Genomic DNA, 144,179 nt, shown 5'->3' with positions numbered 1-144,179 from the left:
TCGCATCCCCTGCTCCCCCAGTAGTTACGCCACTGAAATAAATCCAATAGGCTAGTTTTGTCTCCAATAAGATATAATTAAATCTTCGTTTGGATCAAGTAGACAGTATTGCTTTATTATTACAGAGAAAATAATTTTTTTTTTTTTTTTTACAAATGTGGGTTATATGTATAAAATAGAGTCTATGAGAGATGCCCATCCTGTAATTCAGAGCTTTCTGTATAGTGGGTTTGAGGATACTATACATGTATTTTATTATATTTAAGCGTTTTTTTAAAAAAATCCATATTTTTCCCATTTTTGGCATTATAAGGCACACATTGAAAACTGTTTCTTTTCTCTGATCTTAATCTTCCATTGTTCCCTATCTCTCTTTCTACAAACATATCGCTCCATTCCCTAAGCTGCAGGATTTGAGCAACTCATTATGAGAGTGCTTCTCAGTGGACAGCTTTTCCTCTGCTCGGCAGAACCAGGAAGTACTATAGCGAAAATGCTTTCTTTTTCAAGTCCTATTCTTTGATCTTGTGTTGAAAAGGGGTGAATAGTGTCCCTTTAACTGCTAGGTGATAGCTGAACTAGGAGTCTTAGGGGGCCACCCCTCCCCAGCTTCGTAGTTGTTGGTATACAGGAAGAAGCAGATCACGAATCACATTTTTGCTGAATCAATAATGCTAACATTGCCTCGTGCAGAGCTGCTAATTTTCTGGCTGGGTGAAAAACAGAGGTGAGAGCCTCATAAACAGCTCCTAGGAATTATTCTTATTTCACACCATCTGCTTTTTCTTAAAATAGCAAAATGCCACATTCAAATCAATTCCTTCAAAACCCGTGTGCCTCTGTGGTTTTCTATAGATTGAGAGTGCTTGTGAAATATACCCAATGCCCATCACATACATTAGCATGGCTTGTATAGAGACTTTCTTTAAGGTGGTTGCACTTGTGATATAAAGCAGTTGGGCAGTGTTGTGTTAACTCAGCGATCCCCAACCAGTAGCTTGTGAGCAATATGTTGCTCTCCAACCCCTTGGATGTTGCTCTCAGTGGCCTCAAAGCAGGTGCTTATTTTTGAATTCCAGGCTTGGAGGCAAGTTTTGGTTGTATAAAAACCAGGTGCACTGCCAAATAGAGCCTCAATGTAGGATGACAATCCACATAGGGGCTACCAAATGGCCAATCACAGCACTTATTTGGCGCCCCAAGAAAATTTTTCATGCTTGTGTTGCTCCCCAACTCCTTTTACTTCTAAATGTTGCTCACGGGTTCTAAAGGTTGGGGATGCCTTAACTTATACATAAATGATGATAATGATAAAATATGTAGGGTCTATGAAGTAAATCAGTGAAGATAACCAAATATGTGCCTTTTGAAATACCTTGGGAATTAACTAAGTATGCTGTAGTGAAGCAGTGTCTGTAAATATACAGGCAGGGCCGCTGGTTTTTTTTAAACAGGGTTGAATTCTCCTTTAAGCAGTTAATAAATACTAGTTTTCAGATGTTGAAAGTTGAAGTCTTCCTACTGAAAATATTATGTTCTGAAAAATATGTCCAAAATCATGATACAGTGATATGACAATTTGATGTTTATTTGCTCAAGGTGAACAAACAGTTTAATATAAAAACATATGCAAATTCTGCTCTGCATCTTTTAAACATGTGATTGGTTGCTATAGTAAATCCACCAGCCACCCTCTTCTTTGAATATTTCATTCTTCTGAAGTTTTCCTTTTGCTCACTTCATGTTTTCTCAACAAAGTTCACATTGATGTCACTGAAAAAATCACAATGAAAAGAGTTAGGAGGTTATACAAACCATGTGCCTGGGCCCAGAGAATTAAATCGAAATATCCGGTTTCTCAAGCTTACCTTTCAGATGTTCAAAAATGGGTTGTCCTTGCGACTTTTCCAAATATAAAATCTCTAAATTCTTTTTTTTTATTTTTTTTTTAGAATTTATGTACTTAGAGTTCATTTTCTCCTAAAAATAAAAGAAAAGCAAATGAGAACAAATCACTTCTATCATTTGGCTCCAATCCACAGCATTGTGTATTTATACTCATACTGATTATGTATTAAATATAGTTTTATATTCTAGCTGTCTGTGTTAAGAATTTCCCCTCCTAAAAACTGTTTAGTCTCTTCCAATCGTGTCATTTCAAAGTACAGATTTTTCTTAGTTTTTTAAGACGTCCTTACCTTTTTTTGGCCATTTCCTCCTGGCCTTCTCTCCTTTGCCTTTTTCTTGATGTTGATGCTATAAAATACATTAGTGACATAATTAATGAGTAACATATGTCCTGTGTATATACACGCGGCACATTATGTATCTACCCAGATTTTTGCATTGCTGTCTGAGGTTCAACATGATCATGTAAAATGTACTTTACTTAAATCTTTCCTGTTTCTACACCACCATATAAGTATCACAATTATACCGATTTAATAATTATGGCAAAACGATATATATAGTCTTATAGTCATATAGTATATTTCTCACAAATTCTAATAATGTTACTATAACTCATATTTTGTCACATACATGCGCATATTCAACCTCACACACAAATATACAGATATGTCCTCATACCTCTTGTCTCTATTGGAGTTTGACCGGTAGATTTACTTTCATTATCTCTGAAGATCAGGTTCTTCTTGCGGCTAATCTTCACATGCTTTTTATTATTATAATAGAATGTCACACACTGCGCTGTCGTTTTTGACTGGATCTGTAACAGGCAAGGGAAGACTGTTACTGCTAAGGACACAACTTAAAAAACACACAACACTAAGGGGGTTATTTATCAAGGTCCGAATTTATCTCAATATCAGCTGCTATAAACTCCGATCTAACCCGCTTGGGTTTTTAACGCTTATTTATTATTAGATTTTCCCAAAAATTTGCTTTGCGGGAAAAGCTCAGATTTTCACGATTTATTCGGGAATTTTCCCCAAAATCTCCAAATTTTTTGGAGTTTTCACCTGAAAGCTCCAAAAACATTGTGAAATTGCCCGAAACCCCCGACACAACCAAAAATCAATGGGACTGTTGTTGCTATTGACTTTTATGCAACCTCTACAGGTTTGAGATGCCATGTTTTTATATTCTGGCTTTTTAGCCCTCGGGGTTTAAATTCCGAAAAGTTCGATTTTATAAAAAAAATCACAAATTTTTCGGATAAATAACCCCCTATCTAATATATATATTATATATATATATATATATATATATATACAGTATATATATACGTATATATATATATATATATATATATATATAAATGATGAAGGATCCGCACTCTCATTTTCAAAGTATAACAACTTTTATTTATCACATTACAATCCGACGTTTCGGTCCCTCCTGGGGACCTTTCTCAAGGTCCTTGAGAAAGGTCCCCAGGAGGGACCGAAACGTCGGATTGTAATGTGATAAATAAAAGTTGTTATACTTTGAAAATGAGAGTGCGGATCCTTCATCATTTATACTACAATTATTGATCAAGCACCTCCAATCAATTACTGTCAGAGGTGCGGGCACTCCAAGAAATTATTATATATATATATATATATATATATAAGTTCAAAAAGTACCTGCACTTTAACCCTCTCAGTTCGTAGTGGGTGCCTGGTCAAATGATATTATGCAGCTTTTCAAGATGGACCAGCACTCCAGTTTATTCAATCAAACGTGAATATTTATTTGAATAGTCACTCTCGTGTCCAACGTTTCGGCCCACATCTGGGCCCAGATGTGGGCCGAAACGTTGGACACGAGAGTGACTATTCAAATAAATATTCACGTTTGATTGAATAAACTGGAGTGCTGGTCCATCTTGAAAAGCTATATATATATATATATATATATATATATATATATATATATATACTGATACATAATGCATGCTAATAGAATTTAATGGCATATAAAACAATGTACCCACTTTGAATGGGCTCTATCTGTGGCACAAGGATCTAAAGCCTCACATTTTCAATTACTTAAGCTCAAAAAGGCAATGGATTTAGCTATGTGCTGTAAGGGGTCTTTAACTTACTCTATAGAAGCTTAGTTGAAATTATTCTTATTACATCATTAGAATTATGGCTATTATTGATGGGAGAATAAGTTTGCCAGACACAAATTTGCGGTGAATTTCTGTGGTTCGCCGCAAGCTAATTTATTCATGAAACTGTGGTGACAATTCACCAGTGAGAAATCAGCTGTGTCAAAAAAATAATTATTTGGATTTGGATTAATACGGTTGGACCAAATAGTCACGCATATAAAAACGAACACGCGTCAAAATTATTTTGACGCCCATTGACTTCAATACGTTTCACAAATTTTTGACCGTTTCGCGAATTTTGCTTTTTTTTCGGTGAAGAAAAACTGCACTTTTCTGCCCATCATTTATGACTATAAAATAAGTCTGCTATTGCGTTTAATACATTGAGTTTAACAACTATTGCCTACCATTGTGTGTATTTTCCAGAAATCTTTTCCATGTCTTGACATTCCTTTTGAGAAAATCATCTTTTCCTCCATAGACCACTCATCAGATCCTACAGAAGAAATACATCATATAGATGACTCAGTGTCACAATGAAGGGCGATTAAATGATAACAAAGGCACATAAGTGCTCATGTATTAAATCCATTAATAAACACGTTTTCTACATTTGTATCTCATCTTTACCTTTACCAACTCCTTCCTGCTCCAGTGGCTCTGACACCAGTTCTGCCTCATCATGGTCTAAGGCAGCAAAGGATATTGGTCTTAGGACTGGTAATTCTGCCTGGTACTCTAGGCCAATGCATCTGAAAAAAAGGGAAAACGTAAACCTATAACATAATGTTTTGCACCTTTCCCTGCCTAATTAACAGAAAGGTATGGGGCAAATATATAAGGTTGTGGAGTTCCAATATATTTTTCCCTATCAGATGTAAATACGGGAATTACGTTTATTATTACTTACATTTTTGAAGGCGGCTGCTCTGCTTCATCATCAGGAATTGGGCAATTTCTTTTCCTGGATGTTGTTGGAGCTACAAAATAGAAAAGAAATAAACAGTAAGAGAATATTCATCCTGTGTGTGTATGTGGCTAATTCACTACTATAATTTAATGATTTAATAAATCATTCTGGAAAAGGTGTTTCTCCATAACTTGGATCATTGTTTGTTCCGCTACCAATGTGGATTTATGCTAGATTAGTTCCAAACAATTAAAAGGTAAATTACAAGGAAAAATAATCCTGTTAGGTTTAATTAACGTTTAAATTATTTTTTAGCAGACAAGATATGGTGATCAACTTTACAGGAAGATCCCTTATCCAGAAACCCCCTTGTCCCAAGCATTCTGAATGATAGAACCCATGCTTAACCTGTAGAACTAGAAGCTATTGGACAATACAGTGATACATTTTGGGCCAACTAATGCTGCATATAAATGTATATAAATTTACATTTAACTGTTTAGTGCCACATGTGCATTAATGCCTTGTGCAAGTTCTTGGTAAGCACCAGTCCAAATCATAGCTGAGAACTCTTTGTACAGGTATGGGACCTGTTATCCAGAATGCTTGGGACCTGGGGTTTTCCGGATATCGGATCTTTCTATAATTTGGATCCTCATCTCTTAAGTCAATTAGAAAATAATTTAAACATTAAGGGGCACATTTACTATGGGTCAAATATCGAGGGTTAATTAACCCTCAATATTCGAGCATCGAAGTTAAATCCTTCGACTTCGAATATCGAAGTTGAAGGATTTACCGCATGGTCGAATGGTCAAACGATTTTTAGTTCGAATCGTTCGATTCGAAGTCAAAGTCGTGGTCGAAGTAGCCAAAAAAAACTTTGAAATTCAAAGTTTTTTTCCTTCTAATCCTTCACTCGAGCTAAGTAAATGTGCCCCTTAATAAACCCAATAGGCTGGTTTTGCCACCAATAAGGATTCGTTATATATTAGTTTGGATCAAGTACAAGCTACTGTTTTATTATTACAGAGAAAAAGAAAATAATTTTTTTTTGTAATGGAGTATATGGGAGACAGCCTTTCCTTAATTCGGGTTTCCGGTATACGGATCCCATAAAAAAACGGTACCAGCAAAAAAACTGCACCTACCATTCTCATTGTCACAATTCTGAAATTGTAGCCCATTTTGTCTGCATCTAATCCTTGCAGATCTCCTCATTGGGACACTGGTCATGTCTGCTTGACCACTTGTTTCCTTTCCGAAAATAAAACAGGATGAAAATGATTTTTATTTTACTTACATTTTGGAAGTTTTATTGAGATGACATATTATACATAATAGAAATGTATCCCTTTTCTGCCAGGGAGGAAGTATTCTAAACTATTTTGCTAGTTTTAGAGTCATAGGGGCATGTTTACTAACATTGGAGATAAATATCTGTAGAGATTTCTGGAAAAGTTACCAATGTTGCTAAAACTCACGAAACAGCGAAAAATTTTCGATAAATTGTCGCCAACATCAGAATTGTCGCCAGCGTCAAAAAACTTTTTGTGGGAATTTTGAGAATTTATTCGCCGGCAGTGAAGCGCAGAATAATTTCGCCCATCACTAGTTGTTACAATTAGGAATTGGGAAACACTCGCAAAAACAATTAGAAACAATCAAATCCTTATCTTAAGTATAGTATTGGCATTAAGGCCACACTATTGTTTGTTTTATCATTGCCATGATCATATTAAATAACTTATCCATTCTATCTATCTAACCCATGAATTATACACAGTAGTATATATAAAATCTGCATCCTACCTCCTCTAGTGCCATAAGGCTTTGGGAAGCTGACTTGCTTACACAAAATGTATCTCTATATATTCTATCTGTTGCTATACTCGCTTCTTATATTGAAAATAAAAAATCAAATGATAATAAAATATTAATAATAAAATGATAAAAAATATCAAAAAAGTAAAGATTTTCTCTCTCCTTCTGCTGCTGTTGCTGCTCTCACGAAAGACACAGTAACAGTGGTGAATCTGGAGCGTTACGTTGCTGAAAGGCTTGCTTTCCATTATGATGTCATCAACAGAAAGTTATTCAGTGGTTGCCATTATGATGTCATTAACAGAAAGCTATTCAGTGAAATACCTTTAACTGTGCTACCATTGCTTTCCTTTAAACTATTAAGTCTTTTGAATAAAAAAAAATCAAATAGTTTAAAAAAGCACAAATATTTTCCCTTCTACTTACTTCTAAAGTTGCACTCATATGAGTTACAGCAGCACATATACAGTATGTTGGCTACATCTGCCAGTACCTGCTGGTTATTCCCAAGATATTCCCTGACTATTCACTAATGTGCATTTTCCATGCTCTGCTGGCAGGACACATTTGATGCTTTGATTCATTTTGCCTTTTTTTATCTTTTTTTCCTGTTACCTCTATACTACTACTAGAAATATGTGTTTATGTTGTATATTATTTAGGGGGTTAACTAAAAGTACCAGTTTGTCACAATCTGACTTTTAGCAGTCAATCCAATTCTTTAAATGCCTGTTCACAAAAATTGTTTTTGTGTGGATTGTTACTGCAGAATGGCACTAAGACGAACCCTAACAGCCTCATTTACTAACAATGGAATTTAGTTTTTTCCATGTCCAAAAATGTGTGGTTTTTCTATCTTTCTAAAAAGCTTCAAACATTTGAGATATATTAAGGGGGTTATTTATCAAAATCTGAATTTTGATAAATACCAAACTAGAATCCATGATTTGCCTTTATTTATCAATAAAAAATATTGAAAAAAATCAGATCAAGAAAAACCGCAACTTTTTGAGTTTGTCATACAAAAAAAATCCAAATTTTTCCCGTTTGATGCATGAGAACCACGAAAATTTTTAGTTTTTGCAGAAAAACTCAGAAACTCAGAAAACTCCCACACCAGTCAGTTGAATTGAAGAAGCTGCTCGGATGAGTAGTGAAACGTCTTCATTGATTACTCAGCAAGTCCAGTTGTTTTTAGATTGACCTATACTAGATATACTATGACCTGGATGAATGAAAATCTTCATAGTCATACTACACCTTTGTTGGGTACCCAGTCGGGTTACCCACTGACTGCCCATACAGTCAAGGAATCAGGGACTTTTTGCCCGAAACCTGACCACTTTATTGGTATTTCGCAGGTACCCGACCCGATGCAGGACTCTACCATAGATGTTAAGGATTTGTATACATCAATACCGCATGACTTTGGGTCTTTTCGTGGCTTCGGGATTTCGGCAGTTCGGAACTTTGGCTTTTTGGCTCTTCGGGACTTCTGTGGTTCAGGACTTCAAAAGAGGTGGCATGGCTTCAGCATTGCCAAGGGGGCCCGGCTGTTTCGAAAAGTACAGCATAGCCCAGGCCCGGTACAGGAGTACCCCCTGTTCCCCCCTGATGTCGGCCCTGTATGCAGGATATAGGGTAAAGCACCCATACTGTATGTTATATAATATATACATATGTAGGGATCATAATGAATTTCATGTCATATAAGTCATTGCTTGCATATGCCCATGTTTGCAGCTCTGTGAATCTGTATAAAGGCCCATAGCTTCATGTGTTCATACAAAAATACAAACTAATTGTACTGAACTAATATATTTACATACATTTTATTTGAGACAAGTGAGGTCATTGTTGCCCAAAATATTGCTTCTGTCTTTTAAAATTAGCATTGCAACTGCGGCGCATTACAATTTTATTAAAAACAGATGAACATGGTTAAGATTTCAGATTAATCCTGCAGATGAAGAGTGAGATTTGCTGGAATTCCAAACCAAAACCTGGATCCTGTTCAACCCTAGTTGAGATATATCTCCATGTACCATTGCTTTAACTGTACAGCACATCCGTTTGTAGATGCTACCTATAATAGGAAAATAAATGAACAAGGAGTCAGAAATGAACTTACGCAGCCAGAGGGTGTCCTTTAAAAATAAACGTGGTTTGGGGTACCTACCTGGCTGTACAGAGATAAACTAGTCATCACTGTCTCAGTGTACACAGTAGGATATGCATGTGCATTGCTGCTCTTGAGACCTCACACTCCTTCTTTCTTTCTCATTTTCTATTTTGTTATTGTATGCTTACTGAAAAATACCAAATAAAAACAATCTTTAAAAAAACGAAAACTTGATTTTAAGGTAGACTTGTGAAGTAAGGTGAAAGCCATAGCAACCAGACATGTATTTGTTTTTACTGTACTAACAGCTAGCTGCTTTTTTGTTGTCATGAGTTACTGGACCAGGCATGAAGTTGTTGTTGTCATTATGTATATAGGGCCAACAGGTTATTCAGCCTCAATCCCATTTGATGGGTGTTCCAAACATATGTCGTGCCGACAAACACGTAAATTAATGTCTCTATGTCAGCACAGTACTTGATGTCATTTGGTGCCTTAGGGCCTATGGTGGAGGGTAGGGAAGTGTTATCAGTAGATATTACTTTAGAATAACACACTAAGGGGGTTATGTAATAAAAGGCACTAAGTTTGCCCAGGGGCAGAAACCCTTAGTAACCAATAAGCAGGTAGCACTTACTGGTCATCTGTTTAAAAACAAACATCTTATTGGTTGCTGTGGGTTACTGCTCCTGGGCAAACTTAGTGCCTTTTATTACATTTGGCAGTAAGGGGCACATATAAGGGTCGAATTTTTTTTTTTAAATTTAGCAGTTTTCGATTGAATTTTTTTGATTCGATTCGAACGATTTTCAAAAAAAAAAAACCCTTCAACTTCTAAAAACTTCTAAAAACCTTTTTAAAACGTTTTTTAAAAAGACAGTACTTCAATTTTCGAATGGTTGAAAATTTCAAAGTTTTTTCAATTCGAATCGAAGTCGAATTTGGCCTATTCAATGGTCGAAGTACCCAAAAATTACTTCGAAATTCGAAAATTCACTTTCAAATTCACTTCGACCCTTAGTAAAACTGTCTTTGTGGGTGACAGTGGGTTAAAGGGATGGTTCACCTATAAGTTAACATTTAATATGTTATAGAATGGTTAATTGAATGCAACTTTTTAATTTGTCTTCATTATTTATTTTTTATGTTTTTTTTAAATTATTTGCCACCATAGATTAACTATATTGAGACATTTCGCATTTAAGGGTTACAAGTAAATGGGGTCTGTATATTTTATTATATAATCTGTTTAAACTCTCAATATTTTTGTGAAAATACAAGGATTGACTTTAAGAAGAGACATGCAGCATTATATTGTTGTCAGCCATTTAGATATATATTTACTTTTTCCTTTTTTACTGTTATTACTTCAAATTAGGGTCACTGACTCCATCTAAAAAAACAAATGCTCTCTAAGGCAACAGATGTATTGTTATGGCTACTTTTGATTACTTGTCTTTCCATTCAGGCCTCTCCTATTCATATTCCATTCTCTTATTCAAATCAATGAATGGTTGTTAGGGTAATTTGGACCCTAGCAACCAGATTGATGAAATTGCAAACTGTAGAACTGCTGAATAAAAAGCTCAAATAATAAAAATGAAAGCCAGTTGCAAATTGTCTGAGAATATCATTCTCTACATCATACTAACAGTTAACTTTTAGTAGGTGAACTAGGTGAACAACACCTTTAAAGTAATCCCGGGCCGGTGCAGTCTTCTTCTGGAAGGAACACCGGCCTGGGGGTTTCAGGTAAGTACATGCGATCACTTGGGGGTGCCTAACTTTTGGCGCCCCTAAGTTAGAAGACCTTTCTTTCTCCTTTAAGGCACCTCCTGTCTTGAGAAGTCTTGTAAGAAGGACACCAACAACATGTTCCAATGCAGCCCAAGACTGAAATTCTTGAGTTTACTGGAAACATGACTCTAGAAGGTCAATCTAGAGAGGCCATCTTTTCACTGAAATCACTCCCCCGGGTCAGTCTGCACAATGCATATTAAATTAAACTGCTCCCCTAGGAACAGGTCAAAACCTTCCAAATTTCAATATGGTATGATAAATAGCCTCTAAGAACAACAGGAATCCTTCCCCTTTGGCAGGAAAATAAGGAAAATAAGCCTTTGCGAAATCTCTTTTCAACAGGCTATGATACAAGATTAAAATTCCTAAAATTTAACCTTGCAACCCTTCTAAACTAAACATTTTAATATTCCCAACACTGTTCATTGTTATTGTTGTAACCAAGATGATAGAATTAATGCTAACATAATACTATATATCTCATATAATACTATATATCTCATTATCAAATTCCTTTGTTCCTTTGGCAATGATAAATCTTATCCGGGTAAAATAATCATTCTGGTATAAGCTGCAAACCCTGTGTGGCTGCAGCCATAAGGGTTAGATGTGCAAAATGTAATACTTCACTCAACATCGCTACACTGGAAAGCCTTGTTATCTATGGACAAGCTAAGCTGAAATTTGCTCTTTCAGAAAATGCTTGGGTTGCTTCATCCCATTCACTGCCTTCTTCATTGGGTAAGGTCACACTGAGAGCGTTTCGGGGAGATTTAGTTGCCTAATCAACTTGTCTTTGCGGCGACCAATATCCCCGAACACCTTCCCTCACTCTGCGCTGGCTAAAATGAAAAATCGCCGTCGCTAATCACACAAGGCGATTCATTTTCTGAAGTCGCCCCAAGTTTCCTCGAGAGACAACTTGGGAAAACGAATCGCCGCGTGTGATTAGCGCATTCATACAGTTGAATGGACGTATATGTTGCAGCAAATACATTACACAAGTCCAGGGAACCTTAATAAACAAAATAGAGTTGTTATAATGCCCTACACATGAGCCCACTGTATAGTTTATGTTCCATAATTTAGAAAATGGAGGGGGGAACCTGGTTACCCCATAAAATCTTTGCTGACCGTTGCAGGCTATCACTCTGAAAACGGGAAAAGACGTTAATTTGGACTTAGAAAAATTTCCCACTAAAAATTGAGGAACATCTATGCACTCCAATGCACTTCGCCTGAGCTGGCGAAGGCAAGTCTGGCGAAAGAGGTAACGTTCAACAAAATCCCCATCTTAGTAAGCAAAAATTCATCTGGCGAGAGTGCGACTGATCACTAGCGTCTGTCTCTTTCGCTAGCGAAGTTACGCCTGCGCCCATTAGTAAATCGGCAAAGTGCCTGGAAGACGTAACGCTGGCAAAGTTTTGCGAGTGTTAGTCACTTCGTCCTATGTGTGTGAATGTGATGGGGATCTTAGATTGTTTGCTGGGGCAGGGGCTGATGTGAATAAGGTATAATCTGTGTACAATATATATATATATATATATATATATATATATATATATATATATCAGATAAAAACATAATAATTGTAGTATTCAAAGGTCATTAGTTTACAAGGTCTTGCCCATTAAAACCAGAAACCAGGGACAAATAAAATAACAGTTTCATCCATAAATAATGGCACACATGAGACAGAGCTCACAGCAAGTATTTGAAGAGAATCTAGAGCAGGGGTGCCCAGACTTTGTCACCTCATGATCTACTCTTGCCACCTGAGGTCCATCATGAGATCTACCTTAAAGGAATAGTTCAGTGTGAAAATAAAAACTGTGTAAATAGATAGGCTGTGCAAAATAAAAATCTATTTACCCAGCTTTTATTTTTACACTGAACAATTCCTTTAAGAACTCATAGCAGGATGGCACAGAAGCAATTCCATGGATAAATACCCCCAGTACACAAATTCGCCAAAATGCATTAAAGTCTGTGGATGACAAAAGAATTTTTTTTACGTGCAACAATTTTTTCCACGGTCTACCAGGGACTTTAACGTGATTGACTGTTCGATATCAATGTCTTGAGCACCCCTGATCTACAGAGCTGGTATATATACACTTGGGGGCAGATTTATCAAGGGTCAAAGTGAATTTTCAAAGTAAAAAACGTTGAATTTCGAAGTAATTTTTGGGTACTTCGACCATCGACTTCGATTCGATTTGGAAAAACTTAGAATATTCGACCACTCGAAAATCGAAGTACTGTCTCTTTAAAAAACTTCGACTTCAACACTGCGCCACCTTAAAATCCTTTGTTCGATTGGAAGGATTAAATCGTTCGATCGTACGATTTTACTTTGATCGAATACAGGCGTTTTTGCTGGAAAAAATACTTAGACTATCGAAGTACTCAAATTCGATGATTGAATTTCGACATTTTTTTTACTTCGAAATTTGATCCTTGATAAATATGCCCCTTATTGTGCTATACAGGAGCCACTGTAGCAGCTATACTGTAGCATCTATTTCTATTTGTTATCATTTATATTCCCTATCTCCACTATCTTACTCTCCTGACTTGCACATTTCCTAAATTGTCTCTGACCCCAATGTGATAGTCTACTACACACTCCTGGCTAAATTAACAACAGTGAGTGCTACACTGACTGTGAGATCCGTGCATGATGTGACCAACATCTGCTACTCCTCTGTCCACCCTTATCACCTCCTGAGGCATCAAAAAATTCAATCCTGTGCAATGCTGATGTTCTTCCAGACGCCTTTAGTTGCTTTGTCTAAATCGTCCCTCTCCTTGATCTTGGACACTATGGTGTCTAATCTAATTCTATGCTCTCAGCCACTCCAGGTAGCGATCATTAACATGTCATTGGAGAAAAAATATGTGCACCTTTATCCCTTGTAAAAATGAGTTGGCAAACCTGATATCCACAAAGAGTTTCTCTTGTACAGCTTTTGTCTTGCTATTATTTCAGAGACTGAGGATAACTGAAATCCTCTTAATTTAGCTGGCTTCTAGGAGTATCTAAGAGAGAAAATACTAATTCTCAGCCTAACTGGCCTTCAGGAGGTGTTAATTCTAAGCAACTTTTCAATTGGTCTTCATTTTCTTCTTTTTTTTATAGCTTATAAATGGGGGTCAATGACCCATCTGAAAAACAAATGCTCTTTAAGGCTACAAATGTATTGTTATTGCTACTTTCTAATACAGGTATGTGATCCATTATCCCCTTATCCAGAAAGCTCCAAATTATAGGAAGGCTGTCTCCCATGGACTCCATTTTATCCAAATACTTCAAATTTATTTAACTATATTTCATTTTTCTCTGTAATAATAAAACAGAACCTTGTACTTCATCCAAACAAAAATATAATTAATCCTCATTGGATGCAAAATAATCCAGTTGGATTTATTTAGGGGCAGATTTATAAAAGGTCGAGGTGAAATTTCGAATTAAAAAACTTCGAATTTCGAAGTAATTTTTGGGTACTTCGACCATCGAATAGGCCAAATTTGACTTTGAATCGAAGTGAAAATACTTCACAAATTCGACCATTCGAAAATCAAAGTACTGTCTCTTTAAAAAACGTAGACTTCGACACTTCGCCACCTTAAACCTGCCGAATTGCTATGTTAGCCTATGGGGTCCTCCTAAAACATATAGCCAACATTTGGCTAAGTTTTTAGAAGTTGAAGTAAAATCGTACGATTGTACGATTAAATCGTTCGAATCATTCAATTCGAAGTACGATCGTACGATCGGAGTACGATCATACGGTGTTAAAAATCCTTCGACTTCGAATGTCGAACTGACCTATTCGATGGTCGAATTTCGACGTTTTTTGCACTTCGAAATTCGACCCTTGATAAACCTGCCCCTTAATGTTTATATAATTTTTTAAGTAGACTTAACATATGAAGTTTCAAATTACAGATAGACCAGTTATCCAGAAAACCCCAGGTCCCAAGCATTCTGGATAACAGGTCCACATACCTGTACTCATCTTTCTATTCAGGCCCTCTCCTATTCATATTCCAGTCATAATCCAGTCGTTTATCCTATATTATGCATGGTTGCTAGGGTAATTTGAACCCTGGCAACCAGATTGCTGGAATTGCAAACTGCTGAATAAAAAGCTTCATAACATAAAAACCAGAAATAATAAAAAACTAAAACAAATTCCTGATTGTCTCAGAATATCTTTCTCAATATTGTTCTAAAAGTTAATTTAAAGGTGAACAGCCCCTTTAATATTAAATTAATCTTAATAGTGTGTTCGTATAGGTTTTCTTAATCCTTACAATACAGATCATTGCTTTTCAGCCCATGTGACCCAGGATTAAAAGTGCTACCGATGATTCTGTTACATTTTTGGATTACAAAAGTTTGCCAAGAAAATGAAAAGTCTAAAGGCCTTGGTCGTCCATCATGGGCTCCCTTGATAGAGTTTGTTGGTGCTGACAGCTGCAAGGGTCAGTTTCTGACCCCATACAACAGCTGTTTTGGGGCACCAAGGAGCCAAACCATACAGTTACTGGCAAATCAAATTAACACGCCTACAATTTTTCATTCTAAGCTTGGCAAGGTCAGTTTATCCTGTCCAGGGATCCTGCTTTTCTATAATTCCTCAGAGAATGTCAATATGGAAGTAAAATAAAGCTACATTCCTAAAACTTGATAAGTTAACTTGTAGCATGTTATAGAATGTCCTTTTTCTAGCAACCTTACAATTGGTCTTCATTATTTACTTTTTATAAAATATTTTGAATTATTTGCCTTCCTCTTCTACATCTTTCCAGATTTTAAAATAGGGGTCACTGACCCTGGCAGCCAAAAAACTATTGATGTGTGAGGCTACAATTTTATTATCATTGTTACTTTTTATTCCTTATCTTTATTCAGTCCCTCTCCTATTAACATTCCAGTCTATCACTGCCTGGTTGCTAAGGTAAACAAGACCCTAGCAGCCTGATAGCTGCAAAGCTGCTGACCAAAAAGCAAAGTTTCCCCTAAAGAAACCCTTAAAAATGAACCCAGTTGCAAATTGTCTCAGAATATGTCTATCTGATACTAAAGGTTAATTTAAATGTGAACAACCCATTTAAATGACTCGAGTTAATAAAAACTCTTTAGATGCAACGCTGGAAAAATATGACATAACTACAAATGAATAAAAAAAAAGCTATGGCATGTTCTTGTCAAATGGCTCTGGATAAGTCAAAGGTAAATCTGCCTCCTGCTCTGTAGAATAACCACTACAGGAATCAATATGGCAGCATGTCACGTGCAGCACTAGCGCAGTAACAAATGACACATGTGCTTTATATGAGAAGAGAATTGGCCTGGAGGTAGGGTTGCCACCTTTTCTCAAAAAAAATACCGGCCTTCCTATATTTTTATGGTTTTTACCTACATTGGCATCAAGCAACATTTTTACCGGCCAGACCGGTAAAATTACGGCCAGGTGGCAACACTACCTGGAGGTAATTGTTAAAGGCTCAGGTAAATCAGAATTCACCAATCCTGGACACTGAGAAATGAACTGTAGACACAGAAAACAAATCAAGTAATTTATATATATATATATATATGTGTGTGTGTAAATATGTATCATTTGTGTGACTGTGTGCAAAGGCCATATATGTGATTCAGGTTGCAGTCATTATATCACAAACATCAGCAGGAGCAGATAATGGAGCAAGAAAGAAAAGCCTTTTCCAAGGTCAGATTTTGGTGACCCCATTCAGCTCAGCCCCAAGGCAGCCACAGAGTTAATGGGATCAAACAGGCAAAATGCAACTGAGTACAGGGCCGGATTTATATAGCGGGCACCCCTAGGCCTGTTGTTGTCCATCACCCCCGTCCCCTCCCTTTTATTCACTCAAATTTTCATCATCAGGATCAGAGAAATGGGGATTGGTGCACAGAAAATGTAAAAAAACTATTGTATATCCTGTGCATCCCCAATGTGGGTGTGGTTGGGCAGCATGTCACCACCTAAAATTCTGCTGTCCTAGGCCCGGGCCTTGTTGGCCTCTCCATTAATCTAGGCCTGACTGAGTAGAAAGACTGCGGGGGTTCGGGGGCGCAGGGACAGTTTACTATGTTAAAACCCCAACCTTAAGAAAAACTACAAGAGTTGGTGGGTGGTATTCTGCTCACAGTGGGGGTCATTTATAATCACTGGGCAAATTTGCACCTAGCAGTAACCCATGGCAACCAATCAGATGATTGTTTTCATTGTTCAGCCTGCAGCTGGCTGAATTAAGCTAATTACTGATTGGCTGCTATAGGTTATTGCCCAGGTGCAAATTTGCCCAGTGTTTAGGGCCCTTACGGGCATTTGAAGCTGCGCTCCCCAGCATTCCGGTTTTATGCGTTCAGCCGCAGGGGAGCGCAGGAGTAGACGCCATGAATTCTTTTCAATGCGGCTGTACTCACACAGACGCATGTAAGCGCCGAACGCAGGAAAAATGCAACATGCTGTAAACATGCTGCAAAGTCAATCATTCTATACACAGTCCAATGGATCTTACAACTGTTTATCAGTTGTGCAATAATTTATTTTCATATATGGCTGCTTTAAGGGGGTTGTTCAACTTTAAATAAACTTTTAGTATGATGTAAAGAGTGATAATCTCGGACAATTTGCAATTGGTTTTCAATTTTTATTTGTGGTTTTTGCATTATTTAGCTTTTAATTCTGCAGCTCTCCAGTTTGCATTTTCATCAATCAGGTTGCTAGAGTTCAAATTACCCTAACAACCATGCATTAATTTGAATAAGAGACTGGAATATGAATAGGAGAGGACCTTTAAAGAAAGAGGAGTAATAAAAAGTAGCAATTACATTACATTTGTATCCTTACAGAACATTTGTTTTCTAGGTGGGGACAGAAGAAGGAACTGGAAGGGGTCAGAAGAAGAAGGGAAATTATTCAAAAACAATAAAAAAAGAAAATTAAAGATCATCTAAAAAGGTGATTACAATTAGCCATTCTTTAATATACTGAAATTTAACCTTAACGTGTACCATCCCTTTAAATCTCTTTGTTGGCATTTAAGATACTAAACAGCTGAGGGACAAAAAGGTTTGGAATTGCTGCTTGTACCATTGCCCATAAGACTGTCCTTGAAAAGCAATAGCAGTGACAAGAGTGTTTACTATGAATAAGTAGTACCTGCACTCCTTGTGCTATTGGTTTCTGCTCACACAGGTATCTGCAATTTTGCATGTCTGACTTTTTTACAGTTCTTTGAACAAGTCCACCTTCTGACAAAAATGTAGGATTTTGTAGATATCAGTACAGTTATGGGACCTTTTATCCGGAATGCTTGGGCCCTGAAGTTTTCTGGATAAAGGATCTTTCTGTAATTTGGATATTTATAACTTAAGTCTACTAGAAAATCATGTAAACATTACATAAACCCAATAATCGGGTACTGCTTCCAATATGGATTAGTTATATCTTAGTTTGGATCAAGTACAAGCGACTGTTTTAACATTGCAAAGAAAAAGAAAATCCTTTTAAAAAATTTGGATTATTTGATTATAATGGAGTCTATGTAAAATGGCTTTACCGTAATCCGGAGCTTTCTGGACAATGGATCCTGTATCTGAATATGAAACTACTTTGCAAATGCTCTCTTTATTGTGCATTAGATGGTTAGCTGAGACTGGGAACCTAACACAAACCGATAACAGTTTCAAAGGGAAAGAACTATAATGTAAATTTATGTAAAGGAACAAAAAAAGCTGGAGGAACAGTGGTCAGCATGACTACAATGGGGAAAACTAACCAAGTGATGCAGATCCAAGTGCAAATTTGCAAGCTTGAAATCCAAAAATGTTACATTGCTAAAATATTTTTTTTTACAAAAAGCTTTCAATTCAGTGAGAAATTGTGTATTGAAATGTTTTGTATTGTTTAGGCCCCAAGGCAATAAAAAACATACAGATATGAGTATGAAAATGTGTATGATTTACAGCAGGGATCCCCAACCTTTTTCACCCATGAGCCACATTCAAATGTAAGAAGGGTTGGGGAGCAACATAAGCATGAAAATAGTTCCAGAGGATGCCAACGAAGAGCTGTGATTGGCTATTTGGAAGCCCCTATGTGAACTGGCAGCCTACAGGAGGCTCTATTTGGCAATACAACTGTTTTTATACAACCAAGCCTGGAATTCAAAAATAAGCACCTGCTTTGAAGCCACTGAGAGCAACATCCAGGGGGTTGGGGAGCAACATGTTGTTTACGAGCTACTGGTTGGGGATCACTTATTTACAGTATACTGTGCAACAAGGTCCATCTGTAAAGCCACCTTAACTGGTAGCCCTGCAAGAAGCCACAACACCAGCCAGCTTTTAATAATTTCATCTGGACATCTTTGACTGCAAAATGTAACATCACCATAGGTCAGTGCTTCTCTAATGTCAGGCTGCCTTTCCCCCACCTGTAGGGCCCTGAGTAGTGGTTGGAGGGGTCAGCCTGAAGACTGATTAGGATAAAATTAGTAATGAATGCCTATTTATACTCTTAGGTACTAAAGTAAGATCATATTAAAGGTTTGTTTGGGGCAATTAGTTATTGGATAATCTTGGAACCATAGCTAGTACAGTCTTCAAACAAAATGATCTTATAATGTATGGCCAGCTTTAGCCTTCAGATCCAAAAATTTACTTTGGCAATCTCACCAAACAAGCAGATTTTTCCCCCATATGCCTACCTAACATGGGTGATATTGGGCTAATTCAATTTTTGGGCTAGATATCGGTCAGGTGGGCCCATTGGAGGATGCTATACGCAGGTAGACTAGCTGCCAAATTAGTCCAAAGGACCCATATCAGCAGTTTAAATCTGCCCATGTATGACCACCTTTAGTTGGGGCTCACATGCTGGACCTCAATGGGCGACCTAGATGAAATACCTTAACACCTAATGACTAATATTTCATTTTAAAGCAGCATTTACTTTATGTATTAACGCCTTGAATCTTTCTCACACTGTCTCAAACCTTTCTCATTTTAGATTGTGAGCTCTTTTAGGCAGGTACCGCTTTACCTCTTGTATGGGTTATTGGTGGTTTTTGTTTGTTTTCCTGTATGTTTAACCTCTATACCCATCAACTGTAAAACAATGCGGAATAATGTTGACAGAATTTGACATAAAGTAGCCAACACAATTTCCTTGCCATCCTATTTAAAAATCAGGACTTTGGCACGCCCCATTTACAAATGGGTACAAATTCTTTGATTTCGCTGTCAGTATTATACATATAGGAAACTCAGTTTTCTATTTTTTTCTTATCAGAATCCATGTTCTGGTGCTTCGTATTTTTACCTCCCTTCGTTACATGTGAATGACTATGACAAAAGAGGTTGTACATCCAATACAAAAGCCGCAGGGAAAGTGAACTGAGAGAACTATTGGGAATGGATCGCAGAACCAGTCATCTCATTAGAGGTACCACAATTTATGATCGCATCAAATTAATTAATTTTATAGCTGATTGTTATCCACTCGTGCTAATTTTCCAGCTGTTGATTTATTATATTCTGTATTCTATATCGGGGAGTCAACTCATCTAATGATTACTTGAATCAAGCACCATGACAGCATAGCTGATTTAATAGCTTGCAAATTCAGCCACTGGCTTCTCCTGCAGTGTCATTATCTGGCTTTGAAAGGAAATAAAAGTTCATCAATGGTGGGCAGATGCTTTTAAAGGCTTTTACAACACCATACACGTAATTCTGCCTTTATAGTAACTTTTCCTAAGGTCGGGAATACATTCTGTGTTAGACTAGCAAGTTCAGAGTGCTTGTATGTGCTGTATGGTACTGTTTGACATGTCCGTGTCTTTAACTTAGTACAAGTAAAAAACGAAATCTGGGATATCCTCTGATACTCTGGCACTCTTGTCCAACCCTAATGCAAGGGTTTTCTGAAAGCACATGACCAGGCAAAATGACCTGAGATGGCTGCCTACACAACAATATTATAAATTAAAAAAATACACTGGCTGGTTCAGGAATGAAAAGTTCCATTAATGATCCTGTTTGCCCTGCTACAGCAGCTATATCAGCGACCACTCTAACTGCTGGATTGCACCCCTTCTGCCTTATTATAATTCTGTTATTATGGAAAATACAAAACAGGAGGGTTCTGGCAAGTAACATTGTAAATTCCTGCATAACTTTTGTGTATTATACAAATGTAAATGTTCTTGTTAAAGCGTCCCTCTGAGGTTGGGAACCTATTGCCCTTTATGCCCTTGTTAAACGCTATATCTGTACACTGATCCCCATTATCTTCCTTCTTTCCAATTTCAGTGGTTTCCAACCTGCACTGATTCAGATGAAACAATGAGCCCAGAGAGCAGGGGCCCTCAGTCTGCTTCCTTCGGACACTGCCTAAAGTCTGGCAGCAAAGTATTTATGCCCCTTCGCTGTCTACACAACTGGATGGAGTGTTTGCACAACAAGGTTAATGCACTGAAACGGCTGCAGATAATGGATATCTGTCCTATGTTATGGCAACCGGAGAGCCACAGCTAGTGCTTTGCTTGTGGAAGGGCACATTGTGAATGGACAGCAAAATGAAATATGTGGCAACAGCCCAAAACGTTTAAAATAGATTAGGGGTCATCTATAATGACCTTGGAGGAAAGTGATAGAGCACTAAGGGGGCAAAGCATCTCCCCTCACCTGTTCCTTACAACTAAATGCTGGTAACTGCAGAAAGGGCAGTTTTTCCTGCGCTCCCCTGCGTTGTACTTTATTCTGTTCAGTCGTAGGGGAGCGCAGGAGTAGACGTACTCACACAGTGGGCTGTACTCACACAGATGCATGTATGAGCCGGACGCAGGTGAAATGCAACTCCTGCGCTCCCCTGCAGCTGAACGGAAGAAAGTGCAACGATGGGGCAGGAGAAACCGCCCGTGTGTAAGAGCCCAAAAAGTTGTATTCATGGGCACACACAGCTGTGTTTTTACACTTTGCATACTGCCCTGCACTTAAAGCAGTTGTTTAGCTTTGTGTTAATTTTTATTATGATGTAGAGAGTGATATTCTGAGACAATTTGCAATTGGTTTTCATTTTGTATCATTTGTATCATTAGTGGTTTTTGAGTTAGTTAGCTTTTTATCTCTTTAGCTTTATTACCCTAAAGGTGGCCATAGACGTAACAATTATTATCTTTCTTGGAAAAGATCTTTCCAAGAAAGATAGTTAGTTTCAATACATACGTGTAGAGCTGAATTGTCAGATATACAAGTAGAAACAATAGAATTCTACCTGTATCTGACGATTCAGCACTAACAATGGCCGATGTTTGGGTCCCTTCAAAGACACCCGATCAAAATTTTCCGTCCAGCCTGATCGACGAGCCAACCGATATTCAAGTCTTCTGCCGATATCGGTCGTCACTTTTCCCACCATAAACGCACTGAATATCGTACGAAAATTTGTTTTGTATGATATTATCTGTGCGTCTATGGCCACCTTTACAACCATTAATTGATTTGAATAAGTGACTAGAACATGGATAGGAGAGGGCCTAAGTAAAAAGATGAACAATAAAAAGTATCAATAACAATAAGGGGCACATTTACTTAGCTCGAGTGAAGGATTAAAATGAAAAATACTTAGAATTTCGAAGTATTTTTTTGGCTTCTTCGACCATCGAATTGACTTCAACCTTTGACTACGACTTCGAATGGAATGATTCAAACTAAAAATCGTTCGACTATTCGACCATTCGATAGTCGAAGTACTGTCTCTTTAAAAAACTTCGACCACCTACTTCGCCACCTAAAACCTACCGAGCACCAATGTTAGGCTTTCTAGGCAATTTGTGAACGAAGGAAAATCGTTTGATCGATGGATTAAAATCCTTCAAATCGTTCAATTCGAAGGACTGAATCGTTCGATCAAACGTTTTTTCCTTCGATCGTTCGAACGAACGAATTGCGGTAATTCCTTCGACTTCGATATTCGAATCCGAAGGATTTAACTTTGATGGTCGAATATCGAGGGTTAATTAACCCTCGATATTCGACCAATAGTAAATGTGCCCTTAAATGTGTAGCCTTACAGAGCAAGTGTTTTTTTTAGATGTGGTCAGTGAAACCCCCTTTGAAAGCTGGAAAGGGTCAGAAGGTGAACTATAATAAATCAATAAATAATAAAGACATATTAAAATGTTACCCAGGATTGGTCATTCTATAACATATTAAAAATTAACCTAAAGGTAACCACCTCTATATATTTTGTCAAGGATGTTAGTGTTTCATAGTTTCAGTATATACAACCAAGATATCCAACCTGCTGCCCTCCAGCTAATTTTTAAACCACAACTCACAACATCTGTCAGGGGAGTCTGGGAGATGTAGTTCAACAACCACAGTTTGATACCACCCGATATACACAATTATTTCCCAGCAGTATTAGGGCCCCAGTATTATGGAATTACCAGGGGCCCTGTGTTGTCTCATTCCAGCCCTGTCTATATTTTTAAACATGAACAATTGCTACAAACAAAATAATAGGAAATAACTCAAAACATTACAACTTCAAGAAAGAGGGCCATTGCCTGTTAAAGGAAAACTCTCTGTTTTTGAACATTCTCCTTAAAAACAGCCCTGGGCACAAGTATCCTAATCTATCATGGGTTTGTCCCCTGCGCTGGTGCATTAAATTGAACCTCTGTATAAATGTATTGGATATTTCCTGGATATTGCAGAAGCGGTCATGTCCAATGAAGAGGAACAATTCCTGTGACAGGCCAAGAAGAATGACACCTTACAAAGTACTGCGGCGGCAGCATTGTGCCACGGAGAAAACCAATGACACAACAATGACTGCGTTGCTTGAACAAGTATCAGCCGGCAAATATTTCAGCCGGACATTGTAAAATGATAAGCACGCTTATTAGGAAGAAAGATTCCTTTAGAGACTGCAATCTTTTATTCTGTTTAAATTGATACTATATTTACATTTTTATTGATTCAAAGGAAGGAACACGGAACCAAAATGCAATTATATTTCAGCAAGCGAAAAAATATATAATTCTCAGGCTCCATTATTTGGTAAATTGCTTTATGGATCAATATTCCGAGCACGTTTTTATCCTTCCGGCATGTCCCTGCAAATCAACCGTCAGGGGAAATTTAACCAGTTTAGAACCAGGATTTATTCTCTGTTTGTTTTAGCTCAACTAGTCAGTAAAGCTTCTGTTAGTGTGTGAATTGTTTGTCTATATATTATGTGGTGGCCATTTTGGTTCCCCCAGCAAAAGTCTTTCCCTATGATTTAAACTACAAGGTTAAATCTATTTTCACCACAAGGGGTTGTCTCGGCACGTAGACCAGAGCTTACTGGTGGCCATACTGGTGTCCCATAGGCTCCGGCACAAAAGGTTTTACAACAATCCCTTCTCTCTATCTCCAGATCTCTGTACAGGACAATCAGGAAAGTCATTCCAATCTCAACAATTCATTTCTGTAAGCATTGGCAAAAGAGGGACGAAATGATCTAATTACAATGTCCATTTTACAAAATGTGGAAAGTTATTTAAGTTTGAACACACTTCTGGGAGTTTTTGGCTAATGAAATTGCCCTTTGAGCTGCCTGTCTCAGTTCTCCCAAGAGACCTGCTAATCTTATTACTTACAGTGGTATTTTTGCTTATCTTGATTTGTTACAAATGTATTTCAGTGCAGATGCTCAGTGTTCTGGCCTCTTTGCCAAAAAGCCTCTTAAGTCAATTAAGTTTCAGAAACGTTTTTTCTTTTTCTTGCATCAGTGTAGGAGATCAAAACTGGGGACATTTCAGTATGAAATCCGGGATTGTGGGATGACCTGTCAAAATCTGGACTGTCCGGCAGAAAACGGCACAGTTGGGAGTTATTCTTTGATTGGCCATTTGGTAGACTTTATGGGGCAAATTTACTAAAGGGCAAAGTGACTAACGCTGGTTGAAAATTCACCAGCGTGATGTCATTTCGGGACTCCGCCAATTTACTAATGGGCGCTGGCGTAACTCGCTAGCGAAGGAGATAGACTCTAGCGATACTTCGCACTCTAACGCCAGGCGAATTTTCGCTTTGGGCGAATGGACGGAACTACGCAAATTCACTAAGATGCAGATTTTAATAAACGTTACTTGCGCCAGACTTGCCTTCACTACCTCAGACCAGGCGAAATGCAGTAGAGTACATAGGACTTCCTCAAAAAATGCTGGAGACTTTTCAGTTTTTCAGGGTGATAGGCTGCAAACGATCATACATTTTTTTTAGGGTAACCGGCTTCCCCCCTAAATTTCCTTACATATGGCACATAAACTATACAGGGCATTATAATAACTTTATTTTATTTTATTAAGGTTCCCTGGGCTTGTGTAGTGTAATGTATTTGCTGCAACATATACGTCCATTGAAATTCATTTCCTGCAAATTTCATCCAAATTAGCGCAACTTCACTTTGCTTGCCGAATTAATGCTAGCAAAACTTCACCATCATTCAGCACCCTGGATGCAACTTCACATTTTAGTGAATTAGCGTTGCCCTGGCGAATTTTCACCTAGCAAAGTGTGGCGATGTGAGCGAAACCGACTCTGGCGAATTTCGGGAGGTTAGCGAATTTGCCCCTATGTGAACTGTAAACCTATAGGAATCTCAGTTTGGCAGTGCATCTAGTTTTTATGCAACTAAAACTTGCCTCCAAGCTAGTTATTCAAAAATAAGCACCTGATTTAAGAGCAACAGCCATGAGCTATTGGTTGTGGATCACTGGGTTAGAGGGATTCACTAAGCAGTCTTTCCAATCAGGCTTGGAATAAGTTAATAGCCCTAAAGTTTATTATCAGTGAAAGCTCCTGTAATTCTAATGTCTTGTGCCTGCCATAGTGCATGTGTGTATTTTACTTAGTAGATCAATGTCTGGATTTGTGTGTCTGGACCTGACCCAGATATTTTTGTGTGCTGCCTAAGGAATTCTGCATTAGTGTGCTGAGTATTGTCACAATTTGTCTTTCTGTATAAGCGTGCCTGACCCTGTCTGAGTGTGTTCATGTGCCTGCCTGAGTCCCTGATTGAGTAGAGCCCATGTACACTGCCGGCAGCACCTGCACCCTATTTATTCTCACCTGTAATCTCAGGTATAATCATTATAACTGGCACTGTATTTATCCAGCTATGACTGTGCCTGTCGATGAAGAGGTAAAAGTGAGTGGATTAAATCAGATTGGCTATTTCTCACTAGTTATATTTTGTAAGTGCAAGTGCAAGAGTCGATGCAAGTTTGTAAGACAAACTAAGGTTACTGCATATTGCATCTGATGCACTGGCTCAACAGTTAATATGTATATACCCAGTGCATGGATTTACTTGCATAGTTATGGCTACACGGGCTCAGTGTTATCAGTCAGAGAGTATCTTATAGCCTTCCCATACACTATTATATAGCTTTCCTCTGCACAGTATTTCTTTTAAAGGAGAAGGAAAGGCATTTTTACTTGGGGGTGCCAAAAGGTAGGCACCCTAAGTGATTGTATCTACTCACCTGATACCACAAGCTGGTGCTCCTATCAGAAGAAAACTGCACTGCTTGGGGAAATTCCAAGCACTACAAAGTGATTGTCTTCTGGCTTCTTCTTTCTTCAAATTTCCGGGGGCAGAAACGTGCGCAGTAGAATGCAATAGTCGACTTTTTCGTTAAAGTTTGGCTTTTTGCTCCACTGCGCATGTGCAACTGTGAACTGAAAGAAGAAGCAGGAAGATGATATCTCTGGGCGCTCGCTGGAATAACCCCGAGCCGGTGCAGTTTTTTTCTGATAGGAGCACTGGCCCAGGGGTTGTCAGGTAAGTAAATACAAACTTTTATCACCCCCAAGTATAACATGCCTTTACTTCTCCTTTAACTACTTGTGTTGACTCCTGGTTCTGACCTCAGCCTGGACGAATTGTCGCCAGCGAACGCTTCGAACACTTTGCACCACTTCACCAGACGAAAATTTGTTATCACTACGCTAATTCACTAAAATGCGAAGTCGCGTCCTGGGTGCTTAACGAACTTGCGATAGCGATTGCTTCTGCCTAGCAAAACTTTGTTAGGTCTCTTATGCTTAAGTCAATTTGAATAGTGTGGGTACATTAAAGTCGTATGGACGTCTGTATTAGAGATATTGGTGCAAATGCTTGAAGTGGCCACTTTTTATTACAAATGTCCAAGGAACCTTAATTAAGACAAAAGAGATCATATAATGCCCTACACATGAGCCCACCCGAAAATGAATGTTTCATGCCCCTCATGCCTGTGGAAAAAGTGTAAACCCAAAAAAGTTAAACAGTTAGGACTTTTGCAGGCAATCCCGCTTAATAAAAAGGACAAGTCGCCAGTGTTTTTACAACTCTAAAGCATTTCAGGCAGACAGGATATGATGTCACTGACATAAGATTGAGGAAGATCTAGCTTCAGTTTATCAGTTTGCCTGGTCTGAGGTGGTGAAGGAAACTCTGACGAAAGAGGTAACGTTCAGTAAAATTCGAACTTTACTGAATTTGCAGAGTAACAACCACCTGCCAGAGTGAAAAGTCGCTTGGCGAAAGAGTTTGAAAGAACGCTAGCGATGGTACGGTTTGCTAGCGAATTGTCACCTACACCAAATTGGAGATGGATTTCCGGTGAAATGTCACTAGCGTTAGCACCTTCACCCTTTAGTAAATCTGCCCCTAAGTTCCAAGATGTCAGTTAAATCCCACTCAGCATTGAAATAATGACGTTGTCTTGGTATTTTTAAGGCAAACTTGAACATTGGAGCACAAAAATATTATAAATGATAAAACCCATGAATGTTCTTTATCTCTTGGTTCTTTAGTGAATTAAAACCCACTGATGTTTGAATTCCCATTTCTAACTATTTCTTAACTGTCATAAATAGTTGCAGAAACCTTGTTTAGATTGATGGTGATTGATTTAATTTACTAAAATCTGAAAATTTCTCACTATTTTCTTAAAACCACTTCGACCAAGCTCCTGTGCACATTTACCGTATATCAATAAAAATCTGATGCGAGAAAAGACTCTATAAAGTCGTAAAATCCAAATTGTTTTTCGGATTTTTGTGATTATTGCCCGAAAGCCACTAATTATTCTGTTTATTGTACAAAACCCAGTGCAGATCATGATATTGTCCAATTGTAAACTGGACATCTGCCATTGACTTCTACATGACCTTGGCAGGTTTGAAATAGAGTACTTTTTTATTCAGACTGTTAGCAGCATCAGGGTTTAATAAATCATGAAAAATGTAAATTTTTTTCCCTCTGAAAAAAATGTTGTTTTCCCCTCTAAAACGCTGACCAGAAAAAAATAGGGCTTTAATAAATAACCCCCTAAGTGTTGTTCTGATAATTATTCACAAATGAATAACTACCTAACAGTGAAGGGAATCACTGACTTGTGGGGCAAAGTATCATTCACCACAACACTTCTGCGATTAAGAAACATCAGTTACACTTTGCAGTGTTTCTGACAGTCAACACTAAAATACAGGTTGTGCTTGCTTGAGAATTTGCTTTTGTTGCCTTTTGCAGAGACGGATTTAAATAGCGGGCGCCCCCAGTCCCACTGCCGTTCGTCGCCTCTGTCCCCTCCCCTTTTTCATCACCGGGACCAGAGCAATGGGGATTGGCATATGGGAAATCAAAAAATATTGTATTTCCCATGCATCTCCAATGTTTTTGAACCAATGTGGGTGTTGTTAGGCAGCATGCCGCGCCCTAAAATCCTGCCGCCCTAGGCCCGGGCCTTGGTGGCCTTTCCACAAATCCGGGCCTGGCCTTTTGGTGGATTTTTTAAGCCTTAATAAAAATTTACAGTGTATTTGTCACAAATTTATCACAGATAAAGACCAAACATCCTTCATGGCTGTTTCCATACTTTTAAAAGATGATGATTGATTTTTATGGTCTAGTTTTAATTTCTAAATTACACTTTATACTTTACAAATAATTCACTCCCCATACCATATAAAATTTTATTCTTGAACCAATAAATGTATTTTTTAGTTGTAATATTGGTATGTAGGCAGTCATCTCAGGTCAATGTGCCTGGTCATGTGCTTTCAGAAAGAGCCAGCACTCTGTTTTCAGGTAAGTTATTGTTTCTCCTAGTCAATGTAAATGAAGGGGTCACTGTGGGACATGGCTTTTTACTATTGATGGCTATTCTCATAGCTAACAGGGAGCTGTTATCTTGTGTTAAGGGGGCTGATATTTGGTTATCTTGCCATTATTCTGCTGATGGGCTGAGTGGAATGACATCACTTCAACTTGCAGTGCAGCAGTAAAGAGTGACTGAAGTTTATCAGAGCACGAGTCACATGGCTGAGGGCATCTAGGAAACTGACATGTCTAGACCCATCTGTTCTGTTTGCTCTTTCAATAACAGATTTCAACGCAGAAGTCGGCTGGGGCAACAATATTACAGTTTTATTAGTTTAAAAAACAAAAAACTGCCAGTGCATTACACTCATCTAACTATAGAATGATTGTGCTTAAAATATCTTTGGGACTGATTTACCGAAAAATTCCCCCAAAACTCAACTAGCCCTGCCCATCTAGTTCACTTCCTGTCTGCTGAATTCTCTGACAGGGGAGCAGGTGGCACTCAGCACATTGCACTGTAGGATAGGAACCAATCAGCAGCTAGACTGATCTGATAGGGATCTGATGCCTGTCTTTGCTTGTGTGACTGCAGGGCAGTTATTTGCTATCCCACTCCTACTGTGCTTCTGGCAGGGACCATTAGGACACGCCCACCCCTCTTTTGGAACACAGACATGGACCATTATAGATCTATAGGGAACTCCAATAAAGGGAGCATTTTTGAAGAGAGTATTAACTTTTATCCCCAAGTATAACCAGAACTGTGAAATATTCATTACTGCCTGCAAAATTAGGTTTTTTATGCATATCCTATATGTCTCATTTAACTGACGTATTGAAAAAAACATGTTTTCCTGTGACAGAATCCCTTTAAAGGAACAGTAATACCAAAAAATGAAAGTGTTTTAAAGTGATGGAGATATAATGCGCTGCACTGGTACTACTGCTATGTAGCCATGGGGGCAGCCATTCAAAGCTGAAAAGGGAGAAAAGGCATAGGTTAAACAGCAGATAACCAATAAGCTCTTTAGTATACAATGGGATTCTTCAGAACTTATTGCTATCTACTATGTATTCTGTGCTTGAATGGCTGCCCCCATGGCTACACAGCAGCTTGTTTATATAAACTATAATAGAGTTTCTGAAGCAAACAAACCAGTTTTACTAGTGCAGGGCAACAGTACATTATATTGTTAATCCTTTACATTTTTTGGTGTTACTGTTCCTTCAAAGTAAGAGCCAGGACCACAAAAAATTAAAGGTTTGTTTACTAATTAAACAGCTGGAAATTTCTTTATTCAGAGCACCTTGAGAATTTCCACTGAAGCAGAACCGTTCCTTTATTCAAGAGAAATGTGTAAATACTTACAGATTCAAGCTGAAGGTTTTATATTATATTTTAGATAACAAAGTAGAAAGCCCCAGGACAAATCATGTTTTCTTTTTTCCTATGCCAGCATTCCCTGTAAGACACAGACATGTAACTGTAGGGAGCTATTGCCTTTGCCTGCAGCAATTGCTTGGCTGTGATTCTCTAGTTGATAAATCACATGCAAAGTCCTGACATCAGCATTAGTTAAATGATGCAGTAAAACCCGGGTCTTTCCCATATGTTAACATGTTTTTTGTGCTTGTGAGTTTCTGTGGTTTCAGATCAAAAGATCAGAGTTTAATATCCACAACTAAAAACCTTTGTTTTAAGGGGAACAATACTAAAAGCAGAAAATCATATTTTTGTCATTTGTTGAGCACAGCTGTATTTGTACATGATAAGTAAGGACACAAACAACAACAAACAACAGTCAGTACTGAGATGAAGCAGGAAGCCTGTCAGCTATCATTCCTTACATATTCCTAGTTTTTAGAGTCCTAAAGTGGTAAAAATAACAAATACAACCCCATGGGTTGAGTGCAGAGGACTCTTGTATTTGTCTATATGTATTTTGTGGTCACAGCCTCATTGCACCCCCGCCTAATGGTTTTAAAAAATAGTGGTGAGCACAACTTTCCCTTGTTTATATATATATATATATAATCATCCCAGGACCAGCACTTCCTTTTGTGAAATACGGTCCAACGTTGGACACGAATATGTGTATTTAAATAAAAGTTGAAGTATTTCACAAAGGGAAGTGCTGGTCCTGGGATGATTCATTCCTAAATTGAATTATGTATTTAAGAAATTGACCATGCACCCCGAAGATCACCTGAACAGAGTGCGGACGCTTAACTAAAGTTTTATTATATATATATATATATATATATATATATATATATATATATATATATATATATATATATATATATATATATATATATATATATATATATATATATATATATATATATATATATAAACTATAACAAACAAGGAAAGTTGTGCTCACCACTATTTTTTAAAACCATTAGGCGGGTGTGCAATGAGGCTGTGACCACAAAATACAAAGTGCAGAGGACTCTTGTATTTGTCTATATATTATATATATATATATATATATATATATATATATATATATATATATATATATATATATGTATATATATATATATATGTATATATATATATATATATATATATATATATATATATATATATATATATATATATATATATATGTATGTATATATATATATATATATATATATATATATATATATATATATATGTATGTATGTATGTATGTATGTATATATATATATATATATATATATATATATATATATATATATATATATATATATATATATATATATATATATATATATATATATATATGTATAACAAACAAGGGAAAGTTGTGCTCACCACTATTTTTTAAATCCATTAGGCGGGGGTGCAATGAGGGTGTGACCACAAAATACATATAGTCAACTACAAGAGGTCCTCTGCACTCAACCCATTATCAATATATTTAAGACAGAGACATTTTGTGCATACTGCTACTAAAAATGCCTTACCCTTTAAACAACACAGGGATTGTTTGTCCATATATTGCAATATATTTAAGCTGGCCAACTACGTCAAAGTCATCCCATATCTGGCCAGTCCTACACTTAATTTTCATCTGATTCATTAAGAATTCAATTGCTTATACATTTTACAAAGGGACTAAGTTTTACCTGCAACTTACTAGCTGCTTTCAAAGTAAAACTCCCAAACTTGGCTGCCCTTTTATTAGACACCAGTGGGATCACCTGACTATAGCTGGGAGGGGTGGGAGCTACAACATGGAGCTGGTCACTGCTCCTGTATAACTATAACAAACAAGGGAAAGTTGTGCTCACCACTATTTTTTAAAACCATTAGGCGGGGGTGCAATGAGGGTGTGACCACAAAATACATATAGTCAACTACAAGAGGTCCTCTGCACTCAACCCATTATCAATATATTTAAGACAGAGACATTTTGTGCATACTGCTACTAAAAGATTCCTTACCCTTTAAACAACACAGGGATTGTTTGTCCATATATTGCAATATATTTAAGCTGGCCAACTACGTCAAAGTCATCCCATATCTGGCCAGTCCTACGCTTAATTTTCATCTGATTCATTAAGAATTCAATTTTTAAAAAATAGTGGTGAGCACAACTTTCCCTTGTATCTATGAATTCCCTCTTTATATTTAATTAATTGATCCCACAAAGTGCTAGTGCTCAATAAATTAACATTAAATAGAGTAAAACTAAAACACAATTGATTTTCCTTTTAATTATTGTGTATATTAGGTAAATTCTAACTCATGAATAATTCATTTAACATTACAATGACCCTAAACACACTTGGAAATCTACAAAGGCATTTATGCAGAGGGAGAAGTAAAATATTCTGGAATGGCCGTCACAGTCCCCCTACTTGAATATCATTTAAAATCTATGGGATGATTTGAAGCAGACTGTCCATGCTCGGCAGCCATCAAATTTAACTGAACTGGAGAAATTTTGTATGGATGAATGGTCAAAAATCCCGCCATCCAGACACTCATTGAACGCTATAAGAGGCATTTAGAGGCTGTTAAATTTGCAAAAGGAGCTCAACTAAATATTGATGTAATATCTCTGTTGGGGTGCCCACATTTATTCACCTGTCTAATTTTGTTATGATGCATATTGCATATTTTCTGTTGATCCAATAAACTTTATGTCACTGCTGAAATGCTACTGTTTCCATAAGGCATGTTATATATTGAAAGGAAATTGCTACTTTGAAAGCTCAGCCAATAATAAACACAACTCCAAAGAATTAAGAGAGGTTCCCAAATTTTTCATATGACTGTAAATACTCAAAAACCACAAATAATAAAAAATGAAAACCAATTGCAAATTGTCTCAGAATATCACTCTCTACATCATATGAAAAGTTAATTTAACCCCTTTAGAAGAAGCGAACAACTATTCTCTTGTTTCTTTTAATATTTTATTGTAAAGGTTTTAATAAAAATGCTTATTGTAAAAGCATAGCTAATGGCATAGCAAGATTCTTTTGAATTAAAACTGATGCCAAAAAGTCAAATTAGATGTAGGGTATTCTCACCCACTTTTACATAGTGGTATTTAGGCTGGAGCCAAACATATACTTATTCAGTAATAGATTTATCTATTATTCAGTGAGGAGGAAAAAACAGGGGAAATATTATAAGTAGAAAAACATTTTACATCTCTGGCAGTACCAGTTTGCTGACTTGATTTATAATCATTATCCAAAAGGCGCATTAGTCTAACAAACAAGCCATTTAATATTAAGATCTTAATATTAATATTTAAGATTAGGTATCTTAAATAGAGTATTTGTGATCGATTCTTTAATGCTTTGTTCTTTTACATGTTCTTAAAGGAACAGTTCAGTGTAAAAACTGGGTAAATAGTTAGTATGTGCAAACAGGACCGCCATCAGAAATCGCAGGGCCCCATATGACAACATTTCCTGGGCCCCCTGGGCTGCGCCCACCGCAAACCCCACCTACAAGTCTGCCCTCCCCACCCCACAGGTCCGCCCCCCACCACACAGTAAAAAAACAAAAAAAATATTGGTGGCTAAGGTTCCCACATGTTAATAAAAAGATATTGGTGGTCAGGGCCCCCTATAAAAAATCATTTGCGGCCAGGCCCCCCCCCATTAAAAATTATTGGTGGCTAGGACCCCAAATGAGAAAAAAAAATTGGTGGCCAAAATTGGTTGCCAGGGCCCCCCCCCCTTTCATTATAAGAAAATTGGTGGCCAGGGCCCCTTAAACGTCCATGCCTTCCCGAAGTCAGCAGCTCTCACAAAGATGGGGGGCCCGGCTAATCAAGTAAGTGTGGCGTGGCCGGGCCCCCTTACCCTCGGGGCCCCTACAACTCTCCCCTCTGTCCCCCTCCCAGATGGCGGTCCTGTGTGCAAAATAAAAAATGTTTCTAATATAGTTAGTTAGCCAAAAATGTAATGTATAAAGGCTGGAGTGACTGGATGTCTAACATAATAGCCAGAACACTACTTCCTGCTTTTCAGCTCTCTATCTCTGAGTTAGTCAGTGACTTGAAGGGGAGCACATGGGACATAACTGTTCAGTGAGTTTATTAAACAAATTGTGAATGCAATTAATTTGATGTTAATTCATATTTGTGAATCGGTGTACACAAATTCATTGATTAATTAAAGTGCTTCAATAGTACAATCAATGTCCATGATTGTAAAATTAATAATTTTTAAAAAATTAATTAATTAAATTTAAAAAGCTATACCCTGCTTGTAAGCTAGTTAACTAAATTCATCTAATAAGTGGAATTACCAAGTGTCGTTACAGAAGGTAGCAATTATATTGAATTAATAATCTAAAATTTAATTCATTCATTTATAGTGCTGGTGCAAATATAATTAATTAGAAGGTGAATTGATTCAATCAGTCCAGGACCGACATCTGGAAAAAGTAGGAAAAGGAAAATAATAGAGGTGGAGAGGTCCCAAAAACTTCTATCAGGTTTTTCCATGCCCTGGGACACCACACGACGGAGAAGACAAACACTGGGGACTGTGGTCTCAATTTAACCGTATCTATCTCACTGTGGAGAGGCTAAGCTGTACTATAAAACCACAGATCCTTCAGCGTCATTGAAAGTAAGAAGAATTTTAAGAAAGAGAAATCCAGATGCGGCACTTGAAGGCTAACAGCGCTGGATATTAATTAAAAGAACCAAGCCAATTCTAAAAAGGGATTGGTAAAGAACAAATTAGTTGAAATCAATTTTAAAGTTAGGAGACTCTGCCTATTAATTGATTTTGACTAATTTGTTCTTTACCAATCCCTTTTTAGAATTGGCTTGCTTCTTTTAATTAATATCCAGCACTGTTAGCCTTCAAGCACGTCCGGACTGAGAATTAAAATGGGCTGTGGCATTTCAGGGACACAGAGGCCCAATCAGCCCACATAGAGGCCCAAACAGCCCCCATCAGCCCACTAAATATTGACTTTCTATGGCACTTCATAGCAGCCCCTCTGGCATTTGCCAGAACCCACAGATTGCCAGTCCGGGCCTGCCTTCAAGTACCACATCTGGATTTCTCTTTCTTAAAATTCTTCTTATGGATGGATGTGGGTAAAAGCAGGGAGTAGTCAACACTGGATTCCATTATTGGCCCTGCACCATGTAGGTCTGAAAAATCCTGGTCCTCAGAAGCACAGAAGTCGGACAGAAGTGATCTATAGTACCAGCACTTAGCAACTTTCTGCCATCAGTCAGAGCTGTCTCAACTACAATCCCCTTCCCTACTCTGATGGAATGAAGCCCTAGGATACAGCCACCGTACAACGCTTTAATACTAATAGGTGACATCACGCTCTTCCGCCCACATTTTGGTCACATGACTATGACTTCACACGCCCTAAAACCTGCCACACGTCTACAATCCAGCTGGTGACGTATACTGGCAGCTGATTGGCTGTTTACCCGGAAGCACATCCTAGATTCTCCCCTCTGCGTGTCACCGAAGGCTCAGTCTGCGTTTCACAGGAATATAAACATTAGAAAGAAAGTTGGATGGCAGATGTAGAGTTGAACGGAGGGATGACTACAATCTCTTCTACACCAGCCGCTGCGCAGAGTATAAACCCTCTCTCCAGAAAGCTCAACAAGATTTTGGAAACCCGCCTGGATAATGACAAGGTGAATAAATAGGGCTCTGTGTGTATCGCATGGAAACGACAGGCTGTAGTACAGTCTGTACATATTCTCACTAAATACAGGAATGCATGTGACCCACAAGTATCTGTTATGGTGAGCTGAAAACATGTGTTTTTCTGCAATGCCCATTCATCTGTACTGGTAGGAGTTGATGTGACTCTCTGTAATGACTAGATACCTCTAATGCCTGGAGGGCAAGTGAATCAGTAATGCCCAGGCCTGGACTGGCATTGAAAATAGGCCCTGGCATTTTGGTTACACTGAGGCCTGCTATGGCATCTTACAGCAACCTCTCTGGCATTTGCCAGAACCCACAGATTGCCCGTCCGGTCCTGGTAATGTCCAGATTCCTGTACTGTCCAAAAAGAATGTGACACTCGGTAATGGGCAAGTTCCTCTACTGGTAGGAAAGGAATGCCTCTGTGCCTGTTCTGGTATGAAAAAGTTATGACCTCCAGTAATACACAGGTACCTGTACTTCCAGAAAGGGATGTGACTTAAGTCCAAAGCTGGCCATAGACGCAAAGATCTGATCGTCCGGCGGAGATCGGTCGTTTGGTCGATCGGACAGGTTAAAAGATTTCTGTCGGCTGCAGGTAATATCTCTGCATGTATTGCCGATCGTACGATTTTCAGTGGGAGACTGTCACTAGCTTTGGTCGGACATAACTTTTGTACGATTGCTGTCAGGGGCAGAACATCAGCTGATCTGTTCTTTGTACTTTATTTGATCGGAATGGTTAGTGGCAGGTCGGGAGATGGGGAAGTCCGATCGTACGTTGATTCTTACAATCGGATCTTTGCGTCTGTGGCCAGCTTAAGATATCCTCATGCTAGCTCTACTCATAAGATGGGATGTAACTCTCTGTGATACCCAGTTATCTATACTGAAAATAATGTAGGTAATTCACCGTAATGCCCAGGTATCTGTACTGAAATGAATGGATGTAATTCTCTGTATTTCCAAGGTGTCTACTCGTTGAAAGGATTTAGTTGTCTGTAATGGACAGTTATCTTTACTGAAAATAATAAATGTAATTCAAATTAATGCCCAGGTATCTGTAATGGTAGAAAAGGATGTAGCTCTCCGTAATGCCCAGGTGTTGTTACTATTAGAAAAGGATGTATATGTCAGTAATGGCCATTTACCTGTACTGGTAGGAAATCATGTGACTCTAATCACTCTCTGCACTGCCTGTACTGGTAATAGAGAATGTTTATCTATCTACCCATGTGCCTGTATTGTAGGGAAGGATGTGACTCTTAATAATGTCTTGGTATGAGTTCTAGTAAGTGTATGTACTGACCGTAAAGGATGTGCCTGTACAGACAAAAAGTATCCTTAGGCTAGCTGTACTCATAGGATGGGACCTGGATCTCTGTAACGGAGTATCTGTACTGATAGAGTGCTATGTAAGTGCTTCTCGCTAATGGCCACCAAAGGGAGGGGACTCTCAGTTATTGTCAGATACCTTGCACTTATAGGAAATGATTTGATGTGCTTAGTTCTCAATTTAAAGAAAAAAAAAATTTGTCAAAACAACTCATTCTTATTTATGTATTAGAACTTCTGCTTTCCTGTGACAGGATTTTTTTTACTGTGTTTCTTTTTCCTTTTCATGTGCAGGACATGCTGGAAGCTCTGAAAGCACTCTCTGCTTTTTTCAATGAAAACAGTCTGCGAAGCCGGAGGAACTTACGGGGGGATATAGAACGTCGCAGTTTGACTATTAATGAAGAATTTGTGGGAATAGTTAAAAAAGTTCGGGAGGTAATCTTTTGGTTTCTCATGAATTTTTTAAACATGTCTTATGCCGTTACCTATTTAACACTAGTGTTTCCAAATCGACACCTTGTTCAATCTCTGAAGCCTTCTGTGCTATTCGATTTGGCAAAGATGCAAGAGGTTTTATCATATTTGTTTGGGTTATTTTGAAAAAGAAAGAGTAATAGCCTTTTATATTTCAAGTGTACTGTTGCCTCAATGACCTGCTGTTTGGCAGTATTGTGACCAGTACCAATAGCTTTGCAGTTTACTGCAGTGGAAATAATAATTGTTTTGGTTTATTTAAACAGACATTAGGTTACTCTTACAGTTTCTTCTTCTTTGATTCAACTACAAACTGGAAATGTTATAAGAAAATTTAAACAATAAAACATTACTGCAATACATAGATAATGAATAGTCCATTTGTACTTTTGGCATAAACAAGGAATGGTTTTTGTCTAAGGTAAATTGAAGAAATCAGTTGGGCTTTAAAAGTAGCAGCTCCCTTTCCCTCTTGCCTCTCTATATCTCCCTTGTAATGACTGTCCACTGATTAGCTAAAACAGAACAAAGTTCTATGTATATATCTGTAGTAATATCCCAGCTCTGCTCAGAATGGCCACAACTGAGATGCAGTCCAGGGCACAGTTCATTGCTGTACTGCTTGCTTCAGATTTGCCATTTGTCTCTGGAATATAGGCATTTAGCTGGCTATATTCAATACTGTTACTTGATTCTTATGGGAGAATATCACTGCATCATAAAAGTAAAGTAGAGAACTGCCTCCTAATGTAAGTCCACAAGACACCGCTCCATTAGGCAATGCAGTGTGCTAGGGGCATTGGTGACCTCAAAAAGCATATGATCAAACTCAAACTGTTCCACAGGTATTAGAAAATAAATTTGGGCTTCTGAGAGCAGCAATGGACATTTACTCTTAAGGGTGAAGACACATATAGCTTCTAGTAGCAACTACTTGTTGTATGCTGCAAAATGCCAAAAAAATTACCCTGCAATACACAATACTGAGAATTGCCTCTGATAAAACACAAATAGGGGAACATTTATGAAAAAGTTAAGTTAGAGACCACCACAATCTACTAGTATGAAATTCGGCCACTCTCCTTTCATTTCTATGGGATTTTTTAAAAGAGTATTTATCAATGGGTGAAAGTGAAAGTTCATCCTTTGATAAATACACCTTTCAAAATCCCATAGAAATGAATGGAGAGTGGCGGAATTTCACTCTAGCTGACTTTGGCGTTCTTTAACTTCACTCTTTGATAAATTTACCCCATAGTGTCTTAGCAAAGCCGATTATCACTATTATATATTTTGTAGCCATGATAAGTAGCTGCTACTAGTAGCTTTGTGTGTCCGCACCCTAGTAGTCTTAGACAGATTGTGGGAACGGCCTAGGGGCATTAGGGCTGTGACACACTGGGCGATTTGGGGAGATTTAGTCGCCTGGCGACTAATCGCAGCGACTTTTCTCCCCGAATGCCTCCCCTCACTCTGCGCCTGGATAAAATGAAAAGTCGCCGGCGCTACTCACACACGGCGATTTGTTTTCCGAAGTTGCCCGAAGTTGCCTCACGAGGAAACTTCGGGCGACTTCGGAAAACGAATCGCCGCGTGTGATTAGCGCAGGCGATTTTTCATTTTATCCAGGCGCAGAGCGAGGGGAGGCATTCGGGGAAGATTGGTCGTGGAAAGTCGCGGCGATTAGTCGCCAGGTGACTAAATCGCCCAGTGTGTCCCAGCCCTCACTGAGGCAACTTTGGGCAACTATTGAAAACGCATCGCCGTGTGTGCATTAACGCAGGCAACTTTTCGTTGTAGCCTATGGGGAAAAAAACGCTGAGGCAGTTCAGGGAGATAGTTGCTCAAAAGACGAGGCGATTAGTAGCCAGGCGACAAAATCTCCCTGAATCTCCTCGTGTGTCCTTACCCTAAAAATTCACCTGCTGCACCAGACAGATGCACTTGTCCACTAACCACTAATGATAATATAGTTAATGCAGTATGAGGGCAAACCTCTGCTAACACCCTAAGGGCAGAGACACACGGTCAGATTCTGGGAGATTAGTCGCCAGTGACAAATCTCCTCTTCTTCAGGGTGACTAATCTCCCCGAAATGCCTTCCTCTGCTTTCCCGCTGGTGGGATGGCACTCTGAGCGCTTTGTTTTCAGAAGTCGCCCGAAGTTTCCTCGTGAGGCAACTTTGGGCGACTTGTGAAAACGAATCGATCTGAGTCCCATCCCGCCGGCGATTTATATTCTAGCTGGCAGGAAGGCAGGTGAATGCAGTTCGGGAGATTAGTCGCCCCCAAAGAAGAGGGGATTTGTTGCCGGGCGACTTATCTCCCCGAATCTAACTGTGTGTCTCTGCCCTTAAGGTGTTAGCAGAGGTTTGCCTTCATACTGCATTAATTATATTATCATTACACTCTCAAAGCAGTGACCATTTGCCTCTCATTTTAGCAGAGAGCTGCAATCTCTGCAGAGTTTTCCTATTCCTTCCACTTCAAAACGGTATTATTTGGAGGTGAACAGATGGCTAATTAAAGCAGATTGATCCTTTGCCATAGTGCACTGCTGAGTAGTTGTCCATTACTACTCTGATTTTCCAGATGGGAATGGCAATTGAAGTAAACAGGGAAACTTTGAAAACCCCTAGGTTCAGCATTTGTTACACATTTTTATACCCTATGGAATGTTAACCCATGGTACTGTTGGAGAACACATTTTGAGAAGAGAAATTCAGTTTCCAGATGAAACAAACAGTTTTTGAAAAGTTTTGTGCATTCCGTGTCCAAATGAATAATATGAGTTAACATGAACTAACACTGCAGATGGGGCCCAATTCATATAGAGCCATTGCACACAAAGGCCTGATATTTCTTGATCCAAAAGTAGTTATTGGTCTTCTCTTGGATGATAGGATGATCCATGAGAATTTTACAATACATTTAGTTATACCATGTCCAAACGCTTATAGAACACTTATAGAAAAATAGATAGTTTTTGGAAAAATTGGAGCAAGCCGCATTATTGCCATTTGAGTGTGCTTTTTGCACTTTCCTATCTATCTTTAAACAAAGGGGAAACTGTATTAAATAGCACTAGCCAATATGTAGAGAAATCCAGTTATCTAATTCAGACATTCAATTGGGAATTTGTTTAATTTAGTTAATAAGAAACTCAAGAAATAGGTTTATAAATGCTGCATTTCTTCACTAAAGGCTTATTAAGGGGACCCGTCACCCAAAAAAAACTATTCATAATCCTATTTTATCACATTAGTCAAGCAAAATGAACTTTAATTACACTATATAAATTATTTGAATCTTGTTTCCTTCAGTCTGGGAATTCATAATTATAAGAAGCAGGCAGGAGCCATTTTGTGGACACTGTTATTAAGACAAGTCTTGCATCATCTCAGAGTCTTGTTTGTGCACCAGAATGGGGGACCTGATGTCCATCCCCATGCCCTGGCTACACAATTAAATGGTGAAAAGATCGGGGGAATGTGAGGAGAGCAGCGATTTCTAGCAAGTGCTGAATGGAAAGTGAAAGTAATTGTCTGCCCTGCCTCTGTGCCCAGGGCAATATTTGATTGACAGCTGAGATTTTTAAATGAGTTTACACAGCTATGAATGCTTTAATACAAAATAGAAATTGGATTTCATGTTTAATTTGAAAAGGACTTTTATTATACAGATTTTTGTGTCTGGGTGACAGGTCCACTTTCAGAATAATTCCAAGTAGGAAATAATATATACATAATTAGTCCTTTCCCATGCGCAATGATTAATTCACCCTATAGAAGCGGTGCTTGCCAAACTGTAGGCTGTTGCAGCCCAGTGATTAGATAAGTCTAAAGTCATTGGTCCATAGCTTAGTAGCAGTGGGCAAATCTGTACTAGCACAGCGTCCCAAAGCTACCAATTAAAATGTTCTCTCCCCCCCCACCTGCTGAAGACTAATCAAAGGTAATTGGTTTCTTTGGTTTACTGCACTGGTGCAACTGTAACCAGTATTAATAAATGAGCCCCGGTGGACTTCTGCGTTAAGTGGCAAGTGTATATAATATAGCTTCTACTGTTTGCTTGGCATGAAAACAGAAGAGAGAAAAAGATAAAATAGAACTGTACAATCTAATTTAATGAACTGTATTCATTTTACAGGAACTTGAAAGCATAAATGAAGATGTGCAAGCAATGAGCAGCTGCTGTCAGGACATGACTAGCCGGTTGAAGGTATTATAAAATTAACTAGGCAAATTTGAGAATATGAGATTAATTATTTTATCCAATAATTTGTAATAAAAATACATTTTTCAGATATGGGACATGTTATCCAGAATGATAATGTGACCAGGGGTTTTCCAGATAAGGGCTCTTTCCATAATCTGGTTCTCCATGCTTTAAAGTTACTTAAAAGTCATTTAAAAGAACAGTAACACCAAAAAATAAAAGTGTATCAATGTAATTAGAATATAATGTACTGTTGCCCTGCACTGGTAAATGTTTTGTGTTTACTTCAGAAACTTTACTAATGTTTTTATAAACAAGCTGCTGTGTAACCATGGAAGCAGCCATTCATGCTGGAGAAAAAGCACAGGTCACATTGCAGATAACAAATTAGATCTGTAGAATACAATGGTGTTTTATCTGTTATCTGCTGTGTATCCTGTGCCTTTTTTTTTCCATCTTATTTGGCTGCACCCATGGCTATACAGCAGCTTGTTTATAGGGATGCACCGAATCCAGGATTCAGTTCGGGATTCGGCCAGGATTCGGCCTTTTTCAGCAGGATTCGGATTCGGCTGAATCCTTCTGCCCGGGCGAACCAAATCCGAATCCTAATTTGCATACGCAAATTTGGATTTGGGTTGCATTTGCATATGCAAATGAGGTGCGTGAGGGAAATTGTGTGCCTTTTATCAGAAAACAAGGAAGTAAAAAATGCTTTCAGCTTCCCACCCCTAATTTGCATATGCAAATTAGGGTTCTGATTCAAAATAGTGGATTCAGTGCATCCCTACTTGTTTATATAAACTATATTGGTGTTTCTGAAGCAAATGCAAAACAAAAAAAAAAGTACATTTAAATTTTAATTACTTTGACACATTTCAATTTTTTGGTGTTACTGTTCCTTTAAGCATTAATTAAACCCAATTGGATTATTTTGCCTCCGATAAGGATTAATTACATCTGGTTGGGATCAGTAGAAGGTGCTGTTTTATTATTACAAATAAAAAGAAAATCGTTTTAAAAAAAAAAAATGTTAATTATTTGAATAAAATGGAGTCTAGTGGAGATGGCATCCCGTAATTTGGAGCTTTCGGAATAAAGGTTACGATGCTGTATTTGGATTAGCAAGCCTGTTTAATATTCTAATAAGGACACGTTTTGATCCCTTATTCATATTCTGAGTAATTGCCCACATGTTGTAGCAGTAATCAAAACACTTGAGGGGTCATTTATCAAGTGCTGTATAGGGTACAAATTGCAGAAACATATACATGGAAGACCACTTCTCAGGTACTTTTCCCACAACACAGTAACACCATTAGAGCCATGCAGCACAAACTTAATTATATGATTATATCTTAAAATTTCCATTAGACAAGTACAAAGGAAAATACTAGCATGCTTATCACTATGACAGCTCTTACTTATATTTATAAATTATAAGTTTTCACTGGGCCAATAGATGACTTTATTCTTTTGGTAAAAAGAATACTCCATTCCAAATTATTAATTGAATAATAAGAAAATGGGACAAACTGGCATAAATGCAAACCATGAAAATTTCAAACGGGGGGAAAAAAACTTTACAAACAAAAATCTACTTTTTAATTTGGCACATTTTCTCTTTAAAGCGATACTGTCCTGGGAAAAAATATATTTTTCAAAACGCATCAGTTATTAGAGCTGCTCCAGCAGAATTCTGCACTGAAATCCATTTCTCAAAAGAGCAAACAGATTTTTTTGTATTTAATTTTGGAATCTGACATGGGCCTAGACATATTGTCAGGTTCCCAGCTGCCCCCAGTCATGTGACTTGTGCTCTGATAAATTTCAGTCACTCTTTACTGCTGTATTGCAAGTTGGAGTGATATCACCCCTAGAGTTGCCACCTTTTCTGCTGGTGGAGACCGGGCAGGGGGCGGGCCGTGACATGGAGGGGCGGGCTGTGATGTCATGGGACGTTGTGTCAATCATGGGGAATCTTGCTCGGTTTTCCTAATTTGGAAAACCTGGCAGGAAGTTTTAACCCGGGCAGCCCTTCAAATTACCGGGCTGTTCGGGTCAAAACCGGACAGGTGGGAACCCTAATCATCCCCTCCCTTTCCCCCCCAGCAGCCTAACAACAGAACAATGGGAAGGTAACCAGATGGCAACTCCCTGACACAAGATAACAGCTCTCTGGTAGATCTAAGAACAGCATTCAATGGTAAAATCCAGGTCCCACTGCAACACATTCAGTTACATTGAGTTGGAGAAGCAACAGCCTGCCAGAAAGCAGTTCCATCCTAAAGTGCTGGCTTTTTATGAAAGCAGGCAAAATGACCTGAGATGGCTGTCTACACACCAATATTACAACTAAAAAAAATTACACTTGCTAGTTCAGGAATGAAGTTTTATATTGTAGAGTGAATTAGTTGCAGTGTAAACAGTGTCATTTAGAAATAAAAACGACATCATAAAAATCATGACCGAATCCCTTTAAGAAACTTCTGTTTGACATATTGCTTGTTCATTCAAATGTGCCCACTGTTTAATGCTTCAGCAAGTTCTATCCATGAATGTGCAGAAAGACAATAGTTTTGTTATTTGTAGTTTTGAAATTTTGTTATGTTATTTCTTCTTGCTCATTAATCACTTTAGGAGAATTAACTTATTTATTGAGATACCATTTTGCACAGTTTAATTTATTAAAAGTACTTCAAGGTATAGCAAATTGAACGCATAACCCCTTACACAGCTTCAATATTAACAGAAGGTTCCAGCCTGGAGCTTTTCGTTTTGAAGTCGTGAAAGTCCTCTTAATTTCACAGGCAATTACTCCATAATTCTCAGGTACCTCATTACGTCTTCACAGAGTTCTCCTCTAGCCTTATTACATACACGATGCTGCTTAGCTTGGCTAAAGTCATAAACAGTTTTCCCTTTTTAATAACTTTTAGATGTGCAATAAGCAGTTTATAAGGTTTTGGGTTTTCTTTGTGTGTGTGTGTAAATATCAGATTATATAAATAAAATGTAGACAGAGGATCTCACTCACAGGACTTAATGCAAAAATGATGGTGTTTATTGGAGAAAAAAAGTTAACGTTAACATATATACACATATATACACACATAGTGGATAATGTACCCCCTACTTTAATTTATAAAGATATTAGGTCACCGAGGAGTTATGTGACCATATAAAAGCACGAGGCTGAAGGTAAACACTGAATACATCTGTTTTTTTTGCCACCAATCTGAATTCATGCAGCTTAGTTACCACCAAGTACAAGATCCTGTTTTATTGTTACTTATTTCTATCACATTAGTCCTATTTTATCACATTAGTCAAGCAAAATTAACTTTAATTACACTATATAAATTAATTGAATCTTGTTTCCTTCAGTCTGGGAATTCATAATTATGACAGGCAGGCAGGAGCCATTTTGTGGACACTAAGAAAAGCCTTGCATCATCTCAGAATCTTGTTTGTGCACCAGAATGGGGGACCTGATGTCCATCCCCATGCCCTGGCTACACAATTAAATGGTGAAAAGATCGGGGGAATGTGGGGAGAGCAGCGATTTCTAGCAAGTGCTGAATGGAAAGTAAAAGTAATTGTCTGCCCTGCCTCTGTGCCCAGGGCAATATTTGATTGACAGCTGAGATTTTTAAATGAGCTTACAACCGTTATGAATGCTTTTCTAAAAAGTAGAAATTGGATTTCATGTTTAATTTGAAAAGGACTTTTATTATACAGATTTTTGTGTCTGGGTGACAGGTCCACTTTCAGAATAATTCCAAGTAGGAAATAATATATACATAATTAGTCCTTTCCCATGCGCAATGATTAATTCACCCTATAGAAGCGGTGCTTGCCAAACTGTAGGCTGTTGCAGCCCAGTGATTAAATAAGTCTAAAGTCATTGGTCCATAGCTTAGTAGCAGTGGGCAAATCTGTACTAGCACAGCGTCCCAAAGCTACCAATTAAAATGTTCTCTTCCCCCCCCCCCACCTGCTGAAGACTAATCAAAGGTAAATGGTTTTTTGGGTAAAACAGGATCTTGTACTTGGTGGTAACTAAGCTGCATGAATTCACATTGGTGACAAAAAAAACATTAGATGTATTCAGTGTTTACCTTCAGCCTCGTGCTTTTATATGGTCACATAACTCCTCGGTGACATAATATCTTTATAAATTAAAGTAGGGGGTACATTATCCACTATGTGTGTATATATGTGCACTCACAGGACTTAATGCAAAAATTACTTTTATTTACATAAAATGGACTCAATGGGAGATGGACTTTCTGGTAATTCTCAGCTTTTTGGGCAAGGGATTCCATACATGTATTAATCATTTAAAAATACCGAGCTGTCCCTTGGAACCTCTGGGCTAAAGACACTGGGTAAGCCTGTTTTAGACACTTATTCAGCTATTTCGGGCTTCAAAGAAGTGGCTATGGCAGCCTTGGACTTAAAGGGGTTCTTCACTCTTGAACTTTTAGTATCATGTAGCGAGTGATATTCTGAGACAATTTGCAATTGGTTTTTATTTTTTATTATTTAAGGTTTTTGAGTTAATTTGCTTTTTATTCAGAAGCTCTTTAATTTGCATTTTAAGAAATCTCGTAGCTAGGATCCAAATTACCCTAGCAACCATGCATTTATTTGAATAAGGGACTGGAATATGAATAGTAGACGCCTGAATAGAAAGATGATTAATAATAATCAGCAATAACCATACATTTGTAGCCTTACAGAGCATTTGCTTTTTATAAGGGGTCAGCTATGCCCATTTGAAAGTTGCAAAGAGTCAGAAGAAAAAGACTAATAATTATAAAACTATAAGAAATAAATAATGAAAACCAAATGAAAAGTTGATTAGAATTGGCCATTCTAGAATATACAAAAATTACCACAAAAGTGACCCCACCCCATTAATGCTAGATCCGTTTTTTTAATAACTGCATGAAGGAAAAGATTATAAATGTCGTCAGTAAGTTTGATCAAGAGCTGGTTACTGTCACTATTGTATTTCTTCTTTATTGTAATGTTATATGTTTAGTTAACCTGCCAGAAACATATCCTATGAATAATTCATTGTACTCTCATTAAAAGGAAGCAAAACATATAATCCATTTTTAATGTGGCAGGTGGCTTCAATATTTCCTGCTTGTCAAAAACAGATCACTAATTGTGCAACGCTTTATATTTATTGGGAAATGTTCATGGGAAAAGTACAATTGGCTCAGGTGCTGGTTTAAATAAGAGTAACATTTATTGCATTCACATTAATTCCCCCCCCCCCCTCTTTTTAAAGGTAGTCAAATACTTGGAAAAGTTGAACAGTCATCCATGATAAATTGTAACAGATATTTCCTTTTTATTCTAGGCAACAAAGGAGCAGACTCATGATTTGGTTGCGAAAACAACAACGCTTCAGTCAGAAAAGTGAGTGACATGCAACCCACAATGGCTAATTGTTTTCTGACTAATTCGGACATTCAAAAGCTGTATCAAAATCATTCAGTGCTAAGGTTTGTAGCTCAAGTGTGATTAAATCCCTACAGTCCTGTCGGAGAGAACAACAGTGACCATAATCTCCTATCTGATGATAGGATTAATAATAATGAGGCCCGCCAGCACAGTGCAATCAGGAATCGCCTAGTCGTATTATTTGGGCACGTTAGTGAAATGATCTGCCACTTATCTATACTGCTGCCTGTGTGCTGAAGGTGTTAGTAATAGACACGTTCTGGCATGTAGTGACGAGACACTCTCACATACTTCTTTAGGGCTGAAGTTCTCAATAGACGTACTGTAAACTACTTGCTAGCACCTTCAGCACACAGGCAGCAGTATAGACCAAATGGCAGGTCATTTCACTAATGTGCCCAAATATTACTGCTACGGCTATGCGATTCCTTGTTTAAATGAGTTAAATGATGTTAATGGTTCAAAGAATGTCAGGCTGAATGGTCGGCCCCCACACATTTTCACCTCACCAAATCTGGCCCTCATTGTAAAAAGTTTGGACACCCCTGGTTTAAAGGAACAGTAACATTAAAAAAAATAGAAGTGTTTTAAAGTATTACACTAGTAAAACTGCTGTGTTTGCTTCAGAAACACTATTATTGTTTATATAAGTAAGCTGCTGTGTCGCCATGGGGGCAGTCATTCAAAGGAGAAAAGTTACACAGCAGATAAGCTTGGTGTTATCCATTACCCACTATTTAACCTGTGCTATATAGCCTTTTTCAATCTCTGTCATTGCTACACAGCAGCTTGTTTATATTATATTTCTGAAGTAAACAGATCAGTTTTACCAGTGCAGGGCAACACTACATTATATTTTCATTACTTTAAAACACTTTCATTTATGGTGTTATTGTTCCTTTAAACACACAAGTGCAGCGAGCATCCAGACCATGGATAGAAGTGCTTTTGCGTCCCTCGGTGGCCTTGAACTTCTGTCTGGGGTCTTTGACATAACAGAACACTACTTCCTGCTTTGCAGCTCTCTTGGTTTCCACTGATTACCAGTTACCAGGCAATTACTTGAGGGGGGGGGGCACATGGGTCATAACTGTTGCTTTTGAATCTGAGCTGAATTCTAAGGATCAATTGCAAACTCACTGAACAGTTATGTCTCACGTGGCCCCCCCTTCAAGTCGCTGACTAACTCAGAGAGCTGAAACGCAGATAGTTGGGTTCTGTTCTGTTAGACATCCAGTCACTCCAGCCTTTATACATTACATTTTTGTACACTATCTATTTACCCAGTTTTTTATTTTTACACTGAACTGTTCCTTTAAATTAAATTTATTATGATTTTGAGTTGTCGTTTTAAAGTTCTTGTTTTTTTTTTTTTACTGAAAAAGTCAACAATTACAGGAGAACTAAAATTCAACAGAGAATAATAGTAGATATGCATACAGGATCAGAAGATTGCATTGGACAACTCTGAAGGCCTTGGTCATTACTTTTTTAGGCCTGCTGAGCAATCGTGTTGGAACAGTAGATTCCATGTAGCAATACAGCATTTTAGACATAATTTAGATATAATGCTTTTTTAGCTATTATTTTTCATTTGCAAAAAAAAACTGCACACAATGAAGTATTTTTGTGACCTAATTGGGATTAACTGTTGGTAAAGATATATTTGAAATACTTTACACCATTATATGGGAAATGTGGTTGGTAATTTGGCAGATGCATTACTATGATTTAATCTTTTGTATTTCATTGCCACTCTCTGGATATTGGTGATAAATCACAGGTGGAGAGAAGCTGATCACTCTCATCCTCTCCACTGAGAGGCATGGTGTCTGCCTTTATTCAGACAAACTGAGTAGATATAGCTGTTAAATCTATATACTCTCAAATTTTATATATGCTTGCCAAATTCTGTGTAAAATAGGTATACAGTACACATTGGGGCAGCTTTACTAAGGGTCGAAGTGAAAATTAGAATTTTCGAATTTTTGTTTTTGGTCAAAACTCTCTTGTGAATTATCCAAACTTGATTTGAGTTTTAATTTGAATTTGAATTTCAAGATTTTGTCATACTCTGGCCCTTAAAGAACTCAAAAAACCTAAAACCTGCTGAATTACTGTACAATTCATGGCTAGAGGTCCAGGGATCAATTTGGTGATGTTTGCAGCCTTCCTGACATCGAGTTCTTTTAATTCGAATAAAGTTTTTTTTTTAAATTTGAATAAAGTGTTTTTAAGTTTTCGGGTCGATTCAATCAGTCCGAGCTGAGATACTATTCACCTATCAGCTCCCCTGTTGTGCTCGCAGTAGAAATGTCATCAAGCGATTGTGTGCTATGCCAAATGACAAAAGATTTTTTTACTGCTCTATAAATGCCGGTGGTCTGTCTCTAACTTTTTTCTTATAGCTATCTTATTTGCTGGTGGTTTGCTTCGAAATTTCTAACTTCTTTTTACAGCTATTACAAATGCGGGTGATCTGCCCCTAACGTCTCCTTACAGCTATGTTGGTTTATTAGTGAGCCCTATTGTTTATTACGTAGGCAAACACTAGGCTTGTGGGGACAAGAAAGTCTTTTATTATCCCCTGTGAAAAATAAGATATTGATTTTCTTCTATTTTCTTCTATTTAAAACCTAATTACAAGGCTGCCCTCTAATTAAGGCTCCATACAACTTCATAAGGCATAACAATGAAGACGTTAAAATAGTCTGACAGTATTCGATAAAGCTATGAAATTGGATTAAAGGAATAAAAAAGCTCTCCTGTTGTTTTCCCATAGGAGAATTGTATTAATACAAGTGATTGATGAGTACTCATAGAAAGTAGCATAAAGCTGCGGCAGTCACAATTCAATACAGTTGTTATGAAGTGGTGAGCCAAAGTCATCTGTTTTACTTTCAACAGCAATCATACAGTGCATAAGTGCTGAAGATCTTAAAGGAAAACTATACCCCCCAAACAATGTAGGTCTCTATTAAAAGATACTGAGTAAAACAGCTCATATGTAAAACCCTGCTTCATGTAAATGAACCATTGTCATAATAATATACTTTTTTAGTAGTATGTGCCATTGGGTAATCATAAATAGAAAATTGCCATTTTAAAAAATAAGGGCTGCCCCCTGAGATCGTAAGATTCACTGTGCACACATACAAACCACATGTAAGGTCACATGAGCCAATCAACAGACAGAGTTCTGCCTTTTGCTTCCTCACTTCTTCCTGTTACAGTTAGTGTTGTAGTATTTCTGGTCAGGTGATCTCTGAGGCAGCACAGATAGAGTCACGAAATGGTGGCTCAAGGCAAGAGATGTAAAAGGGCAATATTTATGTAAATATATATTCCAGTTTGGTAAGATTCTTTAATATGTCATTCAATTTGATATAAACTATCTGTTGCTTAAGTATTCATTTTGGGGGTATAGTTTTCCTTTAAGTACAGGGAGAAACTTAGCAGTGGCTCTTTTGTTTTGGTCTGTTTCACTTATAACAACCTCCTTTCCTTGGGCTCAGCCCTGTGGTGCTCTACAGCCACCAGGACTTTGGTTAGGAAGAGAGCTGAAAAGGAAGTTGGAATCCGCAGAACATATGAGGGATCCAAATAGAAAATCTCTTATAAAATGCAGGACAGTACCTGTAGGGGCACATACAAGTTAATGGAACCCAGCATGAAGACTACCTTAGGTGATATTTAGATGTAGATGTTTGTGATGTTGTTTGAACCTCAAGAGTCGAACTGTCCATCTGGAGGCCCACAGGTCTGATGGGACACTTCCAGGAGAATTCTAAGGCCCCCAGATTGTTTAATTCAATATGACCCTCAAATATGCCATTTCTTGTGAAGCGTTACACAACACTTGTCTATATTGTTGGTGCTATAAGCCTCTACTCTCCTAGGAAGGCTTTCTACTAAAACATTGTCTGTGAGATTTGCTTTCATACAGGTTAGAAGGCTACCTTGTGGATTTTTAGTCTTGTGCAGTATAGTAGAATTGGAAAATGAGTGAGTCTGGAGAAGCCACAGTAGATCCTTGAGAAATATAATTAAAATGGTGTTGCAGTTCTGATAGGACACTTAGGACACTCCCAAGTGAATTTTAAGGCCCCCAGACTGTTTAATTCAATATAACCCTCAAACATGCCCCCTTGTAAAAACTTACATAAGGTTCTAGATAGTTGGGGCTATAAGCTTTTACTCTTCTGGGAAGGCTTTCTACTACATAAACATAGTTGGTGGGATTAGCTCTCATACAACCACAAACGCATTAGTGAGGTTGAATACTGTGTTTAAGGTGGCCGTAAACCGTTCGTTTCAACACACACGTGTAGAGCAGAATCGTCCGATATACAGGTAGATCTACAGGTAGAAACGAGAGAATTCTATCTGTATCTGAGGATTCAGCACTAACAATGGCCGATGCTTGGGCGCTCTCAAAGGCACCTGATCAAAATTTTCCGTCCAGCCTGATTGACAAGCCGACCGATATGCATGACTTCTGCCGATATCGGTCGGCTCTTTTCCCACCATACACGCACCGAATATTGTACGAAAAATTGTTTCGTACGATATTATCTGTGCGTCTATGGCCACCTTAAGGGTCACACCTGGTTAGTGGTCTGTTTTTCTATTCATCTGGTTGGTGTTCAGTAAGGTTGAGGTCAGGGTGCAGGCCAGTCAAGTTCTTCCACTCTTATTTTAGCAAGCCCATTCTGTACAGATATTCCTGCATGGGGGTCATTACTGTGCTGAAACAGCCTTTCCCACACTGTAGGAAGCACAAAAGGGTCAATCATGTAATTGTACTCTGTAGCCCTAAAGTTTGACTTCAATAGAGCCAGGTGCTGTAGCCTATTTAGACCATTTCTTCATTCACCAAACTTTACCAATGACTGTGCATTTAAGCAGGAAGTGTTCTCTTGCCATCTGCCAAATCCAGGCTTTTCCATCCTGCCAATGAAATGCCATTATCACTGCAGAGAACACATTACCACTATTTCCACATTATACCACTCCAGCTATACTTGGTGATAAAGGGATTGGGTTACATAGGTCGAAAAGAAAAACTTGTCCATCAAGTTCACCCTGCGTAACTGCTACTTGATCCAGAGAAAGGCAAACATCCCATCTGAAGCCTCTCCAATTTGACTCGGAAGGGGGAAAATGTCCTTCCTGACTCCAAGATGGCAATTGGACTAGTCCCTGGATCAACTTAGTACTAAGAGCTGTACTCCGTATCCCTGTAGCAAAGCAAGCAAAACCATACACACCTCTCCAAAACATGTTGCTGTGATAGGGAGTCACACTTTGCTTCATCTAAATATATTTTTTATATTTTTTTACATTCTTCTTTTTGGACTCTGTTTTTAGGCAACATGGTGGGCTTAAGTTTCTTAAAATAAAAAACATTAGCCCACCATGTTGACTATACATACAAGGTAATTTGGAGCATGGTGGAAAAGCTCCTGGTACCTTCCAACCTGTAAACACTAAAACAGTCCCAAATAAAAAGAATGTAAACATGAAGGGTCATGAAACGCCAAGTTACACTATTCATTATAGTCTACAGTTAAATGTATATACAGTAGTTTAGTCAAGAGTTTTCTTTCTTTGCTACAAAAAAATGGCTGGCACAGGGTATGGTTTTCCAGTGTTTTGTTTTTTATCAACAATATAATATTTACTTATGTTAGGCGTTTAGAGAAGTGACAGGCATTGTGCAAAAGTTTTAACAAAGAGTTTTAGAAGAGATCACCATAATTTACAAACGGTATGCTTATAACAATTTAGGATATATAGTGAATAAATTACCCCCTATTGTAAAAAAGATATTATAAGTCACCGTAAATGCATATACAGTATCACTTTATTCAAACTGCTACAGTTACAGTTGTTTATATTTGTGAATATGCAAATAAGTTGAGAAGGAGAACAGTGCGAATAATATTTCTATAAGTTATGGTCGGACAAGTTCTCTGCTTCGGCTCCGGTTTTCTTTTCAGCTCTGGCTGTGGCACTTGGTAGAGGCAATTCAGAGGAATAAAAGAACACTGTATTTAGTCAGCATTAAGTACAATTAAAGCCCCTTGGGTCTGTCTGTATTGTATTCCCAGAAAGCAGAGAGCACTGGAAAATGCTCCATAATTTTCCTAACAGCGTGAGTGCACTTCTAGAGGAGTCTGGTTGCCATAGGAACGAGTAGAATTTGGGAATAAGCCTTGATTAGGGCCCTCCTGAGATCAGAAAGCGAGCCTGACCGGGGAAACATTCCCATGATCTGCCGCCTTTGTCTTTTGGTGGCATCTCATCTTCTGAATGGAACTTTTGTTCCCCCTTTTATACACAGTCATGGTAGTAGGTTTAAATGGGCTTCTCATCAAAGGATCAAAAGTGCTCCTAATAGAAATATGCAAGGGGAACAAATGCATAGCTAACTAGCCAATAAATTATTGGCTTAACAATTTTTAGGGATCTGCAAATTTTCCAACAAAATGATATCAAATCGCATGCACCCTATTTAGAACATGTGTGAGAGATTCTGTTTAATCGGCTTCATTTTCAGGCACAGTAAGGCTTTCATCCTGTTGCAAACATGATTTATACTTCATTTGTACACTGAAAATAAATAAAGATTTATACTAAAAATGTTACCAGATGTGTATTGTTGCCAAAATACGGTTCCCTGGTCCGTTGAAGAAATTAGATTCACAGAGTGGGCAGTTTTAGTGCGAATTTTAATAATATCTTGCTTATGTGACTAAATAACTTGAGTGAGAAGTGCTCTGCTGAGGATTCATTGGACAGGTTATGTTTTACTGCCATCTACTGGATGCTCTACAGCTTCCCACCAAGTGAATTAAAGGAACAGTTACACCAAAAAATGAAAGTGTTTAAAAGGAATGACAATATAATGTACTGTTGCCCCGCACTAGGCCCGGACTGGCAATCTGTGGGTTCTGGCAGGGGCTGCTATATGGTCCCATAGAAATTCAGTATTTAGTGGGCTGGTGGGGGCTGATTGGGCCTCTGTGTACCTGAAATGCCAGGGCCTATTTTAATTCTCAGTCCGGACCTGCCCCGCACTGTTTAAACTGGTGAGTTTGCTTCAGAAACACTACTATAGTTTATATAATCAAGCTGCACAGGATACACAGTTGATAAGTTCTGAAGAATCCCATTGTATACTACAGAGCTAATCTGTTATCTGATGTGTATCCTGTGCCCTTTCTCCTTTTTCAGCTTTGAATGGCTGCCCCCATGGCTACAAAACAGTTCACTTTCAACCAGATTGCTGAAATTGCAAACTGCAGGGCTGCTGAATAAAATGCTAAATAACTTAAAAACCACAAATAATAAAACATGAAAACCAATTGCAAATTGTCTCGGAATATCACTCTCTACATCATACTAAAAGTTAAATTAAAGGTGAACAACCCCTTTAAGGCCAGTGTGACTCTTTGGCAGTTTCTGCCTTGGTTTAGCTTTTCCAGCATAATACAAATGAAAGTATGTACTCTGACATACATAGCCCTCCATTAGTTCCCCTAATTTAAATCTACATATTCAGTGGATGCTCCTAAATATCCTTTATTCCTGTTCTTGTATAGAAGCTACCTAGGCAGCTTTTCATTAGAACAGTTATAGATTTATTGCAGTATATTAGCTCAAAACAATAATCATATTCTAAATATAAAAATTGAGAATAAAAAGGCACATTTCCTGCTCACTGCCCCACAAATAGATTAGCCAGCAAGGATTCCCCCATTCTGTGGTTAAGCCTATAGCATACCCTGTAGGGAACTGCGACTGAGCCGAATTTGCCACAAAGTAATCCATATTTAGCAGACATGAAATTAAAAATCAGTCTCTTTATTATTTTTAATTATTTGTATAAATGTGAATTTTGCAATAAAATCAGTTAATTTCTGTGTTTCACCATGCAGTCAGAGACTGGAAATCCGAGCCCAGGTTGCAGATGCCTTCTTACTAAAATTCCAGTTGACGTCCGATGAAATGAACATTCTCAGAGGCACCAGGGAAGGACCTTTAACCGAGGTAATACATTTTTTTTATAAGCTGAAATATGGCATCATTTAGGCTTTTCTGTTCAGTTTTGTTATACTATTTTGTGGATTTCTCAGTTTAAGATACAGGATATGACAAACTGTTCAGGCTGCTTGCCTTCAATTTGTTTACTCCTCGGTGCTGCTTGTGCGGCAAGCAGGCAGAGAAACGGCTTACAGTATGGATTTAAAGGAGAACTAAACCCTAAATCTGAATATGGTTAAAAATGCCATATTTTACATACTGAACTTATTGTACCAGCTTGTCAATAGCAGCAATGATCTAGACTTCAAACTTGTCACAGGGGGTCACCATCTTGGAAAGTGTCTGCGACACTCACATGCTCAGTGGGCTCTGAGCAGCTATTGAGAAGCTAAATTTAAAAGCAGAAAATGAGATTCTTCTGTAATATAAGATGATGCTACATGGCTGATTATTAAATTGTGATGCTAGTTGCACTGGTTTCTGTGCTGTCATGTAGTAATTATCTGTATTAATTACTAATCAGCCTTATATTGTGCCATTTCTATTCTATGTGTACTGTATATTGTGAGTGGGTCCCTCAGTAAGTGACAGCAGCACAGAGCATGTGCAGTGAATCAGCAGAAAAGAAGATGGGGAGCTAGTGGGGCATCTTTGGAGACACAGATCTTTACTTCTAAAGGGTTGTGGTTGCCTTTTGCTGGTACAGAAGCTCAAAACATAATGTGCAACATTTTCTAATCTGCTTCTTTAGTTAGGCTTTAGTTCTCCTTTAAAGAGGTATCTGAATCTCAAATTAATTTAGTATTTACTATTATTATTATTATTATTTATGTTTAATGTACGTTTTCCTGTATCTGCCACAAGCATCCATTTTCCAATTTAGATGGGGAAAGTCGCTGCAGCTGGGCAAGGGTCCTCTTAACCTCGTATTTCTCCTTGATGTGCAGTGATTAATACAATATATAACCTGACACATTTTGATTGAAAGTCACTAAATAGGCATATGAGTGAATATTTACATGATAGAGGATTTAAAAAAAAGGCACGCCGTCTTGTCTACCTTTTCTATGATCCAGAGAAAAGCCAAAAAGCCCTATCAGAAGCCATAAAATCCTTCTGGAGTCCATGAGTAGCATGAACATCCAAGCAGGGTTAATGTATATCCATTCGTTAATATTCAGTTTTATAGTGATATTTGTGCCATGGACTAGTTACCAATCTGTTCCTGAATTTTAATTGTATATTTTAGGACTTTTTCAAGGTTTTGGGAAGAGTCAAACAAATCCACAATGATGTCAAGCTACTCTTGCGTACCAACCAACAAACTGCAGGGTAAGTAGAATACGTGGCTTCCCAAAACTCCTTGAGATGTTTATGGGTACTGTGCAGCATAACATTTATTCTGGGTCTGGGTATACGTTTATAATGCACATACGGGTGCTTATTTATGAAAGCACTGAAGTTCCTGTGTTTTTCCGAAATTGTATTGTGTTTCTTTTTTTTGTAACTTATATTTTTATTGCAATAGTTTCAGACATATCTTAAGTATGTTATATAACATGAACAATGCAATATACGTTATATGAGCGTGCCAGCATATTTCTGATTATACAGTTGAAGACATAATGATACATCTTAGAACTCAGTAGTTATGGAATCAGAACATCTAAGCCTTATGAAATGTCAATCCCCTAACTATAGTCCATCTAGTTCTGATTACGTAACTCCCATGGCATCCATATTTCTGTAAACTGTGGCATAGTATTATGGATATAAGATATTCTAGATTCAAATTTTTGTTAGAGTCAACTCTAGTGATTACTTCTGTCACGGTTGGTGAGTGAGGTTTCTTCCATTTTGCAGCAATTGCCAGCCGGGCCGCAGTTAGTATATGATTAATCAATTTTTGTGTCTTCCTTTTCATTTTGGGAAAAGGTTTGCCCAGTAAGAATGTTGATAATTCCTTTAGGATAGGTTGGCCCAGAACCAGGCTGAGAAGTTTCGTCACTTCATCCCAATATAGCTGTATTACCGGGCAGGTCCAGAAAATATGGTCCAGTGAACCTACATTCCCACATCCTCTCCAGCAAGTGGCTGGATGATCTGGGAAAAATTTATTTAGCTGTTGAGGAGTATGGTACCAGAACATCATTATTTTGTAAATATTTTCTTTTTGTTTTGCACACGTCACCATACCCTTAGCATTTTGCCAAATAGAGCTCCATTCTGCTTCTATTAGTGGTTGTGGCAGTACATTGTTCCATTTCAGCATGTATGAATGGTTTATTGAGGTCACCTGCAATATTTTGTATATCCTGGAAATTAAACCTTTTTGTGGTAAACCAGCTCTGGCTAATTTCTCAAATTCTGTAGGGCCTGTCGATTGAGCAGCTGCGCTATATGGGGCCACAAATGTCGAAGTTGAAAATATTCGAATAATTGTAGGCGCACTTGGGGTGCAATCTTGATCATATCCGCAAAAGGCAAGATCTTTTTAGTCACTGGATCCAGTAAATCACTAATAGTATGTAGTTTAGTTTCGTGCCATCTGGAGCAAAAATCTGGAGACTGTCCTGGTGCTAATAAGGCATTATTGAGGTATATCATGCCCAGAGGCGCAGCTGATGAGAGTTTCAATTTCCACTTGAGCCTGCTCCACACCTGCAGTGTAATTTTAGTAGAGGAGAGTAAGTCTGTCGTGGGTATCAAGGTTCGTGTAGGTGTCCATATTAGCGAGTTAAGATGTTCCTTCCCATGCCAAAGACTTTCTATTTGTCCCCATGTTGAATAAGAGTCCCAGTGTGACCATGCCAGTAGTTGTCTCAGTTGGGAAGCTTCATAATATTTTGCAAAGGAGGGGACCCCCAGACCGCCTTTGTCTGTCAATGAAGTCATTATCTGCCGGGATATCCTATGTCTATGGTTGTTCCATATATATTGATGACACATGGATTGAATTTCCTTAAGTGCCTTATGAGGGACTGCTACTGGTAAAGTCTCGAACAAATATACAAACTTAGGTAAGATGCTCATCTTTATAGAGGCCACTTTACCAAACCAAGATAGAGTGTGACCAGCCCACTTTGACAGTAATTTTTTTGTCTTTTGCATCAATGGGATATAATTGCATTTATATAAATCTGAATAAGTAGGGGTTATCTGTGTCCCTAGATATGTAATTGAGGTAGTTTTCCATTTGTAATTAAAATCAACCTTCATAAGCCCCAATCTGTCAGGTGGAATGTTCAAGGGTAGGGCTTCCGTTTTGCCCAAATTAAGTTTATGGCCTGAGAATGACCCATATTTTGTTAATACCGCATGTAAGTTTGGGAGAGAGATATGAGGTTGAGTTAAAGTCAGCAGGACATCATCAGCAAATAATGCAATTTTGAATTCGTTATCTCCTAGTGTGTGTATTGTGTTTCTTATGTTGCTCTAGGGAAGTGTATGTGTTCTTGGTCTGTGGGTTAAACAGCACATTTAACCAACTCCAATTTATTAACACGCATCTAGTGGATATGAGCCCTCAGCATGCACAGAAAGCCATATGCCTTAAAGGAAAAACAAACCCCCTAATAAAAAAAAATCCCTAACCTCTTACCCTACATAAACCCCCTCCCCCCCAGCCTAAGTGATACCCTGGGCAAATGCCCCTATGTCTTTACCTACCCCTCTGTGCAGATTAGGTCCAGTGGAGTTCACGGGCGCCATCTTCTTCTCTTCAGTAATCTTCGGAATGATGCCGGCGTATCGGCGCATGCCCAGTTGGAGCAATTTCCTGTCTCGCGACAATTGCGCATGCACCGAAATTCACAAAAATTGCTGAATCACTGCTCTCATTTAGAAGATTACTGAAGCGGCTGAAGATGGCACCCATGAACTCTGTTGGACAGAATCTGTACAGAGGGGTAAGTAAGTAAACTTAGTGACATTTTCCCAGGGTAGCAGCTAGGCTGGGGGGAGGAGGGAGGGGGCTATATGTAGGGTGGGGGGCAGGTGTTTTTTATAATTAAGGGTTTGTTTCTCCTTTAAATGGGATGTAAAGGTAAACAAATAAAATCCCATTTTTACTTTCTTTAATGAAAAAGAAACCAATTTCCAATATACTTTAATTAAAAAATGTACCGTTTTTATAAGAAACCTGACTGTATGCAGTGAAATCCCCCCCTCGTTTTACATACTCTGACTGCTGGGCATAGGAAACTCTGCAGGGAAACTAATCATACTTTCGCACAGCAGGGGGGACGCCCCCCACCTTACTTCCCAGAACTCAAACAGCTTTGTTTGTTTCCCTGTAAAGTAACCAGCGACCGTGTAGAGATTCGTATTGGATTTTATTTTTGCCTTTACATTCCCTTTAATGTTTAATGGATTCTCGTTGAAGGATTATTTTTGCTGCAGCCACTGGTTCTGCAGAGTTGGAGAAAGTTTGTATTAAACAATACAAAAACTATAAAATCCACATTAGATTACATGACAACACGGGACCCAGTGCAGTCTGTATATTCTGATTATTAATCAGTCTTGCTCTATCGGCTTCTGGCAGATATTATTTGACTTGTGCTGTTTTGATAATTTATAACGATCCCTTACTTAACCTCCCAACTGAAGTCCAGACCACATTGAGCATGTGCACATGTGTCTTGGTCTTGCAAAGATGTATGTTAAAGGAGATGATGACCCACTGTGGCCAACTTTTAAAACATAAATCATTTGTTTAATTAGGCTTGTGGTGCAGTAAGTTCATGTTTAGTATACAAAATACAGTATTTCTAGCCTTATTCTATTTTAGACTTTAGCTCCTCTTTAAGCCTGCTTTAGGGAAAGGTCCATGTGATATTGATTTTCTATTGATTTTTCTCGTCTAGTATAATTTCCACTTTTTCTCATGTAATGAAAGGTACCACATAGAATTATGCTTCTTCATGTAGTTGTTTGTCTGGTTGTCAAGTCGAGGAGAACCACTGGCAAAATCAATTTATCAGTGCAACACAACAGCTGTAATGCATGCCAAGAGGAAGGGAGCCATAAACCTAGTTCAGATTGTGTAGAGAAAAATGTTTTTTCCCCTTAAAGGATGTGACTGATGTGCAAGGTAATCCTATCTACATGTCTCCCTCTGCCTTCCCCTCACCAATACATCTCTAAACAACACAATCAATGCTGTATTGGTGAGGGGAGAGCAGAGACTTTCAGCAAGTTGCACAGTGCAGGACGCATCCTACAAAGTGCAAACAAGTTGGCTAATTGCAGCCATTTCTTGCATCATGCATTGTAAAAAAGCCCTGGTGTTACTAATGATGTTAATATGAATGTTATTGTATAAGGGGTTAGAGAAGCATCTTTTTTTATTTTTTTTTTATACTTTTAACAATGTTGTATCATTCGCAGGCTGGAAATCATGGAGCAAATGGCTTTGCTTCAAGAAACCTCTTATGAGCAACTTTACCGTTGGGCACAAAGTAAGTATTTTTCCCCCTCCCTCATTCTTTTTTCAAAACATGGCGACAATTATTCTCAAAGACAAAGTAAGCCTTATTGAACTGAGGATGCAATTTTGTTAGGAACCCCCCAGTCCCCCGAATACAGTTGCTAAGTTTCTTCCCTCAGCCAGTGCTCCTTTTGGGAAAAAAATGCAACAGCATGGGGTAAAAAGTGGAGCAAACCCACACTGAAACTTAAACTTGCATGTATATATCTTTATGTGTGTTTATTACATGTGATGGCCTCCTAGGTACCTGAAGAGTTCCGGAATGAGTGAGGTCAGTCTTAGAAAAGAGATTTCCAGACAGAATATAGTCCAAAAATAAAATCCAAAAATACATGTTTCGGTACCTCAACATCCTGATGACGGTCCCTTGAGGTACCGAAACCCGTAGATGTTTATATGATTCAGTAAAGGACTTCTAACAACCTTTATGCCGTGAATGCTTCCTTTTATTTTTGGACTTTATATTTAATTGGGTTAGCACCCAGCGAAATGATCGAATGGCGGAGGTGAGTGCCGGCAACCAATGGCTATATATATATAGATAGATAGATAGATAGATAGATAGATAGATAGATACTCTTGGAGCTATAGGTATGTGCTTTATCTATGACATATATGAGCAATGCCTCAACCACTGTAAATTGCAGCACTTCTCCTATTTGTGTCTGTACCTTATCCTTTTAGACTGTAAGCTTTAGGAGATAGGGACCTCCCTTCTCTTGTCACATAAATCTAGCACTTACAGACTTATTTATCAAAAAGCGAATTCGTACGGTCAAGTTTTAGAGGTTTTTTTTTTTTTTTTCAAATAAACTCCCAAATCAAAAAACACTTCAATCTTTATTTATTAAAACATTCGCATATAAAGAAAACCTTGATTGAATACAATTGTGAAGAAATCTCAAAAAACTAATTTGGGAGTCTACAAGCTGCGAAAAACTTGGCCTGCTCCACTAACATTCCTTTGCTTTTCTCACAGATGACTGCAGAACGTTGACACAAGAGTCATGTGATATCTCTCCTATTCTGGCTCAGGCTATGGATGCTCTGCAGGACAGACCTGTACTCTACAAGTTAGTTACCATTTTTGTATCGGTGGGCAAATTTACATGCATGTTTTGTAGCAAATATTTGCATGGCATCCTTGTCCTAGGGCCCAAGAGGCAAATTCACAGGCAGATCACCCACATTGAGAATGGGTAAGGAATTGTCGGACTTGAAGTCCCGCTGCTTTGCAGAGAATCTTTGTCGCTACAAAACGGAACAAGGTGAGGGAAGGGTTGTGTAACATTGTGAACCTAAAGGGGTTGGGGAACTGGACACAGTGAGTACACAAAATATCTTAGGGTGAAAAGAAAGAGGAGAATTGGATGGAAGGATTGATGATGTAGTATGTAAAGAGAAGACACTTGAAGAATAAAGAAAAGAGAAGAGGAGAGTGGTTATGTGGTTTAAGATTTTCTTGTGAGTCCCTTTCACCCATCCACCATGTTCCTGTCATGTGCCAAGCACTTTCCTCCATCTACTGATGAAGAGAACATATGTGTGTATATTTAACTATTTTATTTATGAATGGCTGTACATAATTACATACAAATGTGTATGTACTTATTTCCTATAAAGCAAACAAAGGAAAGTTGTGCTCACCACTCATTTTTAAACCTTTAAGCGGCGATGCAATGAGGCTGCGACCACAAAATTCATACAGACACTCCTCTGCACTTAACCCATAATCAATATATTTAGGACATTGAGACATTTTGTGCATTCCATACAGGAATGGGATCCGCTATCCAGAAAGTTCAGAAATTATGGAATGGCCGTCTCCCGTAGACTCTATTTAATCCAAATTTTAAAAAATTATTTCCTTTTTCTCTATAATAACAAAACAGTACCTTGTACTTGATCCAAATTAGGATATAATTAATCCTTATTGAAAGCAGAACCAGCCCATTGATGTTATTTAATGTTTTCATGATTTTCTATTAGATTTAAGGTATGAAGATCTAAATTACAGAAAGATTCGTTATCCGGAAACCCCCTGGTCCCAAGCATTCTGGATAATTGATCCCATACTTGTATTAAAAAATGCCTTACCATTTAAACAAAACAGGGATTGTTTGTCCATATATTGCAATATATTTAAGCTGGCCAACTACGCCAAAGTCATTTCATGTCTGTTATCCTTTCATTGGACACTAGGGGGAAGATTTACTAAGCTCGAGTGAATTTTCGAAGTTAAAAAAGTTTGAATTTCTAAGTAATTTTTTGGGTACTTCGACCATCGAATAGGCTACTACAACCTTCGACATCGATTCGAACGATTCAAACTAAAAATTGTTCAACTATTCGACCATTCGATAGTGGAAGTACTGTCTCTTTAAAAATCCTTCGAATTCAATACTTCGCCAAGTTAAACCTAACGAATTTTATTATAAGCCTATGGGGACCTTCTACAAGCATTTTTTTTGGCATCGAATAAAAATCCTTCAATCAATCGCTGAAAATAGTTTGAAAGATTTTTATTCGATCGATCGAATGCTTATTTTAGCGCTAAATCCTTCGAATTCGATATTCGAATTCAAAGGATTTCAATTCGATGGTCAAATTCGAGGGTTTTAACCCCTTGAAATTCGACCCTTGATAAATCTGCCCCTACATGTTTCGAGCAGAGTTGCCCTTTATCAAGGGCAACTCTACTAGAAACATGTAGGGTACAATTAAAGGATAACTTGCAGCAAAGTATTGCGCTTCTCCTAGTCTGATTCCATCTATTTCTTAATATAATGCTTATACTATGTACCTTGGAAGAGCTGCAGGAACAGACTTCTAGGATAAAAAACAAATTTGGGGCTCAACACAACCTGTTGGAATAAAGTGAATTTCCATTTCATGTCTGGCCAATCCTACACTCCACATTCATCTGATTCATTAAGAATTATATTGCTTCATTATACATTTTACACAGAGACCAAGGTTAAAACTCCCAAACATGGTTGCCCTTTTATTGGCTACCACAGGAATCACCTGACTTTAGCTGGAAAGGGCGGGAGCTACAATATGCTTTGAATTGGGTATTAACAGAGGTATTAGGATTTGCCCCAATAAAGAGGTTAATTGTTACTGTGGGTTTTGCTTCATCCTGGCACCAATTTTGGCATTGCCAGTAACCACTATTCAGTAATTTGTTTTGAAATATGTAGAACAAAAAGACTTTACTGCTTGCAGGTTTTCCTTTCAATGTCTGATAATGAACTGATTAAATATAGTTACCTCATTTTACGTATTTCCAGCTTGCTGTGTATATCCTGCAATTGTCACCTTTATGGGATTTAATATCATGCTGCGGCTTTCAGACAATAACATAATTTATCACAAGATGGCAGTAAGAGAACAGCACAATGGCATCATGTACATTCTGATGTAAGAGCTTTTTTACTGTCCTAGTAGCACATTGCACCGATTATGTTTTAAAGTAAACTATTCAGACGCATTTGTTTTACTATTAAAAAAACTAAACAAAGTGAACAGGAATGTGGAAAGTTCCAAATACCTTGCAATTTATAAGTGGACAATTTCCCTTACCAAAACGTTTCTCTTTCCAGCTCAATTTGCCTGTGGTATTTAACTCGTGTAAAAGTAACCAATGACGTACAGTCTTCATTCAACTCGCAAAATGTTTCCTGGAAATTAATTTGTTGTCACTGAGTTTGGCTCAGAAGAGCCAGTTTGTCAGTGTGCTGACAGTTTGTATAGAGTGCGAGTCTCCCTAAGTTACTTTGCAAATCACGATTTGGTGAAAAACAAATTACTTGAAATCATTTGCAGTAATTTGGTTTAATGGAATAAAGGAAACCCTACATAGGTCGCTCGTGTTTTGAAGAATATGAAACCAATAGGGATGCACCGAATCCGCTTTTTTGGATTCGGCCAATCCTTTGCGAAAGATTTGGCCGAATACTGAACCAAACACTAATTTGCATATGCATATTAGGGCTGGAAAGGGGAAACCATTCCCTCCCGCCCCTAATTTACATATGCAAATTATGATTAGATTCGGCCAGGCAGATGCCCCGGCCTAAAGTTTCAGCTTCTCGATAGCAGGACTTCAACCTTGTCACAGGGGGTCACCATCTTAGAAAGTGTCTGCGACACTCACATGCTCACTGGTCTCTGAGCAGCTGTTGAGAAGCTAAGCTTAGGGGTCGTCACTAATTATCAAGCAGAAAATGAGGTTGGCCTGTAATATAAGCCAACCGTTTATCAAGCCTCCATCATTCTTTAGGGCTCTGGACAAGCCGTTTTGCCTGCACTCCCCTGCGTTCAGTTTTAACGTTTTCAGCCACAGGGGAGCACTGGAAGGAACGCAACTTATTAATTTAAAAGGACCCCTACTCACACAAGTGCATGTAAGTGGCTAACACAGCATGCAACTGTAAGCAGAGGTGAAGTATTGCATTTGGATGAATGTTTTATGTGCAACTGATTGCTTGTAGTTAATGATCCAGACTATATGTTGGTTTGTCTTAGTTGCAGTTGTAAGTGGGCCATTATTATCTTACTGTTGACTGGATCAAACTGCATTTAGCAGCAGTTCTCTGGGGTGGTGTTCTAAACCACTGCAAAGCCTGGAGGCAGCATGCTTCTATCATAGTGGACTGTCCCAAGTAAGCCGTAATTGCTCAATAAAATATAAGAAGAAAAAAAAACTTCAAGAGCCCTTAGGCAGGACCAGGACCGACATCAGAAATCGCAGGGCCCCATATGACATTAATTTCCTGGGCCTCCTGGGCTGCACCCACCGCAAGCCCCACCTACAGGTCCGCCCTCCCCACCCCACAGGTCCGCCCCGCATCACACAGTAAAAAAAAAATATATATATTTGTGGCTAGGGTTCCCACATGTTAATAAAAAATAAAAAGATATTGGTGGTCAGGGCACCCCATAAATAAAACATTTGTGGCTAGGGGCCCCCCCCCATTAAAAAATATTGGTGGCTAGGACCCCACATGAGAAAAAATAATTGGTGGCCAGGCCCCCCCCCACATTATGAGAAAATTGGTGGCCAGGGCCCCTTAAACGTTCATGCCTTCCCGAAGTCAGCAGCTTTCAGAAAGATGGGGGGCCCGGCTAATCAAGTAAGTGTGGCGTGGCCGGACCCCTCTTACCCTCGGGCCCCTACAACTCTCCCCCCTGTCCCCCCCCTGATGGCTGCCCTGGGTGGGACCCTGTAGATGGGGAAAGTGCTCCCTTATATTAAACTTTAATCACACCTTTCTGCATCATCACTGCTGAAAAAGCCTTAATTTTTTTTAATTGCTGCAGTTTCTGAGCACGTGAAAACAACAAAATCTAATTGAGTGGAACTGTGCCGATAAAAGTGTCGATGACGACATTTCTTTACAATCCTGCACGTATGGGTCATGTGTGTTCATAAAGCGCAGAGCAAATTGCACTCATTTCTTGGAAGTAGCATCAGGTTAACGGTAAAGCTGAGCTCAACGTGAGGAGTGAGCGTGCACCAGATGACTCTTGTTTGGTTTGCTTCCCCGCTGATTGCTATACAGCTGGGCTCTGTTTAGATACGAGAGAGCATAATACTGTTAAATGAGGTAACAACACTCTCTGTACCTCATGTTTTTATGGAGACTTTTAACCTTAGCATGGGCTTCAAATACCAAGAATAGAAACCCAAATAAGAACATTACCCCCCCCCCCCCATATGTTAAATGAAGCAGGTAAGAACTATGACTTTTTTTTTTTTTTGTAGTAACATATTGTACAAAATGGCATTCTTTTGGTTGAAGGGGCATGCCACACATAAAACAAGTTTTCTAATACTTTAAAAACCCAAGTATGCTTGTGAAACGTTCTGTGTGTGCTAGGGGGGTAAGGGGGGTAAGTGGAGGTAGCCTTAAACCAGGGGTGCCCAAACTTTTTGCAACGAGGGCCAGATTTGGTGAGGTGAAAATGTGTGAGGGCTGACCATACAGCCCGACATTCTTTGAACCATTAACATTAAATTACAGAAATCGAGTAATCGTAGCAGTAATATTTGGGCACATTAGTGAAATGATCTGCCACTTCTATGTCTATACTGCTGCCTGTGTGCTGAAGGTGTTAGCAAAAGACACATACTGGCACATAGTGACGCCATACTTCTTTAGTTTACTGTACTGGCACGTCCGTATGTCTATTGACATCTTCCGCTCTAAAGAAGTATGTGAAGCTGCGTGTCACTACATGCCAGTACGTGTCTATTACTAACACCTTCAGCACACAGGCAACAGTATAGACCAAGTGGCAGATCATTTCACTAATGATCCCTGAACAGGATTCCTGATCGCACTGTGCTGGGGGGCCTCATTATTATTAATTTCATGACGGAGGCTGAGGGCCGGTGTAAATTTGTCCACCTTGAGGTGGGTGATATTGAACTGATCCAATCTCAACACAGCATCAATAAATGCAGGCCGTCAAGGCCAATGCAGTCCTAGTCCTGATTTTTAAACCTGCCTAATCTATATGTGGCCAATTATCGGCAGATCGGCCAGCTCTGCAGCTTAAAGGGGTTGTTCACCTTCAATGAACTTGACATGAATAAGAAATTGGATTATGAATAGGAGAGGTCCTGAATAGAAAGATGACTAATAAAAAGTAACCGTTAAAGGGATACTGTCATTGGAAAACATGTTTTTTTCAAAACGCATCAGTTAATAGTGCTGCTCCAGCAGAATTCTGCACTGAAATCCGTTTCTCAAAAGAGCAAACAGATTTTTTTTATATTCAATTTTGAAATCTGTCATGGGGCTAGACATTTTGTCAATTTCCCAGCTGCCCCATGTCATGTGACTTGTTCTCTGATAAACTTCAATCACTCTTTACTGCTTATTGTTGTCCCTTTAACAAGACATTTGTAGCTTTACCAAGCATTTTAATGACCCCCATTTAAAAGCTGGAAAGAGTCAGAAGAAAAATGCAAATAATTCAAAAACTATATAAAAAGAAAAAGATTAAGGCCAATTGAAAAGTTGCTTAGAATTAGCCATTCTATAACATAGTAAAAGTTAACTTAAAGGTGAACCACCCCTTTAGATCTGCTGATGTATGGCACCTTTAGTCTTTGCTGCTCATATGATACATTTTACAATGTGTAGCAATTAAACAAAGTTACTTTGAATGGTACGTACATGATAATATTGTTGTATGGCACATCTCAACGGTACCAGGAGGAACTATAATTTCTCCAGCAGGTAATGCAATCCAACTTAACCACATTTATATCTCTAATCTGTGTCTGTACAAATACAGTCTGGGTTTTATTCCCTCAAGTTTGTCCATATCTTAGTAGACTTATTTCCCATATACAGTATACACAGCCCTGGTTGATTCTAGTAATAGTTGTAGTAGTGAAAGACAAAAGGTGCAACAGAAAACACTGTGGAAACGTGTTAGTTTTATAATCACAGAGTTCTCTGTGTACAGTTAGGGATTTAGAGTGGATTTCCTTTCTCTCTGTCTCCCTTCAGTGCAAGTATAAAACTTCATCAGTTGGACTCAGTAATTTGTGGTTATTCATCGATTAATTTACTTAATAACCACCCCAGCAGCCATATTTTCCAGACTAATAGTGCTTGCCGTGTAACATTTTAGGAGTTTTCTTTTCCTCTGAAGCTCAAATTTCCATTTGACGTGTATATTTAGTGTACTCTCTTGTTCTAGCCCTCAGAAGGTTTTATATTGAGCCATAACTTCTAACATTGTTTTGGTTCAAGATAAAAAGTGTCCATGGATTATACATCCTTTGTTCCAGTATGCTAATGGTGCTGTCCAGATGTCCATGCTGCATTGTTTTCCTTAAAAACTTTCACTCCATTCCCTTAAAAGGTATCGCTGTCTGCAAACTCATAAATTTAGAAGCAAAGTGACAGGTATAAACTGCAGGGGGAAGACTGTCAAATTCTGTCATCTGCTCTTTTTTGAGTGTTGCACAATGGACGCCATATTGTCGGTGACATATCAGTTATTTAACTTGTCATTGTTATATGCTAAATGCTCCCAATGGATTTGCTGTCACGCTTTTTAATATTTTCCAGCTCTTACAGCTCCACAACCTAGCATTTGTACAAAAAATTGGTATTTATTTTCATTTTACAAGGTCTCAGAGTGGTGAAACTACGATACCACATACTTCTGTGACCTCCCTATTGAGAAATAATCCATAGGTATTTGTAAAAAGCTTTCCAAGGCCATTTGTTAATTTACATTTATTCAGAAGGTTGGGTTTAAGCATACAGTAAGAGCAATGCAGTAAATACTTTGGAAAAAGACATGTTACTATATAGCAGATGATAGTTTGTGGGAAAGAACAGGGGAGCATTATCTAAATCTATGAAGTCTTTGGGGCAAATTCACTAACCTCCGAAATTTTGCCAGCAACAGCTTTGCTTACAGCGCAACACTTCGCCAGGCGAAAATTCGCCAGGACAACACTAATTCACTAAAATGCGCAGTTGCATCCAGCGTGATGAACAATGGCGAATTTTCGCGAGCGTTAATTCGACAAGCAAAGCAAAGTTGCGCTAGCATTGGCTAAATAGCATACGGCGGGAAGTTAAATTTAAATGGACGTATATGTTGCAGGAAATACATTACACTACACAAGCCCAGGTAACCTTAATAAAAAAAATAGTTGTTATATTGCCCTACACATGAGCCCAGTGTATAGTTTATGTGCCATATGTTAGGAAATGTAGGGGGGAAGCCGGGTACCCAAAAAAAAATTTTACACTCTTTTGCAGCCTATCACCCTAAAAAACAGAAAAGTCGCCAGCGTTTTTTGGGACTTTTTTTTGAGGAACTCCTATCTACTCTATTGCACTTCGCCTGGTCTGAGGTGGCGAAGGCACGTCTGGTGCAAGAGGTAACGTTCAGTTAAATCCGCATCTTATTGAATTTGCGTTGTTACGTCCATTTGCTAGCACAAAAATGTGCCTGTCGTTAGAGTGCGAAGTAGCGCCAGAGTCTATCTCCTTCGCTAGCGAATTTTCTCCAGCTATAGTCACTCCGCCTTTTAGTGAATTTACCCCTTTGTATATTTTGCCTATACAGGTAGCATTCAAAACAATAAGCAAATGATTTGTGCCCATAATCCAGAGTGTCTTCTCATTGTTACATTGTTCCGCCAGTGTGTTGCCAGTACTGAAAATGGCATTGTATTAATGGATCATAATGGGGGCTTGATAGTCATGGATCAACAGTGAAGTCACAGTCATTCTGCCATTTGGCGAGAAACGAATTTGGCAATGGTGGCATGCTCTCATTGATGTGCAGGGAACAATGGGACATTTTGCCAAAGCCCCTAAAATTGCCCATGTGCTAATGTTCTTAGAAGAAGAAATAATACTAGTGCCAACAAATCTAATGCATTTAAAAACTATACCGTAAAAATCAAGATAGAATCCTTTTATTAGTCAGTTATATCGTGTTCATTGCAAATAATTAATTCCACCATTTAAAATGTCATTTTTGAATCAATAAATTAATTTTTTTAGCTGTAATATTGGTGTGTAGGCAGCCATCTCTGGTCATTGAGCCTGGTCATGTGCTTTCAGAAAGCGCCACCATAATGGAACTCCTTTCAGATAAGCTGTTGTTTCTCCTTCTAAATATAACTGGAGGAGTAGCAGTCTGGATATTGATGTTTTACAATGGAATGCTATTCTCATATCTCCAGGGAATTTTTATCTTGTTACCTGCCCATTGTTCTGTTGATAGGCTGCGGGGGGAATTAGAGGGGGCAGGGTGATATCACTCCAACTTTCAGCGCAGCAGTAAAGAATGACTGGTGTCTTTCGGAGCACACAGCAGGCACCTGGCAAACTAAGAACATTTCTAGCCCCACATCAAATTTCAAAATTAAATCTAAAAAAAAAATCTGTTTGCTCTTTTTAAAATTTGATTTCAATGTGGGATTCTGCTGGAGGAACTTTATTAACAGATTCGTCTTGTATAGTGATGACGAAATCTGTCCTGTTTCGCCGAAACATTTGTTAAACGGCAACACATTTGCAATTTTGCCCTAATGCATTAAAGTCAATGGACGTTTTTTCTTATGACAGACTTTTGTCCTAATGCATTAAAGTCAATGGGCGTTTTTACTTATGGTAACTCTTTTGCCCTAATGCATTAAAGTCATTGGCCGTTTTTACTTATGGTAACATTTTTGCCCTAATGCATTAAAGTCAATGGGCGTTTTTTCTATGGCGGACTTTTGCCCTAATGCATTAGTCAATGGGCGTTTTTTCTTATGGCGACTTTTTTGCCATAATGCATTAAAGTCAATGGGCGTTTTTTCTTAGTCAATGGATGTTTTTGCATTAATGCAGTTTTTTCTTGGTGAATTTTGGCGAAAAATTGCACATGCCGAAATGTGGATTTTCACCACGAAACCATGACTTGTAAAAAGCATGTTCTCCCATGACAGAATCCCTTTAAAAACATTGGTTCACCCTATGTGTAATGAGGATCTACAACGTGATCCAGTCTTTATAGATCCAGGCTAATTAATAAGGCTCCATCTTTTTTGGATTCTAAAGATAGAGAGAAAAATATTGCCATTGTCACATTCAGTTGCCCACACGTGTTTTTATTGGCTTGAATTTGGCCAAATCCCAGATCTTAACTCTGTTTCAGTGCATCCCTACTATTGTACTACTGTCCAGGTTTTCATGCTACCCTCCAGTTGCAGACTTTAAATTACCGGTAACTCATTTATTCTGGAATTATTATTCTTTTAATTATCATTTGTTTGTATTTCAGTTACACCTTGGATGAATTTGGAACAGCAAGAAGGAGCGCAGTGGTCCGAGGATTCATTGATGCTCTAACACGGGGAGGACCTGGGGGCACACCACGACCTATTGAAATGCATTCCCATGATCCTCTGAGGTGAGCCTTATCTTTCACCATTGGTGTTTTTTTATGACATTGATTTTAATTCTGATAAAAACAGAACGTTATTGTTATTTTTTACAATCATTTTACTTATTTTTTTTTTTTAGCAAATTGTTTAGGGGAGGTAATCTTGACGCTGTGTCTGTGTGAAATGTGTTATTTGAAAAATAGTTTTTGTCTTTTCAAGGTATGTTGGAGACATGCTGGCCTGGCTACATCAAGCAACCGCGTCGGAAAAAGAGCACCTGGAATCTCTGCTAAAGCTTGTAAATATTCAAGGTGCGGTCAGGTATAATTGTTTCTATGACAGGAATGTTAGCCACCACTCTCTTGCCAGCTGAACAGTATGGCTTGTAAAGCAATACGGGGAGTTGTTGTTTGGCATAGTCAGAGGGCCACTGGTTGTAAAGGTCATGTGAGGAAAGAGAGAACTCCCTATTGTTAGTTGAAATTGACAGCAAATTCTGAAAACTCACAGGATCTTCACAAAGAGTTGTACATAAATGCAGTTTTTATTGTGGCCCTCAGGTCTGGATTGGTTTTCATAAATCACAGGGATGCAACAGCCTAGCCCATCTCCTGCATAATCTGCTTCTCCTTGTTGGATCATGGGAGTGCTCTGCGTTTCATATATAGGTATAGCAGGTATAGCAAGACCTGATCACCTATATAAAGGGGGTCGGGGTCAGACAGGCCCGGCAGGATACCGGGAAAAAACCCGACCCTCTTGGGCCCCGCCAGGCCAGACCCCCTCTCCTGCTATTCGGATTGTACGAGAAAAAAAAAACAATTTTCAGCGCACCACCATCTGCACATGCGCGAACTGCGCCGCTCGGTGCGCATGCGTAGATGGTGGTGTGATGAAACTCGTGTTTTCAGCACAGTTCGCGCATGGCGTGTCGCAGCAGGAGGGAAGGGGGCCCTGGACAACTGTCCCGGTGGGCACCGGTCCCCCCAGACTGACCCTGCAGGGGGCATTCATTTATGATATACAGTACATGGCTGATTTATTACTAGTGGTATGCACAAGGCATTTAAAAGCATAAAGCAGTATTTAGCAACTTGTGAGCTTTGAGATTTGATTGAATGCTACATCCCAAAATCCCACTGGAAGCCAAAGTTTTCTGGAGGTGTAGAAATTTATAAACCTTTTAGAGGCCTCGAATTGGGAATCACTGACTTTAAGGGGCAGATTTATCAAGGGTCGAATTGAAAATTCAAAACGTTTTTCTTATGGCCAAAACTGTCAAATTCAACTAGGGGATTATTCAAATTCAATTCGAGTTTTTTTTTAAAGAATCCAAATTCATTTTTCGAGATTTATCATGCTCTTACCCGTTAATAACTTTCCTTAAAACCTAAAAACCTGCCTCAAAACCTAAAACCTGCCGAATTGCTGTTCAAGTCAGTGGGAGACGTCCTGGGATCAATTTGGAGTTGTTTGCATCCTTCCCGACATAACGAGATTTTTCGGGAGAAAACTTGAATCAAGTTTTTTAAAACTCGGGTCAATCCTATTCAGCCGAGTTGCACAAATTAATTTTTTAAATACATTTTGATTGGTTGGATTTCAAGTTCATGGGAGTTTTTAAAAACTCACATGAATTCGAAATTGGACTTTTGATAAATGTGTCTTCCCCATGTTAACTTTCCTTATAAAAAAAATCGCTGCTTGCTGCCCAGTTCTTTCAAAACTTCAGCACTGCCGGGCCCCCCTTCAGGCCCGGGCCCAGTACACTTGTACCCCCTGTGCGCCCCCCCCGATAGTGGCCCTGCTTTTGTATAACCCTAGTGAAAGCGGAAGTTAATTTTCTGTTAGCTTTTAGTATGTTATGGATTGACCTATTCTAAGCAGCTTTTCCATTGTTCTTCATTATTTATTTTACATGGTTTTTGATTTATTAACCTTTCTATTCTGACCCTTTCATGACTGAACATACTATCTGATCCCAGCAACTGCAAATCAGTTTGCTTGTGTGGTTTCACTTTTAGTGTTGTTCTTATTTTATTATTGATTGTTTTATTCTGTTTCTATTCATGCTTTTTAAACTGCTTCCTGGTTGCTACAGTTGACTTAATCTATTTGAATGATATGCCTAAGAGCTGCAGAAAGAAACATTTTAGCTCCCTCCCAGTGCAGGTGGCTTAGTGCTAAGGGGGGGGGGCATTAAAAAAGAAAAAACTATTGTTTCCTCCAACCAGCTTGCCGGTTCTGTTAGCCAGCACCTATCTATCTATTTTAGGGTGACAGATACCCTTTAAATTAAGTTTTGCTATACTGGACATCTCTCAACTAGTCATTCCCTCTTTGCTGTTTTTCTGTTCCAGAGATAGAAACCCAATTTCCTTAAATGGACTCTGTAATTTTATTTATTTTAAGCAAAGGTGATTTTCGTGCGTGGGGGAGCATATTAAAGGATAATTAAACCTTTAAAATAAGTGAATGTAAAATTGATGTGTGTTCTAAGCCCTTTTGTAATTTATATTCATTATTTATATGACTTAAATTCCAAGACATTAAAGGATACTGTACATGTACTGTCAATATGAATTAATTTTGTGACAACATCACCACCTGCTGGTCAGTTTCTGACCGCCAAGTAGTCAAGGAAGTTGTCAAGAGAAAGAAAGAGGCTGTTCTGATGTTCTGCTGAGGAAAAGAATTAAAAAACTTTCTCAAGCTTTCCTAAGCAGAAGAACATCAGAGCAGCCACTTTCTCCTGACAACTTCCTTGACTACTTGGTGGTCAGAAACTGACCAGCAGGTGGCGCTGTTGTAACAAAATCCAATCTTAACAGTATATTTATCCTTGAATATTCTGGAATAAAGAAAAAGAAATAATGAATGTAAATCACAAAAGTGCTTAGAATAACACCCTCATCAATTTTATTCACTGATTTTAAAGGTTTACTTATCCTTTCTCTATACATATGCCTTTATAGAATCACGTGCACAGTTGCAGGTATAATACTCTTTGGGAGGATAAATTAATTTTCAGTTTCATGTAAAATACATCCCACAACACCTTGTAGGATAAATATAGAGCTAGTTTTATGTATAGCACTGCAGAAGTCATGACAAGATAAATTCAGTACCAATTTCATACATACTGGAAAACATGGCAGGATACATGCAATGTTGGTTTCACATATAATTCTCGTAGAACACATAAGTTACATGTAGTGCCAGTTCCATGTATATTACTTCCAAAGAGCATGTCAGGATAAATTTAGTAACGGCTTTTTGAATATTAACCCCCAAATTCATGGCAGGATAACTGAAATGGCACTGGGATAGTGTGGGATCTCTTATCAAGGGAACCTGTTCTCCAGAATTATACCAATTACAGGCAATGTCCCGTTGAGTCCATTATAAGTAAATCTGTCTTTTTAAATGATTTACTTTTTTGTAATAATAGGACAATACGTTGTATTTAATGGTAAGATACATGAATCCATATTGGTGGCAAAACAATTCTATAGGGGTTATGTAACGTTGAGATTATTTTTTAGCAAAGGTATGGTGATTCTAATTTATGTGGAGATCCCATATCTGGATACCCCATGTTGCAAGAACTCAAGATAATAGTTCCTATACCTGTACCGCCATCTCTTGGTTGTAGGAAAATAATACTGGGTGTTTAGCTACCCCAAGGCTTCATTAAAATCCTCCCTTCCGGTGGGTATCCTGCTGGTTTAATCCATACCCTTCATGAAACATATTTAGAATACAAAAGCTAGAACATTTTATTCTTTCTCAGGAGGGCTTTATAGCAGAACAGACAAAAGGTCGGGAGGGGTGCGCTGCATTTAAGGAAAGTAAAAATCTGGCGTAATAGAATATTTATTGCTGTTATAATAAATGTGACCTTGATAGGATTTTTTTGCAATGTAATTACCCGGCTTTATCGGTGAGTTACCATAGTTGAACGAGCAATTAGCGCTTGCAAGTACAGAGTATTTCAGTGAAGGACAATGAAAACCATCACAGGATAGTGTTTCAAGGACCACTGACACCAGGAAATGAAAGTTCTCTAAATGCCTTTATACATAATATTTACTTAGATTTTTGAGGTGGAGTTCTGAAATAAACATTAACGAAAGGTGGCCATACATGGGCAGATAATGCTGTTTAGACCAATTTGACAGCTAATCTGTGTATGGAGGCTTCCGACGGGTCTTTCCGATCGATATCTGGACATGATATAGATCGGGAAGGTTTGATTTTTCTCCTGACTGACCCGTCAGCGCCCATTACGCTCGTCGTAATCCGATCGTTCGGCCATAGGTCAGGTTACCCCCGATATAGCCCTGCTGTTAGTGGCATATTGGGCGAAAAGATCTGCTCGTTTGGCGATGTCACCAAAAGAGCATATCTTATAGTGTATGGCCACCTTAAGTCTCTACTGACCGCAACAAAGAGGGTGGGGATTTGTTTTGACAATGGGAAATAGCTGAACACAGAGGCGATCTCCTGTGGGTGACAAACGGCTATGTTTGTCAGTGCCTTAAAGCTGAAAACTACCACAATGAAACAACAAGTTCATTTTGATGTTAACAGTCCTCGCAAAAAACTTATAGTTAAATCATACCTGCTAACCAAGGTCAGTGACCCCTCATAATCAAATAGTGTTTTATACTGCAAGCTGGAAAGAGGCAGAGGAAGCAGTGATTAAAAATAAAGACGAAATGAAAAGCTGCAATGAATAGGATATTTTATAACATACAAGTTAACATTAAGTTGTAAAATCTCTTGAAGAATTGCCAGAGGGAAAACCGATCCCTGACAAAAAGTACATACACTGCTATTATAAAACATATTATGACTCCTGAAAGTTTCATGCTTTATCTTCAGAGTTCCGAATAAGGAAAATAGAACTCAATAGCAGTACAGACATTCCAGTCCTTTACAGCGAGTCTAGCCAAATGTGGCAATTTGTTCTCTAAAAAATCCTTTATGGCAAATCATACAGCAGTGTAGCGTATTGCATGTCATAATTAGCAATGGGAATTGTCTGTGATTATCACTGCACATGGCATTATCATTAAATTCCATTAAATGGTTCAATGTTTACCCTACAAATACCACTGAATTTTGAGTCATGTTTCTTTTTATTTTAATAGGCGTTGAAGATAATATCCAGGAGGTGGTCGGTCACATCACAGAGGGTGTTTGCAGGCCATTGAAGGTGTTGAGTATCTCCATTTACTTTATTTTTGACTTTTTTTTCTGGCTGATTATGTTAATACAGAGAGGCAGATTTATCAAGGGTCGAAGTAAAAATTCTAACTAAAAAAAAATGTGAATTTCGAACTATTTTTTGTGTTCTTCGACTAGGGAATAGTCCAAATTCGATACGAATTTGAAAAAAAATTAGAATATCGAAATTTATCATGTACTGTCGGTTTAAAAATTAGACTTCGACCATTCGCCATCTAAAATCTGCCGAATTGCTGTTTTAGCCTATGGGGGACCTCCTAGAACCCATTTGGAGTCAATTGGTGGACTTGGAAAAATCTAAACTGCCCATTCACCCAAAAAAACTTATATTTTTTTTAATACATTTCGGTTGCTCTTTTTTTATTCGAATTTGATAAATCTGCCCCAGAGTGTACTGTAACCAACATCACAGTCTCATGTGATTACGTACATTTGATATACCTAGGAAAGTAACTGGTTTGGGCTAGGTACATGAGATATTTAGCTAAGATTTATATGTTCGGGGAGGCTAACTAAGACAAACTCTACACAGATTCATTCATGATATGGTATGCCAGGCCCAGTTGCAGGTATAATAACCCATGGGAGAATAAAAGCTGTTGCAATTTCATGTCAAATACATCGCAGAGCCTCTTGCAAGATAAATATAATGCCAGTTTCTTGTATAATGCTTCAGAACACATGACAAGTTAAAGGGGTAGGTCACCTTGAAGTTAATTTTTTAGAATGACCAATTCTAAGAAACTTTTCAAGTGGTCTTCGTTATTTATTTTTTTTCATTATTTGACTTCTTCTTTTGACTCTTTCCAGCTTTCAAATAAGAGTCTCTGACCCCATTTAAATAGCAAATGCTACAAAATGAATGTTCTAGCCCCTTCTTATTTCTCAACTTTCTAATCAGGCCCTCTCTCCAATTCATATTCCAGTCTCTTATTTAAATCATTTCATGTTTGCTAGAACCCTAGCAACCAGATTGCTGAAATTGAAAACTGAGGAGCTGCTGAATAAAAGCTATCTAACTAAAAAGCCACAAATAAAAATGAAAACCAATTGCACATTTTATCAGAATATCACTCTTTACAATACATCATACTAAAAGTTAAAGGGATTCTGTCTTGATTTTTATGATGTAGTTTTTATTCCTACATTACACTGTTTACACTGCAAATACTTCACTCTACCATGTAAAATTTCATTCCTAATCCAACAAGTGTATTTTTTTAGTTGTAATATTGGTGTGTAGGCAGCCATTTTGCCTGGTCATGTGCTTTCAGAAAGAGCCAGCACTTTATGATGGAGTTGCTTTCAGGTAGGCTGTTGTTTCTACTACTCAATGTACATTTATATGAAAAAGTTTGGGAATGCGGTGTTCTTCTTTTGCCATGCAAAGAGCTTTTGTTATGACCAAATAACAAAATTTTTGTATGATCAGTCCAAAGCACTTTGTTCCAAAATGACTGTGGCTTGTCTAAATGAGCTTTTGCATACAACAAGCGACTGTTTGTGGCGTGAGTGCAGAAAGGGCTTCTTTCTCATCACCCTGCCATACAGATGTTCTTTGTGCAAATTGCGCTGAATTGTAGAACGATGTACAGATACACCATCTGCAGCAAGATGTTCTTGCAGGTCTTTGGAGGTGATCTTTGGGTTGTCTGTAACCCTTCTCACAATCCTTCGCATATGCCACTTCTTGGCCTACCTGAGTTTTACAGCAACTGTGTCTGTGGCCTTTCATTTCCTGGTTACATTCCTTACAGTTGAAACTGACAGTTTAAACCTCTGAGATAGCTTTGTAGCCTTTCCCTAAACCATGATACTGAACATTCTTTGTTTTCAGATCTTTTTAGAGTTGCTTTGAGGATCCCATGCGGTCACTCTTCAGAGGAGAGTCAAACAGATGCACAACTTACAATTGGTCACCTTAAATACCGTTTCTCATGATTGGACTCACCTGCCTTAACGAGCTAATCCAACCAATTTGGTGTTGCCAGTAATCAGTATTGAGCAGTTTTCAAATTAGCAAAATTACATGGGTACCCTCATTTTTGCACAGCCAGTTTTTCACATTTGATTTACTTTCATACAACTGAATACTGCTTCACTGAAAATCTTTGTTCAGAAAACACTCCAGTACTCAGATGTTCCCGGGAATTGAAAGACATACCACTGTTATCTTTTTTTGTTGAAAGTGGAATAAATTATTATGCAGACTGAGAGGGGTTCCCAAACTTTTTCCTATGACTGTAACTGAAGGAGTCACAGTGGGACATGGATTTTTACTATTGAGTGCTGTTCTTATATGTACCAGGCAGCTGTTATCTGGTTACCTTGCCATTGTTCTGCTGGCGGCCTGCTGGGAGGGTGGGGGGTTGATATCACTCCAGCTTGCAGTACAGCAGTAAAGAGTGACAGAAGTTTATCAGAGCACAAGTCACATGACTGGGGGCTCCTGGGCAACTGACAATATGTCTAGCCCGGTGTCAGATTTAAAAATTAAATATAAAAAAACTAAGTTTGCTTTTTTGAAAAACAGATTTCAGTGCAGAAGTCTGCTGGAGCAGCACTATTAACTGAGGTGTTTTGGAAAAAAAAACATGTTTTCCCAAGACCGCATCCCTTTAACGCAAAGTTTAGATAACAGCCCCTTTAGAAGGTATTCTACATTGAAGTGGAATTGCATTTAAACGCATGGCAAGATAAATGCAGTACCAAATGTATAATACCTTCATCCTATTATAAGAAATGTGTTGGTGTTGATTTGGGCAGGCGTAGGCTGAAAAATTGTCCAGCACTTCAGGCTCAGGCCAGATATTGGTCACCACCGCCCAATTGCAACACATCTATTTATTTATTTATTTGTGCGCTACAGGTGGGCAACCATATGCCTTCCCCTTCCTCTAACATCATCTCTTGCATCAGCTAGTCAGGCTTGGGTCTTAAATGGGTTGTTCACCTTCAAACAACTTCGATCACCAGATGATTTTCTATGTGTGACTGTTTTTTTAATATTGAAGTGTAAAGTGTCATTTTTCACCTTCTAAAGCAGCTCTGAGAGGGGGGTCGCCGACCCTGTAAACTGTTCTAAATGGATACATTTATTTGATACATTTCTTATCTTTGTCCCTGCTGAGCAGAATCTCTGGGTTTCATTACAGGCAGCTGTTAGAATTGATACAATATTTGCTGATATATATTTGCTGAAACTCCAGAAATTCTGCTGAGAAATGTTTCAACTAAATGTTGCAAAATTGTAACGGTTTAGAATCTGTACCTCAATTTCTGAGCTGCCAGACTGAAACACTAGAGACAGGGACAGTCAACTTTAAATTTAGATTTTGGAAAAACAGTAAAAAATAAATAATGGAAAGAAATTAAAAAAAAAAATTCTTTATTTCTGGGGATCAATCTAAAAACAACTGAATTGAAAAAAGTGTTTGGAAGGTGAACAAACCCTTTATAGTCCCTTCTCAGACTAGGGCTGGATCGGGCCTGGGTTGAGCAGGGATTCACAGCAGTACTGTGCACCAGAAGTGATATTGTGCTGTTGCAGCTGTTGTGACCTGCTGTGAATCTTTAAAGATCAATATCCACGTCTAAGGTGGTGATTTTCCTGCTCAGAGGGGGATAGATATAATACAGATGCAGCTTTTAACTCCCCTAGGGCTTTTCCCAGCAAGTGATCTGCTGGTGCTTTTAAGGATAAATAATGTTTGGTTTCCCTGAAGATTTGAGAAGGGCACATTCTAATGTTATCATCATTATTTTTCATTAGGATTTGGTTTGTGTCGAAGCAGAAAAACGCAGACCAAATCAGCATTTCAAGGCTGGCATTTTGCATACACACAGATATGAACCGAAATGGTTATGTAACTGATATTAGAATCCGTGCAACTTATCAGAATCCTAAATAAATATTGTAGATAGCTTCGCTTTTCCTCGAAACATATCAACACACAGTTCATTTTTATCCTTTCCCATAGCCCCATTGCATTATGGTTAAAAACCCACACTTCAACCAACTCAAACCTGAGTTAAAGGAAAACTATACCCCCCAAACAATGTAGGTCTCTATAAAAAGATACTGAGTAAAACAGCTCATGTGTAAAACCCTGCTTCATGTAAATGAACCATTATCATAATAATATACTTTTTTAGTAGTATGTGCCATTGGGTAATCATAAATAGAAAATTGCCATTTTAAAAAATAAGGGCCGCCCCCTGAGATCGTAAGATTCACTGTGCACAGATACAAACCACATGTAAGGTCACATGAGCCAATTAACAGACAGAGTTCTGCCTTTTGCTTCCTCACTTCTTCCTGTTACAGTTAGAGTTGAAGTATTTGTGGTCAGGTGATCTCTGAGGCAGCACAGATAGAGTCACGAAATGGTGGTTCAAGGCAAGAGATGTAAAAGGGCAATATTTATGTAAATATATATTCCAGTTTGGTAAGATTCTTTAATATGTCATTCAATTTGATATAAACTATCTGTTGCTTAAGTATTCATTTTGGGGGTACAGTTTTCCTTTAAGTTTTAACAACTAAATATGAGGCTGGGGGACATGGGTAACCGGGGTCTAACCGGAGGTAACTACATTTATGGAGTCTGCAGTAGATATGTGTGGGCCGGTTCGATACCTGCGGGACCCGCAGTTCGGGCCGATCTTGCACTCTTCCTCGTGGGTGGCAGGCGGGTGCGGGTTGAGCTCTTCTCCTGCTCTCCCTGCCACCATCAAATGTCGTCTTCCGGATTCGTCTTTTATAGACACTGCGCCTGCTCACCCCGCCCCTTTTATGATGTCATCGGCGGGGCGGGTCAGCGCGGGTCTATAAAAGCAACCCAGAAGTCAGATGCGGGCAAGCACGGGCTAAGGGAAGGGCGGGTTAGGGTCGGCTGTGGGTCAAGGAAATCCCAACCCGCACATTACTAGTCTGCACGGCTTGATTTGTGTAGAGAGGGGCAGTTATTATTAAAGCTTTCCAAAGTACAGGTATGGGAATTGTTATCCAAAGTGCTCAGGACCTGGGGTTTTCCAGATAACGGACTTTTCCATAATTTGAATCTTCATTTTGTCTACTAGAAAATCATGTAAGCATTGTTAACCCAATAGGACAGTTTTGCTTCCAATAAGGATTAATTATATCTTAGTTTGAATCAAGTAAAAGGTACTGTTTTATTAGTACAGAGAAAAAGGCAATAATTTTATGATATTTGGTTTATTTGATTATAACGGAGTCCATGGGAGACGGCCATTCCGTAATTTGGAGGTTATGGATAACGGATTCCATACCTGTACCTGTATTTTCTAATATACTTTCATTAAAAAAAAATTTAATTATTTTAAAGTTAATTAAAGTATATTTATTTGAGAGCAGTATCTGTCTCTTTCTATGTTCGTTCACTGCTGGTTTTTTATGTTGGGTTTTTGTCTAACTGACCTTCTGCTGACTGCTCTTTGCATTGGTAATATCTGATTTGCTGCCCCCAACTACTGAAATCCTCGAGGGTGCCAGAGCACCCAAAGTTCAATACAGTGAAGTTTGCCTTTAATAATTTAAAATTTTCTTTCTTATTAGTAAAGGGCAGTTACACACGGGGCAAGTATTAGTGCTATGGCATCCATGCTTTTTGGAAGGTTAGTGCCAAGTCTATTCACCAAATAAGGAATGCAGTGTCTCTCTCTTGGAAGCCTGTGAAAGCATAGTGTAACTTTTGTTACTGTATGAAGTACTCAAGTAATGCCATGTTGTGTTTTTGAGGCCCAGTTTTGCACATAATTAATTTATTAGTTTATATTGTGATAATAATGTAGGCCACATGAGTTACTAACCTTAATTAAAAGTAATATGAGTTCCTTTCTTGTCTCTGTAAAAGTATGATCGCTTTCAGTTTAATAATGTAACATTCAAGAATTGTGCTAAACTTCTTCTACTTCTTACAGGTTCGTATTGAGCAAGTCATTATTGCAGAGCCCGGGGCTGTTTTACTGTTCAAGATTTCCAATCTCCTAAAGTTTTACCATCATACCATAAGGTACGAATCTATTGCTGTTAGCATAGCTCAGCAGCACAGTCTCAGAACTATCTCAATCTCTTGCTGCTTTCTAAATACAAACACAAAATGCCTGAAATACCAAGCTTTGACACCCTGATCTTTGCACCATTCCCAAGTTTGATATCGCTGCAGTATGCTCAGTATAGCCATGGGAGAAAAGCTGCTGGAGTCCAGCATGTGTAAGAAATTGGAAGTATGGTGGGGGGAGGCTAGACGTTTACTTTTAAAGTGGACCCGTCACCCAGACATAAAAATCTGTATAATAAAAGTCCTTTTTAAATTAAACATGGAAGCCAATTTCTTTTTTTTATTAAAGCATTCATAGCTGTTGTAAACTCATTTAAAAATATCAGCTGTCAATCAAATATTGCCTACCCCGCCTCTATGCCTAGGCATAGAGGCGGGGTAAACAATTACTTTCACTTTCTATTCAGCACTTCCTAGATGTCACTGCTCTCTACACATTCCCCCCAGCTCTCTTAACGATTTAATTGTGTAACCAGGGCATGGGGATGGACATTGGGTCCCTGTCCCCTGGTGCACAAACAAGATTCTGAGATGATACAAGGCTTGCCTTAATAACAGTGTCCTCAAAATGGCTCCCTCCTGGTTAATATAATTATGAGTTCCCAGACTGATGGAAACAATATTCAAATAATTTATACAGTGTAATTAAAGTTCATTTTGCTTGACTAACATGATAAAATAGGATTTGGAATAATTTTGTTTGGGTGACGGGTCCACTTTAAACAGTAAAAGTAGCATTAGGAATGGTTTTAATGCATTATTATTTTAAAGGGGAAGTATACTCCTTGTTCCACATGAGTGCAATGAATAGGGATTGTGTTGAACATTGTTTTTGCCTATTGTTTGTATTATGAAAAATCTATGTTTTTATTATTTCTTGAGTTAAACTTGAGTGCAAGTGAAGATAATCCCCCTGCATAATGAACTCCTGCTAACTAAACAGTTATTACAGAGGGGGAAAGGAGGAGATGGTATACTGGGAACCTGTTTATCTACCTTGCAATTTCAAACATGGAGTAGCTTCTGATTTCCTGTTTGCCCTGTTTTGCTTAATAAATAGAAGACTCACAAGTGCCTGACGTAGTTTCATCATGCCGGATGCCGTTTTGGCCTGTGTAAAAATGACCGCTATATTCACTCACTGTTTGCCATATATCCGGTGCAATTGCATGGAAAGTTTTCCTGAAATAAGAGTAAAATCAATTAAATATTCTGTATTGTTTCTGAAGTAATCAAGTTTATCTTCACTATCCTTCTCCCAGCATCTGTTTCTCTTCATTCTGACTTCAGGAGTTGGGTGTCGGATGACTGATCCAATATATCTTATATGGGGGCTCCTTTTGCCTAGTAGATGTATTAGAGCTCACTCTATTAAAATCACCAGAAATCCTGTCTCTCTACATGCAAGATTTGTGCAAAAGGCAGTTATTTTGTTAGATTTTGTTTGTACTGGGATCAGTTATTTGAGTGAGCTGACACCCAACTCCTGAATGAAGACAGGATGAAAAGAAACAGATGCTGAGAGAGGAATAGTGAATATAAAATTGATTATTTCAGAAACAGTACAAAATATTTAATTGATTGTATTTAGAAAGTTTCTTATTTCAGTATGCTGAAGCTTATATTAGATTTTCATTTTCACGATAGTTCCTCTTTAAGACGCAAGTGTGCACCCTGGAGCCACTGTCTGGTGTGAAGGTGGCAGTAGCTTTAGCTTGGTTTTTACATGCAGTATCTTTATGTTATGTTATTTGTGTGTTTTTTTTGTATGGTGTCTTTATCATAGTTTACATATCTCTATAGCACTGATCTGCAGTTTCTATTCAGCGGTTCCTCTTGATGATTCTAAAATCTATAACTGAGAAGCACCCGTTTCCATGAACACTAACATCTAATCTACTGTGGCAATGGCTCTTTTTTTTTCAGTGCAATTGTTGGCACAAGCGCCTCTTCACTGCTGACTACAATTGAAGAAATGCACTTATTAAGCAAAAAAATATTCTTCAATAGCCTAAGCCTACATGCAAGTAAACTGCTGGATAAAGTAAGTACAACTGAAAAGAGAACACGCTCGTCAGACTTTGCTATTCACAGATGTTATAAGAAGTTAGTAAAATAGTACAAACATTCGATTTTCCAACATTGTAGTGTGGGGGAAATGTTCAACCCCTGTGTATTATTTGATAAAAGAACAAGAAAAGAGTTTTCATGATAGATGAATAAAGTGGGGTAGACTTTTCTTATATAACTAGATGTGAACCCTATGCCTAAGTGCATTGTTATTGAAGGTCCTGTTCCTAGCAACTTTACCCTTGATATTCATTATTTTTTTTATTTTTTTGTTTTTGAATTATTTACCTTCCTCTTCTACATCTTTCCAGCTATTAAATTGGGGTCAATGACCGGCAGCCAAAAGAACTATCAGTCTGTGAGCTTACATTTTTATTATTTTTTTAATACTATTCCTTTTATCTCTATTCTGTCCCTTTCCTATTCATTCCAGTCTCTCGTTCAAACCACTGCCTGGTTGCTAAGGTAAACAAGACTGTAGCGATCGTAGCTGCTGAAATTCCAAACTGGAAAGCTGTTGAACCAAAAGCTAAATAAGTGAAAAACTATAAAACAATGAAAACCAATTGCATGCTGTCTCAGAATATCAATGTTTGTTTCATGTCAAAAGTTATTTGAATGTGAACAATTCCTTTTCAAAGGAACACGTTCAAAGGTTTTCCAACATACAAACCATTGCACTGCTTCTTAGGACCTGGAAGGAGGGATGCCTGTTATCCATTTCATTCTAGCTCTGCTGGATTGAATCCAACACCTATTTCATCAATACAGTTTTATCAGGAGACCACACCAACAACTCAGGTCTTCTATAGGCTGACTGTTAAGAGGGAGGCTGTTGCAAAGAGAGTAGAATTTCAGAACTTAAAGAGGTGGTTGACCTTTAAGTTAATGTAACACTAATCTGGGCTATCCAGACCACAGATAGTTAACGTCCGCTAAGGTAGGAGCATGGGTTACATCGGACTCTCTCTTCAGGATCCGGGCCTTCGCTCTAAGTGGAAGCTTTCCCTCTAAGGTATAGTGCAACTACAACACTCAGGCTACTGTGCATATAAAACATACAAATGATTGGGCGTACACAGATGAGGTGTTATCACATGACACACAGTCATATCAGGTAATAGGCAATTGCAGTATTCAGTACGCCATTCCCATCCAGTGCACTGTTCAGGAAGCTGACAGCTAACCTAACACCCTATTCACTGAGGTCCCTGCACTGGAGGCATCACACAGAGCCTCTGAGAAGCTACTCCCTGCTGCAAATCCTTGTTGGAGCTTCAACTGCTCTTTCTCTTTACCCTATCTACCTTTCTCTCCTAGAGAGACTATTACAAGTCTACCCTGTTCTCACTAACCCATATTCACGGGGTTTCCTGGTCCCCGACATCTTCTCCAAAACACATGGCTCTTTCTGGGCCTTCTGAACTCAGTCCCCCTGGGCACACCCAGCTGGATCACCATACAGAGGCCAAAGAGGAAGTGGCCACTCCTTACACACACTATATTGCAGTGTGGCAGGACGTTGTCATTACACCTCTTGGCCAATAACACTGAGCTTAAACTCAAATGGATACATAGGCTTTTGCCTAGTAACTAAGGAAAAGGGTAGGGCCTTAAAGCCATAGGGGCATGTTAACCCCTATGGGCCCCTACATTTTAGTAGGTATATACAGAATGGCTAGTTATAAGCAACTTTTCAATTGGCCTTCATATTTTTTTTAAATTACATTAGAACCCCCATTTTAGATCCCCTGATTTTAAGTTTTCCCTCATTTTTCATTGTTGTTTTGTGATGCAAGGGAATCGTATTAAAACTGCAGTGGAGCAAGGTATGTTTTTCTTTAAAAAAAAGTAATATCAAAAGAATGAATCTCCTACACATCATGTGTAGTGTGAAAGAGAAGTGAACATTCCCAAGGAATTCCAAGTCATGTGTTGGGGCTCATTAATGAAGTGCAAGCTTTTCCGATGAGTCTATGCAAAGCAAAAGAAATGGTTTTAAACAAAGATCCCATTTGTAATGAGGGCCCTTCCTCATTTATAGGCAAATTAGCAGGAATCCTGGGAAGAAAGCCAAGTTTCCCTTAAGAATTTTCATGGAACAGCCTTGTGGTGTTTCTCATATCACATTAGAATGACAGATTATATTAAACTGATGATGTCATACAAAGAAGTCTATGGGACCCTAAATATCTGCACATTCATAATAATCACATCTGGCCCTGCAGCTGTGCAACTCTGGCATGAATTATCTTTTTTACACAATATGTAGGATGCTTTCTGCTGCTGGACTAATGGTATCTTCCCTTGCTTATACCCAAACCCCAGGTACAGCACTGATTGCAGACAGGAGACTATGTGTGTGTATGTATATATATATATATATATATATATATATATATATATATATATATATATATATATATATATATATATACGCAGAGACAACCCTATACATGTAGCCCCTAATTATGTGCTAACCCCCATAGCTGCTCTGCTTTACTGATTAAACACAAAGCCCACATGCCGCCCTGATGACATGTGACAGCCAATTATGTAACATCACATATTTACCGAACCACAATAAACTTTCACTTCAGTCTCGCTTGTATCGCTCAGCAGTTTAATGGCTGAAGATATCAACCATAAAATCGAAATTGGATGTAGTTTATCCATAACGTGGAAAATTCATGTCTATAGCTGTGTAATTTTCTCTCTCTTAGCTGCGGGGTTGTTTTTTTAAAGCCCAATGGTTTATCTCTATACTCCAGGGGATTATGATTCAGGTTATAAAATTGTCACAGTTTTGTATATTTTGTTTGCATTAGTGTTTGTTCTGCTTCATATTTTACCAAATTGCTCTATAAGTGCTTGAGTTGTTTTAGTTGAAGCTTTGGGGTGATGATTTCATTTTTTAGAGCACAATTCTAATAAGGTTTATCAAATGTTGCTACTTGTAGATTGTTTATTTCCATAAGTGTTTGGATGACAAGAATAATCACATCAACCATATAAACTGCAGAAAATGCTGGAAGATTTAAAGGGATGGTCTGATACTTGCTGGTTCCTGGGGAAAGGGAAAAGTTTGCAATTGATTTTCATTATTTGTGGTTTTTGAGTTATTTAGCTTTTTATTCAGCAGCTCTCCAGTTTACAATTTCAGCAATCCTCCAAATTACCCTAGCAATCATACTTTGATTTGAAGCAGTGCTACGCAATATGTTGGTGCTATATAAATACATATTAATAATAATAATAATAAAAAGAAGAGACTGGACTAAGATGGGTAATAAAAAGTAGCAATAACAATACCTTTGGAGCCTTACAGAGCATTTGTTTTTAGATGAGGCCAGTGAACCCTATTTGAAAGCTGGAAACAGGCATATAAATAATGAAGACCAGTTGGAATGTTGTTTATAATTGGCAATTCTTTAACATACTAAAAGTTAAGGTGAACCACCCCTTTAAAGGAGAAACAAACCCCCTACCCTTTGTAGAACCCCTTCACTTCTCCCCCCCCCCCAGCTTAGGTGGTACCCGGTGCAAATGCCCCTAAATCTTTACTTACACTTCTTTCATTTTGGAAATTTTCGTGACTTTCGGCGCATGCGCAGTTGTTCGGGATGGGAAAATTATGCCAACTGCGCATGCACCGTAAATGAAGGTCTGTTTCTGAAGTTTAACGAAAAAAAGAAGATGGCTGCTGTGAACTGCGGGGGACAGAATCTTCACCGAGGGGTAAGTAAAAAGTTAGGGGCATTTGCCCTGCGTACCACCTAGGCTGGGGGGAGAAGGCTGGGGGGGGGGGAGGAGGGAGGGGGGTCTACAAAGGGTAGGGGGTAGGGTTTTTTATGTTATGTCTTTGTTTCTCCTTTAAGTGGGTGCATAATTGAAGCCAGGCACCCCCCAGAGACTCAAAAGCGCTGATGCGAAGAACTAAATAAAATGTTGACTATGTTATAATAGCCCTATACATCTTCATATATAATATTTCATTACCAAAATAGCAGAGTGGTTAACCTTGCTGCACTGGGGTCTTAAGTTCAATTCCAGCCATGACAAGAAGTTTGTATAGTCTCCCTTTGCTTGCATGTGTCTTCTCTGGGTCCTTCCACACACCAGAAACATAAAGACAAGTTAATTCATTCCTGATAATATTGACCTTAATGTGTGTAAATGTGACATTGTATTGAAAGATCCATCAGGGCATGGACTGGTGTGAATGATGTAACATCTCTGTTGGGAGCTTGTTGGCACTATATAAATAAAAAACTTTTCGTTTTAAACCTGCAGACAGACAGGTATCAAACATCATTGTGATTAACACTGTTTTAATTACATGTTTTAATTTTTACACGTACGGTAAGGACCAGGACTCTTTACATTATTACTTTACATATTACAAACTGTACTTATTTCACATACCACTTGTGTCCAATGTTTCTGCCCACACTGGGCCATTTGTCAAAGATGACAAATAGTAACGTGTACAAATCTTTAATACCCATAACCACTGTAAAAATGGTCCCAGTGTGGACCGAAACATTGGACACAAATGATATGTGAAATAGTTTTATTGTTTTAAATTGAGTGCAAGAGAGTGCTGGTCCTTACCAAACATATGCATTTTTAATTGACCGTGCATATACATATATATATATATATATATATATATATATATATATATATATATATATATATATATATATATATATATTAATGCAGGTATTGTAAACCTGTTATCCAGAAAGCTCCGAATTACAGAATAGCCATCTCCCATAAACTCCATTATAATCAAATAATCCAAATTTTTAGAAATGATTTCCCTTTTCTCTGTAATAATAAAACCGTACCTTGTACTTGATCCCAACTATCCCAATTAATCCTTAAAGGAGAATTCAACCCATTTGTAAAAAACTGAGTACCCCCCCACCCCAGGTAGACCTCCCTCCTCCCCCCCAGGCTAACTGCCCCCCCCCCAGGAAATGCCCCATACTTCATACTTACCCCTCGGCGCAGATTCTGCCAGCGGAGTTCCACTCATCCATTTTTCAAGTCCTCTGTAAGCTGACTGGGAGATTGGTATATCGGCGCATGCGCAGTTGGAGCAGGTTGCCTAGTTTGCGACAACTGCGCATGCACAGAATTGCACGGAAATTGCCCAGTCAGCTTACAGAGGACCCGGAAGATGGATGCATGCATCTCCGATGGCAGAAGGGTAAGTATAAAGGATGGGGCATTTCCCCGGCGGGGCAATTAGCCTGTGGGTAGGAGGGAGGGAGGAGGGTGGTCTACCTGGGCCGAGGGGTACTTGGTTTTTTTTACAAATGGGTTGATTTCTCCTTGAATGGAAGCAAAACCAGTATATTGGGTGTATTTAATGTTTGCATGATTTTCTATTAAACTTAATGTACGATAATAATAATAATAGTTTATAATAGTATATATTGGGATGACAAGAGCCCCTTCCCACAGTTTATCATTGCTGCTAGATATTTACATGGTATGTGGCACACGATGATCTTCATGTTGGTTTTTTATTAGTATTGATTGCTCTCTGGACAAGCTGTTCTTAGTCTTAATCTGTTCCATGTTCAGAGATATATTGGGTTTAATTTGAACAAAATGCATTAAAGTGTTTTTCATGTCTATTTCAGACAGAGCTCATTGTGTCAAGGAAGGGTTACCATTTTATTTTCCATTTTTCCTTCATTTTTGCTTTGTCGATGTTTATCCATGTGGATGTATTTGGGAAAGCATGAAAAACTGGTAGATAATAGAAAATATTATGTATGCTGCACCCAAGGGCTCATGAGTGTCTGTAATATATCGCAAAGGGGCTGATTGCAGTTGTTTAAAGCCTCTGCTGAACTTTAAAGAAACTGTAGGTGGCCATACACAGGCAGATGTAAGCTGCTGATTTGGCCCCTTTAGACTCTGCAGCTTCAGGTTCAGCCACTTCAGACCTGGCAGCTTCAGATTTAGTCCCTTCAGTGTTGGCAGATAATCTACTCATTGGTCAAATATCAATGCAGTTGTTTGAAAAGCCTGTTGAACGAGAAGTTCATTTGTGTATTGATACAGCCATATTCGAAAATGTCTCTGTAGGCCCCAGTGGATGATCAAATTGTAGGGCTAGTGATTGGATCAGCATGTGGGTGGTCAAATCTGGAACAGATTCTCTTTTGGTGACCTCGCCAAGTTACAGGATCTGGCCACATATGGCCATCTTTACTTAACTTGTAATGCCTATAATTTGTGTTTATTTCAGTACAAAAAGTGCTAAAATGCTGCACTCCGCTCCACTTTAAATGTCTGCCAGACAATAGAGGCCTTTATATATTAAAGATGCTTATTGCTAAACCTATGTTAACACTGCAGTTGGACTAGCTATGTTTTATGTGTCATGCCACAATTTTGTCTTTCTTTCCATTCCTTACTAACAGAGGGACATGTGGTGCACAAATAACATAATCCAGAACTGGTGCTCCTGTGAAATCACTACAGTCTTAAAGAGCCTCATTTTCACCTTTTCTTCCACACTTCAGTAGCACATGCTGTATGATTGCCTTTCCATATGGAACACACCAACCAATGTCACTGTCGCCTTTGTGCTGCTGATATCTGGTACACATACAGGCTGCAGTAGGTACTTTGTGCACCATACTCCTGGCACAGTGGTGCACTGAAAAAGAAATTCAAGAAAATGAGTACTGTACAGTTTTAATTAAAGAATTATCTATCTTCACATAATAAGTAAATGAGTGCTTCTCTCCATGTAGTTGGTAGTGATGTGTGGATCAGGAAAAACTCAACCTGCACCCAAACTTAACCCACAAAATATTGCCATGGTAGTACCCGCGCCCAACTCTTGCTCTGTATGTTACTTCCGTGTGCATCTCAGGTTCCCAGCCAAGGAGTCTTTTGGAGCAGAGAGTACTTACCCAGTCTGATTCGCAATCATCCCCAACCCCCAATGGTCACCCAAATTTCAACCTGAACTCCCCCCCCCCCATCTGGCAGTGAACTCATGGGTCCCCGTGGGTTTTAGGTCAACCCACACATTACGGTTTGCTGGTTTTCTTTCTGATAACGGCGGTATCGTAGATTTTTTTTATTTTTATCTAACTCTTGCCGCCCAGGTACTTAATGTTCCTCATTCCCTGTGTCTGCGGTAATTGGTTGTGTAAAAGACTTGTAAGTAATATTGGGAATTCTCTTTAGGTGGAGCTGCCCCCCGCCGATCTCGGGCCGAGTTCTGCTTTAAACCAGACGCTTACATTATTGCGGGAGGTTCTTGTCTCCCATGACTCTTCTGTTGTTCCACTCGATGCACGGCAGGCTGATTTTGTACAGGTATCAATCATTCTTTAACTGTTTTTGTGTATGTTTTAACCAGTTTAAGAGGAGAAAGGAAGAAAATGTAAATCCTCTTACAGGAAGCATCAAACTGAACTACCCGTTAAAAGGAAAACTATGTCAAAACTATGACTAATGTCAATCTTATGTTTGTACACACACAAAAGAAATTGCATAATTCTGGAAATCACCAGGCGGGCTACTTTGGCAGCATAGGGGAGGGACTTATTCTTCTGTACAAGCTCACACGTATATGCCCAAAGATTTGGGCTCTCTCGGTTGAACTGGAGCTAGATCAGGGCCTTAACCCCACAATGTAACTCGAGGCAGGGTCAAAGGGCTCAATCGCCTCTTTTACCCCCAAGCTTAACACCTACCTGACCAGGCTAATCTAACACTGACTCAAAATTCCATAACCTCTAAATGTTGCACTATTGAACACCATATGTATGTCGCGTTTCACAAGATCCAGATGTCGGTCCCTTGTGGATATTTAGTTGGAGGAATAAAGACTTTTTTTCTTTTATGAAAATATGATACCGTGAGTGCTTTCTGCGATTGGAGTTTAAAAAAAATTAAAAAAAAAAAAAAAAAATATATATATATATATATATATATATACACACACCAAAGCACTCACAGCTATTTCCAATAGTTCAACGTGAAAATTTTTTATTCCACACTCATATCACATATATATATATATATATATATATATATATATATATATATATATATATATACATACATACATACATACATACATACATACATACATACATACATACATACATACATACATACACACACAAACAAACCTTGAATAGCATCTAAAATATATAGTTATGAACAGTGATGTCATCATTTATGAACAGTACTTGGTGATGTCATCATTATTTTAAAATATAAGGATGTCAGAAGTCATTTTATGACCTGTATAAAAAGCATTTGGCCTGCAGGCTCTTTCATTTAAATGGTCCTGGTTGTCTTTGGTAATATTTTCACAGTGCAGAGGTAAATGTTAAAAGGCAGCAGCTTGCAAGCATCCAGACCTATTTGTATATAGTGCAAAGGCTTGCATAGCTGCTGCATAGCAAAGTAAAATATGTAATAAGCATAGCAGAAGCCAAGCAGGAATAGAAAATAGATCAAATAAACCTTTAAACAAAATATCTATTTTATGGCTTGAAATGATTTTCACTGGTAGCCTGTGACTAAACAACGCCCACACTGAAGTGAGAATAAAGGGCAGCTTCATGTTCTTTGCTTTGATGGTTGTCCTTTTAGGCCCTGTCCTGTGTGTTGGATCCATTACTACAGATGTGCACAGTGTCTGCCAGTAATTTAGGAACAGCTGACATGGCCACTTACATGGTCAATTGCCTCTACATGATGAAGACAACACTTGCTCTATTTGAGTTTACAGACAAGCGCCTGGAGATGTTGCAGTTCCAAGTAAGGCTTTCTCCCGTGTTAAATTGCCTATACTGCATTTAATAAGGTGATCGCATCTGGAGTCAGCTAAGTGTTCCTCTTAATACTGATGTGTTTTTATCCGTGATTCATGTTCTGGTTGGGCTTAGGATGGGGTTTACATAGAAATTAAGTATTAAAAGAATTGGGAAGAAGCTAAAAAGCTATAGGTATAGCCTGGATTTCAGATTTTTTGCACGTAAAATACAAAATACTTTATACAGGTATAGGATCCCTTATCCGGAAACCCGATATCCAGAAAGCTCCGAATTACGGAATGGCTGTCTCCCATAGACTCCGAATATTCCAAATTTTTAAAAATTATTTCCTTTTTCTCTGTATTAATAAAAAAGTAGCTTGTACTTGATCCCAACTAAGATATAATTAATCCTTATTGGAAGCATAACCAGCCTACTGGGTTTATTTAATGTTTAAATTAATTTCTAGTAGACTTAAGGTATGAAGACCCAAATTACGGAAAGATCCGTTATCCGTAAAACCCCAGGTCCCAAGCATTCTGGATAACAGGTCCCATACCTGTATACGCAATTATGTGTTGTGTATGTTTGTGCATGTTTGTAAAATAATTCATCCCATGAGCCATTAACAATCAGTGTAATTTGCATTCCAGTATTTAATATACAGTACATTTATGGGACCTGTTATCCAGAATGCTCGGGATCTCTGGGTTTACAGATAAGTGGTCTTTCTGAAATTTGCATCTTCCTACCTTAAGTCTACAAAAAAATTATTTTAACGTTAAATATACCCGTTTTTACTTCAATAAGAATGAATAATATCGTAGTTGGGATCAAGTACCAGGTGCTGTTTTATTATTAGAGAGGAAAAGGAAATCATTTTTAAAAAATGTGAATTGAATAATTAAAAGGAGTCTTTGGGAGATGGCCATCCAGTAATTGGGTGATTAAAATTAGAATGTGTCAATTTTAACACCTAAAAATAATTCAAAAATTACAATTTACTATACGACTCTTAATAAATCTGCCCCTTAATCTAAATATCTATAGCAACAAAGCTCATTTTGAGGGGGGAATTTGCCATCTTAGATTTAAGAGGCATAGTTGCCCCAGTGATGTGTGCAGTATGGAAACCAATATCACAGGGTCTGCATGCTCACAGAGATTAGGTATAGGCCTTTTAAAATACTCCAGAAAGGCAAGTTGTTTTACATAGCAGCTATAAGGGCAGAGATCAAACCCTTCAGAAAGTGGCCACAGAATTATAGTTTCATTGGAAAGCCAAGTTTATAAAAAGGACACATATTGGCTCTTACCCTAAGGGCAGAGGCACACAGTCAGATTTGGCATTAGTCGCCCAGCGACAAATCTCCTATTCTTCGGGCGACTTATCTCCCTGAACTACCTTCCTCTGCCTTCCCACTGGCTAGAGTAAAAATCACAGGTGGGATTGTACTCGGATCAATTTGTTTTCCGGAGTCACGTGAAGTTTCCTCATTAGGGAACTTCGGAAAACGAAGCGCTCCGAGTGCCATCCCGCAGTTTGGGGAGATTAGTCGCCCTGAAGAAGATGAGATTTGTCGCCGGGCGACTAATCTCCTCGAATCTGACTGTGTGTCTCTGCCCTAAAGGTTGCATCCAAGGATCCTTAATTGTGCTGTTCACTAGAGTTCAGGTAATTGCCTGCCTTCTCACTGTCCCATCACAATCTCATGTATGTCTCTTGCCTTGATCCGCAGATTGAAGCACATTTGGACACTCTTGTAAATGAACAAGCCTCATATGTATTAACAAGAGCTGGACTAAGTCAGATATATAGCTGTGTACAACAACACAAGCCTGAGCAGGTAAGTCCATCCATGTACACTATTATGAAATACTTCAAGGGGAATGCAGTTGACATTATCATATAAAAATCCCCTGAGCTAATCTATTACGTTTCTTTGCACTGAGAGACCATCTTAGGTTTGGGGGGCATTAATAAACCAAAGTGCTAGAGCATTATAGTGCATAAAATCATGACCCTGATATTTTACCTAGATATTTTACCTTTTACCTAGTACTCCCTGCAGGTTGTAAGATAAAAATTATAAATCTGGGGAAAGGCGCAGTACTCAACACAGTTGGTAAGGACAGGGATCATTTGCAGTCTTCACCCTCTGGTGCTTTCTTTTTTGTGGGACTGAGTTGCACAGTTGAGGTGGAGAGCGTGGGGGATGTCTGCATCGGATTGTGTGCTGCATTACTAGTGGTTATTGTACAATAATTAAAAAATAATTACAGAGGTTTTGAAAAATAAATTATAGCCATTTGTTTTAATTTAAAATTTGGTTTAAACTGTGAATTCCTCTGTTTATGGAATATTTCCACTTACTTTTGGGTAATGGCACAAGGGCAATTTTGGGTGCTTTGGTAGCTTTGGTTTTTAGTAGCTCAGGAGTAGTGATGAGCGAATCTGTCCCGATTCGCCGAAAAATTCCCAAAACACTTTGAAGTCAATGGGCGTTTTTACGCAAGCAACAATTTTTCTCGCTCCAAATGCATTACAGTCAATGAACGTTTTTTCTTATGTCGACTTTTTTGTCCTAATGTATTCAAGTCAATTGGCGTTTTTTCTTATTGTGACTTTTTTCTCCTAATGCATTAAAGTCAATGGGCGTTTTTTCTTATGGCGGACTTTTGTCCTAATGCATTAAAGTCAATGGGGGTTTTTTCTTATGATGGACTTTTGTCCTAATGCATTAAAGTCAATGGGCGTTTTTTTCTTATTGCAACTTTTTTGTCCTAATGCATTAAAGTTAATGGGCGTTTTTTCTTATGACGGACTTTTGTCCTAATGCATTAAAGTCAATGGGCGTTTTTTTCTTATTGCAACTTTTTTGTCCTAATGCATTAAAGTTAATGGGCGTTTTTTCTTATGACGGAATTTTGTCCTAATGCATTAAAGTCAATGGGCATTTTTCTTATTGCAACTTTTTTGTCCGAATGCATTAAAGTCAATGGGAGTTTTTTCTTATGGCGACTTTTTTTCTCCTAATGCATTAAAGTTAATGGGTGTTTTTTCTTATGACGGACTTTTGTCCTAATGCATTAAAGTCAATGGGCGTTTTTTTCTTATTGCAACTTTTTTGTCCTAATGCATTAAAGTCAATTGGCGTTTTTCTTATGGATGTTTTTTCTCTGCAAATCTTTTTGCCGCACTTGCACATGATGAAATGCGGAATTTCGCCGCAGATCCATGGCTGGCGAATACATTCACTCATCGCTACTCAGGAGACCTTGCCAAATCCAATTACCCCTATGGAAATCAACTGATAAGCTTTCGTGTCTTGGAAATGTCGACCACCGTGCTCCCAATTAAGCAAATCCCGCCAAGTGTTTGCATCAACATTTTCTGTCGGTTTGTTTTATTTTTTCTTTGTGTATTTCAATTTTAGCAATATAGAGGGGAATAGTCCCTTTAGTTAAGATAGGGAAAGGAAGAGATAAGAGTGAGAGAAGAGAAGCACTGCAGAGAACTTCCCAAGCTGAGAACATTACACAACTGCATCAGCCATGCTTTTCTAACTGATTTCTGGGGCACTGTTAAAGTGTTGCATTCACCTCCAGCCATGGTCCTCAAATGGTTTCAAATTTATCAGGGCATCCCCCGGGCCTGGTATAAAAGTTTCTGCTTGCGTAAGGAGTCATTAATAAGTTTCTTCCAGAAGTTCAACGCAGGTGGCCCCATGGATTTCCAATGTTGCAATATTGCCTTTTTTTGCATAATATAACAATTGCAAGTAACACAGTGTAGCCGGGTTCTCCGTGGTGGTGTTTCTCTGTTAATTTACTTAGTGGGCAATGGAGAGCACTTAATTTAACATTTACTTCAAAGCTCCCAAAATTGTCCTTGGTGCCTTTCCCCTTAGTTTTGTAAAACCGTATAAATAGAAAATTAGGTGTTAAATAAAGACCAAAAATTCATCTTAGGTTTTTATTTAGATGGAATTGCTCCCAAAAAGCAAACCTTTGTGCAATACATTTGCAATGAGTAAAAAAATCTAGCTAACCCATTTTACATCTTTTTCTTTGCAGGGGCCACTATCAAACCTACCCAGTATGGATTCTGTATCCCTCAAGGCTGCTATGGTATATTCTTCTGTATTATCAACGGACAATGCTTGCAATAGCTTCTACTTTTTGGTTAATGTTTTAAACTCAAAACGCATAATACAATTAAATAACTACAGTATGTTTCAAATCATAGGACAGCCTAATTAATTACTGTAATGTGTTTTGCCCTCATTAAGCAGTCTGGTTATTTTCCCCTTCACTCGAAGCACTTTGAGCAAGGTATCTATAAGAGCCCTCAACATTCTGGGGATTCTGTATTAAATGCATCATCACTGCCAAACATGGTTCACCACCACAATGCCACAATTAAAGGAAAACTATACCCCCCAAACAATGTAGGTCTCTATAAAAACATATTGCATAAAACAGCTCAAATCCTGCTTCATGTAAATAAACCATTTTCATAATAATATACTTTTCTAGTAGTATGTGCCATTGGGTAATCATAAATAGAACATTGCCATTTTAAAAAATAAGGGCCGCCCCCTGGGATCGTAGGATTCACTGTACTCACAAACAAACCAACAAACCATACATGTTAGGTCACATGAGCCAATTAACAGACAGAGTTGTGTCTTTTGCTTTCACACTTCTTCCTGTTACAGTTAGAGTTGTAGTATTTCTGGTCAGGTGATCTCTGAGACAGCACACAGACCATCACTAAATGGTGGCTCAAGGCAAGAGATGTAAAAGGGCAATATTTACTTAAATATATATTCCAGCTTGGTAAGATTCTTTAATATGTCACTTAATATGATATGAACTATCTGTTGCTTAAGTGTTCATTTTGGGGGTATAGTTTTCCTTTAACATTGCTGTCAAATGACAGTTACTTGAAGGCTGTCCAAGTAAAGCAGCATACTCATTGTGAGTTTCTACATCTCTGCAGATATATAGTGGGGCCATATATGATAATACTGATACTGAAGCAGCCTCCTCCAAAAATAACTGCATGACTTTCAGGAGTAGCCACATGTCTTCCAAACTCATCTGCCTCTAGTAATGTTACTTACTGGCTTGACAGACAGCTAGCCAGCCCACATAGAAATCAATTACGTATTGCCTGAAAGTCACGATATGCAGGTTTGCCTTTCAATATTAGAATGTATTATGTTTTTATAATCCGTAGTGCACTCAGGACCTGTGCTGTCCTAGGCACCGGACCTGTGAGAGCGTCCTTCTGCATGACATCACAGAGCAACTCTCATGACTTTTGACATCACTTCCCTACTCCCCGCTAGAGAAACCCCCCACCTCTGCAGCTTGATTTGATAAGAAAGCATCCAGCAGCATGGCAAAGTGGTGTTGTTGGGTTTTTTTTGTGCCATTTAGGCATTCAAGGCTCACCCCTTAAAGGAGAACTAAAGCTTAACTGAAGAAGTAGCTAAAAATGTTGTACATTATGTTTTGTGCTTCTGTATCAGCCCAAGGCAACCACAACCCTTTAGCAGTAAAGATCTGTGTCTCCAAAGATGCCCCAGTAGCTCCCCATCTTCTTTTCTGCTGATTCACTGCACATGCTCTGTGCTGCTGTCACTTACTGAGCTTAGGGATCAACTCAATATACAGTACACATAGAATTTCACAATATAAGGCTGATCAGTAATTAATACAGATAATTACTACATAGCAGCACAAAAACCAGTGCAATTAGCATCAGCATTTAATAATCAGCCCTGTAGCATCAGCTTATATTACAGACAAACCTCATTTTCTGCTGGATAATTAGTGACGACCCCTAAGCTTAGCTTCACAACAGCTGCTCAGAGCCCACTGAGCTTGTGAGTGTCGCAGACACTTTCCAAGATGGTGACCCCCTGTGACAAGTTTGAAGTCCTGGATCATTGCTGCTATTGACAAGCTGAAACTTTAGGCTGGTGCAATAAGTTCAGTATATAAAATATGGCATTTTTAGCCACATTCATTTTTAGGGTTTAGTTTTCCTTTAAAGCAGCTGCCCTAGGCACAGACCCTGGACTGACTATTTGCTAAATATACCCCTGTTTAAAATAAAATATTGAAATCCCATAAAGATCATAATAAAGAAAAAAATAGGATTTTGATAGAGGAGGTAGCATTCATTGTTAGGTGCAGCCAAAGTCAATATAATGTGCATCCATATACATACAAAGCTGGAACTGATTACCTTACATATATTCTAAACTAAAACTAGTGCCTTCTAATGAGATGCTTCCTTGCATGTGTATCTTGCTTTCCACTAAAGCTAATATGTTGGAAGTGCAATCAGAAGCAGTAAGTTATGGCGGCTGCTGTTAATATATAGTAATAAATATGGTTTGTACTTGTAGGTGCAATTTGACCGTTACCTGTCGGCTCCTGACAACTTGCAAATGCCACAGCTGAACTACTTTTTAAGTGCCACAGTAAAGTAAGTGAATGCTTTCTTCTCTACAGCTTGCTATTGCTATGTAGCTACTTCTGATTTGTTTGCATATATAAAAGATGTGTATTTATAAACAACCCCATCCCCTCTTATCCTGCCCCTTGTGCTGCTTACTTTTCCCTTACAGAAGTCTGTCTTTCTGTCCATCCCACCCACCATCCACTCGTACTTATGTTGTTTCAAATTTTTTTGTTTTTTTTTTAAATAAACTGAATGCAGGTCAAGGCTTCTTGTTTTTTACAATTAGCAGTACATAAATAATTGCAATTGGATTGCTGGTAGCCAGTTAGAGTTCAGGACGGACTCTAAGGTGTCCATCTGGGTAAACTGTAAGCGTCCGTCTCTAGGTAGTGGCAATTTTTTTTTAATCTTCCAAATAGGTTACTTTATAAATGAGGGGAAATGCATTTAATTGGTAATTTTCAAAATTCGTGTGTAAATTCTTATTTATTTCAACAAAGGAATTTACATTTATTCCCCAGTTAAAATGGTTGTGTATGTAACAAGTCACACAGTTATGAATTAAAGGCTTGGATATTTATAAAACAGATTAATACTATTGTAGCAGGTTAATCCCCAATATTAACGGGCAGATTTATTAAGGTTAAAATGGTAAATTTGAATTTTCAGATGTTTTTTTTTTTTTGGTTAAAACTCACAAATACGAATTTCAACTCAAATTTGAATTTATCACAGCTCGAACCTCGAAACAGTTCGATTAAGGATCCACTTTTTTGATTTGGTTGAACCCCTGAATCCTTTAAGGATTTGGCCAAATACCGAACAGAATCAGAACCGAGTTCCTGATTTGCATATGCAAATTAGCGAGGGAGAAGGAAAAAGACAGCCATGCGCATCTTAAAATTTGATGATTTAAAGGATTCGATTCAGCAGGCACAAGGATTCGGCTGAATCCAGGCCGAATACTGAACTGAATCCTGGATTCATCCCTAATACGTGTATTCGACATGAAAAACCTTGCCAAGTTCAAGTTCAAGTCAATGAACCATTTGAAGATGTTAATTGCCTTCCTTACATTCAAATTTTTTCAAGGAAAACTTGATTGGAATTTTCGTGTCGTTTGTATTAGGTCGAATATTAGGCATTCAAGTTTTTTCATAAATAACCTCCCATTCGAGTTGTGAGTAATTTATTTGAGTTGAAAAAAGTTCACGTAACTTCGAAATTCGACCTTTGATACATCTGCCCCTTACAGTTACTGGTTCCTAAAGGAATGTTTTCATCTTTTCTAATCTTCCAGCCACTTCTCTTCTACATTTCAAAGTCGCTTTGTTCTCTCAGTTTCTCAGCCTTCTGTCATCTTGTTCACCCTCTGTTCATATTCATATTCTCATAACCTTTATCCTCTTGCACCTCACCTGTTCACCCTCACGTCCTTTTATATGTGTTGTGCGTCTTTATGAAAGTTCTTTGGTATCTGATCCCTGTATTTTGATCAACTGAAGTTTAGAAAGCCCTGAAAAGGTTTGAAGAAATTGGTGACAAGCATTGGTGGTAACAACCTGGCTTTGTAAATTTCCCATATACAATTGTAATAAAGGGGTGGCTCACCTTTAAGTTAATTTTTAGTACATTATAGAATGGCTAATTTTTTTCCTTATAGTTTTTGAATTATTTGCCTTCTTCGGACTTTCAAATGGGTGTCATTAGATATTAAATCAAAAAAATAAAGATGAAACCCAATTCGATATTATGTCAGAATTTTGCTCTCTACATCCTACTAAAAGTGGTTTGAAAGAGGTTGTTCACCTTTAAATTTACTTTTAGTAAGAATGATATTCTGAGACAATTTGCAGTTGGTTTTCATTCTTTTTTATTTGTGGTTTTGGAGTTATTTAGCTTTTTATTCAGCAGCTCTCTAGTTTGCAATTTCAGCAATCTCATTGCTAGGGCCCACATTTCCCTGGAAACCATGAATTGATTTGAATAAGAAACTGAGAAAGATGAGTAATAAAAAGTAGCAATAACAATACATTTGTATGTAGCCTTACAGAGCGTATGTTTTTAGATGGGGTCAGTGACCCCCATTTGAAAGCTAGAAAGAGTCAGAAGAATAAGGCAAATAATTAAAAAAAAATATATAAAAAATAAATCATGATAATGAAGTCCAATTGAAAAGTTGCTTAGAATTGGCCATTAAAAGTTAGCTTAAAGGTGAACCACACCTTCAAAGGTGAAGAACCCCTTTAATGTACATTCACTTCATCCATATGCCTTTGTCACAGATATTTTTAATGGGTCTGTTTACTATTATTATTAATAAGATTTTATTTTTCAATTTTCAAAACATAAAACAAGAAGAGGAATAAGAAAGAAGGAGGAAGGGAGAGAAGAAAGGAGTTATAGAGAGGCAAGGGTTCCAATTATTTTGTGCTTAGGTAGTACTCTAGTTTCAGGTCTACAGTAGCAAGGTCCCCCATATAACTTCAAACTTCTCCATGCAACCTCTAGCCAAGTATGTGAGTCTCTGGCATAAAAGGGAATCGTTCACCAATTTCCACCACAACTGCAAAGAAGGGCGGTCAAAGGATTTTCTTTCTTTTCTTTTCTTTTGAAATTCTTTTTATTGAGATTTTCAATAAAATACAAGTATATGACAATATGATAAACATACAGTGTTTCAATAAGGAGCAAAAGAAGTATTCATGAGCATTACAGTAAACATTTGACATGAAACAAAGGATTTTCAACACATTAGGATTGCCTTTTTTGCATAATATAGCAGTTGTAAGTAGTTTATTATTAAGAGGCAAATAGAAAAATAAGCACCACCTAGCTGGCTTTGATACTTTTTCCTTCCAATTCATTTCCGTTTTACAAGATAGGATATTTTGCACCAAATTCTTTTTTATTTATGATGTGATCATATTTGGTGTGAGCATTGCAAACCCTTAGTACTGCTACTACTACTATTACTATTACTACTACTACTTCTTGATCTTCTTCTTCTTCTTCTTCTTGTTCTACAACTATATAAATAACGACCAATTGTAAAGTTGCTAGGAATTGGATGTTATATAACATACTAAGGGGCAAATTCATCAAGGGTCGAATATCGAGGGTTAATTAACCCTCGATATTCGACTGGGAATGAAAATCCTTCGAATATCGAAGTTGAAGGATTTTGCGCAAAAACTGCGATCGAACTATGGAAGGAGTAATCTTTCGATCGAACGATTAAATCCTTCAAATCGAACGATTCGGAGGATTTTAATCCAACGATCAAAGGATTATCCTTCGACCAAAAAAATTTAGCCAAGCCTATGGGGACCTTCCCCATAGGCTAACATTGGGTTCGGTAGCTTTTAGGTGGCGAACTAGGGGGTCGAAAGTTTTTTCTTAAAGAGACATGTCTTCGACTATCGAATGGTCGAATAGTTGAACGATTTTAAGTTTGAATCCTTCGATTCAAAGTCGTGGTCGAAGTAGCCCAAAAAACACTTCTAAATTCGAAGTTTTTTTACTTTGAATCCTTCACTCGAAGTTAATGAATTGGCCCCTAAAAGTTACCTCAAAGGTGAACCACCCCTTTAAAGCTCATTTTCTGCTTGATACTTTGTAACTATCCCTAAGCTTAGCTTCTCATCCCAGAGCACACTGTTAAAAATCCAAGATGGTAAACTCGGATACATGAAGCATTAGGCTGTAAATATAAAAATATATATAAAATATTTGTTTTCAGGGTTTAGTTCTCCTTTGAGGCAGTTATTGACGGGTTATTACCATAGTTATTTCAGCACATCATACAGAACAAAATTCAAAGTCCTCAATATAGTGTCATCATTCTTGCACTTAAAAAATACCAAAACATTTTTTGATTATATGCTAGTGTTAATGATATAAATACAAAACAAGGAAAGAAAGCCATGTCCCCCCAGTATCTTGCCCAAGTCTATATCTATATTTATATATCTATAGCTCTCTCTTTCGCAGCATTCCTTCCTTCCTTGGTTTTATGTTTTCCCAGAACTTATGCAAATTTTTTGCAGCCCCCCCGAAGACGTAAAATCGGGGTTCTGCTGTATATATAAAAAATATCAAAGTTCATTGACATGTTAATGTTCAGTGTGTGATTATTTTATGTGAATACAAGCGCCTGCCATCCAATCAGAACTGAAATCTTAAAGGAAAACTATACCCCCAAACAATTACAGGTTAATATTGCATAAAACAGCTCATATGTAAAACCCTGCTCCATGTAAATAAACCATTTTCATAATAATATACTTTTTTTAGTAGCATGTGCCATTGGGTAATCATAAATATTAAACTGACATTTTAAAAAATAAGGGCTGCCCCCTGGGATCTTTTGATTCACTGTGCACACAAACAAACCATACATGTTAGGTCACATGAGCCAATTAACAGACAGAGTTGTGTCTTTTGCTTCCACACTTCTTCCTGTTACAGTTAGAGCTGCAGTTTTTCTGATCAGGTGATCTCTGAGGCAGCACAGAGACCATCACTAAATGGTGGTTCAAGGCAAGAGACATAAAAGGGCAAGATTTACTTAAATATATATTCCAGTTTGGTAAGATTCTTTAATATGCCACTTAATATGATATAAACTATCTGTTACTTAAGTATTAATTTTGGATGTTTAGTTTTCCTATAAGACAATGCCTATGTAAATCAGACAGGTTAATATATCCCCACAGGCAAATACATGAATGCAGTCTTTTGGTCTGCATAGCTGTTATAGGCAGGCATGTATAGTTGCTCAAGGCAGTCCAAATCACCATTTGCAAACCTTTGCCACATTAAAATGTATTGATTTTTAGAACTCTGATGCACATCTGTTTCATTTCACAAGACCGAGGACCTATTTACAGCATTTTATATTTATTGTGCACACATACTGTGATCCCCTTAACTAAAGGGAATAGAGATATGCAAACTGTTTCCATTAAAAAAAGCACCCGAAATGTTGCACAGATCTCTATATGGATGAGTATACTTAAGCTTACCTTGGCTGTTTTTATGCTTACGAAATAAACACTATGTTTTTAACTTTTATATCATGGTGTGCGATCTCGTTGGACAATATACATATTTTTAGTGGAGTAACTCACCACATTTTGAGATAACGCACCCAGTACAGTTTACGGCCGTCTTTTAATGTATTAAATAAAAGTATGAATTTTTAATTTTTCTCCTGCTGGCTCCGTGGAGTTTGAGCCTGTAATAAAGTGGAACATCAGTTGCTCTCATTCAGCATTACTAACCGCGTATAATTGTACTGCAGCTCATGTGGGTAATGTACAGGGAGATCAAACAGCAGAAAAATACCAACCGTGTGTATTTATAGAACAGAAAAAAGTGTAAGCTGGAAATAGTGTATAATGTATGGCATTGATCCTGAATTAGAAAAAATACTTGCCCATAATGTTTTCATTTAAATAGCATCATTTATTCTTTTTATAGAATCAATGAGAAAATCCCTGCACAAACTTCAGAATTTCTTTTAATTATAATTTTTAAAGCAGCATGCTTTGGAAGGATATAGAAAAAAAGATATTAAATTAGGATATTGCATATATTTAATGTTAATATAATTGTACTTTGCCCTATCAGTGCTATTTTCACAGTCTCCCACTTTGCAGGTAGCAAGAGTGTGATTAAACAGACTGCATTACAGATGTGGATATTCATGTGCCGTGGGGGGGGTGAAAAAGGGAGCAAATGAATAGCTTATTAAATCTAACCACTGTTTTACTGTGATATATACCAATAATCTGTACCTGTGGAGTCATTCCATAGGTAGCCAACATTACATTGCATAGTTACATAGTTAAATTGGGTTGAAAAAAGACAAAGTCCATCAAGTTCAGCCCCTCCAAATGAAAACCCAGCATCCATACACACACCCCTCCCTACTTTTAATTAAATTCTATATACCCATACCTATACTAACTACAGAGCTTAGTATCACAATAGCCTTTGATATTATGTCTGTCCAAGAAATCATCCAAGCCATTCTTAAAGGCATTAACTGAATCGGCATCACAACATCACCCGGCAGTGCATTCCACAACCTCACTGTCCTGAATGTGAAGAACCCCCAACGTTGCTTCAAATGAAAGTTCTTTTCTTCTAGTCTGAAGGGGAGGCTTCTGGTACAGTGATCCACTTTATGGGTAAAAAGGTCCCCTGCTATTTGTCTATAATGTCCTCTAATGTACTTGTAAAGTGTAATCATGTCCCTCTCAAGCGCCTTTTTACCAGAGAAGACAGAACTTTATTTGCTTTAGTAGCCATAGAAGTTCTTTTCTTCTAGTCTGAAGGGGTGGCCTTTGGTACGGTGATGCACTTTATGGGTAAAAAGGTCCCCTGCTATTTGTCTATTATGTCCTCTAATGTACTTGTAAAGTGTAATCATGTCCCCTCTCAAGCGCCTTTTTACCAGAGAAGACAGAACTTTATTTGCTTTAGTAGCCATAGAATGACACTGCCCAGAATTAGACAACTTGTTATCTACAAAAACCCAGAGATCATTGCTGCCCAGTTTTCCAACTTAGACAGATCACTCTGCAAAGTGGCAGCATCCTGCATGGAACCTATAGTTCTTCACAATTTAGTATCATCTGCAAAAATAGAAACCGTACTTTGAATGCCCTCCTACAGGTCATTAATAAACAAGTTGAAAAGCAAGGGACCTAGTACAGAGCCCTACGGTACTCCACTAACAACACTGGTCCAATTAGAAAATGTTCCATTTACCACCACTCTTTGTAGTCTATCTTTTAGCCAGTTCTCTATCCAGGTACAAATACTATGTTCCAGGCCAATATTCCTTAATTTAACCAGTAACCTTCTGTGTGGCACTGTATTAAATGCTTTAGCAAAGTCTAAGTAAATCACATCCACTGCCATCCCAGAATCGAGGTTTCTACTTACCTTCTCATAAAAAGAAATTAAGTTAGTCTGGTAAGATCTATTACGCATAAATAAAGTAAGATAAATAAGTAAAGAGGTTTGTTTGGCAATCACAGAGCTGAGCTCGCTAAGTACCCTGGGATGAATACCATCTGGCCCCGGACCTTTGTTAATCTTAAAATGTTCTAATCTCTTTTGAATTTCTTCATGTGTGAACCATGCATCATTAGTTGTATTACTAGAATCTGGACTATTATGGGAAAGCTTCATTAACTGGTTCCTCATTTGTGTAGACAGATGAAAAATATGAGTTCAGAATCTGCGCTTTTATTTTGTTTTCATCAACCAGCTGACCCCCCTCTGATAGTAAAGGTCCCACCCCTTCCTGCTTCATTTTTTTACTATTAACATATTTAAAAAATAATTTTGGATTTTTTTTACCGCTTGCTGCAGTATGCTTTTCCAGTTAGTCATGTAGTGGTGCCTCTAATGCTCATTTTCCTAAAATAGATAAGTAGTAGTATGCAGTCGGTTGTCTTTTATCTGCACCTGATGCCCTTCAGAGAGGCAAGAACCAGAACAGCACTCAACCCAACCATGACTACAGAGCAGGTAGCAGAGGTAATGCCAAGAAGTTATCCTCAGGGCAGTGAGAGTGGAACTTGAAGTCAGGCTATAGATCATCATAGCAGACAGGATTCACCAGCAGAGGTGTAGAGATCATTTATTGTAGGACTGGACAAGGGTAGTAGACCCTTTGCACAGACATAGGACTTTTTAAAAAAAATATTTCTGGACATTAAAGGGATTTCTAAATTACACTGTTTACACTGCAAATAATCCACACTGCAATATAAAATGTCATTCCTGAACCAGGAATATTGGTGTGTAGGCGCCATCTCGGGTCATTTCAGAAAGAGCCAGCACTTTAGGATGGAACTGCTTTCTGGCAGGCTGTTGTTTCTCCTACTCAATGTAACCGAATGTGTCTCAGTGGGACCTGGATTTTACTATTGAATGCTGTTCTCAGATCTACCAGGAAGATGTTATCTTGTGTTAGGGAGCTGCTATCTGGTTACCTTCCCATTGTTCTCTTGTTACTGGGGGGGGGGGTGATATCACTCCAACTTGTAGTACAGCAGTAAAGAGTGACTGAAGTTTATCAGAGCACACGTCACATGACTGGGGGCAGCTGGGAAACTGACAATATGTCTAGCCCCATGTCAGATTTCAAAATTAAATATTAAAAAAATCTGTTTGCTCTTTTGAGTAACAGATTTCAGTGCAGAATTCTGCTGGAGCAGCACTATTAACTGATGTTTTATGAAATTACACTTTTCCCATGACAGTAGCCCTTTAACCTCTACTTTAACAAACCTTTTAAGATTCTTCATTGCCTTTAATTTTCTGGGTCTGACTGGGGGGCTGCCACCTCGGGGCCCCCATACCCCCTCAGGGGCCCCTGTTCCAGTTTTGAGGTTGTCCAGAGGCTGCAACCCTTCCCCTCCTCAAGCAGCTGGTTTTGACAGTGGCATTGAAATGATTTGAAATGAGCCTTTTTCTGATATTTTTGCCCAATGAGCCACACCTAGCCTTGAAGACGTTTTATATCAGTGCATACCCAGGAATAGGAGAATGGTGCCTTTAATAGTCTTTATTTGCTACGGGGTTGTCCTACCATAACCGGCCATGCTTAACATGGAACATTCTAAGGCAGTGCTTCCTATTCCATATCTCATAAGGCACAACATTCATGGTAACGTGCTAGATGATTAGCAGTCAATAGGCTTTATGACTCGTCATTTTGACTCTGCCGTTTCAAAGGAAATGGGTGTGGAGGTTGTATTGCACATAAACATGGCATTAACATTCCCTCCATAGTCTCGCTTCAGGCAAGTCTCAGTGCCTAACTCAAAGAAATGATAATAAGATGCATTTAGGAACAGAAAATGTATAAATGAATGGGTTGCTTGAAAACTTCCTGTCACCAGATTTAAATTCTAAAGCATTAACCCTCTGTGCATTCATGCGGTTTTTTTTTTCCAGAGAACAGATCATTAAGCAATCTACAGAATTAGTCTGCAAAGCCTACAGTGAACTCTATGAAGCAGTTATGAAGCCGGTGAACGGATACAAGGACCCAACCAGCATTCTGCATAGATCTCCTCAACAAGTCCAGACTCTGCTTTCATAAAGGTTACTTATTGCAGCATTTCTTTCCTGGAAGTATTTATGTAATAGGCTGAATACATTGAGTGTGAAGGTGATTGTAAATAAAGGATTATACATGATGACACCCATATTTGTGCAACAAGTGGATTTTATTGTACTATTTATACTCCTACATGGATGCTACTCATTCTAATGTGTCTAAATATCTGTATTTATGAGGACGAATGCAAAATGTGACCCAAGGGGATGACTTAGGGCAAGGCCAGACGTGGCGTTTTTACGTTGCGTTTTTAAAAAAGCTCCGTCGGACGTAAATGTGCATAAACTGCACTACCACTGAAACTAATGGAAAATACACTATGGCAATTCTCACAGGGCGCTTGCAAGCGGAAATCTGCCACAGGACGCCAGTATTGGCGTTTTTTAGCCAATACGTCAAACTACCAAATCAATAGACTCTTGGGATCTGCTATTTGAAACCACACTTTACGTAAATATGCAGTGTATTTTAAAAATGGCGTCCAAATTCTCGCAAGATAAATAACGCATTTACTTTTTTACAGCCAGTGACGTAATTACGTTGCGTATTGACGATCATTCCTGCTCCATTTTGCACGTAAATAGTTTTTCAATTTCTAAATAACTTTTCTGTTTTCTATATCCAGCCAGCGGAATTATGGGGAACGAGAACAACGAGAAGTGCATGTTGGGAAAAGAAACCTACGTACTGAAAAGTGCACGTTGACGGTCACTTGTGGTTTCACTGGCGTATTTACGCCCGACTGAGCTTTTTTTAAAACTCAACGTAAAAACGCAACGTCTGGCTTTGCCCTTAATATTACAATCTGACTGGATTACGTTTTATTTATTGGGTAATGGGCCAGGGTGTATCCATCATGCATATTCTTTTGTACATGAAGCCCACAATTGGCGACATTCAGGAGAAGTTGGGGAGAAAGAAGAAGGAAACCCTAAAAATTAACAGGTTTAAAAATGCCATGTTTTATATAGTGAACTTATTTCATCAGCCTAAAGTTTCATCTTGTCAATAGCAGCAATGATCCAAGACTTCAAACTTGTCACAGGGGGTCACCATCTTGGAAAGTGTCTGTGACACTCACATGCTCAGTGGGCTCTGAGCAGCTGTTTAGGGGTCGTCGCAAATTATCCAGCAGAAAATGAGGTTGGTCTGTAATATAAACTGATGCTACAGGGCTGATTATTAAATTCTGATGCTAATTGCACTGGTTTCTGTGCTGCCATGTAGTAATTATCTGTATTAATTACTAATCAGCCTTATATTGTGACATTTCTATTCTATGTGTACTGTATATTGTGAGTGGGTCCCTCAGTTCAGTAAGTGACAGCAGCACAGAGCATGTGCAGTGAATCAGCAGAAAAGAAGATGGGGAGCTACTGGGGCATCTTTGGAGACACAGATCTTTACTGCTAAAGGGCTGGGGTTGGTGCAGAAGCCCAAAACAAAATGTACAACATTTCTATCTTACTTCTTTAGTTTAACTTTCCTTGTCCTTTAAATGTTGAAGTTTATTTGAAAAGATGGGAAGTCTTTTACAGAAAAGTACAGTTCACTGTTGAATAAGGAATCGCGTCTCTTGCAATCTCCTTGTGTTGACAACAATGATGCTTTTCAGCTCAACTTTCAGACGCGGTAATGTGTAATTTTCAGGAATGATTTCTAGTCAGAAAGAGAGATTATTTTTAGCACATGGATTTAAATGTCTATTAATAGACGCTTCATAAGTAGCCTTTGAGGTTTTATCCTTTCAAATATAGCTTTGTTTGTGATTTATCACAGCGGCTTCTGTTACAGTCATATCTGTGTTTCATCAGTTCTAACATTAAAATGACTCCTTTGTTTGCAGAGGTAAAGGGTTTCAGAAGCGGCTCATAAGTGTTGCCTACATTGATGTAACCTTCATCCCTTCAAGTCATTTTCAGTGCTGAAGGGATTGTGAGATTTGCCTGCAAAGAGCTTGCACTTAAAAGGAGTTGTTCCCATTCCAAACACTTTTATCAGTTCAGATTGTTCACCATAAACAAAGACGTTTTTCAGCTGCTTTCCATCTTTTATTTTTTACCGTTTTCCCAAAATGAAAGTTTAATGTTTCAGTCTGACCGCTCAGTGATCCAGGAGCAGATTCTGAACTGTTACAATTTACTACATTTAGGGTTAGGCCACACTGGGCGTTTTGGGGAGATTTGGTTGCCTGGCGACTAATCGCCTCGTCTTTGCGGCGACCAATCTCCCCAAACGCCTTCCCTAAAATGAAAAAAATGCAGGCGCTAATCACACACGGTGGAAGTTTCAACTTCGGGCAACTTCGGAAAACGAAATGCCACGTGTGATTAGCGAACCTCCGCGTGAGATTAGCGCAGGCGTTTTTTCATCTTAGCCGGCACAGAGTCAGGCAAGGCGTTTGGGGAGATTGGTTGCCGCAAAGATGAGGCGATTAGTCACCAGGCGACCAAATCTCCCCAAAACGCCCAGTGTGGCCTAACCCTTAGTTGATACATTTCTCAGCAGTATCTGTGGAATATCAGCAACTATTGTATCAATTCTAAGGGTAAGGCCACACAAGGAGATTCGGGGAGATTTTGTCGCCTGGCGACTAATCGCCTCGTCTTTTGACGAGGCGATCGTCTTTTGAGCGTTTTTCCCCATAGGCTACAATGAAAAGTCGCCTGCGCTAATATAGAAAAGGCGACTTTTCATTGTAGCCTATGGGGAAAAACGCTGAGGCAGTTCGGGGAGATAGTCGCTCAAAAGACGAGGCGATTATTCGCCATGCAACAAAATCTCCCCAAATCTCCTCGTGTGGACTAGCCCTAACAGCTGCCTGTAATGAAACCCAGAGATTCTGCTCAGCAGGGACAAAGATAAGAAAAGTATCAACTAAATGTATCAATTTAGAACAGTTAGAGTCCCCTCCCTACTCAGAACTTCTTTAAAAGGTGAAAAATTGAACTTTAAATTTCAGTATTAGAAAAGCGGTCACTTTTAAAAAGTAATAGGAAAAAGTCTGTATTTCTGGTGATGGAACTGAAATCAACTGAACTGGAAAAAGTGTTTGAAGGTGGACAACGCCTTTTAACTGTCTAGGTATCAGTATTGTAGAGTTCATTGCTGTATACCTGTGCAGAATGCCTCAGAATCGGGGGTTTCTTTTGACTAGAGCTGCCACTTCACTAGCCCTAGATCTACAATTCACCCCTACGCTGGCCACTTCACGTTGCCCCCCACTCAGGCACATTCTCGATTGCTACTCTACTCCCCACTACCCCCATCTCTTGTGCGTTGCTGCACATAAATCATTTCAGTCTGCAGGAATTTTAGTCCATTCCTCATACAGAACAGCTTCAGCTCTTGGATGTTTGTGGGTTTCCTCACATGAACTGCTGGCTTTAGGTCTTTCCACAACAGTTCAATAGGATTAAGGTCAGGACTTTGACTTGATGATTCAAGAACATTCACTTGACTCTTCTTAAACCATACTTTGGCAGCTTGTGTGTTTAGGATGGTTGTCTTGCTGCATGGAACACTGTCTCTTGAGGTCCAGTTCACGGACAGATTTCTTGAAATTTTCCCTTAGAATTCTCTCTGGTATAGTTCAGAATTCATTGTTCCATCAATGATGACAAGCCATCTAGGCCCAAATGCAGCAAAAAAGGCCCAAACCAGAACACTCCCACCAGCATGTTTCACAGATGGGATAAGGTTCTTATGCTGGAGTGCAGTGATTTTCTTTCTCCAAATGTAACGTTCCTCATTTAAGACAAAAAGTTCTGTTTTGGCTTCATCCATTCTTCCAGTATCCTTTTGGTTTGTCCACATGATCTTTAGAAAACTGTAGACGGTCAGCAATATTTTTTGGGGAGAGCAGTGGCTTTCTCCTTATTAACCTGCCATACACACCATTGCTGTTTAATGTTCTTCTGATGATGGACTCATGAACATCAACATTTGCCAATGTGAGACAGGCCTTCAGTTGCTTAGAAGTCACCCTGGTTTCCTTTGTAACCTCTTGGTTTATTAGACATCTTGTAGTTGGACTTATCGTTGATATCTGATCTGGGTAGGGTAATAACGGTCTTGACTTTCCTTCATTTGTTCACAATCTGCCTAACTGTTGAGTTCAAAGTATTTAGAGAGAGTCTTGGAAACTTTTCCAGGTTTATAGGCATCAACAACTGTTTTTCTGTGGTTCTCAGACACCTCCTTTGTTCGAGCCATGAGACATATCCACAGATGTGTTGTATGTGTGATCAGGCTTTGCTTTTTAGGTATTTATTTTTCAATAAATACTTGACCAAATATAATAATTTGTGTTTCATTTGTTTAACTAGGTTTTCTTCATCTAATTTGAAAATCAGATGTTGTTTTAGGTCACAGTTATATAAAAATATAGAACATTAAAGGGTTCACAAACTTTCAAGCACAATTGTATATCCTGCCCAGGTCCAAGGAAACAGGTCAAAGGAAACAGCTTCCCTTCTTTAACTGAGGACACAATCTAGCTGACTTTTATGCCCAGCGGGCCAAAAAGTTTGGTAAAACTTTTAGCCTCTTATATGTACCATGCTTGCACATAGTAAATGACCCCTCATATACTATACAACTGTTTTCTGCTAGGCTAGAAATGTTGTACATTATGTTTTGTGCTTCTGTACCAGCCCAAGGCAACCACAGCCCTTTAGAAGGTAAGATTTGTGTCTCCAAAGATGCCCCAGTAGCTCCCCATCTTCTTTTCTGCTGATTCACTGCACATGCTCTGTGCTGCTGTCACTTACTGAGCTTAGGGACCCACTCACAATATACAGTACACATAGAATAGAAATGTCACAATATAAGGCTGATTAGTAATTAATACAGATAATTACTACATGGCAGCACAGAAACCAGTGCAATTAGCATCAGAATTTAATAATCAGCCCTGTAGCATCAGCTTATATTACAGACAAACCTCATTTTCTGCTGGATAATTAGTGACGACCCCTAAGCTTAGCTTCTCAACAGCTGCTCAGAGCCCACTGAGCATGTGAGTGTCACAGACACTTTCCAAGATGGTGACCCCCTGTGACAAGTTTGAAGTCCTGGATCATTGCTGCTATTGACAAGCTGAAACTTTAGGCTGGTGTAATAAGTTCAGTATATAAAATATGGCATTTGTATGCATATTCATTTTTATGGTTTAGTTCTCCTTTAAAGGACAAAGACAAACACAATATTGTGTCCATGAAAATCATATCTTAATTCTCTTTCATAGTCCTCCTAATTCACTCAGCTCTAAAGCCATTTTGTAGATGGAAAACTGCTGGGTAGAGCAAAAAAAATAAAAATACCCCTAATGCGTTGTTCGGTATTCAAGTCCAAGAACGTATCCATAGTAGGCACATGCGCAGAAAATCCCTTTCGTGACCAGGCATTATCTATTGCGAGCAGGATCACTTGCACATGCGTATTTGGTTTAGCAGTGTTGTGATTATTACGTAATTAGTGAGAGGAGCCTTTCCTTATCCTTTAGTACGACCTTTTTATTTAAATGAATATTAAAAAAAACTTCAAATATTGATGTTACTGGCCCTTTAACTGAAGTTTAAAGCCTTCTGAAAACAAAAGGTGCTTCATGCTACTCACACAGCAAAACCCTTATAACCAAAAATGGGAGTTTTAACGCTCGCATAAGGAATTATGGGCAGAATCATGCATTCGTTGTTGCATTAATTGCTTAGTGCAACCCTAAAACAATGATCGCTGCCCCTTTAAGTTGATTTGTTTTTTTTCTTATTTTTTTTTTTAATCAACATTTTCTGTGTTCCTATTTCTAATACTTACATAGCCGTAATTTCAGTTTCCATGACATCCGCTCTTCTCTTGTGCCCGTAACCCAAGCCAACGTTATTTTCCTGTATTCATCCACAATTCTACATATATCTCTATTATGCAAGGGCTGTTGAAGTACTTCAGATTCTGTCTGGAAATGATATAAAATGTTTTTTTTCAGATCTGACGTGAAGTGCTCCTGTGGTCTGTAGATCAAGAATAAAAACTCGAGGTTAATTTCATTATAATAAAAGACAATCGGGTCATTTTGATGTACCGCAGAGTCAACAAAAAAATATTACAAATGAAACCGACTGGAGTACAGCAGAATAATAGCAATGATGGATTTATCTTATTTTTGCAAAAAACTGTGCTGCCATTTTCAGGGCCGGAACTAGGGGTTGGCTGGGTAGGCTCCCTACTAGGGTGCAATCAATAGGGGTGCAATATCTAAGTAATTTTTTGGATCCTTGACCATCAAATAGGATACTATGACTTCGAATTTAGTTAGATTCAAAGTAAAAATCGTTCAACTATTCGATAATCGAAGTACTGTCTCTTTAAAAAAAACTTTGACTTCAATAATTCGCCAACTAAAACCAGCCAAATTACTGTTTAGCCTAAGGGGGACCTCTTGTGTGTTTTGCTAAGTTTTTTTAAGTCGAAGGAATTTTTGGGAAAATCGTACGATTCGAAGTTCGATCGGAGTACGATCATACGATCATACTTCGAATGTTGGAGGATTCTATTCGATGGTCGAATTTCGAAGTTTTTTCTACTTCAAAATTCGACCCTTGATAAATCTGCCCCTTAGAGTTTCGAATTTTTTTACTTTGAAAATTCCCTCGAATTCACTTCGACCCTTGATAAATCTGCCCCATGGAGTGATTTGAGGGTATCTTCCACAAATGAGAAAAATTAAGTGGACACTACAGCCCACCTTTAGGAGCAGGTCAGGAATAAAATATCCCATTATGTATTTAAATTTAAAAAGTGCAGTCGTGTTGTACATTGCTGTGCATTGAGAATTACAGAAGGACAGATAACTAAACTACATGAGATAACAAATTAGGAAAATATTCCAGCTACCATAAGCCTTTTGTTCTTACATCTCTGAAATAACGTGAATTTCAAATATATTCATAGATTGAGAAAGCGATTAACAAAACAAATTAATACTTTTTCTCTAGGTGCCTAATTGATTGGCAGATTATAACTCAGCTAGGTTAACTGTTTGCCTGTACGTCCTATTCATAGGTTGGCTATCATTAGTCTTGCTTATACACGTATGGGATCCATTATCTGGAACCCGTTATCCAGAAAGTTCCAAATTACGGAAAGGCCATCTCCCAAAGACTCCATTTTATCCAAATAATCCGAATTTAAAATGATTTCCTTTTTCTCTGTAATAATAAAACAAAACCTTGAATTTGATCCAAACTAATATATAATTAATCCTCATTGAAAGCAAAACCAACCTATTGGGTTTATTTAATGTTTTCATGAATTTCTAGTAAACTTAAGGTAAGATCTAAATTATGGAAAGATCTGTTATCCAGAAAGCTCCAGGTCCAGAGAGTCCTGGATAACAGGTCCCATACCTGTACAAGTCTTGGAGATATATTTGGTGAAACCCTCATCTCTTTCCATTCACCGATCTCTCTGGTACTCTCTCTTTCTCAGACGGGACATATTTTGTGCAATGAGAAAGGTCCTAAGACTAGTTCACACGAGCTCACCAGGTAGTGGAATCGGCCCAGGTTCACCTCCCTGAGACTTCAGCTAGAGTGATAGGAGATATGTTACTTTGTGCACCCTCGGCTATTTGACTTGTTGGTGTCTATTTAAAGGCTCAAATTGGCAAGTGCCGATGTGTACCACTATAGGTGCACTTATCATCAATACTCCATCATGACATCAATATGTACAAGAAAATGAGTGGCCATTATTGAATATATACACAAATGTGAATCAGTGCATTAAAAAGGGACTAAAAAGATTTGCTCCTCCTACTAATCACTCCTCCAGCAGGTATCCCAGCTCTAAACACTTTCCTCCAGAAAGTGGAGTCTAAACAGACTCTCAAGCCTACTTTATTTTTATGGACTAAGTAACCCACTTTACTCCCCTGGTCAGAGGGAATATCTCAGCTCCCACCAGGGCCATATTTACATAGCTGGCGCCCCTAGGCCCACTGCTGTTTGTCACCCCTGTCCCCTCCCCTTCATTTGTGCACATGCTCAGGTCGGGAGCACTGGGGATTGGCAAATGGGAAATTAAAAAACCTATTGTATCTCATGATCAGCCAAAGAACAAAGATACCGGCACACAAGGCTTATTTGCAGGGAAACCCTTTCTTTAATTCAAAGTGCGGATGTGCAACGTTTCGGGGCCACGCCCCTTTCTCAAACATCATGCTTAAGGGGGTTGGCCCCGAAACGTTGCACAGCCGCACTTTGAATTAAAGCAAGGGTTTCCCTGCAAATAAGCCTTGTGTGCCGGTATCTTTGTTCTTTGGCTCAATTTGAGTTTGCCGTATCCTCTATTACTGAGCACCAGGCTGTTATCTCCAGGAGGTTGCCGTGGGTGTGCGCTTGCTCTACCTTGTTCCAGTGTCTCATGATCAGCCCCAGAGTTTCTGAACCAATTCGTGTGTGTTTGGGATTCACGCCACCCCCCTTAAATCCTGCCACCCTAGGCCCGGGCCTTGGTGGCCTTTCCACAAATCCGGGCCTGGCTCCCACAACAGTTAAGTGTGAAATGAACTTGTATCTTCTTTTTAACAAAACCCCACTGCAGCTCATGGAGAAATCTGAATAAAATCTGGAGTGCCTGATGCAGGGATGCATTAATACCTTTAATACCTTCACAATAGCTCAGGAAAACAATGAAAGTGCTCTAACTACTTACAATTACTTATTTTTGCCTGAGGGGTTATCCCCCGGAAATTTTTACTATACCATTAAATAACCTTTGCTGAATTGTGCTACAAAGAAGTATTGCTTTTTTATGTAAAGCTTAGCAAGGACTCCTTACAGGACTGGGCCAGTGGGACACCGGGAAAAACGCGGTGGGCCCCCGCCAGCCCAAATCCGCACCCTGTGCCACCTCCTCTCTTTCTGCTGCAACCTACTCTGTTCCCAGTCGCGGCAAAAACTCACTGCACCTGGCGGGGGGATCTGAGGGATGCCCTGAGGCAACAGCCCAGGTGGGCCCTGAGCCCCCCAGTCCAACCCTGTCTCCTTATAAAAGAGAGGTCCACATGCTGCTTTGTCCATATGTCAGCAGCCATAGTGTTGCCAAGCAGTGGTAGATTAATGACAGTTATAAATAATGTGGGGCCTCTAGTCCCCTCTTCTGTGCTACTGCTGGGTCCTGATGTGTGCAGATCCAGGCATTCCTGCACCTGAGCTCTGTAAGCAGGGTTGGGACAGGCCAGGTGCGCCCAACCAGACCCAGCAGAGCAAATAAAAATAGATATTAAAGGAAAGGAAATAGAAATAATAATTGAAAAAAATCAGAATGGCCCTTGATCACACTTGTTCCCTAGGCTATAGCCTTCTAGGGTACTCTGTGTATTAATCTGCCCCTGGTGCCAAGCTCTTTATAGCATCCTTTTTGGGAATCATACCACTATAGGAGGACTGTGCCCTTCCTCTGTGAGACAATGAAAGGGTTAAAACTTCAAGATGTCAATTACACCTTCACAGATGCAAGTCTAGTGGAAAAAAGAACCACATGATATATACAAAAGCAACATAGCAGAATATATACATACAGTAGTGGCCCTTTACAAACGGGTGACAATGTTTAATGATTTCTTTCAGTTTGGATACCCATAATATGCTGCAATTTAAGGGCATTAAACTGCAACATAAACTGCCCCAACCCATGCATTCCAAATGCAATAACAAGTAGTCAGGGCACACGCTCAGATTCGAGGAGATTAGTTGCGACAAATCTCCTCTTCTTGGGGGCAACTAATCTCCCCGAACTGCCTCTTGCCAGCTAGAATGTAAATCGCCAGAGAGATGGTACTCGGAGAGCTTTGTTTTCTGAAGTTGCCTCTCAAGGAAACTTTGGACGACTTCGCAAAACAAATCGCTCCGAGTGCCATCCCGCCGGCGATTTACATTCTAGCCGTCAGAGGAGGCCTGAAGAAGAGGAGATTTGTCGCCGGGCGACTAATCTCCCCGAATCTGAGTGTGTGTCCTGAACCTTAATGGTGGGACACCACTACTCCTTATTGAAACTGTTTCTTCCTCCATTCTAATTATATGTATTTGAAAAGCAATTTCGTAAAAGGCTAAAGGGGAGTTTAACCCGACTGTCAATAATAATTGGTGCTTTTCTGTTGTGCTCATTCACTTTCTTAATAAGGAATTCAAAACACCACTCACGTACATAACACAGAATATTATGTTATTATTCTCTTTCAATGCTGGCCTTAAAGTATTTTCCTGTTTACGTTTTCTAGATTGTCTTGCAGTCATTGTTCACTTTTCCATTCATTACCGATGTCAATTTCAAAGATGAACATTATATACCGCTTTCCTAATCCCCCCCACAAGTTCTGTACCAAAGTGGTCCCTTGCTTAATGAAAGCAGAAAGAAACAGAATGACTAAATGATTTCACTATCTCAAAAGGATCCGGAAATGGGCGCTCTTCCTGCGTATTTTTCTTTTTCTGATGAAAACATGATTGAATGGATAGAAACTCCACTATAGCACATTAGGAAGCTTCATTCAAAGCCTATTAGCAAATATTTGCTGGACCTGGAAAAAGAAAAAAAAGAGATGTTTACAAACAGACAATGACGTTTATTATGACATATAAGGTTCAGATAACAGAGGCTTATCAGGTTCCCCCGGACTAACTGAAGGTAGTATTTGTAATGGCTAATGTGTGCATTACAGAGCAATTTCCTGTAAATCACAGTGCTGTGGTGGAGGTCTAAAGTTCAAAACAAACCAGTCCTGTAATAAACAGAGCAGGATCAACAATTTCTAGAATGAATTATTATGTTTGAATTAAAGAGCAACTTGCCCAGTTGTGTATATGGATTTGTACAATGATTAAATTCTTACACATACATATCACTGGATATACTAGGGGCATATTTGAGATCCCCACTGCCCATAGACCTACATAAATGTAATATTGCTATATTACACCAAATAGCCAAAAATATGTGGACATAGTACAGTGCAAAGTGAGGTCAACACAAAGTAAGGCCCATACAGAATTGTATTGCAGAGATGGAAATACGTCCCTGGCTTGGCCTCAACTGAACATCTGTAGCATGTAATCCCACCCTCTTATGCTACGGACACACATGTGAGTAGCGAGCAGTTTTGGCGCAGTCCGCGTTGCCGTGCTGACCACCGTGTATACGCTAGTGATATGGTGCCATTGCCTAAGTTTAAACCGCTAGGGTAGTTACATGGTAGTCAGCTTTTTTTAAAAAAAAAACGTGGTGAGGATTGCGCCGAACTGTGCGCTACTTCCACATGTGTCCGTAGCCTTACATACAGTATGAATAATAGCCAACCCAACAAGACTCCAACATCTAGTATAAAACCTTCCCAGAAGAGCAGAGGGTAAGGTTGCCATCTGGCCGGTATTTCACCGGCTTAGCCGGTAAAACACCTGCCAAGGCAGCGGCCGGTATTACAAATTTACCGAAAAAATGTAGTTGCGGTAAATTTGTAATACCCTTATTATTATTAACATGTATTTATATTGCGCCAACATATTGCGTAGCACTGTAAAGTAAATGTGATTATGCAACTAAATCACATGAATTACATACATAGAACATATGGAGTAACAAACAACACAATCAATACAATCGGTACAAAAAGGTGAGGAAGGCCCTATGCAAAGGAGCATACACTCTAAAGGGAAGGGAGTAATACACGAGGTGTGGGAGTGGGCAAGATTGAATTAAGTGGGTGAGAAATTTGGTATTGTATGTGGTGTTGCGTTTGGTAGTTAAGCAGAGTGAGGGTAGGCTTCTCGAAAGAAGTGCGTTTTAAGAGATTTCTTGAAAGCAGAAAGGTTGGGAGAAAGTCGGACAGACCGTGGGAGAGAGTTCCAGAGGAGGGGTGCAGCCCTTGCAAAGTCTTGAATGCGAGCATGTGAGGAGGTAATGAGAGAAGAGTTGAGTAGCAGGTCAGTAGAGGAGCGTAGTAAGCGGTTGCGTGAGTATATAGAGATTAGTTCAGAGATGTAGGGTGGGGCAGAGTTATGAAGTGCTTTGAATGTCAGGGTCATTAATTTGAATTTGATTCTGAAAGGTAACGGAAGTCAGTGTAGGGATTGACAGAATGGCGAGGCAGAGGAGGAGCGGTTGCTGAGGTGTATGAGCCTCGCAGCAGTGTTCATGATGGACTGGAGAGGTGACAGTCTCTGGAGGGGAAGGCCAATTAAAAGAGACTAAGAGTAGTCTAGACTTGATATGACGAGAGAGTGAATAAGAATTTTGGCAGCGTCTTGGGTGATAAATGATCGTATTTTGGATATGTTCCTTAGGTGGAAGTGACATAATTTAATAAGTGACTGGATATGAGGAGTGAATGACAGAGCAGAATCTAGGATAACCCCAAGGCACCGGGCCTGGGGAGAGGGGGTGATAGTGGAATTGTTAGCTATGATGGATACTTCCGGGATGTTACTGGTGTTAGTTGGAGGAAAGAGAACCATTTCAGTTTTAGAGAGGTTTAATTTAAGGTAGCGTTGCGACATCCAAGTATAGATAGTGAACAGGCAGGAGGAGACGCGAGTTAGGAGTTCTGGGTTGAGATCAGGAGATGAGAGATAGATCTGAGTATCGTCAGCATAGAGGTGGTAGTGGAAACCATACGAGTTCATTCGTTTGCCGAGGGAGGAAGTATAGAGTGAGAATAGTAATGGTCCCAGGAGAGAGCCTTGAGGAACCCCAACAGAAAGAGGTAGGGGAGAAGATGCTACTCCATTGTAGGAGACACTGAAGGAAGGATTGGTGATGTAAGAAGAGAACCAGGATAGGGCTGTGTCACGAAGGCCAAGCGAATGGAGGGACTGGAGGAGGAGAGGGTAATCTACAGTGTCAAATGCGGCTGAGAGATCAAGCCTTAAAAAAAGCCCTTGGCCCACCCCAATTTTTTCAGAACTTACCTTTTTTTTCGGCCTTCTTGGCATCGCGCGATATGGCTCAACCCCCTTTTGCGTCACAGTACATGGCCCCGCCTCCTTTTGTTTCTAAGACCGCCCCTTTTATTCCTACATTCTTCTGGCCTGATATTATGCCAAGGTTAGTTTTCAAGGAATATATCAGGGACCCAGGGTAAAGTTATTGCTTAGTGTAGTAATGACTGACCAGTAGTATTGTATAAGGACTAGAGATGCACCGAATCCACTATTTTGGATTCGACTGAACCCACAAATCCTTTGCGAAAAATTCGGCCAAATACTGAATCGAATCGGGAATCCTAATTTGCATATGCAAATTAGGGGTGGGAAGGGGAAAACATTTTTTGCTTCCTTGTTTTGTGACAAAAAGTCACGCGATTTCCCTCCCTGCCCTAATTTGCATATGCAAATTAAGATTCAGATTCGACCGAATCCGAATCCTGCTGAAAAAGCCAGAATCCTGGCCGAATCCTGGATTCAGTGCATCCCTAATAAGGACAACAGAGAAATCATGAGTATCGGGGTTTTTGTCTTCTCAAAGCATTCATGACCCCCCCATGCCTGCCAACTTTGCCCCTAGTCCCCACCTACCCCCATGCCACAAAGACCTAAAACAGTAAACCACTGGGTAAAACCCCATTGATATTTAGGGCCCCCTACCAGTTAAAAAAAACCATTGGTAGTCAGGGGTCCCCTCTTTTTCTGTGTGACAGCAGCATCTTAGTTCACCTTGATGGTTTTGGCTCCCTTCAGCAGCTGCTCAGGCCCCCTTTAAACTAGAAATCCACAGAACCTGAGATGACTGCTCCCCCTGTACCCTCCCCACTCATGCTGTGCCACATACCTTATACAGTACCTTCTTCTTTATCTTTAATGTCTGCAAATGGGCGGGTGTTAATGGGTGTGGCAAGCTCTGCAGTATCTGCAGGTCCACCGAGGTTTTTCCCTATAAGACCCTGGTTCTCTAACGTTTCCTATGTTCTATTTAAAGGAGTTTTTCACCTTTAAATTAACTTTTAGTATGATGTAGAGAGTGATATTCTGAGACAATTTGCAGTTGGTTTTCATTTTTTATTATTTGTGTTTTTTGAGTTATTTAGCTTTTTAATCAGCAGCTCTCCAGTTTGCAGTTTCAGCTATATGGTTGCTATGGTCTAAGATACCCTAGCAGCCATGTACTGATTTGAATAAGAGACTGCAATATGAATAGGAGACGCCTGAATAGAAATAAGCGTGATAAAAAGTAGCAATAACAATACATTTGTGGCCTTACAGAGCATTTGTTTTTTTAGATGGGGCCAATGATCCCATTTGAAAGCTGGAAAGAGTCAGAAGGCAAATAATTCAAAAGCTATAAAAGAAAAAAATGAAGGCCAGTTGAAATGATGCTTAGAAATTAGATTAGCCATTCTATAACATGCTAGAAGTTAACTCGAAGGTGAACCACCACTTGAATGAATCAAATTTTACTAAAGTCTTTAATGGCAAATGTCAGCTGTGAGGCCCCTCTGGGAGTGCATGTCCGATGAAGAGAACTGAGACTAGCAGTCTAAAGGGCAATTTACTTTTATTAGCAAAACTATTATAACACATAAAACATTGTACTAAAACTCCCAGAAATGTGTTCAAAACCTGCCAAATTTTGTTAAATCACATGCTAATTAGGGGGTGTGGCCATAAATGGACGTGGTCAAACAAGTTTTTGTCCCTCTTTTCGTTTTTTAAAATGTTGGGAGGTATGCATGTATCTGAATATAGTTTAGCTTTTCATGTCTGTTTTTATCTTTACCAACCAGGGGTGATTAGCTCCCTTGGAGAGGTGCAATGAACCTGAAATGAGACTTTTACTGGAGTGGAAAATGTGAGCACTGGTTCCATTTCTAAAGCAGGAAGAACAGATGGGCTACTTAATAATAGAAAGGCTTTAAACAATTATAGGTCAAATTTGGAGAAAACTGATAACACCGCTTGCCTGTGCTTTACTGGTTCTTTCTTTGTTCTGAAAATTGTGCAACTGATTTCTTTCTGAGCTCACAATGCTATGGATCAACATTGCACAAGACCAGAAAAAATAGACACAAACATTATCAATCACAACCACAGAACTCCAGCCCCACACTGCACAGTCATCTAAGATATTTGTTTGTGAAGCGGCATCTAGTGAGATACATAAAGCTTTGTGTAATGGCTCCACCATAACCCACAAACAATCCTCCGGCCGCTCTTGCCATACTTCTTGGATCGAGACATGAAGGTCCATGTCACCAAAAAAAAAAACAAAAAAAACTGAAAAGGCTTTAAGTTTTGTTAAAATAATTTTAATTGTAGAAAAAAGGTTCCCCAAATGTTTTGCTAAAGCTGCTGGATAAAATTTAAAATTACACCATAATTTCCTCTGTGACTCAGACGTATTAAATGTCATTTCTGCCTGAATTAGTATCACACCCTTGGCGTGTAACTGTTGTCCGCAGAGATGGGGACTCAGATATCCCAGATATGTTTGGATTTATTCAAGAAAAACCTTCAGAGCCTCCATAGAAAGATAACAATGTACAGGTATGGGACCTGTTATCCAGAATGCTGGGGTTTTCCGGATAACAGGTCTTTCCGTAATTTGGGTCTTCATGCCTTAAGTCTACTAGAAATTAATTTAAACATTAAATAAACCCAATAGGCTGGTTTTGCTTCCAATAAGGATTAATTATATCTTAGTTGGGATCAAGTACAAGCTACTGTTTTATTATTACAGAGAAAAAGGAAATCGTTTTTAAAAATTTGGATTATTTGGATAAAATGGAGTCTATGGGTCCTTAATTTTGAGCTTTCTGGATATCGGGTTTCCGGATGAGGGATCCTATACCTGTACAGGTATGGTATCCATTATCCAGAAATCCATTATCCAAATATCTCCGAATTACAGAAAGGCCATCTCTCAAAGACTCAATTTTATCCAAATAATCCAAATTTTTAAAAATGATTTTTCTCTGTAATAGTAAAACAGTACCATGTACTCGATCCAAACTAAGATATAATTAATCCTTATTGGAAGCAAAACATGACTATTGGGTTTATTTAATGATTACATGATTTTCTAGAAGACTTAAGGAATAAATTACAGAAAGCCCCAGGTCCTAGGCATTCTGGATAACAGGTCCCATACCTGTACTATTAGCCCAAAGGTGCGGTGCTACTTATTACTGTGATTCCAATCCTGAAGAATCCAATTTCATTCCAGTTAATAGGTCTCATACCTGTACAATGGTGACACAAAATATTACACAGTTATACATTGGACAGGAAAGTTTTTCTCCTGTACACTGATTGTAATGTACATACATATGAACATTTTAGACAGGTTCTCATATGTCTCTTAATATGTCTCTTAATAATATTATTGAGGCTACACTTCTGCCCATTGTGGTATCATCAATCAATTGCAAATAGAATTTACCCTTAGGGCAGAGACACATGGGAAGCTTTGGGCAGATTCAGTTGCCTGGCGACTAATCGCCTCTTCTTCAGGCAATTAATCTCCCCAAAAAGCCTTCCCGCCGGCTAGAATATAAATCGTCGGCTGGGTGGCACTTGGAGCACTTCGTTTTCTGAAGTCGCCTGAAGTTGCCTGACGAGGAAACTTCGGGTGACTTCGGAAAAAGAGTGGCATCCTGCCGACTTTTCGCTGAGATTAGTCGACCGAAGAAGAGGCGATTAGTCGCCGGGCGACCAAATCTTCCCATGTGTCGCTGCCCTAATGGTAAATTCTATTTGCAACTGATTGATGATACCACAATGGGCAGAAGTGTAGCCTCAATAGTCGCCCGAAGAAGAGGCGATTAGTCGGCGGGCGAATAAATCTCCCCCAAATCTTCCCATGTGTCTCTGTCCGTAAACAAAAATAAGTATGGTAATGAAGAAAACATATTCTTTTAGTAACTCCCTCCCAAGGGATTCCTTCTCAGATTATTTCTGCATTATATTTTAATGTCATGTGGTTTTTGGTTAAAGGGCACCTGTTGCCCAAGCATTTATCCTCCCCCCCCATCAAAGGTGTGGGCTAATAGAGCCTGCACTCCAATTAGGGGTAATAGTAGTTCTATTAGCCGACACCTTTGGTGGGGGAAAGTATTTTCGGCTAACAGGTGCCATTTAATAGATGCAGCTGAGCAATAACATAATGCACATGTAGAACAGTAATAAACAATGGCAGGACAGTGTATGGGTTATGGGGTGGGTAATTTTCTCTGTTCTGCCAGTGTTGTAGCCTCCTCATGGCCAATGACTAGTGTGATCATTTAAATCAGCATTTAAGGGGTTACACGGACAAAACCACAAGGTTACAGTTGTATGGGGGGTGCCATGCAGCGATTTGCACAGCTGACTTTTACACTGTTGATCACTTAAGCATAAAGAATTATCAGTAAACAGTAACAGGTGTACAACTTATTTCCTTTGGTAAAACAAACAAGCTCTTCAGGTCAGTTCCCCAAAACAAGGGGAAGGTATTATGTCATTTAAATCTGTTCTGTTAGAGACCATCTGGCTGGAAGTGCCCCTCTAGGGGATTTAAGTGTAATTAAAGGGCTTGTTCATCTTCCAAACACTTTTTTTCAGTTCAGTTGTTTTCAGATAGTTCACCAGAAATAAAAAATTATTCTTCATATTTAGTTAATACATTTCTTAGCAGCATCTGTGGGGGGATATTAGTAACTATTGTATCAGTTCTAACGGCTGCCTGTAATGAAACTCAGGGATTCTGCTCAAACAGGCCAAAGATACCAAATGTATCAACTAATGGAGAGTGATAGGCGAATAAATTTGCAGCGAATTTCAGTTTCGCCGCCGTGAATAAATTTGCAAAATTGTGGAGAAAATTCACCACTCGAAAAATCTGGCGCGTCTAAATAAATTGGCACGCCCCAGAATAGTCGCGTGCAAAATTATTTTGACACCCATTGACAATGCGTTTCGCGAATATTTAAAGGACAAATTCGCCCATCACTACTAAGTGATTAATTTAGAAATCTAGTTACAGAGTCACTGACCGCCCTCCTCCCAGAGCTGTTTTAGAAAGACAAGGTTAAAAAGCAGAAGGTGAAAAATGAAACTTTACACCTCAATGGTCACAAATAGGAAATAGAAAATAATTGAGACAAGTCTTTATGTCTGGTGAGCGATCAGAAACCAACTGAACTGAAAAAAGTGTTGGAAAGTGAACAACCTGTATAGTGATCCCTTGTGGGCAAGTGTACTGTGCTGTGTTTGCACTGGATCAAGCAACATAGGTGCAAATGGAACAAGGGCACAATGCTTTTTGCACGGGTGCCATAATGGTCCTAGTGCTAAATGAATAGCACTTTGGGGGGTGATTTTAACATTTGCTCTCTTACTATTCTGGGGTATAAGATCTGAAAACTCTGGATCCTGCTGCTACTATTTAATGCTGATAGGCAAAAGATAAACCTATTAGTAAAAGCTAGTCAACAGAAATGTTTAATTTAAATGATAACTAATGCCTAAAAAATGGAAATATCCTGTGGTATATATGCTTATATGTACCATCCCAGAGGTCCAGCGGCCCTATAACAGTAAGGATGCAGGCCGTGAAAGTTGTACCCCATCTTGGGTATTGTTAGGCCATTTTTTCAGTGTCAGTGACACTGCACATGCTCAGTGTGCTCTGAGCTGCTTAGGGGTCATCAGAGATCATCATGCATAAAATAAGGTTTATCTTAAAATCTGATGCTACAATAATCTATTGGTCGCTCAGGCCCGGATTTGTGGAAAGGCCACCTAGGCCCGGGCCTAGGGTGGCAGGATTTTAGGGTGGCGGCATGCTGCCCAACCACACCCACATTGATTCAAAAACAGTGGGAATGTGCTGGAGATACAACTATTTTGTTAAATTTCCTATGCGCCAATCCCCATTCCTCCGGTCCAGATGATAAAAGGGGAGGGGACAGGGGCGACAAACGGCAGTGGGCCTAGGGGCGCCCACTATGTAAATCCGGCCCTGTGGTCGCTGAAATAATCTGAATCTGGATTAATTACTAATTAACTTTGTATTTATTGTATGCAGTGAAACATCAATTTTACATCCCCCGATTTTACGTTTTCCCTCATTTTAATTTGTTGTTTTGTGGTCCCACCTATTATGCATGATACATTTACATTTTCCTGGATTTTACACCATTTTTTTCTGGTCCCCTGAAAAACGTAAAAAGGTGGGTTCTACTATATTGTGTTTCAATCCATAGGTAAATGATAGCTTTGAATAAGGAGAAAAGAAGATTGAGAGCTACTGGAGAATCTTATACTTATCTTACCCAGGGCCGTTTTAAGGCCTTGGTGGGCCCTGGGCAAAGAGTCAACTAGTGGGCCCCCCATACCCCTGGCGCACGCAGCGGGCCAGAAAAATTTTTAAACTGGTCCAGCCTCCCCGTGTTTCCTCCCTCCATCTTCCTCCCTGTGTGCATCCCCTCCCTCCATCTTCCTCCCTCCCTGTGTCCCCTCCTTCCGTCTTCCTCCCTCCCTGTGTGCGTCGCCTCCCTCCATCTTCCTCCCTCCCTGTGTCCCCTCCCTCCATCTTCCTACCTTCCTGTGTCCCCTCCATCTCCCTCCCTTCCTGTGTCCCCTCCTTCCATCTTCCTCCCTTCCTGTGTCCCCTCCTTCCGTCTTCCTCCCTTTCTGTGTCCCCTCCTTCCGTCTTCCTCCCTCCCTTTGTCCCCTCCTTCCGTCTTCCTCCCTGCATGTGTCACCTCCCTCCCTGTGTGCGTCCCCTCCCTCCATCTCCCTCCCTGCATCTCGCCCCACCCCCCCTCTATTTTTCGGCGCAGTGGGCCCCCAAAAGCAGTGGGCCCTGGGCAGATGCCCCTTAACTTGCATTATTAAAGCGGCCCTGATCTTACTTATCTTATGCCTGTTTTAAAGACATATTTTCTGTACACGTCACCTTGATCTCATACCAAAGTCCAAAACATAAAATGCAGCATTTCTATTCCTTTGCATAAAATGTTTTTACTTTTTGTAATGGGTTTGCAAAAATGTTTACTCTGCTTGAAGGAGAAATAAACCCCCTACCTCATATAGACCATATTCCCTCCTTCCCCAGGCTAGCTGCTACCCCGGGCAAATGCCCCTAACTTTTTACTTCCCTCAGTGCCGATTCAGGGATCGCAGTTCACGGCAGCCATCTTCCGGGTCTTTGTTAATCTGAGAACGAGACCAGCACATGCGCAGTTGGAGCAAGGTATGGACACCGTGGGAGCCACTAGCCTCAGAAGATTGAATTTTGATAGCCCTTCTAATCTAAGCAAAACGCCTGAGTTGTCCCTTTTCTTCTCTTATTTTTCACCTCCAATATAACTCTTAATTTGTATGGATCCCATAAAGGTCAAACTTACAATAATGTTTCTTCTGTATGTTGTTTTTTCTTTTATTTTTTCTTAATTTTTTTTATATAAAACTACAGTAATGTACCAATGCTTTGATTTATATTTTAAATGTAAACCAACAGTATTATGACTTTTAAGTTAAAAAAACAATTAATAGGCATGATGAAATACTCCATTGACATGAAACAGGCTTATGGCCTGTCCTGAAGCTCTGCTTCCTCCTTAGTCCTTACTTCTACTTCTACTAGTCTGGTCCTGATCCGCTCATGAATTGACAAGATCTTAGTTGTTCTCTAATTGTTGAGAGTCTTTTTGTTTTCTTGTTAAAATACCATAAACTCCTTTACTTTCACATCCCAAGTTCATCTTTTGCCTAATTATTATTGCCAAAATTATTGGATACCCCTTGATTCTCAATTTCACTTCAGTGGGCTTTAAAAGTGTGTCCCAAAAAGCACTTTCAAAAATGCTGCCAAAAAACTTGATTGCAAGCCTACCTAGGGTGAAAGGGCAGACATACATTTAAGATTTTGGTCAATCAGGAGTTCATCTGGGGAAAAAAATAATGATAGGGTTTTAGGTGCAGAGCCTGAGGCAGGCAAGAGCAGTCGAGGGAGTTTGATTTCTGATAAAGATGTAACTATAGCAAACTATAGCAGCCTGACAGAATGAGTAAAATCCTCTACGGGCAGAGACACACGCTCAGATTCGGGGAGATTAGTCGCCCGGGGACAAATATCCACTTCTTTTGGGCGACTAATCTCCCCAAACTGCCTTCCCGACAGCTAGAATGTAAATCACCGGAGGGATGGCACACGGATCGATTCATTTTCCGAAGTCGCCCGAAGTTGCCTCATATGTAGTGTCTTCGGAAAACGAATCGATCCAAGTGCCATCCCACTGACGATTTACATTCTAGTTGGCGGGAATGCAGTTCGGGGAAATTAGTCGCCCGAAGAAGAGGAGATTTGTCGCCTGGCGACTAATCTCCCCAAATCTGACCATGTGTCTCTGCCCTAAGAACATTATATAGTCAGAGTAAAGAGGAAGTACAGCTTAAACTCAGTCCACCAATTAGTAGCAGTAGTGAGAGAGATTCCCAGTACTAAGAATATCAACCATGCACTCAGTATCCGGCATTCTAAAACTAAGGGAAAAAAATTATTAAAAAAATCATGTGAATTTCTGAGTTTATAAAACAAAACCACATAAAATTAAATGACATCTTTCAAAACATCTCATGGAGCTCTTAAAGGGGACCTGCCATCCAGACATAAAAAACTGCATAATAAAAGTCCTTATTCAATTAAATCCCAAATTGTTTTTTTTTTAATTAAAACAACCATAACTGTTATAAACTTGTTTAAAAGTCTCATCTGTCAATCATATATTGCCTGCCCCACCTCTAGACGGGCCAGTCAATTACTTTTACTTTCCATTCTGTTTCAACATCTAATTGGGTAGCCAGTGCATGGGGATGGGTATCAGGTTCCCTATTCTGGATCATAAACAAGATTTTGGCATGATGCAAAGCTTGTCTTAATGCCAGTGTCCACAAAGTGGCACCAACCTGCTTGCTGTGATTGTGATTTCCAAGACTAAAACGTAAACAAAATTTAGATAATGTTTATAGTGAAGTTAATTTTACTTGATTAACATCGTAAAATAGGATTTGAAATTATTTCTTAAGGTGACAGGTCCCCTTTAAATTGTTATCATAAGAAATTAGATTATGGAAGTCTTAGAACCAATTGGCCTATTCAAGATGGCTGTTGCTTGTGACAATTGAGATTAGTCCTTAGTCCAATCAGGCCCAAATTTGTGGATAGGCCTCAATGGCATGGGCCTAGGGCGGCAGTATTTTAGTGGGGCAGCATGACGCCAAACCAAACCCACATTGGTTTGGAAGCACTAGGATTTTGCAGGAGATACAATTGTTTTTAAATTTCCTGTGCCCCAATCCCCAGTATTCTGGACCTTATGCTGAAAATTTGGGAAAAATGTGCACAAAGGAAGGGGAGGAGACAGGGGCGATCTCTATGTAAATCCAGCCCTGAGTCCAATTACTAGGCAGAAGAACAGATAGACAGATGGAGCTAGTGTCTGTTAGGAACTATATACAGTTAATATGAAACATCATACAGTAGTATCTTCTTCGTCATTTGCATCAGGGATGGCCAACTGGAGGCTTATGACGGGTGCAGCACTCCCAAAAGATTTATAATAATCTGGCCCCTAAATGAGCAAAAAGAATGTAAAATTGCTCCATGAGTTGGCACAGAAAACCATTGATTTCCCTGTTTTCAAAGCTTTGTAAATGGTTTTTCCATACTGAAAAATATTGCGCATAATTGTCAGAGATTCAGAGAGACCTGATGAGAGATTCATCTAATGATTCCTCACATAACCCTGAAAAACAGCAAAACGAATGCCTGACCAAGACTACCCAGCTGCACTGGGCATTGTGATGATACAATGATATACAATTAGTATATACAATTAGTGTATAATTCCAGCTAATTTACATATTTAGTCTAGACAATTGCCTCGTCTTGCTTTTGGAGTGTAAAAAAACAGCCACTAGTCTGCTGATTTAGATCTGATCATCTGTTATCTGTAGAGTGTAATTAAGGTGCATCATTTGTAGAGATACAATAGGAAAGGATAGCATGACTTAAGAGAATGATAAAGAGACAACTTAAAGGGATACTGTCATGTGTTTTTTCAAAACGCATCAGTTAATAGTGCTGCTCCTGCAGACTTCTGGACTGCAATCCATTTCTCAAAAGAGCAAACAGATGTTTTTATATTTAATTTTGAAATCTGACATGGGGTTAGACATTTTGTCAGTTTCCCAGCTGCCCCAGTCATGTGACTTGTGCTCTGATAAACCTCAGTCACTCTTTACTGTTGTACTGCAGTCCGAAGTTGCCTCACGAGGAAACTTCGGGCGACTTCGGAAAACGAATCGCTCCAAGTGCCATTCCGCCGGCGATTTACATTCTAGACGGTGGGAGGCAATTCGGGGAGATTAGTCGCCCCGAAGAAGAGGAGATTTGTCCCCGGCGACTAATTTCCCCAAATCTGAGTGTGTGCCTGACCCTTACTGTGTTTTATAACATTTTGTTACTTAATATGGGAAGGAGCTTGCTGTTTACTGAGCAGATAAAAATTGGGTGCAGAACTTAAGGAAGGAGATGAGATGGGGGGGGTAGAGAAGGAACTTAATTTGTGCAGTTGAGTAATAGACAAAGTGGTGAATATGTTGGATTTAACAAATTTGCCATTTTTAGGAAACATGTATAAAAGGGCAGCAGTTCTCTTAGCAGCTACAGTGATCTCTTGACTTGGTTGGTGATTAGTGTATCAGAAAAAAGTAGAGCAGACCTGTCCAAAGTCCGGCCAATTTAGGGCTGTTTTCAAATTTACACTCTGGCGAATGGACGTTACTCCGCAAATTCACTAAGATATGGATTTTACTGAATGTTACCTCTTTCGCCAGACTTGCCTTCGCCAGCTCAGACCAGTTGAAGTGCATTGCAGTGCATAGATCTTCCTCAATCTTCTGTTACTTACATCATATTTTTAGTGGAAAAAAACGCTGGCGTCTTTTCCTTTTTTCAGAGTGATAGCCTGCAAAAGTCCTTATAACAACTATATGTTCTTTATAATGGTTCCCTGGACTTGTGTAATGTAATGTATTTTCTGCAACATATACGTCCATTCAACTATAAATTTCCCGCCATATGCAAATTAGCCTGAGCGCTAGGCATAATTAAACGTTAGCGAATCTTCGCTTTGATTGCCGAAGTAATGAAAATTCACCAGCGTTCGGCGCCCTGGACGCATTTTAGTAAATAATCGTTGTCTGAGTGAATTTTCACCTGGCGTAGTGTATCGATGGGTGTGAAGCCGTCGCTTGTGAATTTTCACTGCTTAGTAAATTTACCCCATAGACTCCATTTTATCCAAAGAATCCAGATTTTTAAAAATGATTTCCCTTTTCTCTGTGATAATAAAACAGTACCTTGTACTTGATCCCAACTAAGATATAATTAATCCTTATTGGAAGCAAAACCAGCCTATTGGGTTTATTTAATGTTTACATGATTTTCTAGCAGACTTAAGGTATGAAGATCCAAATTACGGAAAGACCCATTATCTGGAAAACCCCAGGTCCCGAGTATTCTGGATAACAGGTCCCATACCTGTACTACAATATGAGCACAATCCCTCTTCTTCATAAAAATGTCTTTATATTCCATTGTTGGTGTTTCTATTATTTAATTTTTAACGTGTTTTCCAAAGCTGAAGACACCGGTATTGTTTGTAGCTGCATACATTAGAATTCTGTTATCTGCCTTACATTCCTAATGATGCTGCATTGGTGATCTAATTTTGGGGAATTCTATATGTTATTTGATACAATGCCGCATTACTAAAGATCCTTTGTTATAGTTCTGCTACTATTGGGAGCCTTGTGTTTCATTTGTGCTGGTGTTCTGGTGTGACAACTGTGTTCCTATTGTGTTATAGGGTAACTATGACAATCAAAGAACAGACATGCAATAACTAGGAGAAGTATATTCAGATTAGAAGGCAAAGTTATTAATATACCATTTGCTGCAGAACAGATTTAAATGATAGATAAAACCGCAAATAACCTCAAAAATATAATGTAATCATCAGTTATAGTCATTGCTTAAACATGCTGGCCAACCAATGGTGCCATTGATAGAACTCTACCAATCAAAAGACATGGTTGGGCACAGGAGATAATTACTTTATGACCTCATAACTATTTTTTTCTATTTCGAACTGCAAAAAAGTGTGACACCCTATAAGAGACAGATACAATTGGATCAACGGGTCACCAATCCCCTATGGTCCCTTTGGGGATATCACAATTCTACCCAAAAGCAAAGTAGAGGCCAAATGAATGCAAATGTTAAAAGTAGGATTGTTCTTGCCCTTTACAGAATCACAATAATAAATACAAATTATTAAAAATCAGGATCAATATTCAGAGCTAAAATAAAATGCAAGGGAACACTTAATTATATTAAAGAGAAGATTAAATGGCAGCTAAATTCATTCAACTTCACCTAAAAACATTTTCATTTCACAATTAATAAATAAGAGAAACTCTATTCATTTTGTTAAAAATAATTTCCTTTCTCAGCTAGAGAAGTTCATATAGTCCCAATATTATGATTGCTTAATAATCACTCATTAGGTGTTAAATATGGCAGAAATGGTTCTTTAATATAGTGCTTAAACTTCCTCAGTCACTTAGATTATAAGGCACATATCCAGTGGAGCTCTTCCTTTTGTGTTAATAACATTTAGAATTACATAAACTTTTTAGAAATACAGGAAAACCCCAATTTTTTTAGATTTGTGGTAAACGCAATACGATGGGCCACTGCATGTTCAGCTAAAGGCTTAATAATATGGCTAATTGTTGTGTGTTAGTCAGGCGTCTGTACAGTTGTTGCTATAATGTGTATTTGCCAAGTATACCCTGTATACCCTTCAAGACTCTCTATAAATGTGAATAACCATAATCCCAAATAATGTGTGGATACTAAATGCTCCAAGTATCCATGAAACTCATTTTATACATCATTAGCCTAAGGCTCTGTTTACAATCGGCAGCAATCATTTGTGGATTAGTGACAAATCCATGTAAAACATCAGGAAACCATTTCATACTTTTACCTGGATATGAATATTTCAATGTAGTCAAGCATCGAGCTTGATAAAGGGGGCGTGTCCCCTAAACGTTGCACAACTGCATAATAAAATTGCAAGGGCTTGCCCTGCTACTGCAACTCCTGTGTGCCAGTGAAATTCTTCTTACCCTGAAGGTGAACCACCCCTTTAAGAGAGCTGCCACAAGTTTAAGCAAGGCTTAAATCCTGGGGTTAACACCCCTTCAAAAATGGACCATCCTAAAGCTTTTTAGCTAAGTTTGCTGCCTATTTTCATGCATTTCATTCTTAGCTCCGCCCCTTGCTGCAGTAAGCTTCCTGCTCCTCCTCTGTGTGAGGAAGAAGAAGAAAATCAGAGCAGGTGGGTGTGCTGTGTGTGTGATAGAGAGTATAAATAAACTTGTGTAGAGATAGCTGTGTAAATACTTATTTTCACATTATTAAATCTTTTAGGTGCAAGTTGGGTGTTAGTTTGCCTACAACCATTCTCAAATTTTAATCATGGGGACCAGTGCAATGGGGATTGGAGCATAGGAAATGTAAAAAACTATTATATCTCCTGCAGATCCCTAGTGTTTCTGAACCAATGTGGGTGTGATTGGCAGCATGCCGCCCCCTAAAATCCTGCCGCCCTAGGCCCTGGCCTTGGTCTCCACAAATCCAGGCCTGCAAATAGGAATGATCCAATTGATGGTAAAGTGTCAGTAACAGAATGAGAATGCTATACATATGCAATTTCTACTACTTTATATATTATAGAAAAGCTTTGTAGAATCTGAAAGCAAAATATTGGTACAATTAATTGCGATTGCTTTGCCTCCCTCTGGAAAATTTTCTGCGGACACCCATGGGCGAGAGGGGACCGGACTAAGGGTATGAGGTAGAGAAGGTAAATGCCTGGTGCCCCCCAACTTTGCATCCTAGGCACGTGCCTACTCTTCCTACCCCTAGTTCCGGCCCTGGTAAGCTCAGATGAGGAGTAGCAGCTCCTCACGTAGCTGAGCATGGGGTCTGCACGGTCCGGAATCTGGCACACGATGGTCAGATAAATAATCAGATCCACAAACAGGCAGAGGTCAGGCAGCAATCTGTAAACAGTTTAATTGTCAAACCAGGGAATCGGTAGAGGGTTCAGGAAATAGCCGAGGTTGCAAACTAAAAGCCAAAGTCAAACCGGGAATCATAGACCGAAAATGCTCAGTGTCAGTCTGGAAGAACGATCACCTCTCACTGGACTGCAGCTCTCGGCATCTATTTATGTGCAACGTGCAAGAGTGCGTCAAAGTGCGTGTAACGCAACACGACCACATCGAAAGCACTCTCACCAATCGTGAATTGACATGCGTGTGCAAAGAATTAGAGCGGACAGCACGACATGCCTGACACATGTACTACACTGATGTTTGGGGAGATATTTGAGTCATTGTGGAGAGACAAGACTGAGGCAGGACAAGCATATCAGAAAACGAAAATAGAAAAATACCTACAATTAAATTGTCTAATGCGGCTGAAATAAGCTTGTGCATTGTGTAAATTAAATTATAATTACTGTACGTGACACCAGTAGCAAAAATGATTCTATACTTTGTGGTTAAGAAAAGAATATCTACAAGGAAATTATTTTCATTTTATAGATGTTGTAAATGATCAGAAGTTTATGGTTGCGGCGGCTTTTTGTAGTGTTTAATCGAATGCGCCTATTTCCTCATTAACATTATTAGCAGCAACATGTTCCAAATGATAACATGAACTCCTAGTTCCCTTCCCGTGGGACACATGTAGCCAAAGGTTTTCACCCATACTGTATATTTATATCATTATTCAACTACCTGGACACAAACATATCAAGCACATACTGTAGGTCTCTACTGCCAGTATAAGCAGCTGAATGCTCGGAGTTGTAGTTCCACCACCTCTGGTGCAGGTAGCTTATGATACTGCTGCTTGGAGTAGAATATTGCTTTGGAGCTTTTAAAATTGTAACTGGGGAACTGTCAATTCCAGTATATGTTATGCACTGGATTCTTGGTCCGGTCATTTCTTTCAAGGCTGTGGATAGATGTGGGGAAGGATTGAGTTCCATTGTAGTATTAAAAAGGTTAAATTCACAGATATAGGCGTGCAGCCATATGAGCACCAGGTCCAGTAACTCATAGCAACAAATCAGATGTTTGCTTTCAGGCACTCGACAAGCAAATGCTTCCTGCCAAGAGGTTGCTATGGGTTAATTGATGTATATTGCAAAGCAGCTTGAAATTATGTTTACTTTTCAAAAAGCTTAAGTTATGTTTTTGTGGGAATCCCCTTTAATATTATGCAGGGGTATGGGAAATGTATCCCCATTTACTGAATTCCCCCAAAGATTGCCCAAAGAGGACTATAAGTCTAAGGAAAGGAGTAGTTCCCCATTTCCTTGGTTACAGTATGGCCCCTAGCTATCCCAGGTTTGGCCTCTGTGTTATACTATATAATGCCGGAGCTAAAGAGGCAGGAGATAAGAAGCACTTGACCTAAAGAATCTGGGGCTCAGCACTGACAGACTTTAGCATCTCACCTTACTCTGGGTTTAAACCTATGGGCAGCAATATCCCCAATATATATAAATATATATATATATAAATATAAATATAATATATGGTCAGAAACTGGAGTGCCCTTTGTTAGACTAAAAACCAAAGAGTGGCTGCCTTACTCTTAAAGATGTTATTCAACTGTAAATTGGTTTTAACTATGATTTAGAGGTAATTTGCAATCGGTTTTCATTTTTTTATTTGTAGTTTTTGATTTATTTAGCTGATTTTTCAGCAGCTCTCCAGTTTGCAATTTCTAAAGATGCTAGGGTCCAAATTACCCCAGCAACCATCCATTGATGGCAGCAGCCCAGATGCCGCCCCCCCTCTCCCGATCCACACTTAAAAATCAGTGTCGGAGCGGGTCATCATCACTAGTGCATTGAGCGCTATAGCAATCTCTGCACTCTGCCGCTCGTTGCCACCTGAGAGGGTCTGAATAGTGTTGCTTAGAATTAGCCATTCTATAACATGCTATAATGGGGTTATTTATCAAAATCGAAATTTTACAGATTTCTTAAAATAAAAAAGTCCAAACAAACTAGAATCCACGATTTTACCTTATTTATTAGTAAAAAAGAACGATTTAATTGGAAATGTGATAAAATCACGCAAAAACCTTTAATGGTAAAAAATTTCCATAGCTTTTTCCTGAATCGGGCTATTTCCTGAAAAGCCAGAATTTTTTTTTTTTGCCCGAAAAGCCCGGAATAGTCGGATTTTCGCTCTAATTCCAGCGCAGACCACAGGAACTTCCAAATGATTGACATATATACAACCTCGGCAGATTTGCGGATTCTGACTTTTTGCAGCATTGAACTTCAATAAATCCTGAAAAATTTGTGTTTTAAAAAAAAAACTCTGAAAATTTTGAGTTTTGCACCAAAAATCCTGGACTTTAGTAAATAACCCCCTAAGTCAGGGGTGCCCAAAAGGTAGATCGGGATCTACCAGTAGACCTTTAGCTGATGATCAGTAGATCTCAAGACTTAAGTCAACAAACAGTGTGTCTAAATCACCCTCCTGTTTCATGCTTTTTATTCAGATATTTATTTTGATAAGGTGACATAAGAAATGGGTGTTTGTTAAATATAACATTATTAATTTTCTCATAAATCAGTATTTAAGTAATATCCATGGAACATGCTAACAATGCTATTATGGATGTAGATCATAATGGGACAACAACACTAAAGTAGGCCTCGCATTAGTAAAGTATGGGCGCTCCTGCCCTAAGTTAATGTAAAGGTGAACCACCCCTTTGATGGTTTATGCATCATGCAGACCACTGGACCCTAGTCACGCCTGGAAAAATGAGCTACTCCATCCTACAGCAAAGATGGATAGAATGCAGTGTCGGACTGGACCGACGGGACACCTGGAAAAAATTACACCTTTAGATGTTGTTATTGTCTTTCTTACAAATGAACAGTCAGCCTTTCTTAACGCTCATTTGTGGGAAACACAGTAGAGTGTGGGCTGTCAGGAGCACTCTGGACAATGCTCTGGATAATGACGGCGCCCAGCGACGAGTCAGCTGGCCGCACGCCTGACCTTAGCGCACAGCTTCAACGCCATGTCACTGCCCAAGAATAGGTTCCCTTTGCCTGGGTGCTATTATTATTACTGTCTCTTGATCTTGACCTCTGCCTGAAACTCTGTTTTTGAACCTGCACTGCCTGACTCCTGAAATCTTGCCTGGACATTGACTTCCCTCTTGTTTAACCCCTTTGATACCGCAAACTCGGACTTTGACCCAGCTTCTTCCTTGGTCCTGACTACTCCTGGCTGGGACCCGTTAGGCCCCCTGACATGGGCATTTCAACCTTTTACCACAGTTGTGGTACTATGTGATCTGTGTACCTGAAACTAACCCAAGTACCTAAGACACATACTGTATGTAAAATGTAACATATGGGGAAGATGTAAAAGAATGATGGATTTGTAGTAATTTCCTTGCATAATTTCCTTATAAAACTGGCTTATGTACCTTTGCAATCTTTTGCCTCTACTGCACTAATTATATCCCTGAGCATAAAAAAATATTTAGCATAAAACAGTCCTATGAATATAAATAAAGCATTTTATGAAAGTAAAGGTATGGAAACCGTTATCCGGAAACCGGTTATCCAGAAAGCTCTGAATTACGGAAAGGCCATCTCCCATAGACTCCATTTTATGCAAATAAGCCAAATTTTTAAAATGTTCCCTTTTCTCTGTAATAATAAAACAGTACCTTGTACTTGATCCCAACTATAATATAATTGATCCTTATTGGAAGCAAAACCAGCCTATTGGGTTTATTTAATGTTTGAATTATTTTGTAATAGACTAGTATGAAGATCCAAATTACGGAAAGAATAGTTATACGTAAAACCCCAGGTCCAGATCATTCTGGATAACAGGTCAGATACCTGTATCTTATTCTAATATTATGGGTCACTGAATTATCCCAGAATTAAATGCTGCCATTTTAAGTGCCACAGTCACGCCCTCTGTCACTGTGCTCACACACAAACAAAGGGCACACACATACATGCTAGGATACATCAGCCAATGACTGGACAGAGGCGGGTCTTTTATGCTAACACTTCTCCTTCCTTTCAGCTGATCTACTGTATGACAGGGCACCTAGACCGTGGAAAAACGGAGTAAAAGATGGAAACATTTACGACTTTTTAAGAAATAATTGTAAAACATTTTTTTCACATTTTTTTCTTCTTATTTGTCCCATTTACACTGTTTATAGGACTGACTTGTATGCAACATAATTAAACACTGTGTTTGATAAAAGCTGAAGATTATTATTGTATTTGTAAGTGTTTGTTCAAGAGGAGAGAGCTGCCCAGACATATTGCATGGTATACACTTCAGCCACTAAATCTTATAAATGAGCTCTAATGCTTAAATAATAACGTAGGATAATGACTCGCTAAAGTACCTGAACCATTCTATTTAGACACAATTTTTAATCCTTTAATCACTCCCCTCCCTGCCGCAAACCCTCAAGCATTTGCATCTCAACAGACTTTCCACTGACCTCAATACATTCTTATATTTTTCTTCAAGAGATATTGTTAAGGGGCAGATTTATCAAGGGTCGAAGTGAACTCGAGGGAATTTTCGAAGTCAAAAAAAATCGAAATTCAAAGTAATTTTTTGGATACTTCGACCATCGAATAGGATACTACGACTTCAACTTTACTTCAAATTCGATTCGAAGTAAAAATAGTTTGAATATTCGACCATTCGATAATCAAAGTAATCTTTAAAAAAACTTCGACTTCAATAGTTCGCCAAATTAAACCTGCCGAAGTGCTATGTTAGCCCATGGGGACCTTCTACAACCATTTTCTAAGTCTTTACACATCGAAATAAAATCGTACGCTAAAATCGTTAGAATCGTTCAATCGAACGATTTTACTTCGATCACAGGATGTCCAAATTCGGTGAAAAATACTTTGACTTCGATATTCGAAGTCGAAGTATTTCAATTAGATGGTCGAATGTATTTTACACTTTGAAATTCTAAGATATTTCACACTCCCTAATAACCCAAGTGAAGCCATTATTTTCCCTTTGTATAACCTATACAGGTATGGGATCCATTATCTGGAAACCCGGTATCCACAATGCTCCGAATTACAGAATGGCTGTCTGCCATAGACTCATTTTTTTCCAAATAATCTAAATTTTAAAAAACGATTTCCTTTTTCTCTGTAATAATAAAACAGTATCTTGTACTTGATCCCGACTAAGATATAATTAATCGTTATTGGAAGCAGAACCAGCCGATTGGGTTTATTTAATGTTTAAGTGATTTTCTAGAAGACTTGGGGGCAGATTTACTAAGGGTGGATTTTTCCACCGAATTTAGCGTTTGAATGATTGCTAAAGTCCTTGAATCGAACAATTTGAACGATTTTAGCGTACGATCAAACGATTTTAGCGTACGATCGAACGATTTTCCTTCAATGTACAAAGACTTAGAAAATGGTTGTAGAAGGTCCCCATAGGCTAACATAGCCTTGGCGAATTATTGAAGTGGAAGTTTTTTAAAGAGACAGCACTTCAATTATCGAATGGTCGAATATTCAAACGATTTTTACTTCGAATCGAAGTCGAAGTAAATTCGAAGTCGTAGTATACTATTCGATGGTCGAAGTATTCAAAAAATGACTTAGAAATTTGAACTTTTTTAACTTCGAAAATTCACTCGAACCTTAGAAAATCTGCCCCTTGAGGTATGAAGATCCAAATTACAAAAAGATCCGTTATCCAGAAACCCCCCAGATCTGGATTATTCTGGATTACAGATCTCATACCTGTACTTTAATACAGTGGAAAATCACAAAACATCGGGCTGAAATCTTGCTGCTTTACACAAGGGTGTATGGTGTCCTGCACTCTATGTATGTCTGTATAAAATATAAGTTTATTAATCATCTCCCCATATAATGTCACATTAACTTCCTCTGGAGACATTGCTCTTTAATATCAATTTTAAAATCGGACAGAGGAAGGTATTTTGCTTTAGTGTTGTGCTGTATGATTCACAGAACTGATCTGCTAATCCTGAGTAAAGGGTTTACCCATAATTAAAAGTATGTGTGCTCATGTGAAGGTATTTTTTTTGTTGTTTCTATAAATGTTCCTGTACAGGCTGTTGAAGTAGCAATTTTCTGGCAGCCCTTGTTGATCATGGTTGCCCACGCTCAGCTGTATAAATCAGTGATGGCACCCTTGTCACTGTAGTGATTCAGTTACATTCTGGGTGCCTACGCTCATGTATCAGTGAAGCACCCGTGGCACTGGAGCGAGTCACACAGCTTGTCTCTATTACCAGTCTATAGGTAAAAATGCCTTTTATTTCACTCACCCAGATCTCCCCCAGGTCTGAGGGAGGGAAATAACAACTACGCTTACAACTGAACGTGTTACATTTTTATATTGTAGATTTCCAACACGTTTTTTTTTTCCAAAACGTAATCCATTTAACACTGTAGCGATGGGCAAATTTGTCCCGTTTCGCTTTGCCGAACAATTCACGAATTTCCAACGAAATTCAAAAAACGGTGAAAAATTTGTGAAACATGAATTTTGACGCCGGCGTCAATTTGCGGGTGTCAAAATCGGCACCGGCAATTTTTTTCAGCAATCTGGCTAATTTGTTTTCACTGGCGGCGAAACGTGGAAATTCCCCGCGAATTTGCGCCTGCCAAATAAATTTGCCCATCAGTATTTAGTAGTTAATGTAAATATGAAATGAAAGAAGCCATACAAAGGAGTACATTTACTAAAGGGCAAATTGTGGCTGTTTACCAAAAATTTGCCAAAATAACATTTCGCCACGACATCGCCTATTTGCTAAATGGCGAAAAGGACAATTCGCTAGTGAAAAAGCTCAGTGCGAGAGATCTTTTGACCCATTTCGCCAGGTGAATTTTGGCACTGGCGAACGATTGTTAATCGGCAAATTTTCTTGAAGTGTAAACTTTGCAAAATGTTCACTAAAGTCTACTTAGCCTGGTTCTACCTGGCAAAATGTTAAGATGAAGCTACATCCTCAGCATTACTATGTCAGTGACATCATATCCTGTATTCAAAAAAAGTCATAAAAAATTTAAAACGCTGCCATTT

The 144,179-nt window shown here is 38.7% G+C and overlaps 1 protein-coding gene across 1 annotated transcript; it reads left to right on the top strand.

Annotated features, from left to right (window-relative positions):
* Nucleotides 1-35,900: 35,900 nt before the first annotated feature.
* On the top strand, nt 35,901-109,974 carry MGC68662 (uncharacterized protein). Its single transcript, NM_001089864.1, is given in 19 exon segments — nt 35,901-36,049; nt 37,695-37,838; nt 42,026-42,097; nt 47,472-47,530; nt 55,519-55,630; nt 56,874-56,956; nt 61,016-61,086; nt 62,095-62,188; nt 71,937-72,065; nt 72,259-72,350; nt 77,196-77,260; nt 83,236-83,327; nt 85,302-85,419; nt 92,670-92,801; nt 94,092-94,259; nt 95,995-96,102; nt 98,333-98,386; nt 100,681-100,760; nt 109,719-109,974. Coding segments are annotated over 19 exon segments (1,947 nt in total). The 5' UTR covers nt 35,901-35,923; the 3' UTR covers nt 109,867-109,974.
* The last annotated feature ends 34,205 nt before the right edge of the window (nt 109,975-144,179 follow it).

This window comes from Xenopus laevis, chromosome 2S (genome assembly GCF_017654675.1).
Source record: "Xenopus laevis strain J_2021 chromosome 2S, Xenopus_laevis_v10.1, whole genome shotgun sequence".
In the NCBI taxonomy this organism is placed as follows: Eukaryota; Metazoa; Chordata; class Amphibia; order Anura; family Pipidae; genus Xenopus; species Xenopus laevis.
This window is presented reverse-complemented; position numbering and strand designations above follow the sequence as displayed.